The 144,179-nt window shown below is 43.6% G+C and overlaps 4 protein-coding genes across 14 annotated transcripts; all 4 read left to right on the forward strand.

The window, feature by feature from the left end:
• Positions 1-4,890: 4,890 nt before the first annotated feature.
• LOC311139823 (DENN domain-containing protein 5B-like) lies at positions 4,891-75,298 on the forward strand. 8 transcript variants are annotated; one of them, XM_084174787.1, is made up of 23 exons: positions 4,905-4,981; positions 5,062-5,221; positions 37,972-38,031; positions 42,813-42,922; positions 47,412-48,096; positions 54,268-54,455; positions 57,932-58,510; positions 59,240-59,471; positions 61,389-61,539; positions 61,773-61,866; positions 63,031-63,162; positions 63,393-63,545; positions 63,983-64,064; positions 64,344-64,425; positions 66,038-66,166; positions 66,261-66,382; positions 68,115-68,260; positions 69,137-69,178; positions 69,932-70,238; positions 70,384-70,466; positions 71,751-71,877; positions 72,487-72,661; positions 73,041-75,298. In XM_084174787.1, exons 2-23 carry the CDS (start codon positions 5,113-5,115, stop codon positions 73,222-73,224), a joined length of 3,972 nt encoding a protein of 1,323 aa, XP_084030913.1. In that variant the 5' UTR covers positions 4,905-4,981; positions 5,062-5,112; the 3' UTR covers positions 73,225-75,298. The 8 variants fall into 8 exon arrangements, with proteins under 8 accessions (XP_084030912.1, XP_084030914.1, XP_084030915.1 ...); XM_084174786.1 differs by having other exon boundaries at positions 4,891-5,221; XM_084174788.1 differs by having other exon boundaries at positions 4,891-5,221; positions 61,776-61,866.
• Positions 75,299-76,073: 775 nt separating this feature from the next.
• On the forward strand, positions 76,074-82,865 carry LOC311140830 (SIN3-HDAC complex-associated factor-like; the record flags this gene model as incomplete). 2 transcript variants are annotated; one of them, XM_084176081.1, is made up of 6 exons in its annotated part: positions 76,074-76,177; positions 79,045-79,172; positions 79,832-79,931; positions 80,188-80,305; positions 80,545-80,695; positions 80,961-82,865. In XM_084176081.1, the coding sequence occupies 5 exons, from the start codon at positions 79,045-79,047 to the stop codon at positions 81,196-81,198; spliced, it is 735 nt and encodes a 244-aa protein (XP_084032207.1). In that variant the 3' UTR covers positions 81,199-82,865. The 2 variants fall into 2 exon arrangements, with proteins under 2 accessions (XP_084032207.1, XP_084032206.1); XM_084176080.1 differs by lacking the exon at positions 76,074-76,177 and having other exon boundaries at positions 79,036-79,172; positions 80,961-82,853.
• A 7,297-nt stretch (positions 82,866-90,162) lies between these two features.
• Positions 90,163-96,590, forward strand: LOC311140479 (caprin-2-like; the record flags this gene model as incomplete). The annotated part of the gene is given in 22 exon segments (XM_084175554.1): positions 90,163-90,175; positions 90,178-90,247; positions 90,668-90,917; positions 91,042-91,104; positions 91,208-91,294; positions 91,870-92,105; positions 92,243-92,325; positions 92,473-92,613; positions 92,729-92,769; positions 92,910-93,143; positions 93,290-93,328; positions 93,409-93,537; positions 93,749-93,833; positions 93,932-93,984; positions 94,109-94,237; positions 94,351-94,464; positions 94,570-94,728; positions 94,865-94,991; positions 95,257-95,433; positions 95,702-95,742; positions 95,864-95,930; positions 96,031-96,590. Coding segments are annotated over 22 exon segments (2,898 nt in total).
• A 25,985-nt stretch (positions 96,591-122,575) lies between these two features.
• On the forward strand, positions 122,576-142,142 carry LOC311140432 (importin-8-like; the record flags this gene model as incomplete). 3 transcript variants are annotated; one of them, XM_084175489.1, is made up of 25 exons in its annotated part: positions 122,576-122,773; positions 124,248-124,329; positions 124,640-124,796; positions 125,038-125,196; positions 125,444-125,600; positions 125,686-125,775; positions 125,892-125,986; positions 126,163-126,247; positions 126,405-126,539; positions 127,006-127,105; positions 127,265-127,341; positions 127,477-127,593; positions 127,722-127,811; positions 128,283-128,448; positions 128,585-128,745; positions 130,906-131,031; positions 133,231-133,306; positions 133,830-133,955; positions 134,140-134,237; positions 134,322-134,417; positions 134,717-134,937; positions 138,761-138,966; positions 139,749-139,973; positions 140,067-140,196; positions 141,160-142,142. In XM_084175489.1, coding segments are annotated over exons 1-25 (3,117 nt in total). In that variant the 5' UTR covers positions 122,576-122,632. The 3 variants fall into 3 exon arrangements, with proteins under 3 accessions (XP_084031615.1, XP_084031616.1, XP_084031614.1); XM_084175490.1 differs by having other exon boundaries at positions 122,638-122,773; positions 133,231-133,297; XM_084175488.1 differs by lacking the exon at positions 141,160-142,142 and having other exon boundaries at positions 122,638-122,773; positions 140,067-140,200.
• Between the last annotated feature and the right edge of the window lie 2,037 nt (positions 142,143-144,179).

Genomic DNA, 144,179 nt, shown 5'->3' on the forward strand with positions numbered 1-144,179 from the left:
AGATACCTGTATATATTTGTCCCACTGTAGGAGAGGAGGAAGATGGAACTGTCACTGTGGAGCATTGTTTTTGTGTCTATGTCTGTGTGTCGTTGCAGTTGTGAATCTTGAATTCCATATTGGTGCGATGCAAGAAGGACACACTACACAGAGTGATGTGAATAGAAATTGGTATTAAGAATAATTGTTAAAACATAATAATTTGTAATATGGACAGTGATTTATATGGATTTCTTGGATTAGAAATGAAATCAATTAAAATGTTATGTTTGTCTTCTAGTGAGGTAAATACAGATGGTGTCTTGATGCATAGCAGGGATAATTTGGCCTAGAATGGTGTGAACCTAAATAAATAAAAGTAACAACCTATGAACCGGCTGAAGATGAATATCAGAGGCGTTGAATATGTTCCTGTAAAGCACTACTTCTACATGCAACTGGTGTGCAACAGCCAATCGAAGCTATCAAGGGATTTTCTCATGTTTTTATATGAAGAGAGTGGGACAGGAGTCCACCATTGAGTGAGAATGGAGAAATACATGTTCAGATACAACATTTATAATGGTTGGCAAAAGGACAAGACAATGAGGTTGGGGAGTTGGTGGTGACTCGGATGAGACATTGTATTTGTGACATTGTCCTGGGCAAGTCATTTTGAAATGTGAAGATGTCTGAAGAGACGCCAGAAGATTTAAGTGCTGGGAGAAAAAGGGGTTGCTTAGATGTGTTGATAATACAATTGGGTTTATCTAAATTTGATAATTTGGGTAGTAGGTATATACACTGATAAATTAATAGTTTTAAGAATGCATTGAGATAATGATCTGTATTTATTATCAGGATGAGGAAGGTCATAATATAAAATTATGGATGTTTATACTGTATGTTAATATAAATGTACATTCTGACAGTTGTAATGGGTGATACATTTGAGAATTTTAATTTTAATTGATAAGGATCAAGTGAATCAATAACATTTGTCATTTTAAATTTGGTTGAGTTAAGTAATTTGGTTTTGGGTTATAATTTATAAGATGACTGAGTGATTTAAGTGAATCATTAGTATAATTATTTTCAAAATGAAGGATATTGATTGTACAATTTATTATTTATGGGTTAAAACAGTGATACATTATGGTAATGTCTTAGGATACACTTATATTATTTATTTTGAGTAGACATTGTAGGAAACATAATGTTTTGAAACATGGAAGTTAAGGTGATGATTGTGAATGAAATCATGAATTTGTTGATTAATTGGGTTAATGTATTAACATATTAGTCATTATATACATTTGAAGTATTGGGTGATATTGATATGGATGTTTAGAGTGGTACATATTTATGTTGCTAGGCAAGTACTTAATTAGTTCCTATCATGGGGTTATGCTAATTTCATATGATCTGATTTTGGTTTAATTATTAAAGCATAACTAGTTCAGGGATGTACTGATTTAACAGGGAGTGAAAATAGTGTTGTACTGTGTATGTCTTCTCAGGTATATTAGTAGAACAAAGTCGGAGTTGAACATTGTATCTATTAACAGTCTTGGATTTGTAAGTTATTGGGTCTGAGATGTCACTCATTAGCCTATATAAGTGATAATCACATAGCAATGGATGCTATTAAAGTAGATAAAGAGGGAATGTATGTGATTATATAGGGGATACATGTTGGACATCAAGATTAGGAAGGTATTGGGAATTTAAATAAAGCTATGGGAAATATTAGAGACATATAGGAAGGTATTAGGAGTATGAATAGTGATGTATCAGTCAGTATAAATGCAAAGAGAAAATATAAATTATTCATCTATATGTTATTCCAGTTTAGAGTCCATTGATAATGTTGATTTGAGGAATGTGGAAGGTTAAGTTGGATATGTATAACAGTGGATTTTAAGGTTTACAGGATTGAAGATGTGGAAAGAAGTCTCAGTCGATCAGATAGCGCCCCAAGTGACCAGTGAAAATCTTGGGGTTCCTCTGACTGAATATGGATGAAGAAGACTGATTTTATTTTTGATACATTCATTTGATAGTAGTAGATTACTGATGTTGATCTTAGAATAATTAATGGACAGGATATAGTGACAAGGGTAATAACATCAAAGAAAGGAAGTGCCCATGGAGGTTTACCAGATGTTCATGAAGAAACTTGTAACAGAGTGTATATAAGCTAAATGATATCTTTGTTATGGAGTTGGAAGATGGCAGAGGCAGGTCTATGTCCTCCTTCTGTTATAACTAACCATGGTACCATATTAAATATCTTATATGAATTCCCCAGCTAAGTGTCTAAATCTATTCTTACATTCTTAAGTACTTGATACCCTAGAAACTCATCATAACAGTTCCTCTCCGAATGCAAGCCCCCCTCACAGTAACCATCCAGCTTCCTCTCAGAATGCAAGTCCCCCTCAGGTCACCATTCAGGTTCCTCTCAGAATGTAAGCCCCCCTCGTGGTCGCCATTCATCCTCCAGCCAATTGAGAAGAGTTGAGCCAACAGCCAGGCACCATAGCTCTCCCATGAACGAATGGAACGAGCGGTGGTCAGGAGACAGACGTGATTCGTAAGCCAATCAGTCAGCCCTGACAGGATACACCAGACAAAACAGTAGTTAATGGCGATTGGCAAAGACAATACTTTTACCTTAAACCTGAAATCGTGCATATGCTGTTCTTTTTTAAAACTTGAAACACTACAGACAGTGCCTATAAAGCCATATTTAGGCTACATTATGAAGTTTACTTTTCTACATGTTTTATCTGTTTTTAAATGAATACATTTCTCTCTCTATAATAGGTTTGGTTATTTGTGGTTGAAACAGTCAGAAGTGTGTTTTATATACTATGTATATGTATTATTGTTACTCTTGACACCCAAGGGTGATTGGTGTTTGGTTACCCGTATTCCTATAGTATTGTTTGCCTACATTGTTAGGGCATCATAATGATTGAGTGATGGTATTGGAAATTGAATTTAGTTTGTTTCTAGTATTTTTATTGTCTACTTCTATTGCAGCCAGAACCAAAGCTAACGGGGAGAAACCAGACTGAACTTATTTTTTAAGGAGATTCTCCTGTCCCATACACAAAAAATATTGTCAAATGTAACTGTTGTATTTTAACACTGGTGGTAAAGTGGGTAAATGTATCATGGATATCTGATATCAAATGATGTTTGAAAGCCATTAAGTCACTTTGTTTGATTTGGTTTCTTGCAATGGGTTTATAGTTATCTGTGGTTGTTTGTAGTTCAATTCAACTGATACTGCTAATGTTTCGGTTATTGAGGAATGTATGTACTTCACAGGTCACTGGTTTTATACTCCGTCTTAAAAATTGGTCGAAATGCCATGTTTTGTTTTTAATATCTGTCAGTTTTGATGCTGTTTTGTTTTTTAACTCTGATGTTTACAGTATTGTTATGGCACTGAACTAATATCAATTCATAAAATACATTTTTGTTCTTACCTATCCTCTGACTACACAGCATCCAATGAAGAGAATTGTAGTATTATTTACCCCCACCACCAGGCAAAGATCATATTTGAGACACACAGGTACACCACCAGAGGGAAGCAAAGTACAATGTTAATGTTCATATCATTTCAGTCACTCACTTGTGCAAGGCTTCTAGGTTCTCCTATTTGTTGAGACTTGAGAGACTCACATAGGTGAATGGATAAGAACAGATAACAGAGGGGAATCTTCAGTCATATTTTCTGTTTCTACACAACATTTAGTGTATATTTATTGGATAAAGCCAAGCAGAAACTGCTGCCTACAAGGGCAAGAGTGGTGGAGGCCTGTTGAGAATGTATAGTTAAGCAATAAGGCACGAGGGGTGTGGAATATGGTCAATATACCATGGCTAAAGGCTGTTCTTAAGCATGACGCAACACGGAGTGCCAGGATACAGCCCTTAGCTGTGGTGTATTGGCCATAAACCACAAACCCCTGAGGTGCCTTATTGCTATTATAAACTGGTTACCAACGTAATTAGAGCAGTAAAAATAAATGTTTTGTCATACCTGTGATATTCAGTCTGATATACCATGGCTGTCAGCCAATCAGCATTCAGGGCTGATGTATCTCATCACGAGTTGAAAAGTCCTAACCTTACATACTTAAGGCCAGCTTGCTTTTGTTTCTGTTATCGTTTTCCTCAACCCCAGTTTTTTACTTAATAGCCTATAGGATTCTGTACTTGACTGACCTTGCCTGGGGGATCGGAGGATTAATATCCAGCCAGTATTCAAGCAATCCATGAGAGAGAATTATGGAGTCAGCCAATATAATAGGAGCCTTTCTCCTCCATCCTCCTCCTTGTTCTCCCCTCTTATTCCATCTGTCTCTGTGACAGGAAGGCAGGTTCTCAGCAAGGGGTCATAATATTACACTGTTCTCTGAATGGCTGTAAATGAGCTGTGTGTGTTTTGATCTCAGCAGCACAGGTGTCAGATGAGAGGCACTGGGCTGTGGAGGAAAGGCCCTTCCCAACACAGTGCTAAAACTCTCATGGTCATTAACCTCACCTCACCAGTCATTAGCCTGAGGAAGTCCATAGTGTCTGTTGCATAGGATAGGAATATTGGGGAAATGACAGGCTAGATACAGTATGTTAGGCCTATCTCATGAGATAATGTCCATATAAACATTTGAATTAAATGAATAAATTCAGAGAAAATTAAACACAGCCTGCAGCATACAAAATATTGATTAACATGTAGACTTCATACAGTGTACATTATGCACCCAATTTACCTAATTTATGCATCAGGTTTTATTTGAATGTCCCGCCCTGCCACGCGACGAGCGTCCGCCCTCGCGAGGCTTGGAAGCACGCACACACACCGACCTCGCGCTTGCCACTCTGCTCGTTTCTGTATTGTCAGTGCGACGAATAGTTGACAATCAGCAAGTATTCTCTTCGATATTTCAGTAAATTTGAGGAACAGGAAACTCTTTTAATTGTGCGTCGGGAACACTGTCATTCTGCCATTTACAAAGACTAAAGAATAGTTTTAAAACCAGTTTTATTCTCGCTATGTAGATGCCGCTGTTGGAGTACTAGGAACGGGAAGACGCTAATCTGTGAACCAAGATGAGTGGGACCAACGCGGCGTCTGGAGCGGCGCCCTGCCGCTTCGCTCACTACTTTGTGATATGCGGGATAGACACCGAAACTGGGCTGGAACCGGACGAATTAGCCGGTAAGATTACTTACTTACTTTTTATTTATTTAAATTAAACTTTTCCCTGTGAGGTACCTATAAGAAAACAACGGATTTCATTTTAAACTAATACACATTAATCTTAGTGACACTATCAATGCATATCATTTATTTGGGACATATTGTATAGATAAATGATGTGCTGTGTTTAAAAACAACAACATAAGGACAATGGCTACAGTTGCAGCCTGACATCACCTTGTTTACATTCTTGTAGTTTCTGATAAACTCAGTTAAAGGTATTGGGGACATTTCTTCACTTGTTTGTCAGACCTTTCCTCGCTGATTGTGTGGAATAAAGAGAGAGCAAGAAAGCAATGGCTATAATGTAATTATTTCAAAGATAAAACAAAAACGCCAACACTTCTTATGAGGCTGGTGTTTCAGTGCAGCACAGTGAAGGATGCAAAAGTGGAGGCTTTTAGGAAGATTTTGATTACAAAGGCTGCTACTAAGGATAATCATCATTATTTTAGTAATAAAATAGTTAACACCCCATTAACCCTTCCTCAGTCAACAAGGACTGAAATTATATCTCTGCACATATTCTAGGGTCAATCAGCATTGGACTCAGGTCTTCTCTCTATTTGTGTTTGGTGAGGCTGTGTGTTTGTTCAGTGCAATAGCAAGCTCTAAGTACTCTCTGTTAACCATGAAGGTCCAGTATTGAAATCAGGGTCACCCCTTCAGTTTTGCATCAGTGACTGAATAAAGTCCACAGCCCCCTAAGCACAAAGCAGATGCCCTCCATCGATCCCCAGCCAGCCCCCCCACTGGGCTACGTTCAGCGGCCAACTGGGCTGCGTTCAGAGTCACTGGAACACTGCCAAATAGCAGTGCTCTGGTGTTGCAGCCTGTTCATATTTAATTACCTGGCAGATTCAGACTCTTATTCTCCTGTTGAGTTAAAACATTTCCTCTGTGACATAATCCTTCTATAGGAAAGGGAGCTTTCTTTGACATTGAGTGCTTTGCACATGCGGTTCAATTGGATAAGTAGAAAATGATCCTGTATGGTCGCGTCATACTGTTGTTGCATATGATATCACATGTCTCCGTGGCTGAGTCTGTATAACTAGAAGTTCAGAATTACTTAACGGTCTGTGTGTGTGTTCATGGAACAGCTTATCTCTACCTGAAGTGAGTGATCTGTGATTGCTTCTGATTTGAATTCTTTGTCCATTGGAACAGCTCTACTAGTATTTACCAAGCACACGACTCTAGAATTGGAGGATTCAGGATTCCTTTAGTTGCATATTTAATCAGACACATTTAGTGTCTCTATGGGGGGCAGGATTTTAGGACAATCAAAGAGTGCTGATCAGGGTGTTGTTTTGTGGCTAATCTTTTGATTCTGTGAGGATTAGTTTGCGCTGGGGTGAAGAGGTGGGATGAATGGTATGGCACAGGCAGTTAAACAGCTATCAGGTTATGACACTGTGGGATGTTCCTGTCTGTGTTCCTGTCTCGTCTCTATAAACATGTGTGTGTGTTGTCTCTGTGACTAAGTTAATGTTTCTGTTTGTCATTTATACAGTGAGGGGAAAAAAGTATTTGATCCCCTGCTGATTTTATACGTTTGCCCACTGACAAAGACATGATCTGTCTATAATTTTAATGGTAGGTTTATTTGAACAGTGAGAGACAGAATAACAACAAAAACATCCAGAAATGTCAAAAATGTTATAAATTGATTTGCATTTTAATGAGGGAAATAAGTATTTGACCCCTCTGCAAAACATGACTTAGTACTTGGTGGCAAAACCCTTGTTGGCAATCACAGAGGTCAGACATTTCTTGTAGTTGGCCACCAGGTTTGCACACATCTCAGGAGGGATTTTGTCCCACTCCTCTTTGCAGATCTTCTCCAAGTCATTAAGGTTTCGAGGCTGACGTTTGGCAACTCGAACCTTCAGCTCCCTCCACAGATTTTCAATGGGATTAAGGTCTGGAGACTGGCTAGGCCACTCCAGGACCTTAATGTGCTTCTTCTTGAGCCACTCCTTTGTTGCCTTGGCCGTGTGTTTTGGGTCATGGTCATGCTTGAATACCCATCCACAACCCATTTTCAATGCCCTGGCTGAGCGAAGGAGGGTCTCACCCAAGATTTGATGGTACATGGCCCCGTCCATCGTCCCTTTGATGCGGTGAAGTTGTCCTGTTCCCGTAGCATAAAAACCCCCAAAGCATAATGTTTCCACCTCCATGTTTGACGGTGGGGATGGTGTTCTTGGGGTCATAGGCAGCATTCCTCCTCCTCCAAACACGGCGAGTTGAGTTGATGCCAAAGAACTCCATTTTGGTCTCACCCAGTTCTCCTCTGAATCGTTCAGATGTTCATTGGCAAACTTCAGACGGGCATGTATATGTGCTTTCTTGAGCAGGGGGACCCTGCGGGCGCTGCAGGATTTCAGTCCTTCACGGCGTAGTGTGTTACCAATTGTATTTGCGAATAATCACACCAACTGTTGTCACCTTCTCACCAAGCTTCTAGGCGATGGTCTTGTAGCCCATTCCAGCATTGTGTAGGTCTACAATCTTGTCCCTAACATCCTTGGAGAGCTCTTTGGTCTTGGCCATGGTGGAGAGTTTGGAATCTGATTGATTGATTGCTTCTGTGGACAGGTGTCTTTTATACAGGTAACAAGCTAAGATTAGGAGCACTCCCTTTAAGAGTGTGCTCCTAATCTCAGCTCGTTACCTGTATAAAAGACACCTGGGAGCCAGAAATCTTTCTGATTGAGAGGGGGTCAAATACTTATTTCCCTTATTAAAATGCAAATCAATTTATAACATTTTTGACATGTGATTTTTTTGTTGTTATTCTGTCTCTCACTGTTCAAATAAACCTACCATTTAAAATTATAGACTGATCATATCTTTGTCAGTGGGCAAACGTACAAAATCAGCATGGGATCAAATACTTTTTTCCCTCAATGTATGCTTGTGGTTAAGTCTGCATCGGATCCATTTGTTGCCTGTGTGTGTTTACGTGTGTGTGTTGCTCTCGGGCTGTGGCACATCATTGATCCTCGGATGTGACACTGATGAACATCCACCACACTGAGCCCATACGTCTCTCTGTCTGCTGCCCTCACACTGATCACCCCACCTCTCTGAGCATCTGCCTGTGTGTGTGGCTTAAACTGGGGCACAAGTTAACAGTCGGAGGAGTTGAGCCATCAGCTGTTAGGAAAGAAAAGCAAAGGAGGGGAAAGGACAGGGTGAGAGAAATAGATGGTGTGTTGGAGTGATTCGGTAGAAGAGTGGACAGAGTGATGATGTCAGTGTTGCTGTTGATTTATATCATTCAGAGACTATATATGTGGTCCTCTGTAGCTCAATTGGTAGAGCTGGCGCTTGCAACGCCAGGGCAGTGGGTTCGATCCCCGGGACCACCCATACGTAAAAATGTATGCACACATGACTGTAAGTCGCTTTGGATAAAAGCGTCTGCTAAATAGCATATTATATTATATTAACAAAGCATTGGGGGACGGGGTTTTAGTTTCTTTAGGGGATTTGATAAATCTGTCACCAGACACGATTAGCTTCAGATTGAGACGCCACCACCTGTCAAAATCATAACTCTACTGTTCTTAATCCTACATACTACTACTCAGCAAAGTCTCTCAGAAAGTACTATACCTATACTTGGGCATTATGGTATAGTATGTCTATGGGTCTCTGTGATTAGGTTGTGTGTGTGTTTTTGAAGTATGGTAGTCTGCTACAACATTTTCTCCATTTAACTTCGAATAGTCGATTGTGGGCTGTTGTGGTGGTCCATTAACGTAGCATTGTTTATCCACAAACACGGTGGAATCCATTACAGCAGCCATTGGTAGACCATTATCTTCTCCCCCTCTCCTTCCCCTCCTCAACAGCCCATCCCCTCCCCAGGGCTTTGTCATCTGCCCCAGTGAGCAACTGAACATCCACACTGACATTCATTTACAATTCAGATCAGGCAGCTCGTCGCCCATCGCTCTCCTCCCCCACCCCACGACACTCCTCTTATTGCCATGATGGATATCTTTGACATCAACATGTCGCCACTCGCTGTGAGCTTTTTCTTTATTAGCCTGTCTATCGCAATAGCAACCCAAGCCTGGCTTGTATCCTGTTTTACAGTGGCTGGTTTGGTCGGTGCTGGTTTCAGTGTGATCCACATTAGGCTCCGGCCTGGTCTTGCTTATTTTGGGCTGTGAATGTGGCTGTGATTCCCCTCCTTCCATCCCTCTATCCCCCTCCCATTCCCTTTGTGTGACAGTAGGCCTGTTTCCCCAGGCCCATTGTTCTAGGCACCAGGGCCAGACTTCCTGTGGACCTGACTGGCCTTCCCGCCTGCATGCATGGCTGCTGAGGGGAGGGGAGGGGAGGGGTTGTCACTTTCCCAGTGGATGCCATCTATCTCCCTAGGTGTGTGTGTGTGTTCAGTGTTTGTTCATTCAGTGAGCATGGTAGTACCACACTTTTCTTTGGCTTTGACCTCAATGTTTGGCCTTCAGAGATGAAACATTTCCAAAGTAGAGGAGAGTTGAAGTGTGTGTCACTCCTATTAAAGGGATAGTTCGGGATTTTGACAATGAAGCCTTTTATCTACTATCCCAGAGTCAGATGAACTCATGGATGTCATTTTTATGTCTCTGTGTCCAGTATGAAGGAAGTTAAGAGGTAGTTTCGCGAGCCAATGCTAACTAGCATTAGCGCAATGACTGGAGGTCTATGGGAACAGCTAGCGTGCTACAAGTTCATCAGACTCTTGGGAAGTAGATAAAAAGCTTCATTGTCAAAATCCCGAAGTATCCCTTTAATGGTGACACTGTAATAGACGTCTCACTCACTGACTGTATCAGAATCTTGAAGTGGTTTATATATACCCTGGCTGGTGAATAGAGCGACATAAATAGTTCCACTCTAACAGAGGCCCGCCACCAATGTGTTGTTCGTTCCCTGCATTCTAGGACCAGGTGCATTGTGGTCCGGCGTGTGTGCTTTAGACCACTGAGTGGCGCAGTGGTCTAAGGCACAGCATCGCAGTGCTAACTGTGCCACTAGAGATCCTGGTTCGAATCCAGGCTCTGTCGCAGCCGGCCGCGACCGGGAGACTCATGGGCGGCGCACAATTGGCCCAGCGTTGTCCAGGGTAGGGGAGGGAATGGCCGGCAGGGATGTAGCTCAGTTGATAGAGCATGGCGTTTGCAACGCCAGGGTTGTGGGTTCGATTCCCACGGGGGGCCAGTATAAAAAAATATATATATATATGTATTCACTAACTGTAAGTCGCTCTGGATAAGAGCGTCTGCTAAATGACTAAAACGTAAACGTAAAACGTGTGTGTGGAGGTGAAAGGTGAGAAGGGGTGTGTGCTATTCTGGGAGGTGAGGTTGGCACACCAGCTGGAGAGGGAAAGCTATTAGTTCAGTGTTCCTTCCTTGTGAGCCTCCCCTCTCCTCAGCCCTTCCTCACCTCGCACCCCTCACTCTAACCCACCACCCCACTGATGGGAAAGTATCCAGGAATGCATCCATAAATATGAAATGAAGTAGTCTTACTGACAAACACACTCAATATGCAGCCTGTACCAGTAAACAACAGATGCCCAGGTTCAGCTTTCAGTAAACAATCCTGCAATGATGCTATGTTCTCTGTCAGGTGAGAATTTTCTGTTTTAGTCGATCCTGTCTCTTTGGAAGGGGTGAGGAAAGGGGAGAGTGTCTCCCTCTGGTCCAGTGGTCCCAGACCTCTTTCTCCCCTCTCTTTTATCCCCGTCCATTCATCCCTGTCTCCCTCTTTCATACCTCACACTCCTCACACCTGTCTCCCACACTAACCTCTCTCCCAGTCACACTCAATCGCATATGGACAAGTGTCTTCCCACTTCTATTCACTGCTTATTATCCTGTCATTACCTATAGGATGATGTATGCCATACTTGACACTGATGGATTAAGGTTGGGGTACTGAAATCTTACAAGTAATTCAACCCCATCCATAAACTGTATTGGCTAATACCTGCACATATTTTCTAGTGTCTGTCTCTAGAACTCTATATGTGTCCCTGGAGTGCAGGAGTGTACAAGTGTAGTCTACAAGTGTACTAGTGTTTCTGGTGCTATGACCTACACATTGATAATGAAATATAGGCCTGTAGGGACTAGCTAGGCTGGGCTGAGGTGGGACAGGGAGTGTCAGCAAGCCCAGTGAAGGAGCCTCACAAAGGGATTTGAAGGGCATTACTCCTGGCCTTGGCCATCTGTCCTCCAGGGGCCAGTCTGGAAGACAGCACAATGCAGCCCTTGGCTAGTGCTAATACAACACTGACTTATGCTAATGATGACACAGGCCAGCGCTGACGCACGCCCTTGTTGACATATGTTAATGACGATGTAGGAATATGATAACATAAACCATAGGCTAACACTTATGCTAATTCATATTAATAGGTAAACATTGTGGCTAACCCCTTCAGTTCTCTGGTAATGTGACCAAGGGGGTATCTCCAGACAAAGGAGAGAGGAAGCTAAATGTCCTCCATAGCAGAGTGAATTCTTCCTTCTTCCCACTCTCTCTCGCAGATGAGTTTCTCTCTCTATCTTTCTCTCTCTCTTTCTCTTCTTCTCCCCTTTTCTGCTCTCTCTCTCTCTCTCTCTCTCTCTCTCTCTCTCTCTCTCTCTCTCTCTCTCTCTCTCTCTCTCTCTCTCTCTCTCTCTCTCTCTCTCTCTCTCTCTCTCTCTCTCTCTCTCTCTCTCTCTCTCTCTCCACTGTGTAGTGATTTTCCCCATCTCTCTATGCCATCGTCTCATATGTGTCTTTGTGTAGTAGTGTGATCTGTAGTCAGGCCAGTTAGCTAGGCAGTAGGCAGGGCTATCTATCTTTGGGCTGTGGTAAGCCTGTTAGTTTAATCCATTCAGACAGCTCCTCCAGGCTACACTGAGCAGTGCTCCATGCTTTTACAATCTCTCTAATCTAACACAGACCTCCACACACAAACACACACACACGCAACCACAGCCTCTGCAATCTGCTTCCCTGAACGATTTGACCCTTTTAGACATCAGGGCTACTCAACTCCATTCCCACAGAGTCATTCTGTCTGCTTGTTTTTGTCTTGACCAAGGAGGTCAGGGGATTGACCTCTCTTGCCTAGTGATCATACTAGTAGTAACTTAGTAATAACATTTATGCCAAAAAGCAGTGAAAATGGCCAGACACTGAAGTCGACGCGTACTTGAAGAGGATAAGATTTGTTTGTTAGGTATAATGTAGGCTACTCTGTCCTTACAGCATAGTCTAGCAAGAAGCTCATTAGATCAATGTCAGGGACACTGTCACCACCATTACCCCCATCTATCACTGTCGACCTGTCAAGTGTTTAAGTTAAAGATCAGAGGTTAACAATGCATCGCAGTGCTAGCTGTGTCACTAGAGATCCTGGTTCGATTCCAGGCTCTGTTGCAGCCGGCCGCGACCGGCAGACCCATGGGGCGGCACACAATTGGCCCAGCACCGTCCAGGGTAGGGGAGGGTTTGGCCAGCAGGGATGTTCTTGTCCCATCGCGCGCTAGCGACTCCTGTGGAGGGCCGGGCACAGTGCACGCTGACTCGGTCAGAGGTTAAAAGTTGGAACCGACCCACCTGATCATGATGGATACCCAGCCTCAGGGAGGAGTGGGCGAGAGGTGGGGTTGCTGTTGCTGGGATCCTGTTGCCACGGTAGTACTGTCAGTCCCCCAAACCCCCCTCCAAACACACACATACTCCCCGACCAGTCTCAAAACGAGCAGTTGATCACTGAGGGCTGTGCGCCTCATTTCACACACCCCTCCCCTGTTTGACCCTTGACTGTCTCCCATATGCTCCCTCTCTCCCTGGGCTGGGCAGCAGCAGACGTGGGAGAATGGGGTGTAGTGGGTGAGGGACAAAGGAAAGGGAAAGGAAAGGGGATACCTAGTCAGTTGCACAACTGAATGCATTCAACCAAAATGGCTTCCGCATTTAACCCAACGGACGGGGAGTTGTTGTTTTGGGAAGGCCAGCCAGGGGCTTAATGTTATTTATACTGGTGGCCTAGGAGCCATGTTTAGAATGTGATGTTCAGTGTTAGTAGGCTATTGGAGAAATCACGTTTCTGTAGTTATAAGCTTCTAGCAGATTCTCATACAGCTTTTGTAGATTGATTGTTCTGAAGCGACATTAACTGTGTTGTTGTTGTTGATTTTCTGTCACGTTTTCTTCCACTTTGTCTTTTTCTTCTATAATAGAATGACTCACAGTCCAGAATTGGCACTAGGTAACATTTTTAATGGTGATCGTGAGGTACCATGTGTGCTTTGTCCTCAGTTCTTTTTGAAGTGCCACCTTCCTTCTGTCTGTCTGTTACAAACCATGTTTACTGTTTAATAGCGCTGAGGTTTGTAGTGTTCCATATAGCGCAGCTCTATATGAACGGGCCCTGTATTCATCCTGTGGTAAAAACACCATTGTTACATCTCTGAATGTCAAACAACATATGTTTGTGAGGCGCTCAGCATATGGAAATGTCACTATCTGACATTTCACTCTCTTTGTTTCCATCAGTTATTATTATGCAGCTATCTGTGTGGAAACAGTACTGGCAGAGAAGCCTATTGACTATGAACATAATTATCTGCCGCAATAGACGTGAGAGCGACAGGAATGTGCTGACAATCACTGTAACCGAATACTGTATCTCTTTTAGGTGAAGAGTGCAGAGACTAGTGGAATTATTATACATCATTAAGGTAGACTCCATAATCCTCATTTGCTATTCAAATGACTGGAGTGTTGTATGAAATCTCTTCTCTTGTTGGACAAAAGGTGGAAGTACTTAAAAGCCACAATGGCTGTGATTTTCTAGGAATATGTCCCTTTTTGAAGGGATTGAAGCTGGACTTGAATAAACACTGTAGAGTGCCATTGTTATCGTCAATTTCAAGAGCACTTGAAGACTTCCTGTGGTTTTCTACAATGAGTCAATCTGTACACTCTGCTCAACTATGAGAATCCTGATGTATAGTACATACAGTGAAATTTTGTACGTTTGCCCACTGACAAAGAAATGATCAGTCTATAATTTTAATGGTAGGTTTATTTGAACAGTGAGAGACAGAATAACAACAACAAAATCCAGAAAATCGCATGTCAAAAATGTTATAAATTGATTTGCATTTGAATGAGGGAAATTAATATTTGACCCCCTCTCAATCAAAAAGATTTCTGGCTCCCAGGTGTCTTTTATACAGATAACGAGCTGAGATTAGGAGCACACTCTTAAAGGGAGTGCTACTAATCTCAGTTTGTTACTTGTATAAAAGACACCTGTCCACAGAAGCAATCAATCAATCAGATTCCAAACTCTCCACCATGGCCAAGACCAAAGAGCTCTCCAAGGATGTCAGGGACAAGATTGTAGACCTACACAAGGCTGGAATGGGCTACAAGACCATCGCCTAGCAGCTTGGTGAGAAGGTGACAACAGTTGGTGCGATTATTCGCAAATGGAAGAAACACAAAATAACTGTCAATCTCCCTCGGCCTGGGGCTCCATGCAAGATCTCACCTCGTAGAGTTGCAATGATCATGAGAACGGTGAGGAATCAGCCCAGAACTACACAGGAGGATCTTGTCAATGATCTCAAGGCAGCTGGGACCATAGTCACCAAGAAAACAATTGGTAACACACTACGCCGTGAAGGACTGAAATCCTGCAGCGCCCGCAAGGTCCCCCTGCTCAAGAAAGCACATATACAGGGTCGTCTGAAGTTTGCCAATGAACATCTGAATGATTCAGAGGAGAACTGGGTGAAAGTGTTGTGGTCAGATGAGACCAAAATGGAGCTCTTTGGCATCAACTCAACTCACCGTGTTTGGAGGAGGATGAATGCTGCCTATGACCCCAAGAACACCATCCCCACCATCAAACATGGAGGTGGAAACATTATGCTTTGTGGTTGTTTTTCTGCTAAGGGGACAGGACAATTTCACCTCATCAAAGGGACGATGGACAGGGCCATGTACCGTCAAATCTTGGGTGAGAACCTCCTTCCCTCAGCCAGGGCATTGAAAATGGGTCGTGGATGGGTATTCCAGCATGACAATGACCCAAAACACATGGCCAAGGCAACAAAGGAGTGGCTCAAGAAGAAGCACATTAAGGTCCTGGACCTTAAGATTAAGGTCCTGGACCTTTTCTATGGGATTAAGGTCTCCAGACCTTAATCCCATAGAAAATCTGTGGAGCTGAAGGTTCGAGTTGCCAAACGTCAGCCTCGAAACCTTAATGACTTGGAGAAGATCTGCAAAGAGGAGTGGAACAAAATCCCTCCTGAGATGTGTGCAAATCTGGTGGCCAACTGCAAGAAACGTCTGACCTCTGTGATTGCCAACAAGGGTTTTGCCACCACGTACTAAGTAATGTTTTGCAGAGGGGTCAAATACTTATTTCCCTCATTAAAATGCAAATCAATTTATAACATGTTTGACCATGCATTTTTCTGGATTTTGTTGTTGTTATTCTGTCTCTCACTGTTCAAATAAACCTACCATTTAAAATTATAGACTGATCATGTCTATAATTTTAATCATGTCCTCTGATCATGGTCCTTTGTAGCTCAGCTGGCAGAGCACGGCGCTTGTAACGCCAAGGTAGTGGGTTCGATCCCCGGGACCACCCATACACAAAAAAAATGTATGCACGCATGACTGTAAGTCGCTTTGGATAAAAGCGTCTGCTAAATGGCATATTATTTATTTATTTATTTATTTATGTCTTTGTCAGTGGGCAAACATACAAAATCAGCAGGGGATCAAATACTTTTTTCCCTTACTGTACAAGTCAACGTCAGTTAAGCCACAATATATACAATGGTTACCAGGGCAACATATTGACAATCAGTGGTAGCCTGCTCTAGCCTGACGCCTCGTGTTAAATTCTTCCTCTGCTCTGTCGTTCGCTACAGACTTCAGTCTGAATCTGACATAGTTAAAGTGGGTTGGGTGACGTGGTTTGTGGTGAAAACAGTCATCAGCGATTGGATCGTCTCTAACCAATCAAAGTATCAAAGCCAATTACGTACTCCGAAAGCGTCGCTCCATCCACGTGTATTCTGGCTCTGGCCCAACCCATTGGTTTCTGAGACCAATCAGACGGCCCGAATGTGTTCGTGTTTGGTGAAGGGTCGGGGAGTATGGTAATATCCAAAAACAAACGCCAGTGAGCGTGGCATAGCATTTGAACTGAGCAAAGAGTCTGGGTAACCAGGCAGAGCCTACTCGACACATGTAACATAATGTTTTTCCATTCCCCTAGAATGCATTGTTGTGTGTGTCGTCATCAAGGTCAGTTGCCGGGTATAGAATAAAGTATTCCATGGACTCTCTCTCTGACTTCCTCCTATTGGCTGACTTCTCCATCCCAACAATAGCATCTCCAACAATAGAACCACAACATGTATTCAAGGCTCATTATACAACTCATTTAGTAAAAAATACAATATATACAAAACATATGCTGCTTGTCCAATATGCTGGTTTCAAACAATGTATTTATATTCCTCTATACATCCCTTTCTCACCTCCCCCTCAGTCTCTCTGTCAATACAAGGTTCAACCAGTGTAGTTGGTGTGTGTACCCTGGAAAGTGGATAGTGGTTATACCCATAGTACAGCCAGTGCTCTGCGGTCTGTGTGATACGTCCTGTTTGTTTGGTCTCTGCCATGGAGGGGGCTGACCTAGAGAGGGCACTGTCAGTATCACTGAAAGACATTTCAAAGAAACCAGGCTTCTGTTGAAATGGCTGACTGGGATTGAGATAAAGGGAAAGGTATAAAGAGAGGGGGAGAGGGAATATAGAGAAATAATGAGAGGTGTGCAGACAAATAGATCGGCGATAGGGAGAAAGAAACAGGTTACAGACAGAGAGGGGAGATGAGGACTCAGCGAGACAGGAAAGAGAAAGTCATCTCTTGGGAGAATCAAATGAGGGAGAACAGAGAAAAGGGAGAGAGAGAATTTATGAAGGCCAAGAGAGGGATAGTAGAAATGTACAAGAAGGAAGATGCTTCTGGATGCAAGCGAGGGAAAATCCCTCTCAGATGAGGAGTTGTGTGCGAATTAATGCACGCTGGGTCATTTCCATCGATCACAGGATGATAATAATACTACACCGCCCGCGTCCCTAGCAACACGGGTCACACCGTCAGCAGAACAGCACCCGGCCTCCTCCTCTTCATAATAATGTTGTGCGGTTATATCAGGGGCGCCGGCTGTAAATCTCCTTACGTAACTAACACCCGATAGCCATCACCACGGCAGCCATCCAGGGCCGCCTCCCATGACAGATTACAGCCCAGGGTAGTGATAGGCTGGTGGTGCCTAGCGACAGGGCCATCGCCACGGTGAGGTGGCGTCCAGTGTGAGGCCATGCTACTGGACAGTCAGGGATTATTCATGTTGCATAAATCAGAACATTTTAGAGCTGAAATGTATTTATTACATAATTTCTGTGTGCCAGCCAGACCAGTTGATGAATGAGAAGAGAAGCATGTTTTTATAGAGATTGCTAGAGTGTGTTATGATCACCGACATGCAATATCTGTTGGCTTGGTGTGGCAGATGTGGTTTTAGAGTACTTTTCTCATCTGTGAATCTGTCCAACAAGCATTTTAATGTCATGTCAACATGTTTGAGTCTCTATTTTAATATTGGTTTGAATGTACTTAGTTAGATTATGGATGTTTAGATACATTTGAGAGAATTTGTGAATATATTTAAAGAGCTCCAGTGTAGCCAACAGTAATGTTAATTCAACGACTTGATAGAGGCTAAAGCCGAGTCACATTGGCTGTCCAGTCCACAAGTCCAGTAGGAAAACAACAACACCAACAACCTCCAAGGAACCAGCAGGCCCTCGGAACATTCCAGAACATCTAGTCGCCACGACAACCCCGTTCAGTCTGCTAGGGATTAGTTGGAAGGTATTCTCTGTTGAGGCTGCTGGGAAGTGATCTTTCAACATGATGTGTGCCTTCGACAGAGTGTGTGTGTTTATGTCTGTCTGGTGATGCTTAGCTGGCCAGTCATGTCGACTTTGTTCTTTGACCGAGCTCCAACTCATCCAGCAACCTGTGCCCTGCGATAAGCCTGCTGGGTAAACAATAAGTGACCGCAATCAGATAGGACACATTGATCTCTCTCTGTCTCGCTCTCTCTGTGTCTTGCACATGACACAGACACGCACACACACACAGTCCCCAGGCTGTCCCTACATGTCTCATGTTGACAGAGAGGGCAGCAGAGGCTAAGGGCTCCTCAGTGGCCTACAGATACACCACCATGATAAAGACATGTAATAAGTAAAGCCGGTGGCGGTGTCACAGCGGTCATAAAGCCTGAAGAACTGTGGGTAATCATTGGCTAGGACTGTCTCTTCTCCGTCACACGCTGATTCATACAGAGCGGCGGTTATAGAGAAGGATGGAGCAGAGAGGGACAATGGGCTGGCAATGCAGGACTAGAGCTAACAGAGAACTCTGTCTGTTCTATCCGTTCTGTTTCTACGTAAAACATACATTATACCTCTGCTGTCTGCTCCATAGAAATATCATTAATTTAATGATCTGCTCACAGTAGTGATGTGATGGATTGTCCTTGTGTAGCCTACCTTTACAATGAAGTGGCGAGCACTGAGCATTCCACATTTGTCTGTAATGGATGAAAGACAATCCATTTTTTTTATTGGTGTCTGTATTGTCTGTTGATGAGGATAAATAGTAGGACTGTTGGTGTTTAGTAAAAAGGCTCAGACGGATGTTCTGTTCAATGTGTCAGATTATGACTGCACCACTGTTTACATAAACCAAATGATATCTCAGAGAGATGGGGAAGAAGAGCGAGAGAGATGGTGAGGGAGGGAGTGAGAGAAAGAGGGAGAGATGGACAGCGAGAGAATGAGGCAGATGGCGTGCACAAGAGGTCAAGGGCAGAGCTTGAGATTAAAGGTGCATCGAGGCTTGTGATGAAAAATAACATTGAGGAACAGCTTTTTGATTTTGCCTTAGTGTAAGCCCCAGTCTTGGTTTGATATATCCTGTAGTAAACACTGTCAGTAGCGGTGTCTGGCAGCACAGATTAACCTCAGTCACTGGGGTCTATTTTTACTCACATTGGCTGTGTCTCAAATGGCACCCTATTCCCTAAATATCGCACCACTTTTGACCAGGGCCTATATGACTTTGATCAAAAGTAGTGCACTTTATTGGAAATAGAGCCGTTTGGGATGTAGACATTCACACTGCTGGAGGACTGTGATTGTATGCTGCTAAAGCTCTTTTCTGTAACAGTCACACTCAGCAGAAAGGAAGAAAACTCCTATACCGTGACAGTATAGATTAGTTTGGTGTTGAGAAGTTGGAGTGGAGTTTATGATGATAATGCTTCCATTGATAAGTGGAAAGTAGGAGGGAGGGGTTGGCTGTAGATAGTTATTTTTCTCCTGCTTCTGAGAAATGTGTTTAATCTTGTAATAGGCCTATGTCCATTTATCATGAATTGCAAGACTTTAGAATTATTTGTTAATTTCCTATCTGAAAAATATACTGGACAAAATCTGATGGAGATATTCTCAGTTGATTCATTCAGTCATTCTGAGTTCAGTTCAGTTCAAATATCTCACTGCTATAGGCTCTCCAAACCACCTGCTCTCCATTGAGAGGGAATTGGCTGGAGTCTGTAATACTCAGCTGCAAAGTGATAATGGATTGGAGTGCCGAGATGATTGTGAATGAACAGTAGTAGCTACATTATATGTGGATGGGTGTAATCTCCCTCCAGCTGTTAAACATTTATCAGGGCACACACCAATGTCATTGTGTGTTTTCCTGGATGAAACACAAAGCGTAAATCTCTGTTCTCTGAAAGCTTAATTTCCCCACCAGGGAAATAAGCTCTTTTGTTGTACCTAGCTCTGCTCTTCTTTGCTTAATTTGTGTCCGTCTGTTGGCCACACTGACCGAGCTTGTTACAAAAAGCACTTTGCGTTAGATACCCTGGCTGCGTCTGTGATGATAAAGACAGTAAACATCAGGCTGACTACCTAGAAGCAATCTGTCCATGTTCTCTGTAGTCAAACTATTTTCTGTGCGTTTCTGTTTTGTTTCAGTTCATCTTTGTAATGAACTTGTTTTTATGTTTTTATATGCTGTAGGTTACACGAAGATGAATTTTACAGTAGATCATAGCAAAGGACTGTACTGAACTATTCAGAGTGAACATAGAATATTCCCATACGTTAAGATTAGGGATAGAGGTGGTACTGTCTGTTATCCTTTGATAGGATTCATTCTAGTGCTTGTGTAACATGGCTCATGTCAACCGTCATTGGGTCAGCAACACTAACCACTACACCAAATGACTTTCCACCCAGTTCAGGAGCAACCGTCTCATTATGGAAGAATGGGCCACTGCCTGTGCAAGGCGAGGATGCCTTGTTATAGGGTGCATCTTTCGACCAATTGTGTAGATAATCCTCTAAGAAAACCAATGGTCCAAACCTTATGTCTCTATCATAATCCGTTCAAAAGTTATTGGAGTTTTTTACCCTTGTAGGATGGCCAGTAGTGCTGAGTGATTAACCCCCCCACAAAAAAAAGAAATGTTGGTTATTAAACAACGACAAGGGAGAGGGATAGAGACAGTTCATGAAACTATGCCTTAGCTACTTTGAAAAACGAGTAAAATGATTGTCGGACAGCTCTGCAGCATGCTTAGGCAGGGTAGCCCAGCTAAATAGGATGACTAAAGACCGTAGAGTATGGGGAGCAGAGAGATCGCTGTCTGGTTGTTTGGCTGCTACTGCCTGAGCAGAGATGAGGTGATGATGGAATAAAAAAGAATCAAGTCATCAAATAAAAAGTATTTTATTATTTCATAGTAATTTCCTATTTTTCGATTGAAGTCTACCCAATGTGGACCTGACAGAGACAATGGAATATCTTCAATGTTTTGACAATTGAATGTTCACAATTTTTGCCATTGGAATTTCCATTGATCATTTTAATGTCATTATTTCATCTTTTATTTTATTTTATTTTTTATCAAAAGCCATGATTCTTTTTTTAAATAATCAAACTGAAACCGAACTGACCTCAAACAGCACTAATCAATGGAGGCCAGAGGAAAAAAAGTGGTAAAAAAATCTGAAAATTGCATTCCATCAGCTAGGCTGGATACTGTGCAATAATGAAGGCTAATGGCTACCTGGCAGGCTCAGTTACGCATTGAACTCGCCATCTTTCTTCTCGAATCCGCAGGACATAAAACAATATAGAGGGAAGATGGAGACATGACATGTAGCATTTTCATATTTTAGTATACAGTTTTCATATTAATTTGAAAGATTTCTCACAAAAGCAAGCGTATCTCTGTGAAATGGTTAGATTTTTTTATTTTAAATGTCAACGGAGCACTGAGCGTATACCAAGCGTTTTATTTTCAAAGCCTTTTACATTTAATTCAGCTCGTCATGCTAATTTAGCTTTTTGCGACCCGCGGAAACAACTTTGTAGACGACGACCACAAAATGTAAAATCTTCAAAAGTTGTTACGAGAAACCTGCACTGCTATGTCAACAGAGCTCGGTGCTTATTATCGGATGTATTAGGTTACGAAATCCGATTTGGATTGGTGATGGTGGCTCGTTGTGCTGGCTTGTGGAGGATGATGATGTGCTGAATTACAACAGGTTCCGGTTCTGATTTTTGAAAGCCTTGAGGTCCATCTATCCATCCACCATTGTTTCATCTCTTTCCTCATCTATCTTTTTTTTCCTCTCAGCTTTCCTTCACATCTTATCCATCTGTAGTCAAGTTGTACGGTGGATGTTGTCTTTATACTCCACTGCTGAGGCCTCAATCTGTGAGAGCTGCTGTATGTAAAGTGGCATGCAATTTCAGCTTGTTGCAGGATGATGCAATCTGGGCCAACAGATGAACACACAGATTGGTCATTTGCATGTTGCTTTAGAGACACACACACACACACACACAATACACACACACACTGTTGCTCAGGTGCTGTTAGGGCTCAGTGATCTGTTTCCTCTCTGGGTATTTGGTATGAAGCCATCTGTAGCAGTAAGCATCACCAGATAGTTGTGGACTGTTGACATTAAACAAGTGATTCTTTGTCTGTTTGTATAAACATTAAGGGGTGAACAAATGAATTACCCTTCTTTACCCTACCCACCATCCACACACTTGTCTCTCGCTCTCACTCTCTCGCTCTCAATCTCTCTCACTCTGTCTCTCTTTCACCCTCTCACTCTCTGTCCTTTAGACTCTCTTGCCTGGCTTCAGGTGAGCACTCTACTTTGTTGGCCTGAGCTTGTGCAGTACAGAGCTGTCCCTTCATCTCTCTCTCTCTCTCTCTCTCTCTCTCTCTCTCTCTCTCTCTCTCTCTCTCTCTCTCTCTCTCTCTCTCTCTCTCTCTCTCTCTCTCTCTCTCTCTCTCTCTCTCTCTCTCTCACCACTTCTACCCCTTTTCACTCTCTGTAATAAAAGTATCTTTCTCTTCTTTGTTGTGAAATGGCCTTCGCATTGTCTGTTGGTTGTCAATCAACTCATGTGTCCACTCCTCTCAACACAGAGGGACGCCTCTCTCTGAGGTGGCCATGGGGCTTCTATTGGGGTGATGCAATTACCATGCGTTTATAGGGTTAAAATAGGATTATGTAACCTCACTTCAACCAGGGCCATTAGTCTCTTCACAGCTTTGGGATGCGTAACAGGTTGTCATGGTAACCGAAGGCTTTTAAGCAAGACATGTTATTATGCTGTAGGGGTAGATGGGTTGTTAGGAAGAGAGTGACCCCACCCCCTCCACCACTATAGTCCCATGCTCACTCTGCCTAGACCTAATTATATTTAGATAATTTATGTTGCAGTCAGTTGTTGGCCTTTTGGAAGCATCGAGGCAGCAACATATTTGACCCTTTTATGCACACACACACACACATTCAAGCACACACAGCCACACACACACAAAACACATATTTCTCAATGCACAAGTATAGTCATTTTAAGAAATAGTTTCCTTTCTTCAGAGCCCTCACTGACACTACGCACAGATCTTAGAGATGAATGGATCAAAGATGGCCGTCGCTGGCATTCAATGTGCCTGTCTGTGTGATCTCAGCCCTTGTTGGGCTGAGAGGGGCTCTTACAAGGCTACAGAGGGCTCTTACATGGCCGTGCTGCATGAGTGTGTGTACAGCACTGTGGGCAGGAACTAGTCTACAGAAGGCTCCGTAATACTACAGTAATTAGTCTGAGGGCCAACCAAGCCAAAGCCTTATCTGTGGATATCAAATGAGACAGCGAGAGATTGAGATGTTTTGTTCCTCTCTCTCTTCTACGCTCTCTCCCGCTCTCTCTCTGTCTTCCTCCCCCTCTGTCTTTTTCACCCCCTATCCCCATCTCTATCTGATGACAGTTCCCCTTCCTCAAGTGCCGAGGGCCAATTTTCTCCTTGTCCTTTCATCTGCCTCTGAGGAATTGAAATGTGCTGCCAGCGCCATTTTTACCACCGTTACATTTTTTATTTTATTTAAATAAAGTGATCATGAACAATCTACATTTTACATTTACATTTTAGTCATTTAGCAGACGCTCTTATCCAGAGCGACTTACAGTTAGTGAGTGCATACATTATTTTTTTATTTTTTTCATACTGGCCCCTCGTGGGAATCAAACCCACAACCCTGGCGTTGCAAACGCCATGCTCTACCAACTGAGCTACATCCCTGCCGGCCATTCCCTCCCCTACCGTGGACGACGCTGGGCCAATTGTGCGCCTCCCCATGGGTCTCCCGGTCGCGGCAGGCTACGACAGAGCCTGGATTCGAACCAGGATCTCTAGTGGTACAGAGAGGTCATCTACCATGTGATTACTGGTGTAGAAATATAGCAAACCTTTACATCTGAATCAAAACATCCCATCTGCCATTTTACTGTATTTCCTCTTCTCTTTTTTTTGCCAGAAAGACTGTTTATTTTGCGGGAATGGCATTGCTAGGATTTCCGTGCGCAAGATAATTATAAAGAAAAACTGAAGGGACGGGAAATGTTTATATGGAATGTGGCTGGGCATTTGGGGCAGGTTTATTTTGGGGTTGTGGAAACGTCAGGCAGGCTGGCAGTTTGGCCCTGGAGGTTTGGGAGCTGGCACTTCTCCCTAGTGTACGCTACACTGAACTCTACAGCTGTTTTCTCTCTCTCTTTTTTATCTCTATCTCTCTCTCTCTTTCTCTTTCACTCACTCTCCTTTGTTCTCCCCACATCTATCCCTTTCTTTGACGTTTTCGTCCACACACTCCCTCACTCTTGTCTCTTTTGCTCGGTTCTCGTCCTCTAAGGCTCTCTCACTCCCTCTTTCTTTTTTTCACATTCCATCTGCCGTTTCTCTCACTTGCTCTCTGTATTTCTCAGTCCAACAAGTCCACCCTCACTTCAGTGTTCTCTCCTGGCAGGCTTTCTCCTCTCTCTGTCTTTAGACAGGAGGCTGGGGCAGTCAGGCTGTACACTACTGCAGCTGGCTTTACCCCTGTGGGAATGAACATTTGGACGAACCTACATGAACTTATTATATAACCCTACAGTACATGAACATACTGAACCAAATGAACCCAGATTACTCTTCTAGAGGAACACCTGGCCACCTGAATACACCTCTGTACCTCACAGCTTGGTGGACAATGAGTCAGCTCAGACCAGTCACCCGTCATCATCATTTTCATCACCTTGTTATTGCAATGCATGAAAACAGCTGTTAGTACTGCCCTCATTCAATTGCTTAATTATAAGTTGCTCCTGCCCTCAAAACATAATTAGGACAGGTAGCTACTTGCCGTCCTACTAGAGTTTTCTCCATAGGTCTATTTGATTCCCCCTTTCATCAGGTACCACTTCCAGGATGGGTAAATGTTTTCTGTCCTGTATCTCCTGCTTTATGTTCACTCCCCAGTGCACCACTGACATAAACTCCCTTCTGAGGACTGCCTGTGTGTGTCTCAGACTCCAGTGATGTTGCCATGCAGCGCTAAATCCCTCCTGGAGTGTCTTACTTTTATTTATTCCGGGCTCTGTCGTAGCCGGCCGCGACCGGGAGACCCATGGGGCGGCGCACAATTGGCCCAGCGTCGTCCAGGGTAGGGGAGGGAATGGCCGGCAGGGATGTAGCTCAGTTGGTAGAGCATGGCGTTTGCAACGCCAGGGTTGTGGGTTCGATTCCCAAGGGGGGCCAGTATGAAAAATAAACTAACTGTAAGTCGCTCTGGATAAGAGCGTCTGCTAAATGACTAAAATGTAAATGTAAAATGATTTATAGCCCTTTATCACTCTGAAGCCTGTACCGCCACTCGCACATTGTTACAGCTGCCAGCACGCACGCACACCCCCTGCACAGCATGCTGGGAAATCTCAATCCCAGTTGCATATACAGTGGGGGAAAAAAGTATTTAGTCAGCCACCAATTGTGCAAGTTCTCCCACTTAAAAAGATGAGAGAGGCCTGTAATTTTCATCATAGGTACACGTCAACTATGACAGACGAAATGAGAAAAAAAATCCAGAAAATCACATTGCAAATAAATTAATAAAAAATCCTACAAATTATGGTGGAAAATAAGTATTTGGTCAATAACAAAAGTTTCTCAATACTTTGTTATATACCCTTTGTTGGCAATGTCACAGGCCAAACGTTTTCTGTAAGTCTTCACAAGGTTTTCACACACTGTTGCTGGTATTTTGGCACATTCCTCCATGCAGATCTCCTCTAGAGCAGTGACGTTTTGGGGCTGTCACTGGGCAACACAGACTTTCAACTCCCTCCAAAGATTTTCTATGGGGTTGAGATCTGGAGACTGGCTAGGCCACTCCAGGACCTTGAAATGCTTCTTACAAAGCCACTCCTTCGTTGCCCGGGCGGTGTGTTTGGGATCATTGTCATGTTGAAAGACCCAGCCACGTTTCATCTTCAATGCCCTTGCTGATGGAAGGAGGTTTTCACTCAAAATCTCACGATACATGGCCCCATTAATTCTTTCCTTTACACGGATCAGTCGTCCTGGTCCCTTTGCAGAAAAACAGCCCCAAAGCATGATGTTTCCACCCCCATGCTTCACAGTAGATATGGTGTTCTTTGGATGCAACTCAGCATTCTTTGTCCTCCAAACACGACGAGTTGAGTTTTTACCAAAAAGTTCTATTTTGGTTTCATCTGACCATATGACATTCTCCCAATCCTCTTCTGGATCATCCAAATGCACTCTAGCAAACTTCAGACGGGCCTGGACATGTACTGGCTTAAGCAGGGGGACACGTCTAGCACTGCAGGATTTGAGTCCCTGGCGGCGTAGTGTGTTACTGATGGTAGGCTTTGTTACTTTGGTCCCAGCTCTCTGCAGGTCATTCTCTAGGTCCCCCCGTGTGGTTCTGGGATTTTTGCTCACTGTTCTTGTGATCATTTTGACCCCACGGGGTGAGATCTTGCGTGGAGCCCCAGATCGAGGGAGATTATCAGTGGTCTTGTATGTCTTCCATTTCCTAATAATTGCTCCCACAGTTGATTTCTTCAAACCAAGCTGCTTACCTATTGCAGATTCAGTCTTCCCAGCCTGGTGCAGGTCTACAATTTTGTTTCTGGTGTCCTTTGACAGCTCTTTGGTCTTGGCCATAGTGGAGTTTGGAGTGTGACTGTTTGAGGTTGTGGACAGGTGTCTTTTATAATAATAATAATAATAATATGCCATTTAGCAGACGCTTTTATCCAAAGCGACTTACAGTCATGCGTGCATACATTTTTGTGTATGGGTGGTCCCGGGGTTCGAACCCACTACCTTGGCGTTACAAGCGCCGTGCTCTACCAGCTGAGCTACAGAGGACCACACACTCTTTTATACTGATAACAAGTTCAAACAGGTGCCATTAATACAGGTAACGAGTGGAGGACAGTGGAGCCTCTTAAAGAAGAAGTTACAGGTCTGTGAGAGCCAGAAATCTTGCTTGTTTGTTTATTTTCCACCATAATTTGCAAATAAATTCATAAAAAATCCTACAATGTGATTTTCTGGATTTTCTTTTCTCAATTTGTCTGTCATAGTTGACGTGTACCTATGATGAAAATTACAGGCCTCTCTCATCTTTTTAAGTGGGAGAAGTTGCACAATTGGTGGCTGACTAAATACTTTTTCCCCACTGTACCTGCCATTTGGGGCAAGATGAAGAGTCATATGTCTGTCAAAATAGTCCCTGAACTTTGTTTATAAGGGCTGAAACAGTATCTGAAACTGTCAACTGAAACTGGCTGAAACTGTGTGTGCTGCCACCACCATGAATTACAATGGTGGAGCTGATGAGCTATGGAGTATCAACTTTAAGTTTTGTCTGTTATGTATCTCCCTTAAAAGTAGGGCTGGGAATTGGCAGGGACCTCACAATATGATATTATCACAATAACCTAGGTGCCAATATGATATGTATTGCGATTATCCAGATTCTATATGTATTGTGATTCGATACGGTGATTTATGTTACAAACATATTGCTCACCATGTCTGCTGCAGAGGGACAAGAGAGAGCCTTGAGAAAATTTGTTTTGATCAGTCAAAGTGCTGAAAAAGAATTGGCTCCCCACAACTTTAAAGCTCCATCTCTCTCTCCTAAACAAGCGGGGCTGATGATGCCGTTGTGTCATGGGGAAAGAATGTTGGACAGGTTCCACTGTGGTGAACCCAGCTTAGCAGGGATAAAATAACTGTTGGAGAAGCTTTTTTCCCTTCCTAAATCTCACATCACAAACATGTGCCATATTTTTCCCCTCAAGTGAACTAAAATAAAAACAATTACATGTTTTGTTCAGATCCATCACTTATTACAGGGTTTGGAAATGGAATAAAGGTAGCATCTTATGTTGATTAATGGGTGGATTAATTGTGATGATTGTTATACCTATAGTGTAAACAGTGTTTATTAAGCTGCACCTGTACTCACTCACTTCCTCAGCTACACCTCCACATTTAGTATAGGGATCAGCAACACCTTCTAATTGACCTGTCATTGGATCACGTTACAGTGAGTCATTAAGCTGGGACAAGTCAACCTGGCTCAACGAAGGACCCCTGGGAGAGTGGTGCATGTGCCTGAATAAAAATGAGTCATCCACACACCACCTCCTTTCCCCCTTCCTTTCTTTTCTCTCGCCTTCTCCTCACCCTCCTCCTCTCCCTCCTCCCACTAACCCAGGCTCGCATTTCTCTTTCCCTCTGTTTTACCCCTGTCCCTCCTCTCTTCTCTCCCCCTCATGGGGAGAGGGGACAAAGCAGTGCCTGAGAGAATTACAAAGTGGTGACATCACCGTGCCAGTGTTCTGTCCCTGTACTCGGGACAATAGAGCGCTGAATAGGGCCATCAGAACCAGGCTAATTTGGGCTGTGACATGACCATTGTGACACAACACACACACACACACACACACACACACTGACAAACAAAAACAAAGCAGATGCACACTCACACCAATGTATTCATGCACACACTGTTATTCTGTCTCACACACTCCCACACACACATCCGGCCCTGCATCAAGACCCCTCATGTAAAGATAATTCATGATAATTAAGAGATTACAAGGTGGCGACCCTGCCCCCTACCTATTTATCTTGTTGCCAGGAGACAGATGCGGTGCTGCTCTATTGCTGGTGTCACTGTGGCACTGCCAGTCTTGGTTGGGCTTGTAAGTAAGCATTTCACGGTAAGGTCTACACCAGTTGTATTCGGCGCATGTGACAAATAAAACTTGATTTGATTTCAGCACTGTAGCACTGCCAGTCTTGGTTGGGTGATTTAGCACTGTAGCACTGAGAGTCTTGGTTGGCTGGGTTCAGCACTGTAGCACTGCCAGTCTTGGTTGGGTGGGTTCAGCACTGTAGCACTGCCAGTCTTGGTTGGGTGGGTTCAGCACTGTAGCACTGCCAGTCTTGGTTGGGTGGGTTCAGCACTGTAGCACTGCCAGTCTTGGTTGGGTGGGTTCAGCACTGTAGCACTGCCAGTCTTGGTTGGGTGGGTTCAGCACTGTGGGTGGTGTGGTTGGAGGTTATGGGGGAAGAGTTGTGTGTATGTGCATTGTACATGATCGTGAATGAGAAAGTGTGGCTGCATTCGCCAGTCTTTGTGTCTCTGTATATGTGTGTGTGTGTGTGTGTGTGAGTGTTTGACTGTGTGTGTGTATCCTGACTAGGCCTGAGCAGGTGTTGGTGCTGGTCTGGTGCGTACTGGAATGTGTTCAGAAGCCCAATGGGCCAATGGGAACAGGGCCAGCACTGCAGGATGCAGCACAGCTAACTTTAACACTGAGCTACTGTTCCTAGGTGGGGCAGTAAAGTATTAGCCAAATCATGAAATGTTACTAGCTATAATAATACCATTTTATTTCAATTTTATTAGTCTTAAATCAGGACTTAAAGCTTATCTTTTTAATTTTACAACCTGTACATTTCTCTTTGTCATAATAATTATCATCTTTTGTCCTCAGAATTCTTTGTTCGTACTTTGTCATTTCACAGGCATAATGTATTCAGGAGACACTCTGATATAGAGATGTTTTTTTTAAGTTAATGTCTAGAAGCCCATGGGATTGTCTGTCATGATGGCCCCTACTGCAGAATGTCACATCTATCCATTCATAGTGCTGGCTCCCGTCTCTGTCAGGGCTAGGTGACGATCGGGGACTGACTGTGTTGTCAACCACCCACAAAGCAACTCTCTGTGTGCTACAATCCAACAGAGCTGATTCAACCCAATGGCACACACATACATGCATGCATATACAGACATGCGCACACACACAGAGAGACAGACACACAGTCTCTGGCTACAGCCACGTCTGACGGACGCCAACTCTGTCATGGCAACAAAGCCTCTCAATCATTCTTTGTGGCTGCCATCCCCAGCTGCTTGTGTTGTCTACTACAGTCTCTCCCAGTGTAGCATGTATGAACACCCTGCAGCCCAGCCTGCTGAATACAACACATGCATTATACATCACCGTCTGGAGCTACACTGTGTATGTGTGTGTGTGTCTGCATAGTGATGAGAGTGTGTATGAGACTTTCTGGTTGTATAGATGAGCTGATTGCTGCTCTAATTGGCCAGTGTTTTGGGTGCTGATGCTGAAGATGGGAGGGGGGATGGGGTCTCCCTCCTAATGAGGGAGAACACGTGTGTCTTTCTCTCTGGGGCTTTTGGCTGTAATTAGGGGTGCATTAAGTGGTCTCTGGTTTCAATCATCACACATTCAACTGGAGCTTCAGAGGACTAGATTAGGAATAGTGTGTGAGTGGGCCTGAATGGGGTTTAGTTGTTTATGGATGGAAATAATGAACCTCAAATTATAATGTGTGTCATGGAGGGAGAACATGAGAGGGAGAGGTTGGGAGGAAGGGAGAAAGAGGAGGGAGAGAAGGAATAGAGAGCGAGAGAGGTCAGAAGAGAAAGAGATCGAATGAGAGCGGGTGATGGAGAGAGAATGTATTTTACCTCCTTTGATAGGCCATGAAATGAATGAGCACATTGGATAGAATCCCATTACTTCACACCCTGTCGATAGAACTCAGCTCATCACAACTACCGGTAGATAGATGCGAAAATGACACCTTCAGAAATGCCTGAATAGGGGAGGCTACTTGTCTTGTGTTTTAAAGGTGTTGTCACTTATGAGTGTTGTGAGAGTGTTGGAGATGGTAATCTGTGTGTGCTCCTCTGCACTACTCCATCCAAGGCCTGTCGTTGATCTGTGGTCGGCTCACGTTTTGTCTGTCAGGTGTTCAGGTCTGGCTCGGACTAGGGCTGTCGTGCTGACCGAATTACCGCCACACCAGCAGTCACGGTAATCCCAATCCAAAACTGTGCAAATGAATGGCGCTGATGGGTAGCCTACCAAACTTGCTAACGGCCCTCGTTAATGGCCTGGTACCCAGCGCTCTAGTGTCCCTATAATCACTTTGTGATTGAATTTGAATAATCTGAATGAGGACAAATGGTGATGGGAGTTGGAGGTCCCGTTCCAAAAAGCAAAGAGCGAGCAGCTGTAGGCTATTAGGGAGTAGAGGCCCCATGTGTGTGTGTGTGTGTGTGTGTGTGTGTGTGAGTAACACACAGGATGGAGGGAGAGACACCAATTCTTGCTAGTTATTTATCATCCCATCTGATTACATAGTACTACCTGTCTTGACTGCATCAAACCGAGAGAAGCTAGCTAACTAGGCTAATTGAGGCTACAGTTATCCTACACATAACAACAACTCTATTCAGATTATAGTGTAAATAGCAGCCTACCTGTTGGCTTTTGGTCGTTGTAGCCTTTCTTTCTCATTTCACTTTTAATTCTGTCATTTTATTTCCATCTTCCATTCATTAGATATCTCCTAACCTTCTTGCTACACAAGCAGAGCAGCAATGCAATTGTCTCTCTCTCGGCAATGATCAGAGCACATGCCCAAATCATCAATATAGAGTCGCATCATGCAGCCCATATGTTTTGATTTCTAAGACATTCCCAGGTTTATCGGCCTATCACAACTAAATAAATAATTGATTTTATTGTGATGGTGAATGCTATATTAAATGGATTTATTCAAATTTTTAAAATGTGGATGTTCCCAAGGCGCGGAAGCCCGGAGATGCTAAACATATTTATGTTAATTAATGGTCAATTACTGTGAGACCGGCAGTCATTTGCAAGACAAATACCAGCTGTCAAAATGTCATGACCGCCACAGCCCTAGGTCAGACAGGTCAGACTGCTCTGACCGCTGTCTGTCGTTATAAAAAAACAAGCATCGTACACCCACATCGACACACACAGTAGGAGGCTTGGTTTTCACAACCAGTGCCAGGGCATTGGTTTTGGCTTGAGTTGACTGGTCAGGGCTCAAATGGATGTAGGATTTCAATGTATTATCCCCTGTCTCCTGTTTTATACTCCTGAATTATACATCCATGCATCTCTGTTATGCATTCCAGTGTAGCAGATTATCATGATTGTATTTTATAATACATGCACAGCTCCCACTGTTGTGTGCTATACAGAGACAAAGCACAGGCTGTCCTCAGGAATGGTATATGTTGTGGGACATCCACTGTCCTTATCTGCCCCCTTTGACCTCCCACCTCTGAACTCCAGTCGACCTGTCACACTGTGACAGCAGGGGGAAGACCATGATAAAACTCGTGTTTTTTCCCTTCTTATCGCTCTGGGTGCAAAGGTCATACTGTCTCTTATTATCCTCCCCCTGTCCTACTGTACTGTAGTGTGTATGTGTGTAAAGATGACAAATTGCTATCTTTTTCATTGCTCATCCTTTCTTAAAGGCCATCTCCCTATCTCCACTTACCTCAGGATGCACTTCATTAAACAGTAGCAATCTTTCTCCTCATCTGGCTTCTCTTTGAGGTAGCAGGTTCCAACAGACACACACACACTCACACACACTTTTACGGTTATTGTTTTACAGGCCTTGTGCTGTGATGTAATGGTCTCCCAGCCAAAATGGCCCAGGTTTATGGACCATAGTGAGATCTGATGAACACTGCCCAACCCTGGATCAGAGAGTTTGATGAGCTGCCTGACATTTAAAGAGATGGACAGCTATAGGCTGCCAACCACTACAGTATAATAGCCAGTACGATACTGTGGGATGGAGGGAGATAGGGTATAAATCAGATATGAATTGTGAGGTTACTCATCATGCGAGGTTAGCTTGCTGAACTAGCTTCACTTCATGTTCCATGCGTCAAAGTCTCTCTATGAGCGATAGGAACAGAGAAAGAGAGAGAAATGTAACGTTCAGTGACATGTGACATAAAGGTATAGTGGAAAACAAGGTGGCGCAACGTAAACAACCACAACAACAACAACAACAACAGGAAAAACACTTGTTAACAGGTGTGTGATTCAATCTGCACTGTGTCCTTTGTGTCAGAGAGGAAGAACAAAGGGGAGTGTGAGAGAGAAAGAACAAGAAATTGTGTGTGTGAGAGAGAACGAGAGAAAATGAGGGAGAGGGATTGAGGGAGGGAATATGAGGGAGGGTAGCGAGGGAGGGAGAGAACCAAATCCAAGTTTATTGGTCACATACACAGTTTTGCAGATGTTATCGCAGGTGCAGCGAAATGCTTATGTCTCTAGCTCCAACAGTGCAGCAATATCTAGCAATACAATAACTATACACACAAAATCCAAAAGTAAAAAAAAAAGAACAAGAAATTAAGACATCACACACAAGGCACACCTGTTAATTGAAATGCATTCCAGGTGACTACCTCATGAAGCTGGTTGAGAGAATGCCAAGAGTGTGCAAAGCTGTCATCAAAGCAAAGGGTGGCTACTTTGAAGAATCTAAAATCTAAAAAATATATTTGTTTAACACTTTTTTGGTTACTACATGAATCCATATGTGTTATTTCATAGTTTTGATGTTTTCACTATTATTCTACAATGGTGAAAATAGTAAAAATAAAGAAAAACGTTGAATGAGGTGTGTCCAAACTTTTGACCGGTACTGTATATGTTTGTTACTGCTCGACTAAAACAATTTAGGTCAACCAACAGCCGAATGACAAAACAATCGACCAGTCGACTAATTGGGATCAGCCCTAGTGTGTGCTATGTTGCTTTATAGCGATGCGTCGTCCATGATTGTGTGAGCAGTTAGCCAAAGCATGGTCCATACTCTCCAAGTGGCCGTTGCCTCCAGTTGGTGGAAACACTCCTCTGCTCTCCCACTGTAATGCTATGAATATGGAGGAGGTTGTGGACAGAAGTCAATCTCTGCCTCATTAAAGAGCAGAGAGAATGAATATGGTATTAAACTCTTATTATTCAACATCATCGATGAATCGGCTTCCTATTTCGCAACAAAGCCTCCTTCACTCATGCTGCCAAACATGCCCTCGTAAAACTGACTATCCTACCGATCCTTGACTTCGGCGATGTCATTTACAAAATAGCCTCCAACACTCTACTCAGCAAATTGGATGTAGTCTATCACAGTGCCATCCGTTTTGTCTCCAAAGCCCCATACACTACCCACCACTGTGACCTGTACGCTCTTGTTGGCTGGTCCTCACTACATGTTCGTCGTCAAACCCACTGGCTCCAGGCCATCTATAAATCACTGCTAGGCAAATCCCCGCCTTATCTTAGCTCATTGGTCACCATAGCAGCACCCACCCGTAGTCTGCGCTCCAGCTGGTATATCTCACTGGTCATTCCCAAAGCCAACACCTCCTTTGGCCGCCATTCCTTCCAGTTCTCTGCTGCCAATGACTGGAACGAATTGCAAAAATCTCTGAAGCTGGAGACTCTTATCTCCCTCAATAACTTTAAGCATCAGTTGTCAGAGCACCTTACCGATCACTGCACCTGTACACAGCCCATCTGAAATTAGCCCACCCAACTACCTCATCCCTATATTGTTATTTATTTTGCTCTTTTGCACCCCAGTATCTCTATTTTCACATAATCTCTTGCACATCTAGCATTCCAGTGTTAATACTATTGTAATTATTCTGCACTATAGCCTATTTATTGCCTTACCTCCATAACTTGTTTCATTTGCACACACTGTATATATATTTTCTGTTGTATTTCTGACTTTATGTTTTTTACCCCATATGTAACTCTGTGTTGTTTTTTATTGCACTACTTTGCTTTATCTTGGCCAGGTCGCAGTTGTAAATGAGAACCTGTTCTCAACTGGCTTACCTGGTTAAATAAAGGTGAAATAAATAAATAAAATAAAAATCATTACATCCAGGCCACCACCACTCAATACACAATTACAATGGCCCTGATGGCTATAGATAAAAACTTTATTGTTCCTTTTCTGTTAGAGCTTATGTGGTACATTGTATTGGTGCTTTACAGGATATTGTAGTCAGATCATTCAGTCCTACCATTGGAATGAGTTGGTCCAGTATATTGTATCAGTGTTTATGGCGCCAATAATGAGTGGTATCATTTCAGACAAGTGTGTATTGATTTAGCCTTGGTTTTCATTGAGCCTGGTCTCCCAGTAGAATCTCAATAGGATCCCGCAACCCATTCCAGCCCAATAGGTAATCAGCTTAATACTGCTGCACATTGATCCTCATGCCATTTCTAATCATTACAATCACTCACAACTAGCTTTGTATTGTGGACAACAGATCAATTTGGTGTGTGTGTACGTTTCTGCATGTGTGTATCCATGTGAGTGTGCATCTCTGTGTGTACGTTTCTGTTAGTGTGCGTGCATGAGCCCTGCACCATGTAACACAACACACAGTGTGGTGCTGACTGACACACTCAGAGGCCTGGCAGACACACACAACTGAAGGTCACCATCAGTTACAGACAGCCCTCCCCTTTGTGTGTGTGTGATGCTGGCGAGATGAATTGCCGTGTGAACGGGGAGATAAGAAAGAGCTTGTACCTCCACTGGTCTACACACTGCATCTGTGAGTGTGAGTGTTAGAGAGAGAGAGAGAAGGGGTTGGCATTGGGCCTCGTGTTACACAGGATGTTGTGCAGACAGCTGTGTGTTTCTCACTGTGTAGTGTGTGTTCTGTGTGCCCATGAGGATTCTTATCTACTCTTATCCCAGTTCATCTTCCAGTTCAGTTACAACAGACATATCAAAACAATAGATTTTAAGCTATTTACAAAGCAGATTCATGAGTTTATTCTGTAAATAGAGACCGGGATAAAGAATGTGTCACCAGCAGAGAAGGACAAGGACAGAGAGGGAGAGAGAGAGGGAGGGGGAGGGGGGGAGAGAGAGAGAAATTGCATAGATTGCAGCCTTCAAATATGATAAGTGCGATGGCATTATATAACATAGATATAGAGGTGTTGGGTTGGCATGTGCCTGTCTGCATGCTGTACTGTGTGTGTGATCTCCATGTGAGTGTTGCAGAATCAGGGTTGGAGTAATGATAGTGACCGCTGTAATGACTTGACAGAGCTCTGTGCTGCTGTCATAAAGCTGTACAACAGGGATGAGTACGGTTCAGAAAGTGCTTTCCTCAGGGTTTGTCATTACACAGCCCCCTTCCCCACCTGGCCAGTGTACACAATGTACCTCTGTGCTATAATAAAAGTCTGGCAGAGAGAGAGAGAGACGATGTGTCATACTCATCATAATGACCCTTCAGTCTTCTCTGCTTGTGTGTTTGTGGAGCTAGGTTTTCAGGGCAGATCCCTTCAGTGAGAGACAACACACACACACACCCCCCGGTGGCTCCGCTCTGATCATTGACCTGGTTAGACATGAGAGACAGTCAGAGCTCTGTGGCTTAGTTAGTCAGTCATCTGGGAGACGTTTAATTACTTAGCTAGGGCCTTTAATGTACAAACCAATGACTCTGGAAAAACTCAGCCTGGAATAGGAGAGACTGTGCAGCGTGCATGCAGGATTTAGGTTTGTGTGAGAGAATGTTTGATAGTGTGAGATTCAAGATGGTGCCCCCGTCCCCCATCCCCCCCAGGACAGCCTCAATTCATCGGGGCATGGACTCTACAAGGTGTCAAAAGCATTCCACAGGGATGCTGGCCCATGTTGACTCCAATGCTGCCCACAGTTGTCAAGTTGGCTGGATGTCCTTTGGGTGGTGGACCATTCTTGATATACACAGGAAACTGTTGAGCGTGAAAAATCCAGCAGCGTTGCAATTCTTGACACAAACCGGTGTGCCTGGCACCTACTACCATACCCCGTTCAAAGAGACTTAAATATTTTGTCTTGCCCATTCACCCTCTGAATGGCACACATACACAATCCATGTCTCAATTGTCTTGAGGCTTAAAATCCTTCTTTAACCTGTCTCTTCCCCTTCATCTACACTGATTGAAGTGGATTTAACAAGTGACATCAATAAGGGATCATAGCTTTCACCTGGATTCACCTGGTCATTCTATGTCATGGAAAGAGCGGGTGTTCTTAATATTTTGTACACTCAGTGTATCACTGGAATTTATTCAGGAAATGAACAGGAAACAGAATTTATCATGGTGTTTGTTTGAAGCTGTGAGTGCTGCTACACCACAGGCATTGGGCTGGAAAGATACTAAAGGTGTTTGCTGGTCTGGGGTTTGTGTAGGCTGCTTCTGCTTTGATGATGCCAGGAAATGTTATCCTAATAACATGGTCCAGTCTGCAGCCTGCAGCCAGACAGCCTGCTGCTCACTAACTAACGATAAGCCATAAGCCACTGCACCCTCTGCGCCATCATATGTCAAACTGTCACTGCAACATGCTAATACATTTACTGTCTGTCCCCAATACTCTCACACACCTGCCTGTCCAGCTTTTCTCTTCTCCTTCACTACCACTGATGCATATAAGATCTGGATAGATTGAAAATGTATTGCTTATACCTATCAAATGTTGTCGGATCAGTGGTCGTGAAGGAAAGGAAGCGGTTTGAGACTATTGGGACTTGACATGTTTTTTGCCATGTTTTGTTTTGATGTGTCTGACTACGTTTCATGTTTATGCTTGTCTCATTCATCATGCTTTAATCATTGATTCATTTTGCGTTTGTGTGCTTTTTTGTGTGTTTGGTTTGACATGGGCTGTTTCTTGTTCTTTTCTGCATGTGCCTCCACCATAGCTTTGTACCAATGGCTAGAGGCTGACCGCCAAGGCAGAGACCCCGATACAGCAGCCACAGGTAAACTCCACCAACGTTATCCCATCCAGAGGTGTACAACTCTCTCTCCCTTCAGATACTAACTTGCATAGTATCTCCTCTCTTCCTTCATCTCTCCCTCCTCCTCTTTTTTAAGACCCTTCCTTACCAAAACTTCAACCTCTCCCCACCACTCTATTTAATGAAGACCATCATATCCTCCTTGCCTCCATTGTCCACTCCCTTTCTTCCTTTCACCCTCCCTCCTTCTCTCCATATCTATCTTTCCATATCTCTCTCTCTCTCTTCCGGTCGACCCTTCCCCAGTCGTTGTATGTGGGTCAGGTTCTCAGAGCTTGTTATTCCAAATCAGTCACTCTCCTCTGAAGCGGGCTATTTTTACCTTCATCCTCCTCATCCTCCTTCTCTTTCTCTAATGAAAGAGTTTTACCAGGCAGTTTCTCTCTTCTTCACTCACTGTTGTATTTGATAGTGGAGGTTTGGCTTTCTCCTCTCAATCTCTCTCTCTTTCTTTCTCTCTCCCTTATTTCACGTGTGTGTCCTGGTTTAACTTTGAGAGACAGAGGGAGTAAGAGGGAGGGAGAGAATGAGGAAGAGAGAGAGGAAGAGAGAGAGAGAGTTATTAGAGAGGAAAGAGGCTTAGGCCCTCTCCTCTCTGTCCTGTCCACTCCTGTTTGTCTCAGCTAAGGGCCTTAGGAGAGCTTTAGGCATCCTTCTCGTGCCAGCTCAGATCACTGTACCTCCACACAGGCACTGAAACCAGGAGCTAACCCACGGGCACTGCCAACAACAAGGCACTCAGGCAAGAGATGGCAGGATAGTGTGTGTGTGTTCGAAACAGAGCTATAGAGATACAGGGACAGTATAATAGGACAGAGTGCTTAACAGCAGCTGGAACGTCTTGGCATTGTGTTTACATGCTAAAGACATGCCATCTGTTTAGCACTGGAAATCTGGAAAGTGTTGGAAATTTAAAGATCAACACACACACAGGCATCCCTCTGGAGGACCGAGGTTATCCAACTGTAACCTTGAGATGTTTTTTTTCTGGTCACTACATGACAGAGTGGGAGAGTGTTCACCAACGCTGCCAAAATGTCAACTGCCCACACATACACACACACACACACACTGATACAATAACACTAACGCCTAAAGCGGTATCCAAATCCCTAGCTCACGTCAGCCATCAATATCCATCAAAGCAGTGCAGGTTAAGGCTTGTCTAACATCTCTACTCTTCCATCTCCTTACAGTAACCCAGCTGTGTGTCCCCATCTCGCCCCATTCCTCCCCCACACTCTTCAGTTTTCCAGGTTTCTCCCGTGCTGCTATCTGGCTCCCTGCCTCTGTTTCTTTCTGCTCCCCCTTGCTTGTGTTTGACCTCTCGGACTCCTGCTGCTGGTTTGTGCCCTGCAATCATCCTCACAATATCTCACCCTTGCATGGTATGTGCGTGTGACCTCATCCTTCAGTCTTTTGTTCTGAAGGGGTTTGATATCCTACCATTTCCAGCCCTAACACTCCGGTGACGAACCATTTGAGTATGTACAGTGAGGGAAAAAAGTATTTGATCCCCTGCTGATTTTGTACGTTTGCTCACTGACAAAGACATGATCAGTTTATAATTTTAATGGTAGGTTTATTTGAATGGTGTGAGACAGAATAACAACAACAAAATCCAGAAAAACGCATGTAAACATTTTTATGAATTGATTTGCATTTTAATGAGGGAAATAAGTATTTGACCCCTCTGTAAAACATGACTTAGTACTTGGTGGCAAAACCCTTGTTGGCAATCACAGAGGTCAGACGTTTCTTGTAGTTGGCCACCAGGTTTGCACACATCTCAGGAGGGATTTTGTCCCACTCCTCTTTGCAGATCTTCTCCAAGTCATTAAGGTTTCAAGCCTGACGTTTGGCAACTCGAACCTTCAGCTCCCTCCACAGATTTTCTATGGGATTAAGGTCTAGGCCACTCCAGGACCTTAATGTGCTTCTTCTTGAGCCACTCCTTTGTTGCCTTGGCCGTGTGTTTTGGGTCATTGTCATGCTGGAATACCCATCCATGACCCATTTTCAATGCCCTGGCTGAGGGAAGGAGGTTCTCACCCAAGATTTGACGGTACATGGCCCCGTCCATCGTCCCTTTGATGCGGTGAAGTTGTCCTGTCCCCTTAGCAGAAAAACACCCCCAAAGCATAATGTTTCCACCTCCATGTTTGACAGTGGGAATGGTGTTCTTGGGGTCATAGGCAGCATTCCTCCTCCTCCAAACACGGCGAGTTGAGTTGATGACAAAGAGCTCGGTTTTGGTCTCATCTGACCACAACACTTTCACCCAGTTCTCCTCTGAATCATTCAGATGTTCATTGGCAAACTTCAGACGGGCCTGTATATGTGCTTTCTTAAGCAGGGGGACCTTGCGGGCGCTGCAGGATTTCAGTCCTTCACGGCGTAGTGTGTTACCAATTGTTTTCTTGGTGACTATGGTCCCAGCTGCCTTGAGATCATTGACAAGATCCTCCCGTGTAGTTCTGGGCTGATTCCTCACCGTTCTCATGATCATTGCAACTCTACGAGGTGAGATCTTGCATGGAGCCCCAGGCCGAGGGAGATTGACAGTCTTTTGTGTTTCTTCCATTTGCGAATAATCGCACCAACTGTTGTCACCTTCTCACCAAGTTGCTTGGCGATGGTCTTGTACATTTTACATTTACATTTTAGTCATTTAGCAGACGCTCTTATCCAGAGCGACTTACAGTTAGTGCATACATTATTTTATCGAACCCACAACCCTGGCGTTGCAAACGCCATGCTCTACCAACTGAGCTACATCCCCTGCCGGCCATTCCCTCCCCTACCCTGGACGACGCTGGGCCAATTGTGCGCGCCGCCCCATGGGTCTCCCGGTCGCGGCCGGCTACGACAGAGCCTGGATTCGAACCAGGATCTCTAGTGGCACAGTTTAGCACTGCGATGCAGTGCCTTAGACCACTGCGCCACTCGGGAGCCACTTGTAGCCCATTCCAGCCTTGTGTAGGTCTACAATCTTGTCCCTGACATCCTTGGAGAGCTCTTTGGTCTTGGCCATGGTGGAGAGTTTGGAATCTGATTGATTGATTGCTTCTGTGGACAGGTGTCTTTTTATACAGGTAACAAGCTGAGATTAGAAGCACTCCCTTTAAGAGTGTGCTCCTAATCTCAGCTCGTTACCCATATAAAAGACACCTGGGAGCCAGAAATCTTTCTGATTGAGAGGAGGTCAAATACTTATTTCCCTCATTAAAATGCAAATCAATTTATAACATTTCTGACATAAGTTTTTCTGAATTTTGTTGTTGTTATTCTGTCTCTCACTGTTCAAATAAACTTACCATTAAAATTATAGACTGATCATATCTTTGTCAGTGGGCAAACGTACAAAATCAGCAGGGGATCAAATAGTTTTTTCCCTCACTGTATGTCATTTCCTTGTTTACTAGTATAGGAGAAGACGATTGCCATGATAACTGTCCATGAGATTGTCCCTCTACTACAGGAAACTAAATCAACAACATGTACTTGTGTTGTAAACACTGTAACCTTCCAACCGTTCTTACTGATGGTGATAGACTATTCATCTTACTATCTCTGCAAAACACATTACATTGATCTGAGGTAGTTGCATTCGCCATGAAATGATCATTGTGACATATTTAAAACAATCACTTTGCTCCTCCCTCCATTCTCCTCATCCTTCCACTACCCTCTGACCTCGCTCGCATCATCAAAAGGCGCGGAAACGGTCATCATGATTGGTACAACCCTGCCCATCTAACAGTTATTTTCACTTATCTGAAATCAATGGGTGTTGGTCTCCCTTTTGTTGCTGTAGTATTGGAGACCTGGTCACCCACAGTTAAATAACTAGTGTGCCTGGATTAGCACTAACATTTAATGGCCCACTCTGAGACTTCTTAGTATACAGAGATGATCTCTCCATTGGAAGCAACAGTCAGTAGTTGGACAATCATGATCATGGCTTCTTAGTTTTGGTATTGAACCCCATCAAAGAGCCAATGTCTATAGTCACTAGGTAATGTGATTCCATGCTAGGAAGCTATAGAGAAAGCACACAGTAGTGAATGAAATGGATAAGACTCTGTAAACTGCACACATCTTATTACTGCTTAGCTAAGCTAAGCTAATGACACGGTCCCAGCTGCTCCTTACTCAGTGGACCTGTTGTTGTAGTCAGTGCAGCTGTCTGACACATGAGCCAATATGGTCCTGCTCATACACCATTAGACACGCTGCTGCTGCCCCATTAGATACACACTGTTACTTGTGTAGCATTGAGGCTTTTAGCAGCCTAGCATCAAGGCTGGGGCTTAATGATGATGATGTAGATGTGTTGTTCATTACACCTTGCTGTTTTCCACATGAGAGGCTGGCAAAGTGAGGGGAACAAGAACAAGGAAGGCCGGCAAGGGGGAATATCTATTGTCGTGTGTGTGGGTGGGGGAAGGGGGAGTGGAGAGCTTCATAGCACAGCTGCTGACAGATAGGAATTCCAGCTATGAGATATCCCAGAATGCTGTGCAACATACAGCTGTGCTTATTCTTGTGTTTTCTTCCTTCTTGTATTCCCTTATGACGATCTTTGATCCCCCTCTTATGCGCGCACCCCCCCCCCCCCCCCCCCCACACACACTAATATCTCTGGTTAGAGTCAACTTGGTTGTCCAGGTAAACCTCTCAACTGGGCGAGAGACTTGACCGCTCTCGCTTTCTTTCTCTCTCCTTTTCTCTGTCTCTAGGGGAGAACTTTGAGCAGAGCCCCCTGAAGAGGACGTTCAAGTCTAAAGTCCTGGCCCACTACCCTGAGAACGTGGAGTGGAACCCTTTCGACCAGGATGCTGTCAACATGGTGGGTGAACCATCACTGCGTTTTGAGCCAAACTGGGTGGTGTATGGATGGAGGGACCATATTGGAGAAATGATGGCAGGGTTGAGGAGTAACTGATTACTTGTAATCTGATTACAAAAAACTGTAACTGTAATCGGTTACGTTACTGGCAAAAATGTTGTAACCAGATTACAGATACATTTGAAAAACTAGATGATTACTTATTGGATTACTTTTTAATTCAGAAAATATGTTTGTGAAAAAATACATTATGACATCTTTCTGTTTTCTCAATGACATTCAATTCAGCATTGAAAAACAGGACAATTTTAAGTTTGTTCCACATGAGCAAGTCTGACCACAAGTCAGAGACCACTATGATGACAGAGACCGCTATGATGACAGAGACCGCTATGATGACAGAGACCACTATGATGACAGAGACCACTATGATGACAGAGACCACTATGATGACAGAGACCACTATGATGACAGAGACCACTATGATGACCTCCAAATGCGTTTGATGGATCCTTTTTGTCTTCTTCTAATGCCTCTTACGGGGAAAGTCATCCAAAAGAAAGTGAAATTAATCAGATTACATTACTGAGTTTGAGTAAACCAAAAGTTACTTTACTTATTACAATTTTGGACAGGTAACTAGTATCTGTAACGGATTACATTTAGAAAGTAACCTACTTAACCCTGAATGAGGGGAATAGAAAGATGATGAACAGGCTCTTCAATCTAATGAGTGGGTAGCAGGGAACCAAACTGGGTTCGAGGAAGGAGTGGATGGAGGGACCATATTGGGGAACAGAAGGAGGATAAATGGGGGCTATTGACTCTAACAATACCCCAACTAGCCATTGAAAAGCCTTTTAGATCGTTTACAGGGGAAAGGAAGGACATGCTAGGATTATTACAACCGATGCTTTAGGAAACAACGCACGCACACACACACACCATTGGAGCAGAGAGGCCCAGGATTAAGACACAATGCGGTGACTTCTCTCTAGGGTATCCTGGGTAATGGGGTGAAGGCACCAAATCCCCTCTGTCTCTATGGATTTACCCAGGGGGTTTTGCAGGCTGCGCTACACAGACTGTGGCTGCTTTGCTGCAGTTTGGGTTTAGATTGAGTTGTTTCGTATTGACAGGGGATGAGGGGAGGGGAAGCGTGCCAGGGTGGAAAGTAACGTTAGGGGAGGGAATATCTGATAAGACAAAGCTTTATATTGTGAAATATCTGCATTCATGAGAAAAAAAAGGAAAAGTTAAGATGGTGATGATGAAATTGTATTTGTGCTTTATAGGATTTTATAAAACTGGGTGGTTTGAGCCCTGAATTCTGATTGGCTGAAAGCCATGGTGTATCAGACCGTATACCACGAACATGACAGAACATTTATTTTTACTGCTTTAATTACGTTGGCAACCAGTTTATAATAGAAATAAAGCTCCTCGGGGGTTTGTGATATATGGCCAATATACCACGACTAAGGGCTGTGTCCAGGCACTCCGCGTTGCGTCGTGCTTAAGAACAGCCCTTAGCCGTGGTATATTGGCCATATATCACACCTCCTCGGGCCTTATTGCTTAAATAACCCATACACTGCAGGAAATGGCAAACCAGAAGACTACATTAAACATTTATTGAATCACTCAAGACCTGTCATGGAAGAGAGTGCCAAAGGTCCTGCTGACCTGTCACTCAATGATCTGGGTCCACTGAAGTGTATGTGGTTGAGGGATCGGATGTTTGTGGTGTGGTATTTGTGTGTGTGTGTGTGGGTCAATTTGTGTGTGTTTGCCTAGCCCAGCATATTGAACCCCAGTAGAGCTAGCTGATATTGATACTTATCCCTCAAGGCCCTATAGAGGAGGCTCTGGAAGCATTTGGTGTCGGCTGACCCTGCCTCTCGTGATGCAAGGTCACTATTTTTCCGTTGGTGTTGGCCATTACGTCACACACTGGCGTCAGCACCGCTGAATTATTCACATCGGGTTCTCCGCTTACGTCGGCATGGAAACGACGGCCCATTGTCCGGTGTGTTCCAAGCAGTTCCAGGTCTGAAATGGAACACCAATGCAGTGCAGCTATGAAGGCTTCGATGGCAGAACCATTATGAATCTCAGCCCTCTCCCTACTTGCCTCAACCCAACCCCCTTAATTTCAATATATAGTATCTCCATCCTACTCATCCTCCCTCATCCCCCTCTCCCACTCTCCCTTCATTTCCCTCCTCTCTTATGTATACTCTCCCTATCCATAGGGGGAGGTAACCCTAGTGTAATCACACTTCCTGCCCCTGTGGGCCTGGCAACAAAGCCCTTCTGATGATTGTTTTTCATATCCCAATCCTTTTCTCATAAATCCCTACCTCGATTATTCTTTCTTTCAATTCAATTTCAATTCAATTTAAGGGCTTTATTGGCATGGGAAACGTATGTTAACATTGCCAAAGCAAGTGAAGTAGATAGTAAACAAAAGTGAAATAAACAATAAATATTAACAGTAAACATTACACTCAGAAGTTTCAAAAGAATAAAGACATTTCAAATGTCATTATGTATATATACAGTGTTGTAACAATGTGCAAATAGTTAAAGTACAAATGGGAAAATAAATAAACATAAATATGGGTTGTATTTACAATGGTGTTTGTTCTTCACTGGTTGCCCTTTTCTTGTGGCAACAGGTCACAAATCTTGCAGCTGTGATGGCACACTGGTATTTCACCCAGTAGATAAGGGAGTTTATCAAAATTGGGTTTGTTTTCTAATTCTTTGTGGATCGCTGTAATCTGAGGGAAATATGTGTCTCTAATATGGTCATACATTTGGCAGGAGGTTAGGAAGTGCAGCTCAGTTTCCACCTCATTTTGTGGGCAGTGTGCACATAGCCTGTCTTCTCTTGAGAGCCAGGTCTGCCTACGGCGGCCTTTCTCAATAGCAAGGCTATGCTCACTGAGTCTGTACATAGTCAAAGCTTTCCTTAAGTTTGGGTCAGTCACAGTGGTCAGGTATTCTGCCACTGTGTACTCTCTGTTTAGGGCCAAATAGCATTCTAGTTTGCTCTGTTTCTTTGTTAATTCTTTCCAATGTGTCAAGTAATTCTCTTTTTGTTTTCTCATGATTTGGTTGGGTCTAATTGTGTTGTTGTCTCTGTCTCTCTGTCTCTCTCTCTCTGTGTGCACTGATGGATTTTCTTGTTAATTGGGCCCTGAGTCAGAAGGTGTGTGTGAGAATAAGGAGAGCTGTGTGAGAGAGAGAGTGCCCGATGATATGAATGTGTATGTGCTTCAGTTTGTTGAACTTATTGCTCCATAATCATCAGTGCGTCACTCACCCGGACCCCCCACATCATCCCGTGTCCGTGCCGGAAATGGGGATAGCTTAACACATGGGAACATTACCTGGGATTATCCAGGAATACTGTGAAATGTTCTGCTAGGAATTCCGAAAAGTCTATCTGAAGTAATTTTGAGCCTAACAACAGAGCTGAGGCCCCAGGTTGATGGCCCCAGACACAGTTATGGTTGACAGGAGAGTGGGATGGCTTTTAGGCCTGGAGCCTTTCCTGTAAACAGTCAACAGTTTCTGCTCCCTTTGTTAGAACAGGAAGAGAGTTTTGAGGGAGACTTCAATGGAAGTGTGTCAATGGGATTAGATGAAGCTGCTGTGCTACGGAGTCACTTGTATATGTATACAACATGTCAGATAGTGTTGAGGTGTTGATACTGTGTAATGTGTTTCAGAGCAGTGTTGGTTTAGGCACATATTCTCCAACATGCATGCAGAGTTGTACTGATGTTGATTGCCTGTTGTTGTTTCCCCGGTTTCAACCTACAGTAGGTGGAAAATGTGCAGGTTAAGACAACAAATCTGGGACCAGCTCCATTGCTAATTAGCATAGCTGGCCCCATTGTTGAACGATTTGAATTGGAAGCATATAGAATCTAATTTCTGGTGAGAAAATGCAGCATTTCGGATGTTTTTCATTTGCCTCTTGAGGTAGTGTGGGAGTGATTATCTAGTGATCAGTTGAAACCATGATTCACTCACCCCTCTTATAATCCAGTCCGAACAGAACATTGGCCAACTACAGGCCTGTGCCTGTTTGCTTGTTTATCTGTTAGCGACAGAGGTTAATTTGTGTGTGTGTGTGTGTTATGATTCATTTTGTATTCAGCTCAGCTCTGCAAATCAACATAATGGAGATAATCAAGCATATTTTATTTCATGCTGGCTGCTGTGTTGCTGACTGAGGTGCTATCAAAGTAGATTATGCTGACTTGATTAGGGATGCGACACACACACACACACACACGTAGATGTACACACCCACACAGTCTGGTACACGCATAGTCTGGTACATGCAGTCTCAGTTGTTTCTGATGTAAGGCCTCTGCGTTGGTTCTGTCAACGATCTCAATTATTAATACCACGTTAATAATCATCATTATTATTGTCTTTCCCCCCCCTCCCTCCCTCTCTCGCTCCGTAGCTCTGTATGCCCAAAGGCCTGTCGTTCAGGACGCAGGCGGACAGCCGGGAGCCCCAGTTCCACTCCTTCCTGATCACCCGGGAGGACGGCTCTCGCACCTACGGCTTCGTCCACACCTTCTACGAGGAGGTGACGTCCCCTCAGATCTGCTCGGCCATGCAGACCCTCTACCAGATGCACCAGGCCGAGAACCCTTCCTCCGCCACCCCCTCCTCCTCTTCCTCCTCTTCCTCCAGTATGGACTCTCTGGCTAGCAGCCTCGACGAAGCAGATTCTCCATCTTCATCATCTTGCCGGTCGGTGGCGTGCGGCGGCTACGACGCGTCGCGGGACACCCTCTACGTCTCCAAGGCGTTGTGTCTGATCACGCCCATGCCTTTCATGCACGCCTGCCGCCGTTTCCTGTCCCAGATGCACCGGGCCGTCACGGCTGCCTCGCCCCCGCCCCTCCCCCTGGAGAGCTACGTCCACAACGTCCTGTACGAGGTGCCCCTGCCCCCTCCGGGGCGCTCGCTGAAGTTCCACGGGGTGTACGAGCCCATCGTGTGTCAGCGTCCTGGGCCTGGGGAGCTGCCTCTGGCTGACTTCCCTCTGGGCCAGACCTTCACTCTGCTGGGGGTAGAGAACCTGGTGCAGCTGTTCAACTGCACCCTGCTGGAGATGCAGATTCTGCTCTACTCACAGGGTAAGGGGCGCTTATTATACGTGTATACACACAACTACACACACACACACACACTCCTCTCTGCCTCTACATTCCAGGTTGTTGAGTGGGGGTTGCTGCCACAGCCAGTGGTGATGACAGAAACCAGGTTGGGGGATGGTTGGATAAGTCATTCCTCCCTATTCCTCAACACATCCCCTCAGCTGGAGCCAATGGAACGTTACTGGCTGTGTCATTACTGCGGTGTGATCTGTGGTCCAGGCTTGTGCCTGGCTCCCTGGCCCTAATGAGTTTAGGATTAGACTACTGTAATCTGGGTGTGGTAGAGAGCTGTTCCTCTCCCTGGGACTGGATCTAGGCAGGTTGACTGACTGAGATTAGGAAGCATGGTCAGTCAAAGGACAAACAGACAGCAGTCTGTAGATGACAGGCCAAGACTGACTGTATCTGCCGTAGACTTCACTGTAGAATACAGAACACTAAACTAAAGGATGCCATTATCTGATTGCCTGAAGACTGTTGCAGAGAAAGCGACATTGCGAGAGCTTCTGGTGTGTTGACTGTTTGATAGGGTGGTTCTGGTCCATTGACATCCTTTGGAATGGAAAGTAGTCTTGCCTAATGAATTAATGGGTTATGAGTTTCCATTAAGTGGCTCTTGATTTGTTTTAGAGTTGATGGAGTTTAATTTCCCTAATGTAATGATCTGTAATGCATGGGAGTTCATTAGTTGAGTTTATGTCAGTCAAACAAAGGGATTCCACTGTGACTAGCACCATGCCATTTCTGTCTGCTTGAGAGAAAATGACAGCGACAGGCCTCCCTCCTCCTTCCTCATACACCCCTCCGCTCCCATCCATCCCCACTCATCTGTCATCTATCCATTGATGAGAAATTATCTCCCATGTTTAATTAATCAAACCAACTGTCAGACGGAATCGCTCCTAAAACAGAATAATTAAAAACCTCTCGTTCCGAATGAAAAAACATTCCAGTAACGTTTTAATGTTCCTCATTCTTCACCGGGAAGCGTTGGCGGCATCCTATTTCGCTCCTACCCTGTGACACGGCTGCTAAAAGGCATTCTAATTTCTCTATAATAAAAACACTGTGCTTCATTTGCCTGGAGGCGCTTTGATGGAATGGTTGAGACACGGAAACTGCATCTATAACATGTTCTGTGGATACACATTTTGACATGCAGTTGAGAGAAAAGGTTGCAGTTTAAAAGCAAATTTCCTGCGATTCTACACATTCTGCCATGGCTGAGATTTTAAAAAAGTATATATTTTTTTTAAGCTAATTTCCTGCAATTCTATGCATTTTGCCATGGCTAATGCTGTGTTCTTTTGCTCAAACATAATAATAAAATCTATACTGCTAAAATCAATGTTTGGGGAATTGTTTTATTCTCCCGGACTTTTATGTTGGTGATTGCTAGTTCTCAAAGATTATATACTAAAAAGGTCCATTATCTTCTCTACATACATTATATCTGGTTGTAGTCGTTTAAGTTGACACTGAAAGCGCTTTTCCATCACGAAACTTAGGCGACCAGAAAAAACGCTTAGGCGGGCCGCCCAAGGATTTCAATAGCAGAAAAATCCCTGCATTCACCCAGAGAGACTTAGTCAGTCAGTGCACACAATAAGGTGGTTGATCAAAAGCATACTGTTGGTATGAAAATGAGTGGACTCTACACCATGTCTCCTTCCCCCCTCTCTCTGTGCTTGGAGTGCACCTGGTTTCTGTTGTTAACCATTGTTGGCTTGTCTCTTCCCTTCTGAGAGTGTGTGTCTGTTAGGGAACAGTTTCACTATGAGTTGCCTCAGGTCATATGTTCAGCCTTGAAACACAGCTGCCGATCTTTGTCTCTTCCGTTAACATTTTCTACTTGGCCTCAGCAGCATTGTGGTCAGCTGTATCTGAATTGGATGTTTGCAGATGATGACTATGCAATGCATTCCCCTATTTATCAAGCAATAATATACAATATTTTACACACAACCCTCCATTGGAATTCAGTATTGGAGGGAGTTATGGAAGTTTAATGGCCCTGTGTAATAGAGTTGAACACTTTCGCGTCATCTCTGCCTGAAATCACCTCCCCATGTAGTTCAGCTGAGGTCAACGTCGGACAGAGAGAATAATATTATTCTGTTTTTTCACTCTTATTTTCCCCCCTCACCCCCCATGAGCCATTGCGGGGTGCTTTGATGTTTTTCGTGTTCGGGGAAAACTGGAGTCTGACATCTGTGAAGGGTTGAATATTAAATTAGGAAGAGCTGGCGTCAAATCAGCACGGCTTATGTATTAATGAAGTCTGTCGAGACGCTGTGTATTCATATTCATATAGAGGCCAAACTTATCTTCGCATAATACGATCATAACAGTGGATGAATGAGGAGGGAAAGAGGGGATATAGTTGCTGAGACATGAGTAAAGTACCATGAATCATCCTTTAATAAGAATCACTCTTTCTTTCTCTGCATCACAGAGCAGGCTGTGTCAAGTTAAAACCCTCAACATGCAGAGGCTTGTGAGAGTTTATTAGGTTATAAACTGGGTCATCTTAATTTTTGTGCTCTTATGTACCTCGTTGTGGTTCTATTGCTCTGTTTATTTCAGAGAGAGACTGGTTTCCCACAGGTAACGCCAAAAAGGCATGTTCAAGCAATGGACCCCCTTGGTTGTTGGCGATACTTTGAAGTAGTTACCGGTAAAATGATTGCAAGCATTTCTTTGGTAGACTAGAAGCTGAAGGGCAAATTGGTACAGTTATGCAATACAAATAAATGGATATTAGTGTGCTGTGTAGGTTCCTTTTATTTTATGCATTGCTTTAGTAAAGTAATGTAAAAGTCCCAAGTTATCTGCAGCTCTTCTACGTTTCCCCTCATACAGTGGGGGAAAAAAGTATTTAGTCAGCCACCAATTGTGCAAGTTCTCCCACTTAAAAAGATGAGAGAGGCCTGTAATTTTCATCATAGGTACACGTCAACTATGACAGACAAATTGAGGGAAAAAAATCCAGAAAATCACATTGTAGGATTTTTAATGAATTTATTTGCAAATTATGGTGGAAAATAAGTATTTGGTCACCTACAAACAAGCAAGATTTCTGGCTCTCGCAGACCTGTAACTTCTTTTTTAAGAGGCTCCTCTGTCCTCCACTTGTTAGCTGTATTAATGGCACCTGTTTGAACTTGTTATCAGTATAAAAGACACCTGTCCACAACCTCAAACAGTCACACTCCAAACTCCACTATAGCCAAGACCAAAGAGCTGTCAAAGGACACCAGAAACAAAATTGTAGACCTGCACCAGGCTGGGAAGACTGAATCTGCAATAGGTAAGCAGCTTGATTTGAAGAAATCAACTGTGGGAGCAATTATTAGGAAATGGAAGACATACAAGACCACTGATAATCTCCCTCGATCTGGGGCTCCACGCAAGATCTCACCCCGTGGGGTCAAACTGATCACAAGAACGGTGAGCAAAAATCCCAGAACCACACGGGGGGACCTAGTGAATGACCTGCAGAGAGCTGGGACCAAAGTAACAAAGCCTACCATCAGTAACACTACGCCGCCAGGGACTCAAATCCTGCAGTGCCAGACGTGTCCCCCTGCTTAAGCCAGTACATGTCCAGGCCCGTCTGAAGTTTGCTAGAGTGCATTTGGATGATCCAGAAGAGGATTGGGAGAATGTCATATGGTCAGATGAAACCAAAATATAACTTTTTGGTAAAAACTTAACTCGTCGTGTTTGGAGGACAAAGAATGCTGAGTTGCATCCAAAGAACACCATACCTACTGTGAAGCATGGGGTGGAAACATCATGCTTTGGGGCTGTTTTTCTGCAAAGGGACCAGGAGGACTGATCCGTGTAAAGGAAAGAATGAATGGGGCCATGTATCGTGAGATTTTGAGTGAAAACCTCCTTCCATCAGCAAGGGCATTGAAGATGAAACGTGGCTGGGTCTTTCAGCATGACAATGATCCCAAACACACCGCCTGGGCAACGAAGGAGTGGCTTCGTAAGAAGCATTTCAAGGTCCTGGAGTGGCCTAGCCAGTCTCCAGATCTCAACCCCATAGAAAATCTTTGGAGGGAGTTGAAAGTCCGTGTTGCCCAGAGACAGCCCCAAAACATCACTGCTCTAGAGGAGATCTGCATGGAGGAATGGACCAAAATACCAGCAACAGTGTGTGAAAACCTTGTGAAGACTTACAGAAAACGTTTGACCTGTGTCATTGCCAACAAAGGGTATATAACAAAGTATTGAGAAACTTTTGTTATTGACCAAATACTTATTTTCCACCATAATTTGCAAATCAATTCATTAAAAATCCTACAATGTGATTTTCTGGAATTGTTTTTCTCATTTTGTCTGTCATAGTTGACGTGTACCTATGATGAAAATTACAGGCCTCTCTCATCTTTTTAAGTAGGAGAACTTGCACAATTGGTGGCTGACTAAATACTTTTTTCCCCACTGTACATAATTGAGTATTGTGGTGTGAGGGTTTGGCTTGTATACAGTCAGTGTGTTATTGTACGAGTGTGTGGGTGTGCAGTGCACCACAGCTGTGCTAGCAAGTTTACTCAGCAACTCTCACACTCTCCTTTTAGTTCAGTCTTTCTCTCGGTTTCTCCCACTCTTTCTCACTCCGTCTCGCTCTTTCGCTACCACACTTTCTCTGTGTGTTGGTCTCCATCTAATTTCTCCGTCTCACTTTTCTTATCTGGGATCCAATCATATAATACATAACTGTAATCTTCAAACCACACTTTCACAGTGTTTCTAAATTACTCTCATTCCATTTTCAGGTGGTCCTGTGGTGCAAGTCTTTTATCAGGGCATTATTACTCCTGTCTATCATGGGTGTCTTTAGTTTTCTCATAAATATTCTATAAGTAGGAGCCTCTACATATGCCTTTTCACACCGGACCCCCTCCTTCTCTCCATTATTACTAATCATCTCCATGGTAGACAGGATGGCAGGTGGGGTAAATTATGCTCCCCTTCAGTCTGAGATATATAACAGTCCATTACACTTGCACCTGCAAGCACCCCTGTTCTGTTCCTAATTACTTGTTTGTAACCATGGCCTCAAAATTGAGAATTAGAGGTGCCGACAGTGGCTAATGGACACACACACAGGTACTCCTGCAGTGCACACACACACACACAATGATTAATGGCCAGGTCTTGTGTGCTCTCTGCACAGCATTAGTGGATGTGTGTTATTAATATGATTAGTTGCACATGAGACAGAGAGGATGAGATGCTAAAGTGTAATATGCAATGCACCTCTGGATGTGCATTATATATAGTCCTAGATTCGGGAATAGAGAGATTGCAAATGAGTGTCTGTCCATCTGTCTGTGTGTGAGATGCATGCGTTGGTCTTTGCATGCGTTGGTCACTGCATGCGTTGGTCACTTGCAGACAGACTTTGAGAAAAGATAGATGCACACACACATGCCCACACACACACTCACGCAATACAAAAATGCTAGGTCCCCTAGTTCTCTTGTAGAATATAAATAGGCTTGGTCTCTGTTTAATGCGATGTCGGCCTTGAAAAGTGTAATGCATTTTGAATGAAAGTACACAGAACCTCTGTGCCTTAGCAGCAGAGAGATTGAGGGAGAGAGTGAAAGCGAGCAAGTGAGGGATGGAGAGAAGGGTAGAGGGAGAGAAGTTGAGTGGATAAATTGGTATAGGGTGGTGGTGTTTTATTATGAAGGTAATTCAGTCTGATCATTTTATTCATATCGGATGATGGAACTCCTGAACTCAATACCAAAGCCAGGCTGAGATCACGGGCCCTAATCTTTAACCTGGAATGGGAGACAATGCAGGACAACACACGCGTACAGACACACACACACACACACACACACACACACACACACACACACACACAGAATGGTGATTAAATTGAATCCATCAAAACAGAATTTCTTTCATCCCATATTGCGCCCAGATTCAATTTTGATCGGTTGATTTAAAGTTATTCTCTGCTTCTTTTTCTTTCCTCCCTCTCCAACATCTACCTTCCATTTCCCCTTCCCCCCCTCACCTTTCCAATCACTCACTCCGCCCCTCTTTCTCATCCACCTCTCCCCCTACCAATTTACCTCTCTCTCCTCCCCCTCCTTCCCTCACCCTACCTCTCTCCAGACTACCAGCGGTTGATGACAGTTGCGGAGGGCATCACCACCCTGCTCTTCCCGTTCCAGTGGCAGCATGTCTACGTGCCCATCCTGCCCGCCTCACTGCTGCACTTCCTGGATGCCCCCGTGCCCTACCTCATGGGCCTGCAGTCCAAGGAGGGCACCGACCGGTCCAAACTAGAGCTGCCACAGGAGGTATGGACTACTGTGTGTGTCAGTGTCTGTGTGTGTGATACTGTGAAAGGGTCTGTTTTTTTTTTCTTTGTGTGGGTCTCATACAATAGGCAGTTACTGTAAGGGCTCATTGTTGCTGACTGCACACTGTCCAAGGCCATCCAACCCTGACTGTTCACAATGAGCCTCCCACGCACACAGACAGACTACCTGGCTCCTATTCAGACTGAGCAGGAAGCAGAAATGCACCTTTTAGACTCTTATTGTAGAGGAACGTCTATTGGAAGTTTATTTTAGTCTATTGGAGAGAGCTTAAACTTCTCAGAGATATTTCTATTGGTTTTATCACCCACAGCCCAATGTGTTTACATTGACCCCTATTGCTCCTGTGTAGAAAGAACTCAAACTGATATTTCTCTGGAAAGGCTTGGTGAATTTTGGGATAGTGTTTGTCTGTACCCTCTCCCTCCTCCCTCGCTCCCAGCTTGAGCGGCCTCGTCCTCAGACAGTGAAAGGGATGGAACCCTCGTGCACAGCGTGTGTGTGGGGGACGAAATAAGACTCTTAATGGTCTGGAACATTCCAAAGAGATTCCCAGCTTCAAGGCTCTCCCTCCTTCCTTCCCTCCCTCCCTCTCCCACCGCTCATTAATCTGGCCCATTCCGTATGGATGGTAATTATCCGAGTCAGTGCAGCATCCGACGACATTCCCTGGTGCTGCTCCTGTCTCCTCCTCACAATCCAATTTTCTGCCCCTGTGTGTTCCTTCCTCCTCCCCTAAAGATCACACAGTGCCAAATGTTTTAATTTTGTAATATCTCTATTTCTGAATGATTTTTTGAAGTGAGGAGGATGACCTAGAAATGGAGGGATGAAATAACGGCTGAAAGGAAAGGAGGGAAGGATTATAGAGAAAGAGAGGGAAAGAGAGAGGATGTGAATGGTGAATGAATGAAAGAAAGACTTGCCTTTTTGAACCCTGGCTCTGTAGAAATAATTAATCGAATTTCCATTTCAAATGGCAGAACAGTAATTCGTCTCCTAATCATATTAGTCATGTTTGCATAGCAAATAGCAAACAACTACAGTGAGGGGAAAAAAGTATTTGATCCCCTGCTGATTTTGTACGTTTGCCCACTGACAAAGAAATGATCAGTCTATAATTTTAATGGTAGGTTTATTTGAACAGTGAGAGACAAAATATCAACAAAAAAATCCAGAAACACGCATGTCAAAAATGTTATAAATTGATTTGCATTTTAATGAGGGAAATAAGTATTTGACCCCCTCTCAATCAGAAAGATTTCTGGCTCCCAGGTATCTTTTATACAGGTAACGAGCTGAGATTAGGAGCAAACGTACAAAATCAGCAGGGGATCAAATATATTTTTCCCTCACTGTGTATATATATATACAGTTGAAGTCGTAAGTTTACATACACTTAGGTTGGAGTCATTAAAACTCGTTTTTCAACCACTCCACAAATTTATTGTTTTGGCAAGTCGGTTAGGACATCTACTTTGTGCATGACACAAGTAATTTTTCCAACAATTGTTTACAGACATATTATTTCACTTATAATTCACTGTATCACAATTCCAGTTGGTCAGAAGTTTACATACACTATGTTGACTGTGCCTTTAAACAGCTTGGAAAATTCCAGAAAATGATGTAATGACTTTAGAAGCTTCTGATAGGCTAATTGACATCATTTGAGTCAATTGGAGGTGTACCTGTGGATGTATTTCAAGGCCTACCTTCAAACTCAGTGCGTCGTTGCTTGTCATCATGGGAAAATCCAAATAAATCAGCCAAGACCTCAGAAATTTTTTTATAGACCTCCACAAGTCTGGTTCATCCTTGGGAGCAATTTCCAAACTCCCGAAGGTACCACGTTCATCTGTACAAACAATAGTACGCAAGTATAAACACCATGGGAACACGCAGCCGTCAAACCGCTCAGGAACGAGACGCGCTCTGTCTCCTAGAGATGAACGTACTTTCGTGTGAAAAGTGCAAATCAATCCCAGAACAACAACAAAGGACCTTGTGAAGATGCTGGAGGAAACCGGTACAAAAGTATCTATATCCACAGTAAAACGAGTCCTAAATCGACATAACCTGAAAGGCCGCTCAGCAAGGAAGAAGCCACTGCTCCAAAACCGCCATAAAAAAGCCTAAGGTTTGCAACTCCACATGGGGACAAAGATCGTACTTGTTGTTGAAATGTCCTCTGGTCTGATGAAACAAAAATATAACTGTTTGGCCATAATGACCATCGTTATGTTTGGAGGAAAAAGGGGGCGCTTGCAAGCCGAAGAACACTATCCCAACCGTGAAGCACGGGGGTGGCAGCATCATGCTGTGGGGGTGCTTTGCTGCAGGAGGGACTGGTGCACTTCACAAAATAGATGGCATCATGGAAGGAAAATTATGTGGATATATTGAAGCAACATCTCAAGACATCACAAAGCCCTGACCTCAATCCTATAGAACATTTGTGGGCAGAACTGAAAAAGCATGTGCGAGCAAGGAGGCCTACAAACCTGACTCAGTTACACCAGCTCTGTCAGGAGGAATGGGCCAAAATTCACCAAATTTATTGTGGGAAGCTTGTGTAAGGCTACCTGAAACGTTTGACCCAAGTGAAACAATTTAAAGGCAATACTACCAAATACTAATTGAGTGTATGTAAACCTCTGACCCACTGGGAATGTGATGAAAGAAATAAAAGCTGAAATAAATCATTCTCTCTACTATTATTCTGACATTTCAAATTCTTAAAATAAAGTGGTAATCCTAACTGACCTAAGACAGGGAATTTTTACTAGGATTAAATGTCAGGGATTGTGAAAAACCGAGTTTAAATCTATTTGGCTAAGGTGTATATAAACTTCCGACTTCAACTGTATATCCAGGCAGTATACAGTATCATTGTTCCCCGGTCCCAGGGCTGAGTGTCTCAGATGGAGGAGGGCTATAGAGCTGGAGTGGCAGGGTGATACATTAGACTGGGGGCTTTGGGAGAGAAAGCTGTAAGCCCATTTCTACCACTGTAAGCTGCCAATTATGTTGGTTTTTGAGTGTGTCTGTGTTGCTTTGTAAGTGTCTGTTAGAGTAAGACAGTAGGGATGATAGGTTTGTTTGAATTTCTATGTGTGTCTGTGGGATTTGTGGGATTTGTGGGTGTGATTTAGTGTGTGTGTGCAGGCATGTGCATGTGTTTGTTTCTGTCTGGCACACTACCCTTGAGCTCAGGGTTTTTGTCGTAATTCCGGTGGTTTGTCACAATAACTCCATTATATCACATTTGGGTTTAATACTGACAATCTCTTTATAGTGTCAATCACATACTGACCCAGTTACCCAATACTCAATCTGTTTATGTCCAGTCCCAACACACCCCTCTCTGAGTATCTATTTATTGAGCAATAGCCATGTTATAATTGTTGTATAAACTTCCATGTCATTCCAAACCTCTCTCTCTCTCCTTACAGGCTAACCTTTGCTTCGTGGACATTGACAACCACTGCATTGAGCTGCCTGAGGACTTCCCCCAGTTCCCTAACAAACCAGAGTTCATCCAGGAGCTCAGTGAAGTCCTCCTCCGCTACGGCCTATCCCCAGTGGGGGGCGCTCCTCCAATCTCTGACCCCCCCTCCACCACCACCACCCCTGGCTCCGTCTCTACCCGTCACCCTGGTCTGAAAGGCCAACAGGCCCTGAGGGAGCTCGAGGATGATGGGAGGAATGGGAACCTAAGAGGGGAGCAGTTAGCTGTGTTGGAGCTTCTCCAAGGGAACGCTACTCTGGAAAGACTCCAGGCTCTGGCTAAGAGAACGGGGGTCCGTGTGGAAGCCCTGAGGGGGGTAGGGGGTGAGGGAGAGGGCCAGGGGGGGAGGACGGCAGTCGAGGAGGAAGAGCTGAGGAACGCTAAGCTGAATGTACAGCTGAGGGAGGTGTTCGCTAGCAGATTTACCACGATGTTCGCGGACTATGAGGCCTTCGTCATCCAGAGCGCTCCGGACCTGGAGTCCTGGCTCACCAACCGAGAGCAGATGCACAATTTTGATAAGGTGAGATGGGTTTACACACAGAGACATTTTACCTTGATCTAATGGGCTGTTTATTGAGGCTTGTGGTATTACCATGTTTGTGAGATGCTGGATTCAATTATTTCGTAAAACCCATCCACTATAAAAAATATTAAATTTGATAAATAAGTAAGATGAACACAGCTGGAGCTGTTAAGACGTGGTATTGGCAATAACAATGTTTGCATTTATAAAATCACTGGGGAAATACATTCATATCAGCAAACAGCCAGCAAACAGAGTTGGTTGGTGTGTGTTTACGCTACGTGCTGTGCACCCACAGATGGGCAGTATTAGCAGACACTCTTATCCAGAGTGACTTACAGTCAGTGCATTCAACCAAGGTAGATGAACAACAACATATCACAGTCATAGCAAGTAAAACGTTTCTGTAACCATTACTGAGAATGTTGTTTCTGTTCGGGCCGGCTACTGTAAATGTATTTCTGTATTTTAAAATACAAAATACATGTATTTTAATTAAATACATTTCAAAAGACAAGTATTTTGTATTTTATTTTGATGCATTGATCTTTATGGTATTTTATAATTGTATTTTGTAATTTCTGTCCGTCCCTGTGTGTACCTATATCATTTTGTAATTACATTTGTATCTTTCCCTACCTAGTAGTATTTGTCTTCATATCTTTCCCTGCGTGTGCATGCATGTTAATGTATCTGTGGCTATACTAACATATCTCCTCTCTCCAGGCATCCTTCCTGTCTGACCAGCCGGAGCCCTACCTGCCCTTCCTGTCCCACTTCATCGAGACCCAGATGTTCGCCACCTTCATCGACAACAAGATCATGTCCCAATGGGAGGAGAAGGAGCCGCTGCTCCGTGTGTTTGACGGACGTATCGATAAAGCTCGTCTATACAATGTTAGAGCCCCAAGTCTGAGGTCCTCCAACTACCAGAGGTGCACCATCCTCAAGGAGTCAGGTGAGTCAGAGGAGAGCGGTGAGGGGGTGTGTGGGGAGGGGGGGGGTGGTGTGGGTGTGTGTGTGTGTGTGGACGAGAGAGAAAGACAGATAGAGAGGGACAGGTGGAATTGAAGGAAAAGTCGTTTGGAATGAGTCTTTGGTAGGTAATAGACAAATATGGATAGAGGTAGAGAGAGGAGAGGGACTAATTGAAAGTTTGGGCTTGAATGAGAATGTGCTCTCTGTGCTGTCTGTCTGATCAGCATGCTGTAGATGACTTCTGTCTATCAGTCTGTCTGCCTGGCTGGCATACCAATCATGCTTTAACAGAGGTCACACAGGACTCATTTTAAAAGGACTCCTTATAAATCCATCTCTTTCCACATCCATCCTATTACTTTCCTTCTCATCCTCCTGTCCTCCCTCTTGACCTCTCATCTGTTCATTGGGAACGTCAGACTTCTCTCCACTCAGCAGATGCTCTCCTTTTTTCCCTATTTGTCTTTGTCTCAAAAAAAGCCTCACCCCACCAAGCTCATTCTTCTACGCTCTATCTCTCTCTCTCTCTCTCTCTCTCTCTCTCTCTCTCTCTCACTCTCACTCTCACTCTCACTCTCACTCTCACACACACACACACACGCACACACACACACATCCACATGCATATACACACACACACACACCCACACGCTTCCCCCAAAACACCCCCGCCGCCCCTACCCCTCTGAGTCAGTCCTGAGTCTGGCTTCCTCACTTCCTTTTGCCTACGCTGCAGCAATCAGAGACTTAATGAGGGCAAGCCAAATGAGCACTAATTAAGATCAAAAAGACCTGACCAGACACTCTCACAGACAAAGGGTGTGTGTGTGTGTGTGTGTGTGTGTGTGTGTGTGTGTGTGTGTGTGTGTGTGCATGCTCACATCCGTGAGTGGTACAGGTATGGGGAGTCAATTCACAGGGCCCGACATTGGCAGATTTTAATGGAGCGAGTGCTGTAAAAGCCTAATTGCTCAGGGAGAGCTCTTTCAGAGGTGGTGGTGCGTGTAGTTACCCAATTAAACACACCAAAGAAACTATTTTATTCTGCTTAATTTCCCTCAGTCGCTCCAGTGCTCCTCTCTCTCTCCTGTCTGATAAACAATGAGGACTGAGATTGGAAGATACATTCTGAGGGTTTTGTTAGACAAAAAAAGGTCCAATACAAGCCATGTAAAAAATTACCTCGCCAACAGATGCGCTGTTTATCACCGCGAGCAGGGGTTAATTGACGGATGCCTGTTGGTTTGGGTTGAGGCGTACTGCGTCTGTTTTCTCTACCTTGTGTTCATTAAAGAAAGAAAGGAAATGGTTAGAGAATGTGGTCCTCTGTAGCTCAATTGGTAGAGCATGGCGCTTGTAACGCCAGGGTAGTGGGTTCGATCCCCGGGACCACCCATACGTAAAAATGCATGCATGCATGACTGTAAGTCGCTTTGGATAAAAGCGTCTGCTAAATGGCATATTATATTATATTATAGATAGGTTTGGAGAGCGAACAGAAAGACCGAAAGAGAGACCGAGAAAGAAAGAGCAAGCAGCGAGAAAAAGAGAGTGGGGTGTTTATATAGTAGATGAGCAGGAAAGAGAGAGGGAGAGAGGAGGATGAAAGGACAGCAGTAAAGCATGTCCTGTAATGAATTGAACAAACACAAAGCTTTGATGTCCTGCCAAGCTTTGTGTAGAGGAGCACAAGAGTGTCAGCTTATTGGTCTGTGCGTGTGTGTTTGTGTAGGTGTGAATGCACTTGTGTGTATGTGTCTTTGTGTGTATGTCTCTTCATTCAAAGTGAACTCAAAGGTTTAGTCCTAGCACTGTACAGAATGTATTCTCAAGTAGAGGTTACACCAAAAGAAGGCCTTACTCAAATCCCCCCTCTTGATTTGATCTCCCTCCCCAGCCCAGGCCATCGAACAGCGGCTGATGAAGATCGACCACACAGCCATCCACCCACACCTGTTGGATATGAAGATTGGACAGGGCAAATATGAACAGGGCTTCTTTCCCAAGCTGCAGTCTGACGTGCTCTCAGTCGGACCCATCAATAACAAGTGAGTATATAATGCCATTACCGAAGAGGCAACCAATGACAGGCATTGTTTCTGGGTAAAAATGATAATGGTTTGAACATAGAATGGCTAAATGAACGTAATAGATATGCTACAGTTGTGCTACAGTGATGTAGTCCACGTTAACAAATGTTTTTCCCTAATCTTCCATCTGTAATATGTAGTTGAGTAAAGTCTATATAAATTTTTATGTGGTTAACAGTGTTGTCTGTCAGCAGGTGGTCCAATCGTACCGCTACGGCTCAGCGCAGGAAAGACCGCCACAGACAACAAACAGAACACCTGACTCTAGATAACGACCTCAAAGAGGTACGGACAGACAGCCCTCCCTCTTCATCTTCTCTCCTCTTCCTCTGGTCCCATAGCATGCCTGTATGATCCTTTTTTATTTGATTTCTTTTGAGAGAGTCTTCGCTTTGTTTTCCGTTTTCAAAGCCTGTCCGTCCTTGTCTTAACTGATGTCATGTTTGTTTCTGTTACTTGTTTTCTCTTTTAGTTCTTTTCATTTTCCTTTCTTTCTTTCTATTATGTGAATGTCCTGTGCATTCATGTGCATGGTGCCTCTTTTCCTTTCTTTTCTCGTTCCTGTCTTTTCTGTGGGTCATGTGCATTGGGGTTGGGCCGTACCACCTCTCAGCAGGTAGAGGGGTGTCTAGTCCTGCAGAACTCCATGGCGTTTTGGGAGTGGGACAAGGCGTCTCCCCCGCCTCTCAAACCACCAAAAAAGTCTGCCTCTGAGTGCTGCCTGGTACGTGGAGGAGTGATGGACCCCCCCCCAGTCCCTCCCACTAACCCCCCAAAACTACCCCCACCCCCAAGACAACCCCCACTCCACTTCTCCACTCCACTTCTCCACTCCAGTCCTGCTTCACACACGCACACAATCCCTGCTTGCTTACACACGGTGGCTCTATTTGATAGATCCCTCATGCACCTGTCACATTAGTTAAATTCAACAGCGCTGAAGAGAGTCATGGCTCTGCAGAGGATCTTGTTTTCCTCATCTCTCTCCTCTTCCTTTTACAGTTCTTTTTATCATCTATTGTATGAGCTCTGTGGGGAGCAGAGAGTTGAGAAAGGAATTACTGAATTTTAACGGATACAAAATCAGATAAGATGGCAGAATCATTTCAGATTCAAGCCAATTTAAGTAAACTAGAGTGAACCCACCAGAGTGTGTCAATGAAATGGGCTTAGCGCCTCAACTCTTTGTGGAGAAGTTAACAGAAAATGTTATTTTCACTTTGTCTTGTTTTTGTCTACAAGCACATAACCCCTCACCACATCCCAATGTTTGTTAAAAGGTTATCAAGAGTGTCCGAAAACCACAACCCTCTTCCTGATCAATGTCTGCCCTCACTCCTACCCTTACACAACCTCTTGAAATGTCCCTCCATCCATCTGTAATGGTTAATATTGGGTGTAGAGTTTTACAGACAGAGCTGACTGTTGCTCTGTCTCTGTCTCCATCAGAAGCACATGCAGGACGCTCGGAGCCTGGGGAAGAACCTCCGTCAGCCCAAGCTGTCTGACCTCTCACCTGCCGTCATCGCTCAGACCAACTGGAAGTTTGTAGAGGGACTACTCAAGGAGTGTCGCATTAAGGTGAGTCTGTACAGGCAAAATATATTGTGGTATTGGTCAAGTAATGGTCAGGTTGTGGTTGCAGTTGCTGTGTGTCTCCAATGTATATCGGTCCAATTTTGTGTTGTGTGATGTAGTCATGTTATGAGGGGATTGGTTCCTATCTACAAACCTATTTTTTGTATTCTATGTGTAGGGGTCATGTTGTGGTCATGTTGTGTTGACCATGTTGCTGTGTCTGCTGTCTCCAGACTAAGCGTATGTTGGTGGAGAAGATGGGCAGGGAGGCGGTGGAGCTGGGTCATGGGGAGGCCAACATCACAGGTCTGGAGGAGAACACTCTCATCGCCTCCCTCTGTGACCTGCTGGAGAGGATCTGGAGCCATGGCCTGCAGGTCAAACAGGTCAGTAGAGACAGACGCACACACACACACCTACTGAACAGAAACACACACACACACACATACATGCACACTCTCTCTTTCTCTTTCTCTCTGTCTCTCTCTCTCTCGTTAATCAGGTTTTTTCATAATGACGATATTGCATTTACAATATAAACCCACTCTCATGCTCAGTGCCCTACTTGGAAGAACCTGCTATAGGTCAGAGAGGTCAAGTCTACCAACACTGGTTAATCAGGTCTTATAGCAATAACCATATGACCATATTTTATTAGGCTTATTGACTGGTAATCCTCTTTATATCTATAGTCTAGTAGTATTAGTGAATGTATTAGCTATTGGCAGTGCAGTGTTATCTATGAGTTTCCTGTATTAGGGAGTGTATTGGCTATTAACTGTGTGTGGGTTGACCTTTAATCTCTGAACTGTGACCTCTGTAGGGGAAGTCAGCTCTGTGGTCCCACCTGCTGCACTACCAGGCCAGAGAGGAGAAACTGGAGCAGCAGCAGGCAGAGTCACCAGGTAAGAACACACACATATACACACACACATACATAAACACTTTACATGGTCCATTAATACACAGCATTGACATAAAACACATGTCCCTCCTACCCTCAATGCATTCAGTCACACACTATCCATACCCAATGATCCCCTGAAATACTCAATTTGAAATTCAACTCATGTGTTTAAAAGTAATCTACAGACCTTTCACACTCCAGTGGCATCTGATAGGTTTATTTTGAATTGGAGCGCTGCCAAGGCTGTGATGTGTGTGCTACTTTCTCCTTCCCACAGTGTCAAACGGTTCAGAGAGACGAAAGTCTGAGTCATCAATAGGGATGCCATCACTGCGAGCGTCCGTCATACAGGATATGAGGTATGAATTACCTACCACTGTACCTGTACATTACGATGTGACATACAGTACCAGTCAAAGGTTTGGACACACCTATTCATTCAAGGGTTTTTCTTTATTTTTACTATTTTCTAAATTGTAGAATATATAATAGTGAAGACATCAAAACTATGAAATAACAGATATGGAATCATGTAGTAACCAAAAAAGTGTTAAACAAATCAAAATTGATTTTGTATTTGAGATTCTTCAAATAGCCACCCTTTGCCTTGATGACAGCTTTGCACACTCTTGGCATTCTCTCAACCAGCTTCACCTGGAATGCTTTTCCAACAGTCTTGAAGGAGTTCCCACATATGCTGATCACTTGTTGGCTGCTTTTCCTTCGCTCTGCCGTCCGACTCATCCCAAACCATCTCAATTGGGTTGAGGACGGGGGATTGTGGAGGCCAGGTCATCTGATGCAGCACTCATTCACTCTCCTTCTTGGTCAAATAGCCCTTACACAGCCTGAAGGTGTGTTGGGTCATTTGTTGAAAAACAAATGATAGTCCCACTAAGCCCAAACCAGATGGGATGGTGTATCGCTGCAGAATGCTGTGGTAGCCATGCTGGTTAAGTGTGCCTTAAATTTGAAATAAATCACAGACAGTGTCACCAGCAAAGCACCCCCACACCATAACACCTCCTCCTCCATGCTTTACGGTGAGAACTACACTTGCGGAGATCATCCGTTCACACACACCGCGTCTTACAAAGACACGGTGGTTGGAACCAAAAATCTCCAATTTGGCCCAAGTAGGTCTCTTCTTATTATTGATGTCCTTTAGTAGTGGTTACTTTGCAGCAATTCGACCATGAAGGCCTGATTCACACAGTCTCCTCTGAACAGTTGATGTTGAGATGTGTCTGTGACTCTGTGAAGCATTTATTTGGGCTGCAATTTCTGAGGCTGGTAACTTTAATGAACTTATCCTCTGCAACTTATCCTCTGGTCTTCCTTTCCTGTGGCGGTTCTCATGAGAGCCAGTTTCATCATAGCGCTTGATGGTTTTTATGACTGCACTTGAAGAAACTTTCAAAGTTCTTGAAATGTTCCGTATTGACTGACCTTCATGTCTTAAAGTAATGATGGACTGTCGTTTCTCTTTGCTTATTTGAGCTGTTCTTGACATAATATATATACTTGGTCTTTTACCAAATAGGGCTATCTTCTGTATACCTTGTCACAACACAACTGAATGAAGATGGCACACTTATTAATTGAAATGCATTCCAGGTGACTACCTCATGAAGCTGGTTGAGAGAATGCCAATAGTGTGCAAAGCTGTCATCAAGGCAAAGGGTGGCTATTTGAAGAATCTAAAAAATTTGTTGAACACTTTCTTGGTTACTACATGACTACATATGTGTTATTTCGTAGTTTTGATGTCTTCACTATTATTCTACAATGTAAAAATAAAGAAAAACCCTTGAATGAGTAGGTGTGTCACAACTTTTGACTGGTACTGTAGGTAGATGGTAATATCTCACAAGTTTTTTGGTTATTCACTGTTATTTTTGTTCTTCTTTTTTCTTTTCTTACCTCATCACCTTCTCTCTCTCTGACTTTCACCCGCCTTCCCTTTCTCAGGCACATCCAGAGTATGGGGGAGATAAAGACTGATGTGGGCAGAGCGAGGGCCTGGATCCGTCTGTCTCTGGAGAAGAAGCTGCTCTCACAACACCTCAAACAACTGCTGTCCCGCCAAGCCTTAACTAAGTAGGCAGGCATATACACACACGCAATATTATTCACAGTGACCGTGTCTAAGCCATGGTTAACGAGTATTAAGTGTGTGTTGTGTTGTTTCCAGGAAGTTGTATAAGCGCTACGCCTTCCTACGCTGTGAGGAGGAGAAGGAGCAGTTCCTGTTTCACCTGCTCTCCCTCAACACCGTCGACTACTTCTGCTTCACCAGCGTCTTCACCACCATCAGTGAGTAGGACTTCAACATAACCACAATATGACCACAACTCAACCTCACTATGACCATAATATAACCACTAATTTACCACAACCTAATTCTACTTCACCGGTGCCATTACCACTATCAGTCCGCACACTAGCTAAAACAACTTAACCACAAGTCAACTACTTTATAACCAACCACGTTATAACCAACCACAAGTCAACCATAGCAAACCTTTCCACTCAGCCACTGGGGAGAGGGTGGATGGTAGGCTTTGGATAGTCCTAATTGGTCTGCTTGCCTTGGCCTCTCACTGTTTTCCATGGAGCTTCATGTTAATGTAGGAATCAGCCCAGAACTACACGGGAGGATCTTGTCAATGATCTCAAGGCAGCTGGGACCATAGTCACCAAAAAAACAACTGGTAACACACTACGCCGTGAAGGACTGAAATCCTGCAGCGCCCGCAAGGTCCCCCTGCTCAAGAAAGCACATATACAGGCCCGTCTGAAGTTTGCCAATGAACATCTGAATGATTCAGAGGAGAACTGGGTGAAAGTGTTGTGGTCAGATGAGACCAAAATCGAGCTCTTTGCCATCAACTCAACTCGCTGTGTTTGGAGGAGGAGGAATGCTGCCTATGACCCCAAGAACACCATCCCCACTGTCAAACATGGAGGTGGAAACATTATGCTTTGGGGGGGTTTTTCTGCTAAGGGGACAGGACAACTTCACCGCATCAAAGGGACGATGGATGGGGCCATGTACCGTCAAATCTTGGGTGAGAACCTCCTTCCTCAGCCAGGGCATTGAAAATGGGTCGTGGATGGGTATTCCAGCATGACAATGACCCAAAACACACGGCCAAGGCAACAAAAGAGTGGCTCAAAAAGAAGCACATTAAGGTCCTGGAGTGGCCTAGCCAGTCTCCATACCTTAATCCCATAGACAATCTGTGGAGGGAGCTGAAGGTTTGAGTTGCCAAACGTCAGCCTCGAAACCTTAATGACTTGGAGAAGATTTGCAAAGAGGAGTGGGACAAAATCCCTCCTGAGATGTGTGCAAAGCTGGTGGCCAACTACAAGAAACGTCTGACCTCTGTGATTGCCAACAAGGGTTTTGCCACCAAGTGCTAAGTCATATTTTGCAGAGGGGTCAAATACTTATTTCCCTCATTAAAATGAAAATCAATTTATAACATTTTTTACATGCATTTTTCTGGATTTCTTTGTTGTTATTCTGTCTCTCACTGTTCAAATAAACCTACCATTAAAATTATAGACTGATCATGTCTTTGTCAGTGGGCAAACGTACAAAATCAGCAGGGGATCAAATACTTTTTTCCCTCACTGTACATGTAATCAAAGATTGAAAGCAGGATTACATTATTCACATAGCAGTTTCCACTGAAGCAGCACCAGATAAGTTTCTCTCTTTTACACACACACACACACACACACACACACACACACACACACTCTCTCACACACACACACACACACCACGACCACCAATAGCCCTGGGTTTGCTTTCTCCGAAACCCTTGCCTGCAGTTAGGGAAACTGGGATACTTTTTTATAGTAAAATTAATAAATTAATTATTACTCTAAAGCAGTGCAATCCACTGAAATCTCCCAGATTTAGTTTGCCCTAGTTAGTTTTATAGTACAATAGTTTTATAGTAAAATATATGAATAAATTGATTATTTCTGTGTTGCACTGAGAGGTACTGAAATACTATTTTTTTTGTCCCTGCAGTGATCCCATACCGTGCCGTCATCATCCCCATCAAGAAGCTGAGCAACGCCATGACGACCTCCAACCCCTGGGTGTGTGTGTCGGGTGAGCTGGGCGACTCGGGCGTCAGGCAGATCACCAAGAACGTCCTTGAGATGACCTTTGATGTGAGTCTGAACTTTGACCCCACAGCCAGGGCCCGCACACCTCCTCTCATGTCTCTGTGACGTTCTGCTGCAACGTTATATCAGCATTGATTGATGGTTTTGCTGAGAACGTCACTGAGTCATTGTTAGGTGCCAACTGGGGTAAAGTGGATGGCTGATCTCTTTTTGTGGCATGAACTCACGCATGGTCTCACAAGGCAGAAGACTCTAACTCACTCTCTACCCTTCCATACTTACTACTAATCCCCTATCTCCTCATTCACTCGTTCATTCATCCCTTCATTTATCTGTGTGTGACTATTTGATCTGATGCCTTCCACTCAGAGCCAGGGTTGATGAGTTAAAAGTTGGGTTCATGTAGCTGAATCCAGTAGATATTGGAAATATACTTGAATAGTAGTTAACTCTGTGAGATGCTGACAGGCACAGTGAGAGGATGGACCTAGACTTCCCGTTTTTCCTCTTTCCTACTTCCTTCCTCACAGGAAGTGCATGAATCTACCTGCTGAGCCTTTTTATAGTCTCTACCGTTCTGAGTGGTGCCGTGTTCACTAGTGTTGGGTGGTAGCTCTTCATGACTTTGTGAGCAGTTTGGGTGATGGCTAACTCTTCAGTATAGCTTTGTAGAGCATCTCTCAATAGAGGAGCTTTGTTACTAAGGTGGTGAATTGTTTGAATTGTTTAAATTCGTTTCCACTCAGTGATAATGTTGACTTGCACAGTTTCAGTGGTGGTTTGGGTACACACCTGGTTTGTAGCCTGGTGAATGGTAGTCTACTAGAAACCAGCAACCCAATCCCATTCTCCCATCCATCCTCTCCCACTCATGCTGTCCATCGTCCATCATGTCCTAACACATGTCTTCATCTCCCCCAGTCTGCTTTCAGGCCACACACTCACATCGACGCCATGTTCAAGGTTAGAAACGTCATCCCCCTCTCCCTCTCTCTCTCCCTCCCCCTTCTCTCCACCGGACCCGGTTGGATCATCCCAGACTCAATGTTCACTGTGTACCATAGACTCCAGGGTCGTATTCATTGGGAACCAAACGGAAGAAAACTGACTGAAGTTGTCCAATAACAAACACTCCTTTTTCTGTTATCCGTTGCAAAACATTTTGCTACGTCGTGCCCTAATGAATATGACCCAGCTCTCTCTCTGGGTTGATGGCTTCATCAACGATGGGTTGGTCTGTGTACCGTCTGTTGGTTATAGTGTACTAATGGTGTTCTAGATTAATGAAGAGGTATGTGTTTGTCCTTGAATGCCACTTTGTGTAGTTTAGCATTACATTAACATTTCCTTGACATGATGTTATGCAAACATGTAATGCACCAATTATACATATCACTCAATGCACCAAGCTCACCTTCAACTAAAAGGTTTAGAAAGGGGATGCAACTTTCTCCTAAGTGGCATTCAAGGGCATATTGTAGGAATACTCACCTGTCATTGGCCTAATGTAGACTTTTAGTTGATCAATTGGATAGATGAGTAGGACTAGATTCGATAGAGGATTACACTGTTCTAGAATTAACAGTCGTACTGTTGTTGTTAACAAATTATTTCTGAGTTATCATTGTGAATTTACATAGAAAAAACATGTAATGACATCTTGATGCTGATCTTTCTTTCTCTCTCTGTCACACTCTCTCTCTTGTCTCTCTATAGTGTCAGAACCTGGGTAAGCTGACTACAGTCCAGTTGGGTCATGATAACTCTGGGCTGCTGGCTAAATGGCTGGTGGACTGTGTCATGGTCCGCAACGAGATCACAGGACACACCTACAAGTTCCCATGTGGGCGGTGGCTTGGTAAAGGCGTGGACGACGGCAGTCTGGAGCGCATTCTGATTGGTGAGCTGGCGTTGCCCAACGCAGATGAGGATTGTGGGAGAGGGTGTCGCACGCCCGACATGGAGCATTCGCCGGGTCAGACCAGACGCATCAGCATCACCTCGATGGGAGGACGTGGATACAGTGAGTAACACCCCAACATGACATGACATAGCATAACATACTGTAACATAACCAATACCTGATTTACATTACCAAAGATGTTTTGTCAAACTGTTGACATAACTATAGATACTCCATGTTTTGTCTCTTCTCTCTTCTGTTGCAGAGCCCACCTCAGCTCAAATCCAGGAGGCCATCGGCGAGGCAGTGAACAGCATCTGCAAACACTTCCACAAGCCTGAGAAAGAGGTGTGTGTGTGTGTGTGTGAGGTAGAGAGAGAAAGTGCGAGACCGACTGAGAGAAAAAAAAGTAACAAGCACCTGCTCCATGTTTTCCATTTAATCTGTTCATTTGACTTCAGACAGTGAAGGGCCTGTATAATAGGTTTTTGACTACTGCAGCACTCTCCTCATCTGGCAGGTTAATAGTCTCTGAGGTGCTCTGTCTGGGAAAGATGTCAGGACAGAGAGCAGTTTCTCTTTTCATTATAAACACTATGAACTCATTCTAGTGCTTAACAATCCGCTCAACCCCCTGTCTGCACACTCTCTCTTTAAATATAATCTTATTCTCTCTGTAGAATGACTCTCTCTGTGCTCCCCTCTGGCTTCTCTCGCTCTCTCACTCTTGCGCTCTCACTCTCTCTCTCTCTCTTGCTCTCTCTCTCTCTCTCCCTCCCTCCCTCTCTGAGGTGGCAGCGTTCATTATGTGAGTCTGTTTTATGGCTCTGGTATAATGCTGTTTCTATTGAGGATGTTCATGTAGTAATAGGAAATGGCTAAATGGCTGGCGTGGAGCCCCAGCTACTAACAGACCCCTGTTATAGGATAGATAGAGACCCCACACACCCCAGCCACGAGCTGTTCTCTCCCTTAACGTCAGGCAGATGGTATCGGAGCATTAGGTCTGATACCAACAGGCTCAGAGACAGTTTCTATTTACAAGCCATCAGACTGTTGAACACTTGAACTGGACTGACCACCTGCTCTGATTCTCCACACCTTAGAACACATCACAACTGCTGCTACCAGACTCTTATTATACTGGTCAATTTATACACTTGACCCCCATCCCCCCCTTCTCCAATACCATGCATATCCCGTATATACGACAAATACAACTTGAAACTGAAACAAGTCTAAACCCCTGGAGGGAGCCATTAACTCAGCATCTACATTAGTTTAACTGGAGGACTAGTATAGCATTAGCCGTAGCTTCCTCCTTCAGAGGAAAAATGCCTTTATAGTGCAGTATAGATGCTCTCCACTGTCACATGCTGGTTAACTCTGTGAGAGGGTATAGGAGAACAGTGTTGTTTAATCCTTTGAGGAGAATTAAAGGAATGTTATGTTGAACATTTTCGCTGTTTCTAGTTGATGCTTCAAAAGGGTAGTGTTTGTTGTTTGAGAATCAACAATTGGTACCTTTTTAGTCACAAAGGTTAATGAAATGACGCTAAATCTCTCTTTTTGAATCTCTCTCTCTCTCTTTCTTCCCTCCCTCCCTCTCCCTACTTCTCTCCCTCTCTCCAGAGGGGCAGTCTGACCATCCTGCTGTGTGGTGAGGTTGGTCTGGTCGGGGCTCTGGAGCAGTTCTTCCACAACGGCTTCAAGTCCGCCCGCCTCTTCCAGAAGACTGTCTTTGTCTGGGACTTTGTGGGTGAGTGGCCTACCTACACACCGTTGGCGCCATCTAGTGGAATAACCTAGAAATACCACTTCTTTCTCCCTACATATGATACATTGAGATGGATTGAGGGGTTTTTCTTCTTCTATGAAGGTGCTTTGGTGCACCCTCTATCCATCTTTATGGTATGATTATAGGTCTAGGTGATAGGCTTTCCTCTAGTGGTGAAAACTAGGATATTGCATACCGTACTTCCCCAATGGAAATAAAAGAACCCTGCAGGTAGCTGCTTCAGCTGTCATATGAAACAGCTGCTTCATCATTTTATTAATATTCATATCACAGCTTTTCACTGATATGAATGTTAAGGATATGAGGAGATGATGGTTTCCATAGAGCACTTTACTTGCAGAGATCAAAGGTTCAAATATAATAGAGGGAGAAAAAGAGAGGGAACCCCTGTAGACTAGACATACTCTTTTAGCTGTAGCTCGACCAATCAAATGTATTTATAAAAGCTCTTTTTAGCAGTTGTTACAAAGTGCTTCTACAGTAGACCCTACCTCCACGTCCCCTCCCCTCTTCCTCTTCTCCTCCTCTGCCCCCACCTCCCTAACATATCTCCTCCTCTCCCCCCTACAGAGAAGGCGGTGGCTTACATGGAGTCAGCGGACCAGATGGGGGACATGCAGGAGACGGCTGAGCCCCTGGGCCTGACTTGTGTTTATCTCTGTCGCTATGTCAGTGCCATCAACTCCTCGCCCAGGAACATTGGCAAGGACGGCAAGTTCCAGCTGCTCGTCTGCCTCGGAGCCAGGTGAGGGCGCCACTCACACACAGTGAGACCGAGATGGGGCTGCAGAACTGAGCTGTACATGGGTCCATTAGTTATTGGGCTGCATACATCCCCTCGAGTTACTTCAGACACACTGAGACAGATGCATGGGGCTGCTGGTGATATTGAGACCCAAGAAACGGGCCTAGGGTCAGTATTGTTGTGTGGCTCACAATGGTAAAGCCCAGGATTGAGCTTACGAAAGCTGATGTCAAGTTGTTATTGGCACAAAGCATCCAGAAGGCTGTATTGGGAATCAACATCACACTTCTGAAAAGTCTCATTGGTGACATTGAAGCAACTGTTTAGAAAACATAGTACTAATTGTCTCCTCCCTCTTTCTCTCTCCCTCTCTCTGCAGAGATCGTCTGCTGATTCAGTGGCTCCCTCTGTTGGTGGAGTGTCCAGTGATCCAGCGGATGTATGAGGAGTCTGCTCTGCTGCGGGACCGCACCATGGTCAACGCTCTCATCGCTGTCCTACAGACCCTCCATGACTTCCCCATCACTCTGGAGGCCTCGCTCATCAAGGGTATCGACCTTTAACCCCTACCACACAGCCTGCTAGGAAACCACCCAGCCCAGGACTACATTATCCACAACCCCTTGCTCTGTTCCCTTTTGCCCTTTCACTGTCGCCATCGTCGCGGCCTGCTTCAGCTGATTCGCTCTGGGAAAAGTCACCTTTTAGGGAGGAAGTAAGAAGTGAAGACTGAGGACTTTATAAAGAGACGAGAGACGGTTCGCTACCAAAGCAATTGATTCCACTGCTGCAAAGCAGAAGCTTGGGCTTTGGATCATTGATGAGTGATGATGCAGTATTATTATTACCTAGCTTGTGGTTTTTAAAAATATCATTTTTGACATTTTAATAAGAAGGGACTGTTTTTAAAGAAAACCTGTGGATGTTTCCCCTATGTGCTAGATGTGTGTAGCCCACTGTAGGTATCTCTTCAATGGACAATTTTAGCCTGTGTGATGGAGATCCTATCTTTGCCTGTGTTCTATCTCTCTGTGTCTGCTGGATCCTGCTCCAACTTCAGCTAGTGTTAGCATTAGCAAGCATGCCTGTGGGTCATAGTAGGCCAGGAAAAAGGAAACCAAAACAGAAAGTGACTGTTTGCTCCTGCTGCCTCACTATAGTCTCTGCACTGGGAATATCTGTGGGTGACACTTCATCATTTGGACAACAATGGTCAAGGAAAACTGGACTCATCTGCTTTCAGCACTACACTGAGTTGTGTGCAACGCAGCTTTTTGATTGGATGTAGGCTCATTCCAGACACATCTACTGTGTTGGACTGGACCTTTGCTCTGCTTTGTGATTGGTTAGCAGATCTTGGTGGACACAACCACTGCGCTGGATTGGAGAGGTCTTTCCTAGGGGGGCAGGGGCTTTTCTAGGATTGCATGGACATTCCAACCAAATTACAGGCATTGACCTGACCCTATTTCAAACTGTGTGTGTGCGTGCGTGTGTATGTACAGAGTGTACAAAACATTAAGAACACCTTCCTAATATTGAGATTTGGGGCACCTCCCCCTTTTGCCCTCAGAACAGCCTGAATTCGTCAGGGCATGGACTCGACAAGGTGTCAAGTGTTCCACATGGATGCTGGCCCATGTTGACTCCAATGCTTCCCACAGTTGTGTGAAGTTGGCTGGATGTCCTTTGGGTGGTGGACCATTTTTGATACACACGGGATACTGTTGAGCGTGAAAAACCCAGCAGCGTTGCAGTTCTTGACACAAACCGGTGCGCCTGGCACCTACTACCATACCCCGTTCAAAGGCATTTAAATATTTTGTCTCGCCCATTCATCCTCTGAATGGCACACATACACAATCCATGTCTCAATTGTCTCAAGGCTTAAAAATCATTATTTAACCTGTCTCCTGCCCTTCATCTACACTGATTTGAAGTGGATTTAACAAGTGACATCATAGCTTTCAACTGGATTCACCTGGTCAGTATGTCATGGAAAGAGCAGGTGTTCATAATGTTTTGTACACTCAGTGTATGTGTGCTCTCCTAATGTTATTTTTATATTAGAAATCGTAATGGTCAATGTATTCAATTTCATCCTGGTTTCTGTCATGCACAGTTCTTGTGTGTGTGTGTGTGTGTGGTCTGTGTGATTGTTGATCTCAAATGGACACTTCAGGACAGTTTCCTAATCTTGAAAAGCATTACTTTGTGTGGTATTGAAATGTTCCAGCCCCTTATTCAATGTGATACATGTGAAATACACTGGAATATAAAACAATTGCAATAAGAACCTAAACATACAACCCCTAATTATGTATCTATCATAAATGCCTCAAACCTTCCAATGATAAGTGGTTATTTTCTGGTGAGTGTTAAATCCTTCTGGGAGTATTTCTAACTGGTTGTATTTTTCTATATAAATAGATCTGTAAAATATCTGTCCTAACATTACTAGGTAGGCAATGCTACTACTGAACCTTTCCTTTCCCACAATTGCATGTGTAAACTGTATGTCCAGTGGGAGGAGATCATGAAATGAATGGAGTCCTATGTCGGTGTAAGAGTCAATGATCACTGTTCTGTTCTGATATTTATGATGCACTTCATTAAAAACATGCTCAATATGTAAAACGGTTTCCTGTGTATGTTGATGGGTTGGGAGGTGTGTGTCCAGCTCTCAGGTAAAATACATGTCCATTGTGATACTGAGATCACCTCTATGGTTGGAGATGACATATGATCCTCATGAGAATTCAATGGTAAACAATATGAAGTTTTACTATTTGAGCTACTTCTGATTCCTGATGCACTACCAAAACAAATCGTGTTACATACATGGTATATTCTGTTATTTTACGACTTTTCTAGCCGAATAAAATTTTCATTTGGTGTTTATTGCATTATTACTATTTATTTTAAAATTGTCTGTTAAAACGATCTACTATGCTCCTCGTACCACACGTAGCCTACCTACAGACATGCTGCCACTATTTTTGGAGTAGTCACGCCTCCTTCGATTCACAGCGCACAGATTGCAACTGGTTCCACCCCCCATTTCCCGCGTAATTCCCCTCCTTGTATGGGCAATAGAATGCAGACGCAGTCAAAACGTCAGCTCCGTATGTAAATTGGTTTGATTGAAAAAATCAGAAAATGGTGGCGTGGCCAAAAGCGCATGCGTAAACATTTATAATACTCCCAGGGAGAATCTCGATTGTACACTCCTCGCGTCCTCTCTCATCTCCTCGCTTCCTTCTCAAAACCCATTGGATGAGAAAGCCAGAGGTCTCGCCCCTCCGACATTTTCCTCCAATGGGTTTTGAAAAGGAGTCGAGGAGAGAGGACGCGAGGAAATACAATTGAGATTTTCCCCCAGACACGCAAGTAAAACGGCAACATCCGAACCGTGTGCGTGTTAACAGTGTATTCATTGTTACATGAGTTTAAATAGCTTACCAACGGCGTCGTTTATCACCTTTACAACTCATTCATTATTGACTATAAATCAAGGTAAGGACATTACTTTGTTTGAAATAGACAAGCAGACAGACAATTCTATCTTCACACTATGCGCTGAAGTTATTCGAGGATGTAGGCTATTTAACATGGTTAAATATCTCGAAAAGGCCATTCTAACCATATTTTCTTATCATAAGTTGTTAAACTTTTTGATGCGTTAACTAATGTTTATTTCAGTGTTTGTCAGCGAATGACAAACACTGGAAATGGTATTCGTGTTGTTAATATGCGCGCTCCTTTCTTCTTCTGCTTGGCATTTGGTGTCGGGTGACAATGAATGCTCAGTCTTTGATCAGGACAAGAGTCCTACAAATGTTTGTTTCTGTGCAACAACGCAACCATTCTAACCTACACTGTTTTAAATAGTTATATGGAATGTTTTTTTCAAATAACTTATAGGCTGGTTTCGTTTTCAAAAGACACCATACCGCCCCATCAACAAAACCTTTAATAGTGTAGGCTAGAAGACTTGACTACGAGTTAACAATTTCGTTGTGATTTAACCTCCTTTTCTTTTCCAATCTGAGTAAAATACTTTGGGTGTCGTTTGAGTGGTAGGTGGGTGTGTGGCTCTGCGCCAAACATGCCACTGGTCTCCTTTCAATGTTGTTCAATCCTGTAACTTGTTTGCATCCATGGACTGTTCAGGTCTTCTATCCGTTTAATAATTCATTTCTATTAATAAACTTCCTAAAAGTAGGTAGCAACCAGCTTCTCTGAAAACGTGCATTTGTTTACAGTCCGGCCATGGGTTTAGAACCTTCCCACTGACGCATAATAATTCGGAAAGAAAGATGCAATATAGCAGCAGCGGTGATAAGTGACACTTTGTATCTAGTAGTTGTTGTTTTGGGGTGGTTTTACGAACTGGTTGAAGCAGCATTTGTACTCGTAAGGTGGTCAAATAGTCTGAATATGGATGATGCAGGGGAACCAGAGGGGACCATGCTTTCTCGGTGGGCGGTGACGATCAGTGTATATTCTCGACGCATGCGAGTCTTTTTAAAGAATGTTACTCTAAAAACCGATCGACAATGCAGTGGTTGTTACCTTTTATCTAATTATTGATGACGAAAACAATTCAAAACAGTTATTTTGATCGTAGTAGATGTCGCAAACAGTGTACAGTCGGCACCATGCCGCCCCGCCTGCATCATTTAAAGCATGTTGCCATATTTGAGTTAGGCTATAGGCCTATGTCAGAGCGGGTATTATACAATCGTTTATGCCGCTAAAGATGACAAGTCCTGTTGACGACATTCGTGGCTTTTACAGTTTAATCTTTTAACCTTTTAGGTATTAAATTCTCCGCGTTTAGTTTACCATTTTTACACCCTTGGCATGATAAAACAACAAAAAAAGCCTCAATCAAGATGTATCAACTCCCTTTTATCACTTTAAATCGGTCGTTTTTTCCCATCATAATCGGATCTGTGAACACTGACAATCGAGCATCACATGGATGCTGCCGCATCCCTGCTATAGGGAGTCGGGACCACATGGCTTTTCGTTGCTTCAGCACTGCGGTTGCATAACAGCGTCGCGATTATGGCCAGGCTGTCCTGTTCCTGTCTCATTGACGTGGTGATGGATGATAACCTAGTTCTCTCTCTCTGTCTGGAACTCTGGGCCAAGCAAGCAAGCATGAAGGGGGCTCGCCTCCAAAGCATTGTGTGATGCAGGCCTATGACTGTATTATGTTCATAGTAATGCATGAACAGGGCCATTGCCAGGGCTTTAGTTTTAGTGAGGCCCTGAAGGGGTTAGTAAATTAGTTTAAACGTTCAAAACATTTAGTGCATTTCTATACAATAAACAAACTTTTTTTAAATGCTAGTTGGGGAACAGCAAAAATGACACTGGCCATTATCACCTTGGCTGCTGTAGCTTCATACACCTCAGTCAATCTACAAACACACAGCCTATTAGCTATAAAGTTGTAATGTTCAGGGGGGAAATGTGATAAATTATTCACACTGTAGTTTTGAAATTAAAACTTATTACATTTATAGAACTGTTTTGCTTGCATTTTAATGTAGGCATATATGGGAAGATGTTCATATTAAAACCATCTTTTTAAAAAGTTCCTACTTTAATTAGTACAGATTTTATCAGGGTACCACCCCACATGAGGCCTTGACCCCAAGTTTGGGAACCACTGTACTAACCCCTCTGAGTGCTTCATCTCTCCTCTGCTTCCTCCTGCATCACCACTGAGCACCACATCACTCTCTCAGTAGCCTACTCTCTGTAAAGCAAAGTTATGAGAACTTAGTAGCTTGTTTTTTGCTCCTGCCAAGGTAGGCTCTGTTTATCATTAGCTTCTTACTTCATCCTTCTAGCTGGCTTAGCAATTCTAGCCAGAACACTTCAACGTTACTGCAATAGAAGTCTCAGCCGGCAGCTAGCCACCTGACTGACATATCTATACGAAGCGATTTACCAGTTGTGCACGCATTCTTCAAGAGTTGATTTTGTTTGAGGGCTCTGTAGACAGGAGTCGCGGGACGGTTTTAAAATGGCCTTTTTTCAAATTAGAAATAATGACAGAGGTCCGGACCTCTGTGGACTCGTTTGTAATTACGGCCATGTGCGTAAATTATGAAGACTGTTATTCCATGCTGTTGTAAACTGATGGTTCAGGGACAGTAAACTCTTATGAACAGTGAACTTTTGAATAGTCACCCTACCTGTATACTGTCTGTTGAATCGGTGATAGGCTATCCTCCCCAAGAAATAGATGTCATTTTAATCCATAACCCTGGCCAGATTACATATCATATCCATATATTTTACATAAACATATCTATGTGAGTGTAAGCTATCATTGCTTCATTCCCCCATCCTGTATGTCCCAGATGTTTGGCTTCCACAAGCCCAAGATGTACCGGAGCCTAGACGGCTGCTGTATCTGCCGGGCCAAGTCCTCGAGCTCCCGCTTCACCGACAGCAAGCGCTACGAGCGGGACTTTCACAGCTGCTTCGGGTGAGTGGACCACTCCTCTATACACTGGCACAGCCCAGGAGCTCAGACCCTGGGCAGGTCCACCTCTCAGCCTTCCTCTGCAGCTCAACTCCGGGGGTAGAGAGGTCTGAGGCCTTTAGACTTCCTGTCAGATTTAAAGTAATCGTATTTGTTTTACAATTTGTCAATACTCATTCTCATGATTATGCTACCCCTTTTACAGTGTGACTGAGTGTGTTGCTGTAATGCAACTAGATATTCATTAAGTTTTGGAAAAAGTTTTGTTTTAACTCCCAATGCAATAACTTAAACTCCATGGGTAAAATACTCAATTATTTATCAAACTAAGACACATTTCCATTTTCATCTCATTAAATCATTATTTTTGTATGAAACCAAAATTGAAAGCGTTTTTAGAGTTAACACGTCTTCACCTTGTCACTCTACCTCTCGGCTATTGGCCGGGCCAGTATGAGTCGGTCCATTGCTATGGTAACCAGTGATGTGAGTCAGCAGGAGAAGATTTTCTTACAGAAAATAGCTCTGTCCGACTCCTACTGACTGGAGCAGGGATAATAATAACCACATGCTGAGCTTCAAGGCTGTCATCGCTCACACACACCTTTCTCCTTAAACGACTCAAATCCTCATTCTCTCGCCCCTATAATTTGTCCCTGCAGGCTGAGTGAGGTGCGTTTTGGGGAGATCTGTAATGCCTGTGTTCTCCTGGTGAAAAGGTGGAAGAAACTCCCAGCCGGATCCATAAAGAACTGGAATCATGTAAGGGACTCTCAGAATCCATCCATACTCCTGATCCTACACCCATCTACTCTCAGTATTTCATGTCTTAAGACAACTCTCTATTACAGGGGGGGGGGGGGGACTGATGTAATGGTAGGCGTATAATAACTGCTTCTCCTTAGATGCAGTACACCCTGTTTGCTGCCCAATAGGCCATTCAATACATTCATGCAGTTACCTTGGAAATGGACATCCATCCAGCTCTGTCACTCACCCCCTCTCTCCTGTGTCACAGGTTGTTGATGCTAAAGGTTCAGGGTCAAGCTGGAAGACGACAGTGAGGTCCAAGAAGATGAAGAGGAGAGCCAGGCCAAGCCAGATCAGCAGAGTGCAGAAGGAGCTCAAGAGACGCAGTAAGCAGCTGATACTCTGTGCTCTGCTACGCTGCCTTATGCAGTGGAAACTTTCAAAAGTAGATGTATCACAACTCTTCTCTCCATTATTTGTCCTGCCTAAAGGGCTGTGAAACAAGAGACCTTGATTGATATTTGTTGACTATTCCAAAAATACATATTATTGATGTTTATTTGAACCATGGATGCTATGTTATGAATGAGTTTCTGATTGATTGTGCTCTACCCCGCCCCCACAGACTCTGATGCCCACAGCACAACCTCCAGTGCCTCCCCCGCCCATTCTCCCAGCTACAGCAACCAATCAGACGAGGGCTCGGACGTGGAACTCTCACCAGGTGCCGCCCACTCGCCAGTCTTCTCTTTCCTGGACCTCACCTACTGGAAAAGGTAATTGCCAGTCTGGTGGAATCTAATGAGGAACTACCTGAACTTGTCCAATGAGAAACACTTGTTTTCTGTTGCATAATGCCTTGCTACGGTGTGCCCAAATGAATACAACCCAGGTTATACTCTACCAGTTTGGGTTCAGATGCTGCATTTCCCCATTATTAACTCCATAGCCCTATTAATCCTCCTTCATGGTACATTTGTTTGCTTTGGTTCCCTCTCACTATAGTGCTTTGCTGTCTTGACCGTCCTCTGTGGGTTTTAGGCAGAAGGTGTGCTGTGGCATCATCTACAAGGGACGCTTCGGAGAGGTACTCTTAGACCCCCACCTCTACAAGCCCTGCTGCCAAAAGAAACGACAGCACGAGCCAAGAGAGGAAGGAGAGGAGGAAGCACAGGTGAGCAGAGAGAACCTGATGAGCCCCGCGCCACCGAACAACCCCCCGCTCCCCCAGGTCAAAGACGACGAGGAGGTGCGAGGGGGAGGAACAGTGGGAATTTGATGTCGTAATGTCACACAGATGGACACAGAGAAATGACATTGCACTCTACAGAAGTCAGATGGAGACCATTGGGTTTTTATGACGTCCTGGAGCACTCTCAAGACGGTCTTCTGGGATTGCTTTATATTCAAGAGCAGCTAGACTACTTATCAAATGTTGTGTTCTGTACCAGGATGCGGTGAGGTTTGTTCTTTTAGATCTACTAACGATTATGGACTCTTGCCCCCCCCCCCCCCCCCCTTCTCTCTCTGAGTGCTATGAGATTGTGAATATTGTATTTGTTTTCAATATGAAATGCTGGATCCACAAAAGCTGCATGAGAAATGGAGACCTCTGGAACTGTACCTTTTCTAGTAGGATATAGCCATATCCATTAGGCTAGAGAATAGCCTTCTAACACTTTGCCTTCACCTGTCCTGTACTATACACACACACTGGCTCTGGTCACTTTCAAAAAGATGCATTCTCTCCTTTTTATTTTGCTTGTCCTTCCCTTACTCAACATTGTCACTGATGGGACGCCTAACATTGTAAGGGTAAAGCTGTAGAAAATGTAATTTGCCAAATTGATGTCAGAGGTGTGAAAAGTGGGAAGAAATTATGCGTTTTTTAAAGAATTTGATCAGAGCCTTATTCTTTGGTTATGTCCCTTTACCAATGTCATATCCAGCCTTGATTGTGCACCTGGTGTACTCTGTTTATATTGATACTTTTTCCAGTCTACATTTAATATTTGAGATTGTAAATATGTAAAGCCAGTGATATTGTTACATTTCTTGTCATAGGAGTAGGTCTTTGGCTGTACGTACAAAGCACATTCAAAGGTTTGAGGGAGCCTGTAGTGTGCCATCAAGCACTCAATCGCCAATCCTCACCTGAACCAATATAAGCTAAAACCCACAAACTGACCTTGGAGCAGCACTTTTTGAGTACTTCCTATCTCAGTCTACGGACCAGTTCCATTTAGTTCCCTAGCCCCTTAGAATATCATATCTGAAGGTGATGGTAGAGTAGATGCTTTATTCCTTTCAGTTCTGTCAACACTAACAGGGTTCAGGCTAACTGGGAAGGGGCTATGGTGCTAAATGGAACTAGGCCTATGGAACCTCTAATGATGTCAAGAAAAGCCTGGCTGAGTGGGCCAACCAAAAAGCTTCCCTGGTTTTCTCCTATTGAGAGTTTTGATGCCCTTTTTAATTGGGTCTTGTGCTTTAATTTTGAAGCCTTTAGGGACTTGGTTGGACAAATGCAGGACTTGGTTGTACAAATGCAGGACTTGGTTGTACAAATATGTCTACATCTTTTGCATGATGACCTTGGGTGAAATAACAACTCTATTTGTGTATGTCACTTTTCCTCTGTTTAGAGCAGAATGCTGTACAGCTATGAATATATTTTTGTATATAAATGGAAAAGACTACAACATAATGAATAGGTCAAACATTTAGTTCTAAGTATTGTATTATATATGTCCCAAGACTGTCATGGATATTGAGGGTGGTTCTATACAATTGTCAGTCCGAGGTGATTTTAATCTAGAAACCCCCTCCATCTCTCATGTAGGTTACTTCTGTCTTCACTTTTATTTCAAGAAATGTGTTTCCTTGTTCTATACCTCTGTCTATTCACTATTGTTCATATAATTTAAATGTTCTTCAACCATGGTAAGCATTTTGGAAACAGACATTTATTTCTCAGCATTTTATTTCACATGTCAGTGAAATAGACTAGAGCCTGTATTTCAAATCAAATGTTATTGGTCACATACACGTTTAGCAGATCTTACTGCGGGTGTAGTGAAATGCTTGTGTTTCTAGCTCCGACAGTGCAGTAATATCTAACAATTTCACAACATATACACACATCTAAGTAAAGCAATGGAATTAAGAATATATAAATATATGGATGAGCAATGTCAGAGCGGCATAGACTAAGATACAGTAAATATATGAGATTAATAATGCAAGCTATGTAAACATTATTGAAGTGACTAGTATTCCATTTATTAACGTGGCAGCAGCCTCTAATGTGCTTGTGAAGGATATTTAACAGTGTGATGGCCTTGAGATAGAAGCTGTTTTTCAGTCTCTCGGTCCCAGCTTTGATGCACCTGTACTGACCGCTTTCTGGATGATAGCGGGGTGAACAGGCAGTGGCTCTGGTGGTTGTCGTCCTTGATTATCTTTTTGGCCTTCCTGTGACATCGGGTGCTGTAGGTGTCCTGGAGGGCTGGTAGTTTGCGCCCGGTGATGCGTTGGGCAGACCGCACCACCCTCTGGAGAGCCCTGCAGTTGCGGGCGGTGCAGTTGCCGTATCAGGCGGTGATACAGCCTGACAGGATGCTCTCAATTGTACATCTGTAAAAGGTTGTGAGGGTGTTAGGTGCCAAGCCAAATTTCTTCAGCCTTCTTCACCACACTGTCTGTGTGGGTGGACCGTTTCAGTTTGTCAGTGTTGTGCACGCCGAGGAACTTGAAGTTTTCCATCTTCTCCACTGCGGTCCAGTCTGTGGATAGGGGGGTGTTCCCTCTGCTGTTTCCTGAAGTCCACGATCATCTCCTTTGTTTTGTTGACGTTGAGTGAGAGGTTATATTCCTGGCACCACACTCCCAGAGCCCTCACCTCCTCCCTGTAGGCTGTCTCGTCATTGTTGGTAATCAAGCCTACTACTGTTGTGTTGTCTGCAAACTTGATGATTGAGTTGGAGGTGTGCTTGGCCACGCAGTCATTGGTGAACAGGGAGTACAGGAGGGGGCTGAGCAAGCACCCTTGTGGGGCCCCAGTGTTGAGGATCAGCGAAGTGGAGGTGTTGTTTCATACCTTCACCACCTGGGGGCGGCCCGTCAGGAAGTCCAGGACCCAGTTGCACAGGTCGGGGTTCAGACCCAGGGCCTCGAGCTTAATGCCTGTACAAAACATTGCTCTTTCCATGACAGACTGACCAGGTGAAAGCTATGATCCCTTATTGATGTCACTTAAATCCACTTCAATCAATGTAGATGAAGGGGAGGAGACAAGTTCAAAGAATGATTTTTAAGCTTTGATAAAATTAAGACATGGATTGTGTTTGTATGCCATTCAGAGGGTGAATGGGCAAGACAAAATATGTAAGTGCCTTTTGAATGGGATATGGTAGTAGGTGCCAGGCGCACTAGTTTGAGTGTGTCAAGAACTGCAACGCTGCTGGATTTTTCACGCCCAACAGTTTCCCGTGTGTTTCAAGAATGGTCCACCACCCAAAGGACATCCAGCCAACTTGACACAACTGTGGGAAGCATTGGCGTCAACATGGGCCAGCATCCCTGTGGACCGCTTTCGACACCTTGTAGAGTCCACGAGGCTGTTATGAGGGAAAAGGAAGGCATTCCTAATGTTTTGTACACTCAGTGTATGATGGCAACTACATAAATGGTCACCATGATTTGATCAAAGCTTTACTACGCAACCGTATTTATGTATAAAGGCATCAGACATGGACTAGTTAATGTTCCTTTAGATTCCTCTAATCTTCAGGTTTGATTGAATGTTAGGGAAAGTGGTCATTGTCCAGCTCACCCTGTTAATTTATTTTTTTATGCGTTTGTATAATTTTTCTGATATTGTTGACTATTGTATTACTTTTTCCTGTAACTGCCATAACCTTTTGTTTTATTAAAGTTCAGGGGCCAATACTATTCAATTCACTTTAATGATTATGTAAAATGTTGCCATATACTGTGATATGGATTGTATCAAAACTATACTATTATTCATAGATTTGTATTTGTTTATGTAAACAAACTAGCCGTTATTCTCCTGAGTCCTCTTATACGGCTGTAGAATGTGCTTGTCTTTTATCTGTGTTAGTGCTACTCGCATGTGTGGTAGATATGCACTGTTATTTATCTGTCTAGGAAAGTCCCAATTATATTTTTATACACATTGTAATTTTAACTTGTTCAATAAATGTAGTTTGTCTAGTTTGCCTTTGAGCATCAGTCTCTTTCTTCTCAATCTCTGGAATATGCCTAATTGTTTTGACATAAATTTATCTTTACAAAAAAGCCATGAACCTTTTTTAAGTTTTATCCCTTTTATTCAGAGGACACAATAGTAGGGCTAAAAAGTATAACGTAAACTATAATGCCATCTAAAGATGACTTGTACAATGATTGTACTTCGACTATACTGTCTGAACCAGCCATCATGAAGACGGTCTACATTAGAGACAGAATATTACTATCATACTGTATTATAAAGGAGTGTGCGGCCCTTGGTGGTGATTTGGGGTAGGGCTCATAAGGCGTAATCATAAACCCAATAACGACCACCTGGAAAGAAGCGGGGCCATTCCTAGTATAAAGGGTGCACGCCTGCGTTCGTTAAGCCCCTTTCCACCAACCAAACCAGTTCAACAGAGTCCTAAAGATGCTTGTATAGAAAGTAAGTAATGAGTGTGGTGTGTAGCCCAAATGTATATATTGTTTGTATTTAACTACAATGTTTTTGACTAAGAGTTCTAATTGGAGGCCATATTTAAAGCCTGTATTATTGCTATGGCTTGAGTGATTAATACTGATTGCTGCTAATTGTGTAGCATTTTACAAGCATGTAGAATCTTTCAGTTCAAGTATATTTCCTGTTTTGACAGTTTCTGTTTTATAGTAAAACCATCTGACATCCATCCTCAAACAAACCATGTTTTTTCTGGTCATAAAACTATTTGGATAATTATGTATTGTGTGAAATCCAGTCTTCATAATGTAGGCAAGTCTCTATAGCTGTTTTAGTTAATGGTAATCAAATGTCATATGCACTTAAGTGATGTGTTTTTATTAATTTTTATGCTTCACCAGCCTTAGGTTGTTGACTCTTTTTTACTGTGCCTCCACAGATGTGTCTGGCCAACCCCTGAGTGGTAGTTTCAAAGGCTTATGCACATTGTTCTACGTATTCTGGAAAATGCCGAGGCATATTTGGATGATGTGGTAGTATTTAGTGCCACCTTGCCAGAGTGCTTTCAGAACATTAGGAGTCTGTTCGAACGATTTGAGTCTGCCAACTTGACCTGTCAGAGTGAAATTGCCCAAGCAACGGTTAAGTACATGCATATTAAGGTGGTGGCTACTCTCGGTTTTACTGACTAAAGTGTTCGACATGAGGGCCGCATTAAGAATGTTTAATGTGTTTTAACGCTAGGCCTACTTAATATGCATGTTTTTGACAATGTATGTAACTTATGTAGGTGTTTGTCTTTATTTTTCTTTGGACTGCAGTAGCCTCAGTCTGTCAATGTCATGTCTAGTTTTGTGGAAGTCTTACATTGGTGTCTAATTAAATCTGTAAAAATGAAGGTTGTGTACAGTTATTTTGAATGGACTTGATTTGTGTGAAATATAGTACTATTTAGGTGATAAAATTAAGGCTGTAGCGCAAGGTGGGGGGCTATAACCCAATATTTTTTTGGGGGGGTTGGGGTCCCTAGATACGGTGCTGTCAAAGTATTCACACCCCTTGACTTGTTCCACATCTTTGTTACAGCCCAACTTTAAAATGGATTAAATTGAGTCACTGGCCTACACACAATACCCCATGTTTTCAGAGATTTTACAAATGAAAAGTTCACGTGTCTAAGTAGTGAATCCCTTTTATGGCAAGCTTAAATAAGTTCAGTAGTAAAGATATACTTACGTTACACTGAACAAAAATATAAATTCAACATGTAAAGTGTTCACATGTTTCATGACCGGAAATTAAGAAACACATTTTCAATATGCACAAAAGCTTATTTTTTTTTGTGAGCATTTCTCCTTAGCCAAGATAATCCATCCACCTGACAGGTGTGGCATACCAAGAAGCTGATTAAACTGCATGATCATTACACAGGTACACCTTGTGCTGGTGATAAAAGGACACTTTAAAATGTGCAGTTTTGTCACATTACAATGCCACAGATGTCTCAAGTTAAGGGAGTGTGCAATTAGCATGCTGACTGCAGAATTGTCTGCCAGAGAATGTAATGTTCATTTCTCTACCATAAGCTGCCTCCAATGTCGTTTTAGAGAACTTGGCAGTACTTCCAACCGGCCTCAACTGCAGACCACTGTTAACCCCACCAGCCCATGACCTCCACATCTGGCTTCTTTGTCTGTGGGGGGGGGGTATTTTTGTCTACAATAAATCTATTTTGTGGGGGAAAACTGTCTGATTGGCTGGGCCTGGCTGCCAAATGGGTGGACCTATGGCCTCCAAGGCCCACCCATGGCTGCAGCCCTGCCCAGTCATGTGAAATCCATAAATTAGGGCCTGATTTCCTTTATATGAACTGTAACTCAGTAGAATCTTTGAAATTGTTGCATGTTGTGTTTATATTTTTGTGGAATAATATTGTTTAACATTTAAAAAAATTTATGACTACCTTATTTCTGTACCCCATACATACAATTATCTGTAAGGTCTCTCAGTCGAGCAGTAAATTTCAACCACAAAGACCGGAGGTTTTCCAATGTCTCACAAAGAAGGGCACCTATTGGTAGATGGGTACAAATAAAACAAGCAGACATTGAATATCCCTTTGAGCATGGTGAAGTTATTAATTACACGTTGGATGATGTATCAATACCCAGTCACTACAAAGATACAGGCGTCCTTCCTAACTCAGTTGCAGGAGAGGAAGGAAACCGTTTGCAACACCAGGGTTGTGGGTTCGATTCCCACGGGGGGCCAGTATAAAAATTTAAAAAACACTAAAAATAAATACATGGTTTGCACTCACTAACTGTAAGTCGTTCTGGATAAGAGCATCTGCTAAATGACTAAAATGTAAAAAATAAAATAAATAAAAAGTTAAATGTAGTTACTCCACAATACTAATTAACCTAAATGACAGAGTGAAAATAAGGAAGCCTGTACAGAATAAAAATATTCCAAAACAGGCCAAATATACGAGCTGCTTACCAAGACGACGTTGAATGTTCCTGAGTGGCATAGTTAGTTTTGACTTAAATCTGCAAGATTTGGAAAATAATAATGTGCAAATATTGTACAATCCAGGTGTGAAATGCTCTTAGGCTTACCCAGAAAGACAGCTGTAATCACTGCCAAAGGTGATTCTAACATGTATTGACTCTGGGGTGTGAAATACTTATTTAAATGAGATATTTCTGTATTTCATTTTCAATAAATGTGCTAACATTTCTAAAAAAATATGTGTTGGGTGAGATTTTTATTTAATCAATTTTGAATTCAGGCTGAAACACAACACAATTTGGAATAAGTCAAGGGTGTTGAATACTTTCTGAAGGCACTGTATGAACACTTCATAAAACATGAAAACATTGTTCAGAATGACAAGAAATTGGCTTTAAAACGGATTGCTTTATACTCTTCTAAACGTCAACAAAAAAATTATAGGACAAAACTGACTGAAGCATCCTATTAACTTTTCATAGGAATCCAAATCCTCTTGTAGCTTCACTGTAGATTAGAACTAAAGTTATTTGTTCAATTCCAGCATTTCCTTGTAGTCTTCTTCATTTCATGCACTAGTGTTATTTACACACTTACGTTTATTTTGTCTTTATATGCCTCTATTTCGTCAAAAAATCCAGTTATTTTTTTTGATTTTCCTCCGTGACAATGTATTTATGGATTCAATGGGCAGTTCTTATTTTGAACCAATTTCTAGTCATTTTCTCCCGCTTCGGAAGCTGTCCCAATAATGTATATGGTCCCAACACTGAGCTGTAGACTGTAAAGTGTCTTTGGGCGTGCTGGCAAGTTCTCAGTTACAATTGTTCTAGTTTCATTACTCAATTATGACATTTAACAAACTAAACATTAAAATGGTAAAAATCCAAACCGGTCCGTGTATGAATTACCGGTGTAGCCCACTAGGTATATAGTAAAATAAATATATACAGTTTATACAATTTACCGCCCAGCCCTAAATTGGGGTGTTGGAGGTGGATGCGCGTGCAAAGCAGGTGCTATATGACGTCACGTTCATTTTCTGAGCCCCAGCTGTCCCAAGGAGGGAATTCGATTAATGCCCCGGTGAACCGGGTTTTATTACGTTCGTTTATGGAACCAGACTGCCTCCCAGGCGTGAGCCAGGTCCCCCATTTTGGCCGACAGCGAAGTGGGCTCAAAATAAAAGTGATATAGGTTAAGCAGGTGGAGTAGACCTAATGAGTCGGATTCTATATTTTCACATGCAAAAGTAATATATGTTTTTGTTGTTGCACAAAAGCGTTTGATAAAAAGGCTTTATCTGCCTTTCCAATTAAAACTAACTTGAAAATTCGAACATATATTTTATGGAAAATAGATGTTGCATTTTTCTGAACGATGTATGCTGCCTTGTTGACATCATGACCGAGCGGCACAGATTACTTTGCAATTTGAGTAGGTCGCTCCTCCCTCCCGCTTTTGCCCATTCACGTCACGGGCCATAGCCCGGTGCAATTAGGCCTAATCGAACTCTCTCAATGTTTGGGCATAGAAGGTCCTATATAAAGGTATGAGTTCGCACGCGTTTCCCTTTATAAACTAACATCACTGTTTGGTCGGGTTGGAGAGGGCTACCGGTACTTTATTTTGTGTTTGGATAGCAAGCGCCTGAATTCGGCATTTGCAGCAACAGCATTTTCAACACACACAACCAGCCACGAGGTTAGTCAGCTGTTTTCTAAACGTGGCACTTGTTTTTGTCAAGGATGACGACATGGATTTTCAATTTCTAATGTTTACAGATTTTTCAAGAACTGCATACTAGTTGTATAATGATGCAGTAGAAATGCAGTATTCGAGTTGCTGTACATTCTTGGAATTTTGGTTTGGAATGTGTTTGGGGCGTCTGTTCTGCAGAGAGTAGGCTTTTGAAGAAAAGATGCTGGCAGCGGGCATGTCGGGGTCTGAAGATTGTGATACCGATTAAGATGGAAGGGTTTTTAGAAGATTCCATAGAATGAACATCCATGCCTGATGATTCCCAAACAACATACAAAAAAATACGCAACTTTAAGTATGAGATGACTCTCGTCGGCGACACAAAATGCGCACACATTGGGTATGTGTTTGGGAATCCATTTAAAAATAATAACCATTGTTTTAACGATTTGTTTGTAACGCTGTCGCGTGCTATGAGATTTATATCTGCTGTTTCACGATTCTCTAATTTAAATCCATCAACAACATACGTAATCACACCGGCTGTGCAATGGACAGAAATGCACTATCACGGGTTTGGCAATCACCCAGTGGCGGTTGAGCCTAGCGCGTTAGTGGACATTAGCACATTTATGGAAACTCCTAATAGGAAAGGATAATGGGGGAGGGACATATTTTCTACTATAAATTAAATTGGCTCATTTTTTAAAGCCACATTTGATAGTGATTATGCAAGAAGATCACACATTTCATGGCCAACATTTTCATCCTATGGACACCAGTCATGACCATTACCTGTTCTGTCTTGAACCCCCTCCAGCGAGGATCTGAACATGGTGCAGCTGTCTCCATCCCCAGCCCGGGATGTCTCTCCTTCACCTGCGTGCTCCGAGAAGGGGAGGCAGGGGAGCCCTAAGGCAGGTAGCCCCAAGATGGGCGCCCCTGGTGGGCTGAGTCCTCTCCAGCTGGCCCTGGCAGCCTCCACCACCATCTACCAGGGCTACGAGAGTTACATCGAGGACGGCCTCATCTGCCTCAAGCACAAGATCCGCAACCTGGAGAAAAAGAAGGTAGGATGGATGACAAGATTAGTGGTTTGGTGGGTGTTTAAGTGGGTGGAGATATTACCATCCCTTTCAGGGTTTCCTGCATGTCACCATAAAATAAAGACATTGTAAGTGTTTGTATCCACAGATTAAATTGGAAGACTACAGGAAGCGTTTGAAACATGGGGAGTCACTCAATCAAGACCAGATAGTAAGAACAGGATTTCCAATTGTGGTAATAAAAGCAGTACATTTATTTCTACCAGAGGATTGAGATGTTGTCTTGTCTTTTAAACTCTTTGTATGTGTGTCAGGATGCAGTGGAGAAGTACGATGAAGTGATCCACAACCTACAGTTTGCCCAGGAGCTGCACAAGACCCTGAGTGGCCTAACACAGGACGTAAGGATCTCTGTTTGCCATTGCTTATCATAATGCTGCTGTGTGTATATGGGGATGGGTAGAGCAGTTCCGCATGCATTCCTTTTGGTAGACCAGGCGTTGTTTCTTATGCATAGTCAGAATAGTGCTTCTCCATTCATTTCAAGCGTCTGAGAATAGGTCAATGAGGGCAGAAAGGGTGATGTATTGGATTGGAATCCAGCCTCTTGTCAATGGATTGTACACTTGAGGCTTTAGCCCATTGCACAGCTGAGTTGGGAATTAGCACACTGCTGTTCCATTCTGTTGCTCGAATACCTTGATTGCTTTCATGGTTAGGTTTGACTTTCCCTGCTTCTGTCTTAAGTGCATGGCCTGATATGGTGTCAGTAATCTAGACCTATTAGCTGGTCAACAGATCACTTGTTAGTCCAGATTCATGATGAATCATCTTGCATTTTTGCAAGACAACATAATGGACTTTAACTTACACCCATCCAGACATTTGAAATCCACAACAGCAAGTCGACTGGTCTAGTGATCAGGCCTAGGTGTAGGGATTGGTCCGTAGAATCCATCTAACCACCCCCCTTTAGCTGCTAAAGGCCCAGAAGAAGGCGGTGAGGAAGGAGCAGATGGCCAAGCTGGAAGTGGAGAGGAAGAGGCTGTGCGTAGTACTGCAGGTTAAGTTCCTCCTGCAGACCCTGCTGCAGCACGAGCACATCAGGAAGGACCTCCTCTCTGCCCGCAACCCCCAGCTCCAGGTTGCAGAGCTACAGAGCCTGCTTGAGCTCGCTGAACTACTGGGGATGAAGAGGGACAAGAATGTGAGGTACTGGGGAATAGATGTGCACACCACACACACATATTCTGTTGGACTTGAGGCACAACAGCATAAGTTACAATGAAACACTCCCACATGTCTGTGTTGATTGAAGACTAGTCTGATCCCCCTCTACTGTGTCCCAGTTTGGAGGAGCAGATGGAGAGCGCAGCCCTGGTCTACCTGGACCTGCTGGAGGGAAAAAATATACCAGTAGCCGGCACCACCTGTGAGTTTAAATACTACCTGTCCTGTACCTTTTTAAACACCTGCACACATACTCAATTTACTATGACTGGTATCCTCAACTTTATCTGCCATTTGCTGAACTACTTTAGCTGCCATGTTTAAAATGCATGCATTTGAATGTTTGCAGACAAGGTCCTGAAGGCTAAGTTGGCTAAGCTGATGGATTGTGGGTACTTTGATTGTGTACCACCACCTCCGAGCAAGAGTCCCAAGGAAGTAGAGGTTCTGATGACCAAGAAGACGGTGTCTCAAACAGCCAGCCTCTCTGGTAACTCTACAACAGTGCAACTATTCTTATTCAAAAGCTACTTAGCAGGCTGGGTATAGAACAATGAATGTATACAACATTTTGTAATTTAGCTGGATATTATTTTGCCTTTCAGCCCTGATGAAGTCAAACAAAAAAGACGTGCCTAGCAGAGAGGTAAGAACCACTAACATGCATTTCCTGGAAGTTGTGTGCCACTACTTCTTCAACATTCAACCAGTGTTCTCCTTAAGCTATTTACCTGAATGCGCTGTGGATATCGTACTGTTTTGCTGATAGTCTGTGGGTGATGCCAGTTTCTTAACAGACACTACCTGCCTGACACAGACCCCAATGGGTGTCGAGACACTCCCATTAATCAGAACTGGAAGGCCGAGTTCCAGGCCATGAAGGAACAGGAGCCACCGGACTCATGGGATATGGAGTCGGACTCCACTCAGCCTGTAATCCAGAAACCATGGAGAGGGGCGGCTGTGTTAATCTCCAAAGTACCAGTTACTACCAAGAAACAAAATGGCGAATCCAAACAGGTGAGATATTCTCTTATACCTTAACTCTCAGGGCAGTTGGAACTTGAGACTGGTTGTGATGTCTAATGGCCAAGGTTAACACTGGGATTGGGCTAGATGATCTTACTTCAGGTCAATCATACAACTCAATGACACTGTTTCCCCAGAGAAGAGCAAAGTCTAAAAGGGAGCGGGACGCCACAGCTGTGAGTAGACTCTTATCCTTGCATCTCTTAGGTTTGATGGACCTGTCCATATTACTCCATCATATTCTAATTTCTAACAGGCACCTCGTGTGGACACCCCTGTGGAGGTGTTCAACTCGCAGTCTTCCTTGCCCAAGGACCCCATCCTGCGCAAGCAGCAGCTGGAGGACCTGATGACCAAGATCAGAGGCTCCTTCAGCTTCATGCAGGTACAGTACTGCTCAGAGGTCATTTCCAGGTGAAAAGCCATGGATCATTTCCAATGTTCCACCTGGGTCAGGTTTACCACGGCACACTGCGCAGAAATCAAAAATAAACATTTCTTATTGGTTAAGTCCAGGTAGTCCCTCCCTGTTTAAGTCGGTATTCTTTTGTTGGGTACCAAATAAATACAATCCTGGATTAATCCCCTGTTTCCAGGATTCTCTTCTGGATGGAGAAGGATCACCCACTAACAGCCATCTTAGATTGGGCCGTCGTGCCTCTGGATCCCCCTCTCCACTCGGTAGCCTACCACAACAAAGTTGGTATTTAATTGTCTGACTTCTAGAAGAACAGAGAATACTTAACATATGTTTTTTTTTTACCTCTTATTCTCAACAGTACAGAGAGATTCAAGGAGAAGCCCAGTGGACCTTCTCCCCAAAACACTGCATGTAAGATCTGGAGAAGTGTGAAATGGCACCCTATTCTAGTACATGAATTTTGACCAGAGCTCTGTTTAAGCTTATGACTGTTGGAGTAAGTATTTTAAGATAAATATTTTTGTCCTGTCTCCAGTCCACTCCATTGCCTTCTAAACTCCTCCCTGTTGATGACAAACCCAGTCTGACCAATGGAGACAGCGGTTGTCTAGAGAGCTGTGACCTGGACCTAACTACAGAGGACCTGGCTCACGTAATAACCATTGTAAGAACTCCCCTGTCTGTTAAATGAGACCCATTAAAACAATGACATTTTCTTATTTTAGATCCACAATTGCTATGACGTTTTTTATAAAGCACAATGGTTGTCCTCTCCAGGATCCATGTCTGCTGCTGTCTGAGAGTGAGACTGCCTGCCCCTCTCCTCCAGCTCCTCCTCCCCTCTACCGTAGGGAGTCCTCCATCACCCTGGACGAGAAGACCTCTGCTCAGGTAAAACAACTATTTCCCTGACCATGTAGGATTGGCAAGCCTAAAGTGCATAGTATTCTGATTTTGTTTAAGTCTCCCCTGACAGTGTTCCCTCACTGTACCCAGACTCCCATCTCTGAATCTGGGAAGCAGTCCCCCTGTAACGGGGTGGTGCCTCCTTGTACCTCAACCCCAACCCCCACCCAGGGGCAGCCCTTTTCTACCCCTCCCAGCAGACGTACACTCACCATGGCTCCCCCTGTTCCCTTCCAGACCATGCATTCGGTAAGTCTACCCTACCACACTTAACATGCTCATAGAATAGGCAACAGGCTTTAGTCTGAATACCCATAAAAGACACTCCTAGTTAGTCTTTGAGAGACGTTTTAGTATGAGCCTTGGGTCTGTTTTGTCTCTGAAGGTATTCAAGGTGAACGCCCCCTTACTTCCGACTGGAGACTTTAAATCCGATATAATCCCCTATTCCACCACCAGCACCCAGACCCCACCGGAGTTTGCTCCCCCGGAGGACGAACACCTACAGTCAGGTATGCCAGAGTTGTATTCATTAGGGCAGTCAATAGAAAACGTTTGCAACATAAAACTAAAATTAGTTTATTGGACAAATCCAGGGGTGTATCCATTACGCAGGAAAAAAAACAAATTCAGTTGGGTCCCTCCCCGTTTCATTCGGTTTGGTTCTTAAATGGTAAACGGTTTCCAATGCAAGACTTAATGAATACACCCCTTGTTTGTCTGTTTTCTTCCTAATGAATACGACCAAGTCTACTCTTATTTCTCTCCCTTGGGCAGTGAACCAGTCTGAATGTCTGGTGGGTAGTGGTGGGCAGATCTTCCTGTCCCCTAGCCAATCAGGTGGCACCATGGGCCGTTCTGGCCAATCATACTACAGAGGATCTGTTAGAGGAATTGCACGTGGTGGCAAGGGGCTGGCACACTCCTACTTTCGCTCTTCTGGTGGGCACAGAGGTATTTATCCTCTTTCCCTCTTACTTCTCTTCTCCCATCCATCCCTCCATCCTATCTTTTTCTGCTGATGCATGTCTCCTACTGATTCAGAATAAGCTTCTAAACCTTAATGGATTGGATCAAGTAAACTCCATTCCCTTGCCTCCCAACAGTTTCCACATGACATGATCATAATATTACAAGGTTTTGAGTTAGACATCACAACCCAATTTTATCTGTCCCCTTCCCCTTGGGTTTGACGGGTTTCGGGCTGGTCTACACTCCCCAGGAGGAAGCTTCATCCCCCAGGCTCACCTGTTCGGCGCTCGGGTAAGACACTGCTTCCCACATCTGTGTGCACTATCAGATATTGTATGTACATTAGTATAGATTGCTGAAGTGAAAGTTTTAGAGGTTTTGTCTTGTCTAATGATGTGTTCTTCACCATTAGGAGACTGGCTACCAGCATGGCTACAGGCGCGGTGGAGGCAATGCAGGACAAAGGCACAATAATAGTGGTAAGTTCACTTCATTCTTCTGGCTTGATGCAAAACGAAATCTCTGATTGGTTGGGTATTTTGGTGGCTTAACTGGCTTTTGATTGGTCCTCCGCAACAGGTTGGAGTGACTCCTCCCAGGTGAGCAGCCCAGACCGGGAGGGCAACTACTCCCTGGTAGACTCTGCCCACGGCGACTCGCTGCATGGTGTTGGCATGGACCTCACCCCCCATACCCTGATGCACGTACCCATGTACCCGCTCCCCCAGCATCCCCAGCCCCTCCGCGTGGCCTTCACAGCAGCCCGCACAGCCAACTACACCCCGGGCACCCTGGACCAGCCCATCGCCTTTGACCAGCTCCACAGCAACCTGGGGGAAATGTTCAACACCAATGTGGGTCGTTTCACCTGCCCAGCCAATGGCACCTACGTCTTCCTCTTCCACATCCTCAAGCTGGCGGTCAACGTGCCACTGTATGTCAACCTGATGCGCAATGACGAGGTGATGGTGTCTGCGTACGCCAACGACGGGGCTCCGGACCACGAGACGGCCAGCAACCACTCCATCCTGCAGCTGTACCAGGGAGACCAGGTGTGGCTGCGGCTGCACCGCGGCTCCATCTATGGCAGCAGCTGGAAGTACAGCACATTCTCTGGCTTCCTGCTCTACCAGGATTGAGCTAGTGTGGCTTCTTGAGCCAACATGGAGGATACAGGTGGAGGAGAGTATTGCTTTGCACTAAAAAGGAGAAACTGACATTTTCCATTTCATGTGGTCAGACTGCATACCCACCCAGTGCTCGCTTCATTGCCAACCCCAGTCCTTGAGTGTATGGGGTGTGTTCAATGTTCAAACCTTTCAGATCACCCTTTTGTTTACCCTGTAAATTGCAACCAGTAACTACTTCTGGGGCAGAGGGGAAGACTTCCTGCTGGCTTGACCTTTCATGACCCATAATGTGAGCATTTTCCCATGAATGTGGTATTTTTGGTTGTGGTGCTTAGAGACTGACATTCCAATTTCTGACTAAAACTGTTAGATTGTGAATAGTTGTTACATTGACCCAAAACGCTGCCTCTACTATACATTACTGCTGCTGTATTGGATGTCACAATTTAGTTCTAGTAGAAGGTCCGCTTTAGTTACAATGTGTCTGATCTCTAAGACCTTCAATGAAATGTTATGAATTGGTGGCTTTTTGTTTGTTTTCAGTATGAATGCCTGAGTAAATTAATTGAATGGCTAGTAATGTATGGTTGGCGAAACATGAATTATAATGGACTGTACTTGACAATGCTAAGCACTTTAAATGCATTCTGTACTGCCTTGCTGTGTGGGGTGATCGGGGTAAAATGGTTGGGTGGGGGGTATGGTGTCCGATTCTGAACACTAAAGGCCGTATTGTCTACGGAGATGTGATTCCTCAATGTGCCTAAATAAAAAATATCAGCAGTTGAAAAGAGTTGTGCCTTCTGTTTCTGTATGTAGCGGTTGGTCCATCCATTTAATCAGCAGTAGGCTATGGCATTTTATCTCAATTGATACAGTAAATGCATTTTCGATGCTGTACAGTTCTACTCAACGACATGCATCTTCTTGAAGTGTATAGTCCATGCGGAAAGGCAAGTGTATTAGTTTATTTTTCCAAAGGGTATATTATCTCTGCATGATGTTTGTCACTTTTGTCAAATTATCACTCTTTACATTAGCACCTCAGACTACAGTGAACGTATTACTGTCTAAGTAGAGTAGTTGGCTATTCCTTCAGGTGTAATTACGCCGTTAAACTAATGTAAAATCTTAGACTAGTGACAGAGGGATACTAGCAAATGGTATGAAATACAGCACAAGTGTGTAACGTCACTACCATATCCCATGTACACTAAAAGTGCAATGGCTTTGGTGAACTCTTTCAGTACTTCAGAGGAAGAGGCCAAGTGACAGGGACAACCGGGCCCAAAATCGGTCTTCTGCAGCAGATGGCTTTTTTATTTAACGCTCAACAAGCAAGGCGTTTTTGTATGGAGGTCAATGAGTGTCAAATTTGAAGTTGTGCCTGTTCACACGCGTATCTGCCCTCTCATTGGCTAGGATGGTCCAACGTGATCTTGCCGTCTTCCATTTTTTAAGAAACGTCTTTCCAATGTTAGAGCGGCCACTTGAGTATCTGGTTAATATAATGGATGATCTGTGCTTGAATAGACATTCTTCAAACTTGTGTTGTCTTATTTCAGTGCATTTATATGGTGTTGAAGTACATTACATTGTAGTGTATTTGTTATACTAAATCACATTTTATAGGGTACGAATAACTTGACATTAACACACTTCTGTTGTACATTCAACTACTTGAGAATATCTTTCTGTGTCACTACAATACATTTTAAAGGTGTATAGAGTACATCTCAAATGCTGGTTGTGTTCCCATGCTCACACGATGCATTCCAGACTAAGGAAATTACCTCTAACATTTTAGGCAGTTAAAATTAAACAAAACAAAATGCAATCTTATGTTTTTTTTAACACTAATTTGTTTACTAGCATGATCGCTGTACTTTTAGTTTATGGTTGACGCAACTTGTTGGCCATTAGCCAATCGGCGTTTCTCAACGAGTTCAAAGCACATGAATGCATCCAACTGGTAATTACCGCCTTCCCACTTGGTTATAAACCCTGCGTAACATATAGTTTGTGTTCCCCTGCTTAGACATTGCATGCATCAACCAATGGTTGCGCGCCACGTTTTCGACTGACAGATTGATATAACATATGTGGTTAGCGGATACGTAAAAATACCTATCCAGGCATTGTAAGATCTGCATGCGTCAGCAACATCTGGGCAGAGGAACGTGCCCAAAATGTGGCATGCTGATACATAAAATACCTATCCAGGCATTGAAAGATCTGCCAGTCATCAGCAAAGTCTAAACAGAGGTACGCGCCCTTTGCATGCATCAACCAATGGTTACGTGCCATGTTATCAACTGTGCCGTCGGGCACCAGATTGCTGATACGTAAAATACCTATCTAGGCGTTGTAAGATCTGGCATGCGTCAGCAATGTTTGAGCAGGGGAACACGGCCAAGTACTGCAGAAAACTCCCACTTCCCCCCTACCCTGGAGGAGAGCCTGCTCCTTATTGGCCACCACACACCTCCATCAAAAAAACAACAACAACCACCTGGAAAGAGGCGGTCAGTCAGCATTCATCAGCCCTCTTTCCACCAACAAAACCAGTCCTACAGATGCTTGTATACTGTAGAATGTAAGTAATGTATTATTGTGGTGGCCAATGTTAAGTATATCCCTATTGTAAATGTATATGATGTTTGTAACAGAACCTGGGCTAGCAGACACTAGCTAGCCCTCCAACCTGGCCTTGCAGAATTGGCTTGAGTAAGATGAAAAGCTAGCCAGCCAGGTAAATTAGCCCCTAGCTGTTGGATATCTAATCTCAATATGAAGTGTCCCAGTTCAGTTATTGTTTCCCTGGAGCAGGTCTCCTGGGGGCCCAGATTTGCAGGGGGGCAAGCCTACAGCAAATGGGGAGGTGTGGAGATGGCGGCTGCTAAGATCAATGCTATGCTGATGGTTCCTCTGCCATTACCTGATAAGGTGAACAAGGGTTAATGTAACTTTATCTTCCTCTGTCCTGGTCCTGAGGAACCACTGTGCAGGCTTTTGATCCAGCCCTAAGGGTCACCTATCCATTGAGACTCAAACTACAGACTAGATTTTGTTCATACTTGTGTTTGAAAACTCATTATTGTCAACCACAAAATACAGTGTACAAAACATTAGGAACACCTTCCTAATATTGTGTTGCACCCCCTTTTGCCATCAGAACAGCTTCAATTCGTCGGGGCATGGACTACAAGGTGTCAAAAGCATTCCACAGGGATGCTGGCCCATGTTGACTCCAATGCTTCCAACCATTGTCAAGTTGGTTGGATATCCTTTGGGTGGTAACCCATTCTTGATATACACGGGAAACTGTAGCTTGTGAAAAACCCAGCAGTGTTGCAGTTCTTCACACACAAACCGGTGTGCCTGGCACCTACCATACCCCATTCAAAGGCACTTAAATATTTTGTCTTGCCCATTCACCCTCTGAATGGTACACGTACTCAATCCATGTATCAAGGCTTAGAAATCATCCTTTAACCGGTCTCCTCCCCTTTATCTACACTGATAGAAGTGGATTTAACAAGTGACATCAATCAGGGATCATAGCTTTCACCTGGTCAGTCTGTCATGGAAAGGACATGTTCCTAATGTTTTGTACACTCAGTGTATGTAGCCAAGTTCCATTGCTGGCGGTAATAGGTGAGGCCAGGTGATACCATGTTGACCTCAGATACCACCTCCTATAGTAAAACAGCAGAGAGAAAAACTCAAATACACCAGGGTTACTGCTGCTGCTCAAACACTTCTCTAGGCTGCCAGGCTCTAACTCAGTGTTGGTCCTAGGGACTGTGCAGGCTTTTGTTCCAGCCCAGTACTAACAAACGTGACTCAACTGATCAGGGGCTTTAGTAGTCCACTGGGCAAGAACTAAAGCCTGGATGGTTTCCCAGGAGTGTCTAACACTGTAACCACATGATATTGTATGACCATGATATAAGCGCTTTAGTGTATGTATAATTAACAAAAATATAAATGCAACAATTTCTATGATTTTACGGAGTTAGTTCATATAAGGAAATCAGTCAATTGAAATAAATTCATTAAGCCCTAATCTATGGATTTCACATGACTGTGCAGGGGCCTGGGAGGTGGTCATAGGCCCACCCACTTGGGAGCCAGGCCCACCCACTGGAGAGCCAGGCCTAGCCAATCAGAATGAGTTTTCCCCACAAAAGGTATTTATTACAGACAGATATTAGCTGTCCGGGTGGCTGGTCTCAGACGATCCCGCAGGTGATGAAGCCGGATGTGGAGGTCTTGGGCTGGCATGGTTACACGTGGTATGTGGTTGTGAGGCCGGTTGGACGTATTGCCAAATTTTCTAACACGACGTTGTAGAGAAATTATCATTAAATTCTCTGGCAACTGCTCTGGTGGACATTCCTGCAGTCAGCATGCCAATTGCACGCTCACTCAAAACTTGAGACTTCTGTGGCTTTGTGTGACAAAACCGCACATTTTAGGGTGGCCTTTTGTCACCAGCACAAGGTGCACCTGTGTAATGATCATGCTGTTTAATCAGCTTCTTGAAATGCCACATCTGTCAGGTGGATGGATTATCTTGGCAAAGGACAAATGCTCACTAACAGGGATGTAAACAAATTTGTGCACAACATTTGAGAGAAATAAGCTATTTGTCTGAATGGAACATTTCTGGGATCTTTTATTTCAGCTCATAAAACATGGGACCAACACTTTACATGTTGCATTTTATATTTTTGTTCAGTGTATGTAGCCTTAGAAATAAGGTTTATGAAATTAATAACAGTCATATATTGGCCATCTCTGAGCCTCACGAAGATAATTCCTTTGATACAGCAGTAGCAATACAGGGATATAACATCTACAGAAGAGACAGGAATGCTATGGTTGAGTTGTTGTATATTTTCAGAGCCATATTCCTGTAAAGCTTAGAGGATCTAATGCTGTTGAAGTGTTGTGGTTGCACGTTCACCTGCCTCATCTAAAGCCTCTTCCTTTGGGGTGTTGCTATAAGCCACCAAGTGCTAACATTCATTATCTGGATAATATGTGTGCAATAGTTGATATTGGAATGGGTGACCTGAATATAGACTGTTTTTCATCAAACTGTCTGCTCAAGAGAACTGCTCACTGTAACCAGCAGTGCCTGTAATCTGGTTCAGGTTATTAATCAACCTACCAGGGTGTTTAAAAACAGTACAGAAACTATATCATCCACGTGTATTAATCACATTTTAGCAGACACTCTTATCCAGAGCGACTTACAGGAGCAATTAGGGTTAAGTGCCTTGCTCAAGGGCACATTGACAGATTATTTCACCTAGTCGGCTCGGGGATTAGAACCAGCGACCTTTCGGTTACTGGCACAATGCTCTTAACCACTAAGCTACCTGCCGCCCCAAATCACATTTTTACCAATGCTGCATAACACTCCTCTAAAGCTGTATCCATACCCTTTGGCTGTACTGATGGATTTGGATGGACATACAGTTGAAGTCGGAAGTTTACATACACTTAGGTTGGAGTCATTAAAACTTGTTTTTCAACCACTCCACACATTTCTTGTTAACAAACTATAGTTTTGGCAAGTCGGTTAGGACATCTACTTTGTGCATGACAAGTAATATTTTCAACAATTGTTTACAGACTGATTATTTCACTTATAATTCACTGTATCACAATTCCAGTGGGTCAGAAGTTTACATACACTAAGTTGACTGTGCCTTTAAACAGCTTGGAAAATTCCAGACAATTATGTAATGGCTTTAGAAGCTTCTGATAGGCTAATTGACATCATTTGAGTCAATTGGAGGTGTACCTGTGGATGTATTTCAATGCCTACCTTCAAACTCAGTGCCTCTTTGCTTGACATCATGGGAAAATCAAAAGAAATCAGCCAAGACCTCAGAAAAAGAATTATAGACCTCCACAAGTCTGGTTCATCCTTGAGAGCAATTTCCAAACGCCTGAAGGTGCCACGTTCATCTGTACAAACAATAGTACGCAAGTATAAACACCATGGGACCAAGCAGCCGTCATACCGCTCAGGAAGGAGACGCATTCTGTGTCCTAGAGATGAACGTACTTTGGTGCGACAAGTGCAAATCAATCCCAGAACAACAGCAAAGGACCTTGTGAAGATGCTAGAGGAAACGGGTACAAAAGTATCTATATCCACAGTAAAACGAGTCCTATATCGACATAACCTGAAAGGCTGCTCAGCAAGGAAGAAGCCACTGCTCCAAAACCGCCATAAAAAAAGCCAGACTACGGTTTGCAACTGCACAAGGGGACAAAGATCGTACTTTTTGGAGAAATGTCCTCTGGTCTGATGAAACAAAAATAGAACTGTTTGGCTATAATGACCATTGTTATGTTTGGAGGAAAAAGGGGGTTGCTTGCAAGCCCAAGAACACCATACCAACCGTGAAGCACAGGGGTGGCAGCATCATGCTGTGGGGGTGTTTTGCTGCAGGAGGGACTGGTGCACTTCACAAAATAGATGGCATCACGAGGAAGGAAAATTATGTGGATATTTATTTATTTCACCTTTATTTAACCAGGTAAGCCAGTTGAGAACAAGTTCTCATTTACAACTGCGACCTGGCCAAGATAAAGCAAAGCAGTGCGGAAAAAACCACTACAACACAGAGTTACATATGGAATATGTATATAATTGATATATTGAAGCAACATCTCAAGACATCAGTCAGGAAGTTTAAGCTTGGTCGCAAATGGGTCTTCCAAATGGACAATGACCCCAAGCATACTTCCAAAGTTGTGGCAAAATGGCTTAAGGACAACAAAGTCAAGATATTGGAGTGTCCATCACAAAGCCCTCACCTCAATCCTATAGAAAATGTGTGGGCAGAACTGAAAAAGTGTGTACGAGCAAGGAGGCCTACAAACCTGACTCAGTTACACCAGCTCTGTCAGGAGGAATGGGCCAAAATGCACCCAACTTATTGTAGGAAGCTTGTGGAAGGCTACCGGAAACATTTGACCCAAGTTAAACTATTTAAAGGCAATGCTACCAAATACTAATTGAGTGTATGTAAACTTCTGACCCACTGGGAATGTGATGAAAGAAATAAAAGCTGAAATAAATCATTCTCTCTACTTTTATTCTGACATTTCACGTTCTTAAAATAGTGGTGATCCTAACTGACCTAAGACAGGACATTTTTACTAGGATTAAATGTCAGGAATTGTGAAAAACAGAGTTTAAATGTATTTGGCTAAGGTGTAAGTAAACTTCAGACTTCAACTGTATATATAAAATCCAAAGTTCCAAAGGCTGGGCCTAAAATAGTGTATTAGAGATCATACAAAATGTTTTTTACTGATTCCTATGTTGAAGATACAACAAATATTTGTTGGTCTGATGTGTGTAATGAGTAGCATCTAGAAGCTGCACTTGATGCATTTATTTTAGTCATTTTAGCAGATGCTCTTATCCAGAGGGACTTACAGTTAGTGAGTGCATACATTTTTCATACTGGCCCCCCGTGGGAATCGAACCCACAACCCTGGCGTTGCATGCGCCATTCTCTACCAACTGAGCTACAGGAGGCCCATGAAGTAGTTTCTTCCAGTTATTGAAAAGCTTGCAACTATTAAGAAAGTGACTGTTATAACTGTTACAGCCCTGTGGATTGATGTCTGGTTGAGAGGGAAGAGGCAAAAGGAGTGGTGAATAAATCTGGCTGCACATCTGATTGGCAAACTTACTGTCAATTGAGAAATGATGACTAAACTGAACAAAAAGAAGAAATTGTATTATGAAGCCAAGATAAATTACATAACATATGATGGAAAAAAGCTTTGGAATACTTTAAATGAAATTATGGACAGAGACTAATTCAACTCGTTAATTGAATCAGATTGCTATTTTATCACATAACCTTTTGACAGTGCTAATTACTTTAATTTCGATTTCATTGGCAAAGTAAGCAAACGTAGGCATGAAATGCCAACAACAAACTGTAAGCCATCCTATTCATGCATAAAATACCTAATGAAAGAAAAGCATTGTAATTTACAATTATGTGAAGTTAGTGTGGGTGAGGTGGAAAAATGTATTGTCGTCCATCAATGAGAAACCACCTTTTATAATAATATAATAATATAATATGCCATTTATCCAAAGCGACTTACAGTCATGTGTGCATACATTTTTGTGTATGGGTGGTCCCGGGGATCGAACCCACTACCCTGGCGTTACAAGCGCCGTGCTCTACCAGCTGAGCTACAGAGGACCACTTTTATTGACAACTTGGATGGAAAGCTACTGAGGATGGTAGCGGACTATATTGCCACTCCTATTTGTCATATTTTTTTATCTGAGTCTGGAGAATTTTTTTTGTCCTCAGACCTGGAGGGAAGCAACAGTAATTCCACTACCCAAGAATGGTAAAGCACACTTTACTGGTTCTAAAAGCCGACCAATCCGCTTGCTGCCTACTCTTAGCAAACTTTTGGAAGAAATTGTGTTTGACCAGTTACAAAGTTATTTCTCTGTAAACAAGTTAAGACTTTCAGCATGCTTATAGAGAAATGCATTCATCATGTACTGCACTGACACAAATGACTGGTTGGTTGAAAGAAATGTATAATATGAAGATTGTGGGAGGTGTACTGTTAGTGAGCATTCCTCCTTTGCCAAGATAATCCATCCACCTGACAGGTGTGGCATATCAAGAAGCTGATTAAACAGCATGATCATTACACAGGTGCACCTTGTGCTGGGGACAATTAAAGGCCACTCTAAACTGTGAAGTTTTGTCACACAACACAATGCCACAGATGTCTCAAGTTGAGGGAACCTGCAATTGGCATGCTCACTGCAGGAATGTCCACCAGAGCTGTTGCCAGATAATTTTATGTTAATTTCTCTACAATAAGTTTCCTCCAACATCTTTTAGAGAATTTGGCAGTATGCCCAACCTTCCTCACAACTGCAGACCAAGTGTATAGCGTTGTGTGGGCGAGCGGTTTGCTGATTTGAACAGAGTGCCCCGTAGTCGCGGTGGGGTTATGGTATGGGTAGGCATAAACTACAGACAACGAACACAATTGCATTTTATCAATAGCAATTTTATTACAGACATACGGTGACGAGATCCCGAGGCCCATTGGCGCGCCATTCCTCCGTCGCCATCACCTCATGTTTCAGCATGATAATGCACGGCCCATGTCGCAAGGATCTGCACACAATTCCTGGAAGATGAAAATGTCATAGTTCTTTCATGGTCTACATACTCACTAGAAATGTCACCCGTTGAGCATGGTATGTATAGGTTATCTACATTACAACCACAGAATTTGATTATATGCTGTATTATGCCAAAGTATAATACCAACCCCCCCACACACTTTGTTTTACAGGCATGTATAGCTCAGTTCCCCAAGGACCACGCTGTCTTCAAAGAAAATGTTTTAAATGTATTTTAACGCATTTTTATGTTTAAGGACTCTTCAAAGATTAGTCCGGATGAGGACTAAAATATACTAATAAAACCTAAAATGTTTGTGTAGGCTGCCTTTTATTTTCGATCAACTTTATTTGTGCTAACTAAATTGAAGTTGTTATAGTACTATTTAATGACAACAATGTAATCCTACTTGCTGAAATGGCCCACTTAAAGTATACTAAATGTAGCCTACTTCTAAGTGGGGCTGGAAACCCAATGTTGAATTGCATTGAATTCTACGTCAGGCAGAAATTAGTGTTTGAATCAGGAAAGTTTCCTCTCCCGACCTCTACAAGTCAGCGTTTTGAATAAAGGCTGAGCGTGTTGCTGTTTTAAAGCGAATTTCCTGCAATTCTACACATTTTACCATGGGGCAGAGAGGAACATTTGCAGTTTCATAGCTCATCTCATGCTGTTCTACACATTTTGCTCGGAGGCTGAGTGAATGTATCATTTTTAAAGCTAAAATATAGGTGTTGACTGTGAATAAGGCACTGGATTATGAGCTGTCTTCGCTAAATGCGGAGCTGCCAACTACGCATTGGCCGTGAGACACACATTTGATCCTCTTCTTACGCTCTCACCGCACACCTCTTATCTCACGCATTGAAAACAACTGCATTTATTTTTGTAATTCGTCCATTGTATAGTCAGCGCGTTAACGTTTGAACTGTTGTCGTATCGCGTCGAATGCTGGTGCTCATTGCTGTCAAACAAAGGAGTCCGCTCACACTGAACCTTTGATCATGTTTATTCATATCACAAGCTTTCAGCATGAGTTACAGACTTGCAGGGTCTGGAGAAACAGCGTCCCAAACATAATCTGTCTGTTTCTGCCCGCTCTTTGTCTAGCCCATACTTATAAACAATGGCAATAAATGGGTTACTCCCTTTTTCGTCCAATCACCTATCCCCCCTGGGGCGTCACCCTACAACTGCTATATTTGAACTAAGATAAACAACATTCCATTTCTTCATGAAAAACATTTAACAAAGGCATAATCCTAATACACGACATTTCCCCCCTTCGAGACTAACTAAAAGTCTCGAAACCAAACAGAATAGGATTATGACAAGTAACAATTTATCTTATTGAGTATCTTTAACATTAAACCAAAAAACATTATTCTCTAGAGTGTATATACCTTTCTATGAAATATGACTAACTGTTTATGAAGTGTGAATACATTACTATGAAATATGAACAAATCTTTATGGAGTGTGAGAGCGAAAAACTGTCCGGCAACCTTCGTTCCAAATCCATCCATCAATCAAGACAGTAAAATTCTCTCACGGTCCCTCTGCCCCAGGCAACCACCTAGGTACTCCCGATAAACTCATAAACAATGTAAATGCATTTGAAACTATGATGCAATTAAATACACATGTAAGCCCCTGCAAACAAAATCCTATCCAAAAAATATCCACTCTAAGGCTGGTCAACCCATTGGACCCTATAGTGGACCTCTCCCTGCCTAGACTCCCTGTCCCTAAGCATTCACGAAATAAACAAAAACATCTAAGATCCCCACATGTATCCAATAACATCAAATATCATTCTACAAAAATTAATACCTAAGAATATGACACAAATTATGTATTACACATGCAAATATGTCTATATTTCATTGCAGACACTGGAATGTAGTCCACTACACTTCATCTCCCCCGTATTCTCCTCTTCTAATGGATTGTTGATGATGGAATGGGAACCTTTCCCCCCCTTCCTGGTTCCATCTCCTCCAGTCATTGTCCTTTCATATTGTCCCTTCATATTGTCCTTGTTTGAGTATTTCAATCTCCACATATTCCCCCAAATGCTTCTGGAAGAAAAGAAAAGACCAAACAGTATCTTTTGCAAAACAACCCTTTCAAATTAAACATCAATATCAACTAAGAATATAAAAATTCTATATAAATGATGTATGAATCAATATAAATGATAGAATAATGAACTAGGATAATTATTCATTCATACACTTCCCCCCTTTGATTCATAAAATCATACTAAAATCACCCTAATATTGAAAAAAAAATTTTTTGAAAAATGATCAAATCATCAAAAAGGATATTTATCCATCCAGTTCTACTTGTCCATCTTCATCCAGATCAGGAACAGTCAACAACGGCATCTGAGTGTTGTCTCCAGGCATCACTCTCCAACCTATCTCAATATCATAGCTTTCTCAAAGGTCAGTAACAAATTACAAACCTCACACACAGTGCTATCAAAGCTGCCATTAAAATCTGAACCATCACTGCTCCTACTGGCCTAACTGATCTTGCAACCAAGTCTTCGCTGACCATCCAGCTCCTTCAGATCTACCAAATGCATAAATGCATCCCTTATATTCTTCAATGCATATATAACACTCGTGATATTATCGGAACTATCTGGGATCAAAGTATAACAATCATCCCCCGTTAGATTCATAGCCAAACATAAGCCACCTTGTTTTGCTAAAATATAGTCAAGAGCCATGTCATGTTTCAACAGCGTCAGTCTATGACTTCTTTGAGTATTTGACAGAAGGGTAAACCCTCTTATTGTTTCATTCGCAAACCCCTGCAACGTATATGTAATATTATCAATATGATCTGCCAAAAATGTTACACCATACCATGGAAAAAGACCGAGTCCCCACTTCTCTCCCAGACTTATTCTCCAATGGTAGGCTTCAAGACTATTAAATGTAGCCATGTCTCTTTTCACCCTATTTTCAACTCTAGTTTCAGATTGATCTGTGTTCGGTGCTACCCCTCTTTTAATGGTAAAAACCTCATATGGAAGCTTCAATGTCGACATGTAACAACATCCTGTCCATCCATAGGGTAAGAATATATATGCTTTATCACCACAAACCCACCAAATATCTCTAAAATTCCCAATAGTTACATTGACAGGCAAAAGCTGATCTTTCACCATCAAAGTCCTGCTCTTCTTACTACCTGGTACATAAAAAGTTACATTATATTTGTCCTCTCTAACCTTATGTTCGTGCTTATCCAAAGTCATCATATAATCATCACAATCTGATATTCCCATGAACATACCCTTTACATCATATGTTTTATTAGAACAAAAACAACTTTTAGCCCTCGCGGCTTTCACCTCAAATGCTTCAGGGTTCGCTGTTACCTGACTTTCCTTACCATCCAACAAATTCACATAGGGTAATTCATTTAACCAAGAACACCTAAACCTAGGCTTAAACAAATGTTTTGACAACGACACTACTTTATCTGTCAATGCTCGTTGCTGATACAACGCATAAGACTGACACACACTTGATAGCGGTTGAGCGACCGTCTCTAAAATGGAACCCCACGTCTCTGGTGCTGGAATTCTCAACAGACATGGACCCTCAAGATTCCTCACTGATCTTACAGAATGAGTTAACTGCTGGAACCAAAGATTTCTCCCTGCCCATTGATCTTTAATCTTCAAAACAGACGAATCAAATCCATATGCTTTCCATTTAGCTTCTCTTTTCCCTAACGAGCGGTATTGATCAGATGTATCTTCTGATGTTATGTTGAACTCAAAGACCTCATCCTGTATCTCCATGATATTATCTTGTACTATTTCAGATGAACCTATATTGCTCTCTACCACTATTTGCTGAGTCATTCCTGCTACATCCTTTAATTTCAGAAAAGTTGTTGTCGGTGTCGGTGTCATACTTCCTACATTTGTTATTGCCGTCGTACCATTAAATCCTTCCAAAGTTACCATTAAAGTAGTTGATTTAGTTGATGAATTAACACCCTTAATTACTTCTAGTGGGAAAGTTACCGATATACTCTGTGTATTATTCATTGTTGGAGTGACTACTGTGATAAACTTATCCTGAACTCCTTTGGTGACCGTGGAGGCTACAACAGACCTCAACTCTTCCATTATAATCGTTACTTTACGAATTACATAGCCTTTTAACCAATAATTCTTAACCGGAACAAATTTTAATGCTTGCACTAGATAAGTACACATATATTCTCCCTGATCTTTCTCTGTAACATTACGCAAAATAAGTGAACAATCACTCATAACCCTCTTCCCCTCCATATTGTTGTACAAAATATACTTCCTTTGACTAGGGGGCACCGCTTCTACATCTGGTCCTGATAACAATACTTCTTCTCCATAATTATCTCTCCATGTGGGAGGAACGTCCCCTCCCCCACTCCATCTCTCACAGCTACACGGAAGATGAGCTGTCTCACCCCTCCTAACCTTAATAACAGTCTTTTCTTCTAAAATTGGTGCTGGAGCTATTGGTTCCCTTGTAATCGAATGCGATATATTTATGGCTTTAACAACTGTCAATGTTGAAAGAGTTAAATTGCTTCCCACTGTTGTTATAACAGACTGAAGTGTTGATGTTATTGTTGTTACTTCATCCCTAGTTTTCGTAACGTTTTGGTCTGACTTTTCTCCTAACTGGTCTAGGCCTACTTTGTCTAACTGAATCACTAGCTTCTCCTGTAACAGAGTTGCCCTTGGTGGTCTCTGCTGCTTCACATTCCACTGAAATATTCCCTGTTGCTTCTGGGACGTATTGGAAATCAATTTCCCCAAATCCCCTTTCCTTTCCATCCCCTGCATAGTCATCTCTGGCATCATCAGAAGTGTCACCATTATCAACGTTAACCCCAACATTGACAATCTCTCCCTCTTCCTGTTCTCCCCTATCTCCATCCTCTCTCTCTGCGCGTGGCACCTCTTCTGTAGGTGCTTTAACACAATGTGACAAATGATACCACGTAGGAGACCCCTTAACCTGGACAGCTGTTCCAGTACTACGAACCACTTCAAATGGTCCTTCACGACGTTCGTTATACCACTTCCTTCTGAATACCTTTACGAATACTTTGTCTCCCGGTTGTACTGTATTCCTCTTATCCTCCTCAAGCGCCTTCTGCACCTCTTCTTGTCTTTGCCTGTCAGAAACATATGTGGACAACTTTTTATGAAAATTGGCCATATATGTAACGTACGCTCTCATTTCATCTTCCAACAGAGCCAAGCTTGGACCCTTTCCGCTTGTTCGCAAACAAGGCGTAGGCATCCTTCTTCCTGTTACCAACTCATGGGGTGTCATACGTAGATCACGTAACTCACTTGAGCGACACACCATTAGTGCTAAAGGAAGCGCCGCTATCCAGTTTAGACCTGTATGTTGACAAATTTTCACAATGCGATTTCTCAAGACACCGTTCATTCTTTCACACATCCCTTGACTTTGTGGGTGATAAACTGCTCCAAGACGTTGCTTAATTCCCAATTTTTGCAACATCAATTTAACTGATTTATCCACAAATTCCCTTCCATTGTCTGAGGATATTCGATCGGGTAATCCCCACCTGCTTATGACTTCTTTACACAAGAACTTGGCAACCGACTGAGCATCCTTACGCTTGGTTGGACAAGCTTCCGTCCATCGTGAAAATCTATCTACAACCACCAACATGTATCTTTTCCCATCAACTGGTTTTATCATATCAACAAAGTCAATAACCAACTCACGCATAGGACCCCTTGGTGTAGGAATGTAACCTGGATGAACAGTTATCCCTCTTCGAACATTATTTTTAAGACAGATAGTGCACCTTCCTATCATATAATCAATTTGTTCAAACAAATATGGAGCCCAAAAACCATATTCCTTTGTGATCTTTCTGTTAACCTCCCCCCTTGCAACATGAGCTAACCCATGTGCTTCCTGAATCATCAGACCTAAGAGGTCTAGAGGCGCTACTATCAACCCCTCATGGTTTCTCCACAGACCAGTAGCATCTTTGACCGCTCCTCGGTCTAGCCATAGCTGTTTGTCGATCATAGAAGCAGCTTCTTGCATCAAAATTACATCCTGAAGCGTAATTTTGTCTTCCAAGTCCACTACATGAGTGACCAGAAAAACTTTTCCCAATTTATCCGCTCCTGCGACGGCTTTTGCAGCTTCATCAGCAGCTTTGTTCCCTTGTGTCACTCTTGACATATCTGTCTTGTGAGCTGCACACTTAGCTATCGCTATCTCTTTAGGCTTCATCATAGCATGCAACAGTTTCATTATTTGCGCATGATGTTGTATTGGAGAACCATCCGTTTTCTTAAACCCTCGACCTTTCCATACTGCCCCAAACAAATGACATACACTATGTGCATATGCTGAATCAGTGTATATGGTCACTCGCTTTCCTTCTGCTAACAAACATGCTTCTGTTAGCCCCATAAGTTCAGCAAGTTGTGCAGACGCAGGCTGTGGTATTACTTCAGCCTTTTCCACAACAAATCCCGTTCCTCTGCCTCTAACTACTGCATAAACAGCACATAATTTATCTCCCACCCGATAACAAGACCCATCAGTCCAATACTCCAGGTCTGCCTCACGTAATGGAAAGGCTTGTAAATCTGATCTAAGCCTCGAATATCTCTCTGCTTCCTGGACACAATCATGTGGCTCACCATCCTCTGAAGTTGGTAAACTCTCGGCTGGATTTACTGTATCACATCTCACTAGGGTGACATCTTCCTGCTCTAAGAGCCTATGATAGTCTCTGAGCCTAGGCATAGTCAATGTATATTTCCCATAGTTCAGAAGATTTCTGAGACTATGATGGGTAAGAATTGTTACTGGGTAGCCCATCGTGACCGATGATGCTTTGTCATACATTGAGTATACTCCCACCATTGCTCTGTAGCACAGTGGTAACCCTAGTTCTACCTCTGAATAAGCAGTAGAGTAGTAGGAAATAGGCTGAGGATTCGTCCCCGTGCCTGTTGGTTGACAAAGAACCGCACACGCATATCTACCTCCAGTAGAAGTAGACACATATAGCAAAAAGTTCTTCGAGTAATCTGGCAGTGTAAGTGCAGGTGCCTCCTGCAACCTCTGTTTGATCGTTTCAAATGCCACATGGCCTTCCTGTGTCCAGGAAAGATTGCTATGGAGTTGACCACTCTCAGTACCCCTAACCATAGCTCTCAAAGGTGCCATCAAACTAGTATAATCCTCTACCCAAGCTGAGGAATAACCAGCAATACCCAGAAATGTCATCATCTCTCTGACCGTTCTAGGCTTCGGAGCCTTACGAATAGTTTCCACTTGCCTGTCCGAAATGTTTCTGTGGCCATGAGTTATGTTTTGACCTAAATATACAACTTTCTCCTGGCAATATTGCAGCTTTTTCTGTGAAACCTTATGCCCCTTTTCTGCCAATACCTGTAGTAATTTAATTGAGTCTCTATGACATGTTTCCTTATTTTGTGAGCAAACCATTATATCATCCACGTACTGAATGACAGTGCTCTGCAATATCTGATCTATCCCTACCAAATCCTCCTTCAGTACTTTATTGAAGATATGAGGAGAATGCCGGTACCCCTGTGGCATTCTACTGTACTCATAGAATTGTCCCTTATATGTGAACCCAAATAAATTCTGACTCTCTACACTAAGTGGAACACTGAAAAATGCTCCACATAAGTCTAGTACTGTAAAATGTGTCGCATCAGGAGGAACTTGGGCTAACAAGGTATGAGGGTCTGGCACTTCTGCTGGAAAGTCAGTCACTACCTCATTTACTGCTCTCAAATCATGAACCACACGATAAGTTCCATCTGGTTTTTCCACAGGCCACAAAGGCGTGTTACTCCGAGGGTTTTTTGTTGTCCTTAAAACCCCTGCTTTCGAAAGTCCTTCAATTTGTGGTTCAATCCCTTGGATTGCTTCATCTTTCAATGGATACTGATTTTTCCATGGAGGTCTGGCTCCTGGTCGAAGTTCAACTTTCACAGGTTGGGCTGATTTCACAAGTCCAATATCGGTACTATGTTGAGACCACAACCCTTCTGGAACTTGTTGCAACATCTCCTCTTTCATAGAGTCTGAATCCATCTTCATATTGCAAATAGATTCATGTGTCATTCCTACAGCCTGTGGCTCTCCTTGTCCTTGAGCCGAAATCATTATTTTAAGAAATCGTTGATCTTCACTTCTCCAGATCGCCAAATTCTCTTTCATTGGTCTGAAACTAAGTTTCTCTGCTTCTGTCATCATTTCTCCTATTTGCTTTTGCTCATAGCCTTCCGAAACCAACAAGGTAACATGTGGCACACTCTTCTCAATCTCAAATTCTTTATTCAGATAGTCGTCTGTGTTTATCTTCATAGCTGCTCCTTGTGGTCCTAAAATAATGCAACTTGAGCTAAGTTGAACATTCTTCGGTTGATGACTCAACCATTCCTCTGAGTGTGGTTGGGCAGCCTTCTTGAAATACTTGAGCGTACAATGGAATGGATATTCCGGAAGCTTCGCATCCGGCATATTTGCAACAATAAATCTTTCCCATATCTTAGCCTGCTTCATAAAATCTTCACTGAGATTTCCAATCCAGAATACTGAAGACGAATCCATCTCTGTCATCATCGACAATTGGTAAACCTTTTCCTTTGGCATTTCTATCAGACAGCCGTCTGGTGTACATCTTATTGTACAGTTCAACTTACACAATGCATCTATTCCCAATAATGCAACAGGTGTATGTTCTGATACCAGTATGGGTATTGTAATTTTCTGATCTTTATAGCAGAGCTCAATTGGTTCCGTAAGAGGAATCAGCTGTTTTTCTCCCTCAAATCCGATTGTCCTAATGAGTTGATTGGACATAGGGAGATGTGTAGCATCTTCAGGCCGAACACAGGTGAACGCAGCTCCGCTATCCGCCATCACTTCCAATGGTCGGTTGTTTATTTTCACCTCAATTGTTGGGTCTTTTTCCGGTCCTGATGCTACCAGCTGACACCCCCCTTTCGGATCATCTAGGCACCTCTAGAATCCTTGCTCCGGACCCCTGTAGGGGTTCACCGGTCCTCCAGATGATCTTGACTGGCCCCTGTATCTTCCTCTGAAATTCCCTCTGATATTTCCTCCTGACCAATTGCAGTCCCTGACATAGTGACCACCCTGTCCACAATTATAACACACATCTTGAGATTGCTGGAAGTGTGGCTGAAACCTTCCTCTTCCTTCGAAGCCTTCTCGTCCTCTTCCTCTCCAATTCTGTGTCTGTCCAGAAATTGGCTGTGGATATGAAACAACTGGTGCCGCCATTGGTGGCTGGTACAATTGCGGTTGGACCTGTTCTGGTTGAAGCTGTGGCAGTGATTGTTGATTTGGTGCACACTGATTCTGCATAACCAAAGCTTGTTTCTTATCCTTTTTATTCTCCCCCAGTTGTATTTGATTGAGTTTTCTGAGAGTTTCTTCGTCCTGTTCTTTCTGATTGTGTTCCTTTTTCCTGTACAGATCCACTTGATGGGCTATATGATCGGTATAGACGCCTTTTGTCATGCTTCCAAGTCCAACCACTTCTGCAAGTTTGATTCTTACTGGTGAGGGCAGTCCCATTTGCAGTTTAGCTCTCAAAATTGACTGCTCAATTTGACTCACATCTGGATCATTTCCAGTAATATTTCTCCACACTTGATGAACTCTTGACAAATAGGCTCTCGGATTTTCTTGTTGTCCTAGTGGGTCAATCAGAATATTATCAGGATGCACATTTGTTGGAAATGTATCTTTCAATGCTCTCCACAGACGATTCCTACTTGCAGCCAACAATTCAGGATCGTTCACTGAAGTCCCTACATATCTAATGAGTCCAGCTCTCTGAAAGACTTCTTCCATATCTGGAATCCCAATGAGATTAGCCAACAGTCTCTTAACGTCTCCTATGGCTGACTGTGTTCCCACCGTAATTTCTTCCAATTTCGAAATCCAAGGATAGGCCCCATTTTGAAGAATAGGCAGCTTCTCAAGTATATTTGACATATCGGTATTTTGCAACGGCTTATATTCAAAGTTTTGACCTCGAATGATAACTGGTATCATTTTGCTCGTGGTCTCTTTCCTTGGCCTTAATGCATATTTTGTCTCACCTTTTTTGGATTCTTTTTTTCAGCTGTTTCTCCTTCTGTATCCTCAGCGTCTGGAGTTCTTCCTCTAGCTCTCTTACCTCTCCTAAAGTCCTCGCGTTCTCCAGTTCTGATAAGCATCGGTCTATATCTCCTTCTATTTCTTCTGTGCCAGTCTTTGCAGGATAAACTCCTTTCGAATACACAGCACCTTTAGTCTCCTCTTTATCGCTTTCTTCATCTTTGCTTTCCTCAGAACTCGAATATATTGTATCCTTCTTCTTCAAACCTTCCTCAGCACTGTAATATCTTGTATCCTTCTTCTTCAAACCTTCCTCAGCACTGTAATATCTTGTATCCTTCTTCTTCCAACCTTCCTCACCCCTTCTCTCCGTTCTGGCCAACCTCCGTTTGATCACAGGATCATATCCACCCATGATCCCCTCTAAATCACTCTGATCATCATCGTCCTCATCCAGTTTCATCCTACTTAACCTCATTCCACCCTTAGTTTCCAGACTTCTCGTTTTCTTTTTACTTTTGGAGCTTGGATGCATTTTTATGGTCGTTTCTGCTTGTCCTCTCTCTATTATTAGTTCATCTTCATCTCTGATGTAATAATCACCCTGCTGGAGGATCACTGGAAGCTGAGGATAAGCATCCCTAAGCTCTACTTCCTTCTCATAAGGTGGGGTCTTTTCGCCGAATCCGTATGTGAGAAAGGTATACTGACTTCTACCCTTAGTTTCTCTGTCGACTTCTCTTCCTTTAGCCTTTTCTCCATACCTTTGCTTCCCTTATCGTTGGTATCTTTCATCAGTTTTTGTCCTTCATCTTCAAACAGCTTAAGAACACCCAGCTCCCTTTGTCTCTTTTCTTTACGTCGTTCCTTTTGGTTTCCCTTCTTCTGATCTGCCTTGTAAATTGACAGAAGCACTTTCATGATGTTGATGGCGTCAGGGTTAAGAGTCCCTTCCACTGGCCATGGTTGTTCAATGTCAGGCCAACGTTTGTTCCATTTGCCGGATAACCTCGCAATACCCTTAACTAAAGGATTACTATGTTCAACTATATCAACCGGTGTAATAACTTTCATAGCCTTGCTGTCCTTTCTCCCCATTGTAACTACTCTTTTATATTCCTTTATTGTGAAATATTTTATTTTAGCCTATATAGCCTATGGCTTCCCCCCTTTAATTATTAATATAACCTAAACAACCCCAAATTGTTTTTTAAATAATCAATAAAAATATGAATATTAAAAAATTCAATTACATTTTTTATTCAAAAACCATTTCTAATTAAAATAAAAAATCAATTAAAAATTATGAATAATTAAAACCAATTTTTATTTCTATATCCTATCTTACCCATTTATCAATTAGTGGCTATCTTACCACAACCCATCAGGAAAGTAAATGTAAGTTAGTCAACTTCAAAGCAATCCCCAAAACAAAGCCTTCTAACCTTACAACACTACAATTCCCATAAACCCCCTTGCTCTATAAGCACCTAATTATCTTATTTTACAGAATAATGTCAGTACTCGATTTCAACCCAACTGCAATCAACCCAAGTGATGCACATAGCCTCCAAAATGCAATTTTTAATTAATCAGTATTTGCCAAGCCTATGTGAAATTGTCATAACATCAAACATCCTGTAGGGGAAGATTTTGTGAACAGACCAGTACCAAAACCCCTTGACTCGATCCTCTGTCGCGTCACGTGATGTGATGTATACGTCAGCACCCCCTCTCTTTCTCTCTCCATTGTTCCTCTCATATGACAAAAGAACAGAGACACAGGAAAATATTTTAGTAGTTAATGCAATACTGAGTTACTTCAACCATATTCAATATTCCTTCGTTCACATTCGCTCTAAGAATCAACTCAGGACTAAATAGATCAATAACATTTTTATTTAATTTTTATTTATTTTAATCGTCTTTTAATTTAATTTATTATATCCGTCAACATATATCTAATTTATAAATTCACTACATCTCAACAAATAGTTTCCTTTTCGAACAATAGTCACTTTAACGATTAGAAGATTCGTGTCCAAATCTCTCCTCTTTGTGGCTATTTCTCTGTCTCCCCCTGAGCACGCAGCCCCACAGAAATATGACCCTTTACCCACAATCCCGTGTTGTAGTTTTAGCAAATCTCCTCGTGTTGTAGTTTTAGCGCCGTAAAATCAAGCGCATGCGCAAATCCATTTAACAATACGATTGCCACACAATAGAACGCCAGCGTTCTACCTCAGTTCTCTATTTTACACTTATAGTCAGACAATAACTTAACAGAGCTCACACACACACAAACACATTTAAGAGGGTTATCCTATCGCAATGGGACCTCTAAGGACACCCGTTAGCATGTAGCACGCAACACAATTAGCATTTAGCCTTAGCATTTAGCATTAGCCTTTAGCTAACTGCGGCCGACCCCACACAAATAAGCATCCTGCACTGCCCTTTTTCTTTTTGACTTATTATCCTACCGTTTTGTGCTACCGTGGATTTAATGACCATTCACCGAGAAATTACACCCAACAGACCCCCCGTCGGACGAAAGTCGAGCAATAATCACAAATCAGATAAATTCCATCAACCCGAGTTTTCTTTAAAACCCACCGACTGCACATTCTAACGCGCAACCGGATTTGTCGGCCCATTTCTAAATGGCCCCCCAGGGGTCTTAAGCGGTACAGTGCTCTAATGTATGCATATCTGCCTTAATTGTACACCTGCCAATACTTAATTCCTACCGTTTTGTGCTCTAAAATTCCAATTATCTACCGTTTACCCATGCAACCACATTTTAGAATAATTATTACAGACTCCTAGTCGACCGCAATAGCACCACACAATCCCAAGTAATTTGCATGGTACACCTTCACCCGCGCACATTCACAAGCCAGCCAAATAACTAATGCCCAATAATTTGTGAGAAATCTCACCTTTAAAGCTGGCTTGGGCAGTAGTCAACTCGCGACTCAGGAAGGGAACCAAGAACGATGCAATCAGAATCCCGGACGAGCCCCCATTGTGTCGTATCGCGTCGAATGCTGGTGCTCATTGCTGTCAAACAAAGGAGTCCGCTCACACTGAACCTTTGATCATGTTTATTCATATCACAAGCTTTCAGCATGAGTTACAGACTTGCAGGGTCTGGAGAAACAGCGTCCCAAACATAATCTGTCTGTTTCTGCCCGCTCTTTGTCTAGCCCATACTTATAAACAATGGCAATAAATGGGTTGCTCCCTTTTTCGTCCAATCACCTATCCCCCCTGGGGCGTCACCCTACAACTGCTATATTTGAACTAAGATAAACAACATTCCATTTCTTCATGAAAAACATTTAACAAAGGCATAATCCTAATACACGACACTGTGCTCCAAATCGTTTTGAAATTAGCATCTGCGCCTGCAATTTAACATCACGAGCAGAACCTCTATCATTGTCCTGTCTAGCCACAGCACTGTGAACTGCGGCACATTGAAGCATATGATTGGTCTAGTTATGGAAGGGCTCAAGGGGATTGGATGCATGTTTTAAAGAAACGCTCCTCAAGCTTAGAGTGGAGTTGAATGGAGAGCGATAACGTTCTCCGCTGAGTTTATCAAACTAAAATGAGTTAGTAGAACGGTAGCGCTGTGTTATGTACTATGTTGTCAACAAAATTAGGTTGCTTTTACTCCCGTCCCTATTGCAGAAGGCTGCCTTTTGACAGCATGTACTAAAGTCGATTTAGTGATTGACATTTAGGCTGTGACAAAGAAAAGGCAGCAGACAGACCTACAGTATGTTTTAGCAAATCAAATCAAATTTTATTGGCCACATGCGCCGAATACAACAGGTGCAGACATTACAGTGAAATGCTTACTTACAGCCCTTAACCAACAGTGCATTTCTTTTTAATAAAAAAGTAAAATAAAACAACAAAAAAGTGTTGAGAAAAAAAGAAATAATTAACAGAGTATCAGCAGCGTAAAAAGATGGGGTGGGGGGGGGGGGGCAGTGCAAATAGTCAGGGTAGCCATGATTAGCTGTTCAGGAGTCTTATGGCTTGGGGGTAGAAGCTGTTGAGAAGTCTTTTGGAGCTAGACTTGGCATTCCGGTACCGCTTGCCGTGCGTTAGCAGAGAGAACAGTCTATGACTAGGGTGGCTGGAGTCTTTGACAATTTTGAGGGCCTTCCTCTGACACCGCCTGGTATAGAGGTCCTGGATGGCAGGAAGCTTGGCCCCAGTGATGTACTGGGCCGTACGCACTACCCTCTGTAGCAGGGACGTTTGGTAGGGTGACCTGATTTGTAACAGATTGTTTACCCAAAAGTGTAAGTTTGAGTCGAGAAGGGGGACAATAACTACAAAAATAATTTGGTTAGGGCAGATTTGTCATCCTGTCTTCAGGAGATTTTATCTATTTACTTTTAGTCTGATCAGTGGAACAATTCTCATTGGGCTAAAATAAAGGGTAATTATTGTGCTTGTCAGCAAGAACACTACTTTTATTCCCCACACTTATTTTAATATTCCACTTCCCAATATTGCCAATGTAATCACATATTTGAAATCTGATATGCCTATGTGTCTTTGAAAATTAATTGAGGCTATGTATACTGAATAAAAATCTAAACGCAACATGCAATGATTTTACGGAGTTACAGTGCACATAAGGAAACCAGTCAATTGAAATAAATTCATTAGGCCCTAATCTATGGATTTCACATGACTGGGTAGGGGTGCGGTCATGGGTGGGTTTGGAAGGGCATAGGCCCACCCACTAGGGAGCCGGGCCCATCCACTGCCAGGCCTAGCCAATCAGAATTCGTTTTTCCCCACAAAAGGGCTTTATTACAGACAGGAATACTCCTCAGTTTCATCAGCTGTCCGGGTGGCTGGTCTCAGACGATCCCGCTGGTGAAGAAGCCGAATGTGGAGGTCCTGGGCTGGCATGGTTACACGTGTTCTGAAGTTGTGAGGCCGGTTGGACATACTGCCAAATTCTCTAAAACGATGTTGGAGGAAACTTATTGTAGAGAAATAAACATTAAGTTCTCTGGCAACAGCTCTGGTGGACATTCCTGCAGTCAGCATGCCAATTGCACGATCCCTCATCTTGAGACATCTGTGGCATTGTGTTGTGTGACAACACTGCACATTTTAGAGTGGCCTTTTATTGTCCCCAGCACAAGGTGCACCTGTGTAATGATCATAGAAGCACAAGCATTTCGCTACACCCGCAATAACATCTGCTAAACACGTGTATGTGACCAATAAAATGTGATTTGATGCTGTTTAATCAGCTTCTTGATATTCCACACCTGTCAGGTGAATGGATTATCTTGGCAAAGGAGAAATGCTCACTAACAGGGATGTAAACAAATGTGTGCACAAAATTGGAGGGAAATAAGCTTTTTGTGCGTATAGAAAATTTCTGGGATCTTTTATTTCAGCTCATGAAACATAGGACCAACACTTTACATGTTGCATTTGTATTTTTGTTCAGTATATTTTTGCAACCATTCATGGGCAGTTTTTAATAAGTCATACAAATAAGCAGGATATGAAATGCTCCAGGAATCAAATATCATTTTTGACATTTTAGTATTGTGCACATGCTAAGCAACTCATAAACACATATTTTGTAGAGTAAGATGACGGCAAGGATCTTCAACTAGTAGGCATAAACCACCTCAATATTGATATTCATTAGATTTTTCTTGAAGGGTTGGTGATTTTGAAAAATTAATTGTTATAACAAGAACATTTTTAAACACCCAGCACTTGGGAAACATAGATCAGGGGTGGCCAACCCTCCTGGAGAGCAAGCAGGATTTTCTTCCAGCCCTCTTTTAAAGAGAGAGTTCACTCAAAATACAAAATGTTTGTTTCCTTACCTTGAACGCAGTCTATGAACAAGGAGACTGCAATCTATGATTTGGTTACCCACTGCCATCAACCATTAATATTTCCTGTCCAGAGCCTTGGTGTAGTGGTAACACTGCAACTTTCCACCTGAAAACAGGGCTTCCAAACTTCCCACTTTTTCTAGCATTTGCCTGTCTCCCTATCTCATTTAATTACTGTCTGAATAAAGTGTCAAACCACCTAAAAAAGACGGTATGGAAAAAAATTAATAGCATACTTTACATTTCACCCCCCAAAATCGCAAAGTAACAAAGTCGTCCAATTTAGAGTATTTATTTAATGTTCAAAGCTTCCTGAATACACCTGACCTGTGGTGGTTTTTATTTTAACATTTTCCACTCTGGTCATAGGCCTAAGCCATGTCCTGTTTGGAACACTGACAAGTAAAGAGCATTTTTTTGTTGTTGTTGCAAAATCTGATTTGGTGGGCCTGACTCCCCAGTGGGCCCACCCCTGCCTACGCCCCTGGTTAATAAACATAATGTAAAATCTTAGGTTACAACAAATAATTGTGAAAGAAGGGACATTTTCAGTCATGACCACTCCAGCTCTTAAGGTGGCAGTAAAAACTCATATCTGCACGGTCTATACCTATTACAGAGAGAAAAAGAAAGAAGGGCTACCGTAAATCGCCACTATTTCCATTGCTTTGCGTCCACCGCCTGCTGATTGCCGGTAAATTGGGGCAGGGCACAAAGCTTTGCCGAATCTGGAGCAGTTCATGTATGTGATTGTGAAACATATAAATTACCGCTCGATTAGACCTGGATTGCACACTATGGATCCCAATCGGATAATTCAAGCACTGAAAGGGACGATAGATCCCAACCTCCGGATAGCGGCTGAAAACGAACTCAATCAGGTGGGTGGATGGCCAAAATAACTTTGTTGTTTTTGTTATCGGGGCAGCATGAACCCATTTCCAGAAAGGGGTGTCCGTGTTTATGATTTTGGATCGCAACAAGGCCGTGTTTCGGGATCAATGACTAGTCGTTATATAACTTATATTTGCATCTCTCTGTTTATTGTGTAGGACACGAAACAGTAGATTGACATTTAATGTAACTTGCGACATAAACTGTTGCACCGGAGAACAATAGAATTTTGAGGCAGTGTGTGCGCACACTGTGCTGCAGTACAGAGATGGGGCTGTTCGTGAAACAATGTAGCAAGCAAGTGTCCGATTGGATTATAACTGTAGACATGCGCGAGTTGAAACATTGTAACAATTGCAGGATTTTCAGCCAGCGATAGTAAAAGTTTTGATGGTTCATTGGATTTGAGCGGTGAATTCGCCGAATCCCTCTTTCATCCAAAACCAAATCAAAATGCGATAGACAAATGAATCTTGTTAAAGCATCTTAAACGTTCAATCTGCAGTTGCAACATCTATTTTTCGACTATAAATTCATGGTATGTACCCATTGATTCTTGAAGAATATAACTTATAAATGCCTCATGAGTTTAGTTCAACTGTCGTATCCCATCAGAACTCAAAATATAAGCTTGTTTTACTGTTTGTAAACAAAGGAAACGTAAACAAACTCTATAGACTCATGTTTATATCATGGATGGTCAGTCCTTGCATCCATATCTCTATCTACGAATTTGAGTGTAGTTACTTTTCTCCAGCCCCATCCATCAGCTTTTTACCGAATCAGGGGCGGGCAGAACGCTTTGTTATTGTTTCAACTGCTCATTGTCTTAATGAAAGATAGGTAACTTGCAGCATATGCAGGCCTAGGTCATGATTTCATCACTGAAAATAACTACATCTGCCATAGGCCTACACTGCCTTGACTTTGCATACTGTCCAATTCAGTAGGTCTACACTAATCAGCACAAATGATTGGTGTCTCTGTGTTAAATGCCTGTCAGTCAGTGAAGCAACCAAGTGAAATCAGGGGCATTTGCTGGAGACAGAATGCTGACTCTTCTGCAGCAGAGGAGCAGTTCTGACAGGGAGAGGAGGAGAGTGATAGAGGGAGAGAAAGAGAGAGAAAGGGAAAGCATTCTGTACAAAATGTCCCTCCTTTTTTAATTGTTGGTTGCTGGTTATATCGTTGACAGACCATGGCTCTTTTTTACTACCTTAAATCTGATAACTGGTCTGGCAAGATTGATGTGAGCGTGCTTCACCTGTACTGTATTTTCCTTTTTCTTCAGTTATCCACCTCCTTACACTCTTCTCTGTCATCATATAACTGTGTTGACCACTGTGCCCACTGTGTGCTGTAGATGTGAAACTGACAGCTGAAGTAGTCAGGTGTTTGACTGTATGTGGTCAGATTTGGTTGAGCTCATTTTAAAGCAGTGTCTTATTTTGTGTGTTCCAGTCGTACAAGATCATCAACTTTGCCCCCACTCTGCTCCAGATCATTGTGTCTGAACAGGTGGAGTTCCCTGTTCGCCAAGCAGGTAAGAACCCTGCCCAAGAACATTACCTAAAGACCTGCATCTGGTTATTTTTAAAACATCACAGGACCAATGCAACAACTATAACCAACACTGATAATACTCTCACTTTGGGCTGGTTTCCTGGACACAGCTTAAGCCTAGTCCTGGACTAAAGATTACTTTCAATGAAGATTCTTAATTTGGCATGCTTTTTAGTCCAGGACTAGGCTTGATCTGTGTCTGGGAAACTGGCACATGAATGAATTTTAAGGTAGAATTGTGTCAGTCTTGCCAGTCAGAGTGATGTTGTGATGTCATCTCTGTGCGCCAGCGGCCATCTACCTGAAGAACATGGTAAGCCAGTACTGGCAGGACCGTGAGCCCTCTCTAGGGGAGGTGGTGTTCCCCTTCAACATCCACGAGAACGACCGCACGCAGATCAGAGACAACATCGTGGAGGGCATCATCCAGTGTCCCGAGTCCATCCGGTGGGTCCTGCTGTCCTAACCGTAACTCCTTTACCTCCCTTACCCCACTAACCCTTACCCCTTAGGCTAATACGCAGGGCAGGGGTGCCCTGCTCCAGTCCTCTGCTCTGCTGTACCTAGAGCCTTTGAAACCAGGTCACTTGACTGTATAGTCAAGTGCCCAATGAAGAGGGTAATTTAGTGATGGCATGTTAAAGAAAGGATACAATGCTGATGTATTTGTGTGTATTCTGTATCCCAGGGCCCAGTTGACAGTGTGTTTGCGAGCTATCATAAAGCATGACTTCCCTGGGCGCTGGACGGCCATAGTGGATAAGATCGGCCTGTATCTGCAGTCTCAGAACAGTGGCAGCTGGTACGGCAGCCTGCTGGCCCTCTACCAGCTGGTCAAGACCTACGAGTGAGTCAACCAACCGCCGCTTTTTGTCCCTCCTGGGGAACCATCACTCTCACTAGTGATCAAGTCATAACGATGCTGTGTTTTGAGCCACCATTTTCAGTCCTAGTTTAGTAGTTCTAGTGTATAAGCTGAGTGATTATAAATGATTATTCCATCTACATTTTTCAGTCATTGCACCCAGCCTGTTGTCGGTGATATCACGTCTGTGTGCTGATGTGCTGTGCGTTTCTATGTCTGTGTGTGTCAGGTATAAGAAGGCGGAGGAGAGGGACCCGTTGCTAGCAGCCATGCAGATCTTCCTGCCCCGTATCCAGCAGCTCATCACCCAGCTACTGCCGGACGGCACCATCTTCTCTGTCCTCATACAGAAACAGATCCTCAAGATCTTCCACGCACTCGTACAGGTGCGAGAACGGACTGTGCGTGTGTCTGTGACTGTGCGTGCGCACGTTTGTGTGATACTAACACCAGTCTCTATTCCGCTCCCAGTACTCCCTGCCTCTCCAGCTGATTAATAACACAGTAATTACCCAGTGGATGGAGATCCTCAGAGCTGTTATGGACAGAGATGTCCCCCTAGTAAGTTTGATTTCATCCTTCTTCATTGTGTAGACCTGTCTTTCTTCCGCAAATTCTTCTACCTACGTTTTTTTATTGAATGGGAGTAGCGAACCTCTGTTGTGTGTGGTTGCTAGGAGACGTTGGAGGTGGATGAGGACGACCGTCCTGACTTGGTGTGGTGGAAGAGTAAGAAGTGGGCCCTACACATCATCACCAGACTGTTCGAGAGGTGATGGGGCACGGGAGATGTATTTGTGTGTTGATGAATTTGGACGTATGTAGATGTGAATGTGGGTTGATGTGAATATGTTTGTGGAACTTGAGTGTTTGTGGATCTTGAGTGTTTGTGGATCTTGATCTGAGCCTTTTTCACGCTAACCATGTTGTTCTGTACTTGTGTGGTAGGTATGGAAGCCCAGGCAACGTGACAAAGGAGTACTTTGAGTTTGCAGACTTTTTCTTGAAGACGTACGCTGTAGGGATCCAACAGGTAAGAGTTTGTATCCCTAAATGTGACATCAAGCTTGAATGTTTAGATGTCTGTTGTCCATAGCTACCAATGTTGATGTGTGTGTGTATATGAGCAGCAGTAGTCTTCTGTTTAGTCTGACCCCGTACGATCTGATACGACCCCGTCTCTCCTTCAGGTCCTGTTGAAGGTGGTGGACCAACACAGACAGAAGCAGTATGTCACACCTCACGTCCTCCAGAAATCTCTTAACTACCTGAACCAGGGCATTTCTCACTCCCTCACCTGGAAACACATAAAGCCACACATGCAGGTGGGTCACACACACACACACACACACACACACACACAGTCCCTGAATGACCTGAACCAGGGGCCTGTCTCACTCCCTCACCTGGAAATACATTAAGCTGCACATGCAAGTGGGTCACACAGACACCACTACACCTGTACCCCTGTGACATGTTAATAATAATGGATTTGATTTATATGTTGCACTTTTCCATCACATATGTGGGATTGTGTGTGAAATTACACAGTTATACCGGTGTTAAATCTGTGTTTATAAGGTTGTGACATTACAACTTGGATTGAGTTACAGTATGTGGCAGGTGATGGTCAAAGTTTAATTTGTTTAATCTTTATTTCAGCATTTAGATCAGCTGTTTTATATACTTTGTAATTTAGCTAATCTGAATAATGGTATGCTTCTGAAAACTATTGTACAATCCCACTTATAGTAGTGTAGTTAGTAGTTAACCTGAGTGTGTGTTCCACAGACTATCAGCCAAGAGGTGATCTTCCCTCTAATGTGTTACAAAGATGAGGATGAGAAACTGTGGCAGGAGGATCCATATGAGTACATCCGCATGAAGTTCAGTGAGTACTTGCGTGTTCTATAATTCAATCTGTTAGTAGTTATGGAGGTAGTGGGACATCTTATGGTCAATATAAGGCATGACATGTTAGATTGAAATTGAATGGCTTCCATAGAATAGACATACAGTAAGCTTGACTGTGTTTTCTTCTCTGTTCCAGATGTGTATGATGACCATGCCCTCCCTGCCACTGCCGCCCAGAGCCTCCTATGTAAAGCAGCCCGCAAGAGGAAGGAGGTGAGTGGAGAACCACACTAGAACCAAAGAAAAACGACCCAACAGTCCTAATTAGCTTACTTTCCTCATTTCCTTTCCTTAACTGAGACTTCTCTGATATGACGTGCATCACTGCTCTGTCCCCCCTCTTCCCAGGTGCTTCCCCAGATGATGGAGTTCTGCCACCAGATCATGATGGAGCCCTCTGCTGACCCCCGCAGGAAGGATGGGGCGCTGCATGTCATCGGCTCACTGGCCGAACTCCTACTGAAGGTCAGCTGTGTGTGTGTCTGTTACTTTGTGTGTGTGTCTCTCTCTCTGTACTTTCCCTTCTTGTTTTATGACCTGTTTAGTCTATCTGTGACGGAGTCCTCTCTCTTCTTTCTGTTGTCGTGCTGTAGAAGCGAGTGTACAGGGAGCAGATGGAGCTGATGTTACAGAACTACGTGTTCCCTCTACTGAACTCCCCTCTGGGATACCTCCGGGCCAGGGTGAGACACACACACACACACACACATGCTTTCACTTCAGACCCCCTCTAACCCAACCTTCAAGCCCTTATTATTCTCATGGAGCTGAGAATGAGTGTGTAAGAACATGCATGTGTGTGATCGTGTGTTAGCAGTTCTTCAATCTTTAAAATCTTTATACCCACAGTCCTGTTGGGTGGTACATTCCATACAGTCCATACATGTGAGTCAGAACGGTCTGTCAGTCCTGTTTTTATATAGATTAAACATCCCCCTTTCCTTTGCTGCATTTCTTTACCCTCCTCAATCCTGCTCTTTTACTTACTGTCCATCTTCAGGCAGGTGAACGTGTTGGGGAGCACCACTGCACATTTTGGTGACGCGAAGTGGAGAGTGCCGATTTGGACATAATGTGGATAGGCGCCAAACTGATAGCGATGCTCATCCGTGTGGTATATAGATCAGTGATTGTGACCCTGTGTTTGTCCTCAGTCCTGCTGGGTGCTGCACTCGTTCAGTCCGCTGCGTTTCCATAACGAGCTGGTCCTGAGGAACGCGGTGGAGCTGGTCAAACAGGACCTCATAGCAGACAAGGAGATGCCCGTCAAGGTGGAGGCTGCTATCGCCTTGCAGACACTGGTCAGCAACCAGGAGCAAGGTCTGAGACTCACTTTCATGCATGGACATGTGCACATGCATACACAAATGCACAAGCGTCGCTAGCACAGACACACACACACACACACACACACACACACACACACACACTGAACCTTCTCTCTCCCTCTCTTTAGCTAAGGTCTACATCAGGCCCTACATCCAGCCTGTCATGCAGGAGCTGCTCCACGTCATCAAGGAGACGGAGAACGATGACCTCACTAATGTCATTCAGAAGATGATCTGTGAGTACAACCAAGAAGTGGCCGTCATCGCCGTCGACATGACCCAGAACCTGGTATGCCCCCTACGCCTCCGCTGGCCTGATCTACTGTTTAACAGTATCTGTGTGTGTGTGTAAGTCTTTGTATGTATACATGTTAAGATTTTCACCATTATAATGCTATATAAAGAGTGAAGTAAGAGTGCGTCTGTCTGGGTGTGTGTGTGCGCATCTGTGTGTCTCTGTGTCTGCCTGTGTGTGTAACCACCCCCTGTGTCTGGTTGTGTGTGTGTAAAGGTATCCGCATGCTTCCCATCCGAAACAGTTTGTGCATACTGTTGAAGTCGGAAGTTTACATACACCTTAGCCAAATATATTTAAACTCAGTTTTTCACAATTCCTGACATTTAATCCTAGTAAAAATTCCCTGTCTTAGGTCAGTTAGGATCACCACTTTATTTTAAGAATGTGAAATGTCAGAATAATAGTAGAGAATTATTTATTTCAGCTTTTATTTCTTTCGAGAAGTTTACATACACTCAATTAGTATTTGGTAGCATTGCCTTTAAATTGTTTAACTTGGGTCAAACGTTTCGGGTAGCCTTCCACAAGCTTCCCACAATAAGTTGGGGGAATTTTGGCCCATTCCTCCTGACAGAGCTGGTGTAACTGAGTCAGGTTTGTAGGCCTCCTTGCTCGCACACGCTTTTTCAGTTCTGCCCACAAATATTCTATAGGGTTGAGGTCAGGGCTTTGTGATGGCCACTCCAATACCTTGACTTTGTTGTCCTTAAGCCATTTTGCCACAACTTTGGAAGTATGCTTGGGGGTCATTGTCCATTTAGAAGACCCATTTGTGACCAAGCTTTAACTTCCTGACTGATGTCTTGAGATGTTGCTTCAATATATCCACATAATTTTCCTTGCTCATGATGCCATCTATTTTGTGAAGTGCACCAGTCCCTCCTGCAGCAAAGCACCCCCACAGCATGATGCTGCCACCCCCGTGCTTCACGGTTGGGATGGTGTTCTTCGGCTTGCAAGCGTCCCCCTTTTTCCTCCAAACATAACGATGGTCATTATGGCCAAACAGTTCTATTTTTGTTTAATCAGACCAGAGGACATTTCTCCATAAAGTACGATCTTTGTCCCCATGTGCAGTTGCAAACCGTAGTCTGTCTTTTTTATGGCGGTTTTGGAGCAGTGGCTTCTTCCTTGCTGATCGGCCTTTCAGGTTATGTCGATACAGGACTCGTTTTACTGTGGATATAGATACTTTTGTACCTGTTTCCTCCAGCATCTTCACAAGGTCCTTTGCTGTTGTTCTGGGATTGATTTGCACTTTTCGCACCAAAGTACGTTCATCTCTAGGAGACACAACGCGTCTCCTTCCTGAGCGGTATGACAGCTGCGTGGTCCCATGGTGTTTATACTTGCGTACTATTGTTTGTACAGATGAACGTGGAACCTTCAGGCGTTTGGAAATTGCTCCCAAGGATGAACCAGACTTGTGGAGGTCTACCATTATTTGTCTGAGGTCTTGGCTGATTTATTTTGATTTTCCCATGATGTCAAGCAAAGAGACACTGAGTTTGAAGGTAGGCCTTGAGATACATCCACAGGTACACCTCCAATTGACTCAAATGATGTCAATTAGCCTATCACAAGCTTCTAAAGCCATTACATCATTTTCTGGAATTTTCCAAGCTCTTTAAAAGGCACAGTCAACTTAGTGTATGTAAACTTCTGACCCACTGGAATTGTGATACAGTGAATTATAAGTGAAATAATCTGTCTGTAAACAATTGTTTTAAAAATTACTTGTGTCATGCACAAAGTAGATGTCCTAACCGACAAGTTTTCATGACTCCAACCTAAGTGTATGTAAACTTCTGACTTCAACTGTATATTATTACATTTTGGTGTTCGGCAAGGGTTTTATCGGCTGTTCGTGCAAACATTTTTTTTTCGAGGTAAGCCGAAGTCGGTAGCCGAGAAATACTGCACCAAACATCTTAGTTAGATGTAAAATTGCGTGACTAAGATCTCCTAGGCATGACAGATTTCTTGAATTATCTTATATTAATTCTGACTATTTTGGCTACGGTGTCTCTAGATGGACAAACAGTACAATTGCCACTTTTTTCTCGTTTTTCAAGCAAAGGACTTTTTAAGCGAGCACGGCCAAACTGACGCATGCGTTTTAACCCCACCTGCATATGTGTGTGTATCCAGGCTGAGATCTTCACCAAGGTGCTAAAGAGTGAAGAGTATGAGGAAAGTGAAGACAAGACTGTGATGGCTCTGGGGATCCTCAGTACAATAGACACCATACTCACTGTTATGGAGGACCACAAGGAGGTGAGACAGACCAACTGTATACTCACGCACACATTCTACAGATGTACAGTACACACACTCACCCTATTCCAAATCTAGTCCTCTGAAGCTGCAGTTGAATGTGTGATGATTGGTGATTGATCGCTTCCTCTTCCCTGCTTTGTTTGAACACACCGTGTTATTGAACGTGCTGTAAATGTCGTGTCAGACTAGGGCTGTGACGGTAATTGGCCAGCCAAATGACTGTGCTCACCGTAATAACCGTTTTTCTTTTACGCATATTTTTTCCTCTCCACTCCTGATTGCATGTGCCGCCATAGAAATATAATGAATCAAACGGGTGGCCTCATTCAAGTCAATGATGGCATAATGGGTGGACTGGCGGCCATTGCGAGTTTACCCATAGAAGTAAAAACAGGAAGTGTACCCATCAATATGTGCTGTGATTTGTTGATTGAACTCAACTGACGTTACACAAAATACATTCCATTGCATGAGCCAACTCAGTTAACATACCTTTGACCGGTATTGTACAGTGAGGGGGAAAAAAGTATTTGATCCCCTGCTGATTTTGTACGTTTGCCCACTGACAAAGACATTATCAGTCTATAATTTTAATGGTAGGTTTATTTGAACAGTGAGAGACAGAATAACAACAACAAAAATCCAGAAAAACGCATGTCAAAAATATTATAAATTGATTTGCATTTTAATGAGGGAAATAAAACATGACTTAGTACTTGGTGGCAAAACCCTTGTTGGCAATCACAGAGGTCAGACGTTTCTTGTAGTTGGCCACCAGGTTTGCACACATCTCAGGAGGGATTTTGTCCCACTCCTCTTTGCAGATCTTCTCCAAGTCCTTAAGGTTTCGAGGCTGACGTTTGGCAACTCGATCCTTCAGCTCCCTCCACATATTTTCTATGGGATTAAGGTCTGGAGACTGGCTAGGCCTCTCCAGGACCTTAATGTGCTTCTTCTTGAGCCACTCCTTTGTTGCCTTGGCCGTGTGTTTTGGGTCATTGTCATGCTGGAATACCCATACACGACCCATTTTCAATGCCCTGGCTGAGGGAAGGAGGTTCTCAGCCAAGATTTGACGGTACATGGCCCATTGTCCCTTTGATGCGGTAAAGTTGTCCTGTCCCCTTAGCAGAAAAACACCTCCAAAGCATAATGTTTCCACCTCCATGTTTGACGGTGGGGATGGTGTTCTTGGGGTCATAGGCAGCATTCCTCCTCCTCCAAACACGGCGAGTTGAGTAGATGCTAAAGTGCTCGATTTTGGTCTCATCTGACCACAACACTTTCACCCAGTTCTCCTCTGAATCGTTCATTGGCAAACTTCAGACGGGCTTCTCACCAAGCTGATTGGCGATTCCAGCCTTGTGTAGGTCTACAATCTTGTCCCTGACATCCTTGGAGAGCTCTTTGGTCTTGGCCATGGTGGAGAGTTTGGAATCTGATTGATTGATTGCTTCTGTGGACAGGTGTATTTTATACAGGTAACAAGCTGAGATTAGGAGCACTCCCTTTAAGACACCTGGGAGCCAGAAATCTTTCTGATTGAGAGGGGGTCAAATACTTATTTCCCTCATTTAAAATGCAAATCAATTTATAACATTTTTGACATGCGTTTTCTGGATTTTGTTGTTGTTATTCTGTCTCTCACTGTTCAAATAAACCTACCATTAAAATTATAGACTGATCATTTCTTTGTCAGTGGGCAAACCTACAAAATCAGCAGGGGATCAAATATTTTTTTCCCTCACTGTACATTTCAGCAAGGAGCAACAAAGTTTCATAACGTTGTTAAGAGTTCATGTTACCGCAGAAACAGACTCAACTGCACGAAGGTGCCGCCGTCCCATCTTCAGTCAGCTGTTTGTTCCATATTTTACGGTTATGACGGTTATTTTATTGTCATGGCGGTCTTCATCAATAACCGTCGGTTATACGGTAATTGTGCCAGCCTTATGTCAGACAGATATTGGCCTGGGATCAATAGAATTGCTCATGTTAGTCGCTCTGGATAAGAGCATCTGCTAAATAACTAAAATGTAAATGATCTTTGACCTTTTGATATCTCTCTTTCTGTCTGTATCTCTCCGCTCTCGCTCTTTTTTTCTCTTCTCGGTCTCTCTCGCCCTCTTGACTGCCTCTCGTTCGTTCTCTTCCCCTCTCTCCCTCTTCATCTCCCTCTCTCTGTCCCGCTCTCAGATCACTCAGCAGTTGGAGGGCATCTGTTTACAGGTGATCGGCCTGGTGCTGCAGAAGCCCATCATAGGTATGGCAGGTGTGTGCTTGTCTGTTTTTGTGTGTACACACATACTAATGTGTTTGCTGTGTGTGTCTTCCTCTCTGTGACCTTGTGTGTTTGTGTGCTTTTCACACACACATTACACAGTAACCATATTAATCTCACTTTCCTGTTTCAGTGAGCTACTCCCCTCTCTTGTATAACACCTTATCCATTCCCGTCTCACAATATACACTGTCTAATTTATCAAAAGCTGTTCCCCCATGCGCTTCCGAAATCCCGGATGACCAGGCACCATTCATGCCTGTAATTGGCTCGTGTGTATGTTTCTGGGTGTGTAATCCCATCTGTGGTGTGTGTGTGTGTGTGTGTGTGTGTGTGTGTGTCTGTAATCACCTCTGTGATTATGTGTGTGTGTATAATGAATGGATTATGTGATAACCTGTTACAATGAGAGTTTTATTCAAGAAGAGTGGGGGTCACTGTGGAAGATTATTTCTTTCTCAAAGGGAAATATCAATTCTATGATCTGTTTTCTCCTCTCCTCCCTCCCCTCCAGAGTTCTATGAGGAGATTCTGTCCCTGGCCTTTGGACTGACCTGTCAGACCATCTCCCCACAGATGTGGCAGCTACTGGCAGTGCTCTACGAGGTCTTCCAGCATGACTGCTTTGACTACTTCACAGGTACAGTACTGAGTCACTGGTCAACATTCACCTGCCTGTTAGTGAGTATATTGGCCTTACACACCTGTCTAGGTGAACATTGAATATCACTGTGAATGTAATGTAGAATAACATGATGATGAAGCTGATACTGGTCAAACATGATGATGATGATCATGGTCTGTTTGTGTATGTTCTCTTTCAGATATGATGCCTCTTTTGCACAACTACGTTACCGTGGATACGGACATGCTCCTGTCCAACCCCAAGTACTTAGAGGTCATATACACCATGTGCAAAAAGGTGAGTGTGAGCATATGCATGCGTGTGTCCAGGTAGGGTTTGATGAAGTGTCTCATGTTCTGACCTTTGACTCCTGTGCTATAGGTGCTGACCAGTGATGCAGGTGAGGATGCAGAGTGTCACGCTGCTAAGCTGCTAGAGGTCATCATCCTCCAGTGTCGGGGGAGGGGCATCGACCAGGTGAGCGGGACCGCGAAGGCTTCTGGGTAGTATTTAAGGGTAGACGTGGTCCCAGTTCAGCCCAAATCAGTTTGCATGGTCTTACCTTTCCATACCCTGGCCTGAATCTCCCGTTGGGAGTGATGATTGCTATCAATATTGTATTGATTCTTCTCTCTCACCCCCATGTGATTTGGCACAGTTTTAATGATCGTCCTGTAAATGTAATGTCAGACAGATATTATCCAGTCAACAATAGCTATCTCTCGCTCTCTCTCTTTCTCTCTCCCTCTCCACCTCCACCTCCCACCTTCCTCCAGTGTATCCCGTTGTTCGTGGAGGCTGTGTTGGAGCGCCTAACCAGAGGTGTGAAGTCCAGTGAGCTGAGGACCATGTGTCTGCAGGTGGCCATTGCTGCTCTCTACTACAACCCAGCCCTGCTCATCCACACGCTGGACAACATGCAATTCCCCCACAGCCCACAGCCCATCACCGCACACTTCATCAACCAGTGGATGAATGATACTGAGTTCTTCCTGGGGTAAGTGTATAAACTAAGCCATACGCCCTACATCCTACCCCCTATACACTACCAACTATAAAGTACACAGTGGATAAACAACGTGCCCTAAACCATGTTCCCTAAATACTGCTAGACCCATACTGTATACGGTCCACTTCATCAGTGGCGATTTTAGCATGTGTATACAGTGGGGAGAACAAGTATTTGATACACTGCCGATTTTGCAGGGTTTCCTACTTACAAAGCATGTAGAGGTCTGTCATTTTTATCATAGGTACACTTCAACTGTGAGAGACGGAATCTAAAACAAAAATCCAGAAAATCACATTGTATGATTTTTAAATAATTCATTTGCATTTTATTGCATGACATAAGTATTTGATCACCTACCAACCAGTAAGAATTCCGGCTCTCACAGACCTGTTAGTTTTTCTTTAAGAAGCACTCCTGTTCTCCACTCATTACCTGTATTAACTGCACCTGTTTGAACTCGTTACCTGTATAAAAGACACCTGTCCACACACTCAATCAAACAGACTCCAAACTCTCCACAATGGCCAAGACCAAAGAGCTGTGTAAGGACATCAGGGATAAAATTGTAGACCTGCACAAGGCTGGGATGGGCTACAGGACAATAGGCAAGCAGCTTGGTGAGAAGGCAACAACTGTTGGTGCAATTATTAGAAAATGGAAGAAGTTCAAGATGACGGTCAATCACCCTCGGTCTGGGGCTCCATGCAAGATCGCACCTCGTGGGGCATCAATGATCATGAGGAAGGTGAGGGATCAGCCCAGAACTATACGGCAGGACCTGGTCAATGACCTGAAGAGAGCTGGGACCACAGTCTCAAAGAAAACCATTAGTAACACACTACGCCGTCATAGATTTAAAATCCTGCAGCGCACACAAGGTCCCCCTGCTCAAGCCAGCGCATGTCCAGGCCCAGCTGAAGTTTGCCAATGACCATCTGGATGATCCAGAGGAGGAATGGGAGAAGGTCATGTGGTCTGATGAGACAAAAATAGAGCTTTTTGGTCTAAACTCCACTCGCCGTGTTTGGAGGAAGTAGAAGGATGAGTACAACCCCAAGAACACCATCCCAACCGTGAAGCATGGAGGTGGAAACATCATTCTTTGGGGATGCTTTTCTGCTAAGGGGACAGGACAACTGCACCGTATTGAGGGGAGGATGGATGGGGCCATGTTTCGCAAGATCTTGGCCAACAACCCCCTTCCCTCAGTAAGAGCATTGAAGATGGGTCGTGGCTGGGTCTTCCAGCATGACAACGACCCAAAACACACAGCCAGGGCAACTAAGGAGTGGCTCCGTAAGAAGCATCTCAAGGTCCTGGAGTGGCCTAGCCAGTCTCCAGACCTGAACCCAATAGAACATCTTTGGAGGGAGCTGAAAGTCTGTATGGCCCAGCGACAGCCCCGAAACCTGAAAGATCTGGAGGTCTGTATGGAGGAGTGGGCCAAAATCCCTGCTGCAGCAAACCTGGTCAAGACCTACAGGAAACGTATGATCTCTGTAATTGCAAACAAAGGTTTCTGTACCAAATATTAAGTTTTGCTTTTCTGATGTATCAAATACTTATGTCATGCAATAAAATGCTAATTAATTTCTTAAAAATCATACAATGTGATTTTCTGGATTTTTGTTTTAGATTCCGTCTCTCACAGTTGAAGTGTACCTATGATAAAATTACAGACCTCTACATGCTTTGTAAGTAGGAAAACCTGCAAAATCGGCAGTGTATCAAATACTTGTTCTCCCCACTGTGTGTGTATGTATGTGTGTATATATATATATATATATAATTTTTTTATGCATGCCAGCAAAGCCACAACACAACAAAACAATACATTATTTGCACTATAACGGTGACAAACGGTGTCCACAAACTGTTAGGGCCTACATAAAGCTGTCCCAACAGCAGAGTCCCAACAGCAGTCCCAACACCTTACCATTGCTACACCTGGCTATCAGCGGAGCCTTGTCTGGCAGTGAAACAGTTCATTCAGCCTCATTTACTGCCTTAAAACAAATGTGGTTTCTACTGACAATTGAGATGTACAAACTAGCATAAGTTGACGACGAGCGGATAAGAGGCAATCCGTAATTTCGATTAAGACATTAAAGAGCGAGCTAGGACGGATGTAGTCAATATAACTATTTGTTCAGCACATTTGAAATGTACAGCGACAGAATTCAGAACATGGGCCGTTCTTACAGTGTTCTTCCTGTACACCAAGTCAGAACCGTAGGATAAATAAAGAGGGCATATAGGCAGACAATGAAAGCTCTTACAATATTTGATGATCATTTTTCTCTAAAACAGGCTATAAGGTACATGTGCACCACCAAATCAGAACAGTAGGCGAAATTAAGAGGGGGAAGTGGGACCAAATTATTAGGGTGAGGCACATGGGCTACTAACAGCTTACTCCACAACATACAATTAGTATTACTTTCTTAGCTACAGTATACATATCTCCCTGGCATATTATATCATTTATGCAGCAGCATACAAGACGTTTTTGGACTCACCGTGTTGTGCCGTGCTCACTTGAACAGGAAGGTGGCACAGCGGTCCTTCGTGGGCAAATTTTGTCATCAAAGTCTGGCATTTTCTGGATTTATGGTGCTTTCAAGATTCAATTCCGAGTTGGATGACCGTTCAAAACATATTTTCCCAGTCAAAGCTATTTTTTTGTTGTCTTGAACTCACTGAAGTCAGATTTCCCAGTTCTGAGTTTCCAGTTATTTTGAGTGCGGCAGAAGTCATGCTGGATTGACAGCATGGCCAAAGTTGAATGTTTATCATTTTAAGCTTGGAAAAGAGACCTTTAAACCCAGACTTGGAATCACAAACCCACTCCACTGAATAGCAGGCTAGTGATTGCTTTGCAATGCTTGCAGTTAGCCACTAATTCCTTCCTAACCACTCATTGTTGAATTTGAGATTTCCAACTTGTTGTGTAATGTTTATGTCCAATGGCCGATGAGCACCGATACATTTATCTATAATTTATCTTAATTATTTATCTTCATATGACAAGGATTAAAAAGGATTTGCCAGTAGATTGTCGACTTGATTCATGATGATGACTGCTAGCTAAGATTTTGAAAGTATGATGTTGACATGATCAGTCCAATCAAAGCTACTGTAGATATGTGATTTGATGTAATTTTCTGTGGCCAATGACCTTGAGCCTTCTTGGATGGGCACTTCTAATGTAACTCTATGGCAGCACCTAAGGGGCGTGAACTTTCGAGCTCTACCCTTAGATTTGGCGGCGATGTAGTGTCCCCATGAGTGACAGAACACTGAGCCAATCACGGCGCTACTAGAGAACATTACCAACCCCTACGCTCTGTATTTTCCGCTGGCTGCCCCACCACCACAGAAAGCACTGAGCTAGGCTGAAACACATGCATTTTGGAGCTGCCTTACTCAAGAAAGCAAAAAAGAGACTAAGTTTGTATGTGGCTCTATTAACTCAAAGATTTTTTTATTTTTTTTTACATTGTTTGCAAACTGATATGTGACACATATTAATGTAAAAAAACATGCAAAACAGGCAACCCCCGCCCTAAAAAGGTGGGGCTCAAAACAGGGGGGGGCTCCACCTGCCCTGAATAACGGGTGTCCACTGCACTTCATCAACTATACTGTTAGTCATCGCTGAGTCACACTGTGGTCTTCCTACAGCAGTGTAAAAACATATGGGGGATATACACTATTTATACCTACTACAGTACACTATACATGATTTATTCACCACCTACCTGTAGTTCATTCTTTTTCCCTCTCTCCCTCCCTCCCTCCCTCCCAGGCTCCATGACCGTAAGATGTGTATCATCGGACTGAGTGTTCTGATGGAGCTACCCTCCAGGCCAGTAGTGGTAGAGGGGGTAGCGGCTCAGATCGTCCCCAGCGTCCTGCTCCTGTTCCTGGGGCTCAAACACCTGTACTCCTCCCGCCTCCTCAACAAGCCAGACCTACTGGCCTGCACTGGGGTACCGGAGGAGGACCAGAACGGTGAGAGGAGACGAGGAAAATGGGAAAACAGGCGACAGGAGACAGGACAAATGAGAGAGGAATGGAGAGAACAGGCAAGAGAGGAGGAGAGAAAAGGAAAGGAGAGATGCTAATACTGTTGAATCAAACCCGCTTCTTGGAAGCCATTGGGTAGGGCCAGCCCTAGCTATGGATATGGTAGCTCAGTTTACACACACACTTGACATAGAATCAGTCCTCAGCTGTTCACATGTGTGTTGCTTTACACATCAATGGCTAGGTTCCAATACCTCTGGACCTCTCTCTCTCGCTTGACTTCTCACTCTGCCTTCAGGTCATATTAGTTGCACTACATTTCCCTACATGCTCAGGGCAGCTGTGCTGGCGTTCCTCAGTCAAGTGTAAAGAACCTGGAGTTCCAGAATATTCAAAGTGCTTCTGGGGGTTGTAGTGTTGTTGTGCAGTCAGACACACAGGCAGTAGATGAGACTAGCTCAGAGGAGATGACATGGAGGGTCCCTCTGTCACATTTAGCCTCCATATTCGCTCCATTTGAGTTAATTTACCTTCTGGGAATATGGGAGTGTTAGTTGGCACGGCAGGGTACAGAGGAGGTTAAGATGAAGGAAATTGTTAAGTATGTTAGCTAAGCAGCTGCCACTGTAATTGTTCATATTAAAATGGCATTATGAAAAGTTGTGCATTTCAAAAAGGTAAAAGTGAAATTTGTTCTATTCATACTGTTTTTATATGTGTGTGTTTCTCTGTGTCTGTCTGTCTGCGTGTGTGTGTTGCGTCCACAGAGGAGATCCCCAGCGATGAGGATGAGGTGAATGAGAACCGTAACACAATGATGCAACAGCAGTCCAGCACGCCCGTAGGCCACGAGGACGAGGAGGATGAGGATGATGATGATGACTACTGGGATGAAGAGGGGCTGGAGGGGACACCCCTGGAGGAGTACAGCACGCCCCTGGACTATGACAATGGAGAGGACGAGTACCAGTTCTTCACCGCCGCCCTACTCAGTAAGGGTTACACATCTACACACCAACTCTCACACAGCTACTTGTACACACACACAGGCATTTAACCCTTACTCTCTCCTGTGTGTACTATAGGGGTCCAGAACACAGACCAGCCTTGGTACCAGTCTCTGACCACACCCCTCAGTGATGACCAGAAGAAACAGCTGCAGGAGATCTACAGCCTGTCCCAGCAGAGGAGGAGCACAGCCGCCAAGGGCCAATGGTGAGGCAGAAGAGGGCCAATGGGGAGAGAGGACAGGGGGCCAATGGGGAGAGAGGACAGGGGGCCAATGGGGGAGAGAGGACAGGGGGCCAATGGGGGAGAGAGGACAGGGGGCCAATGGGGGAGAGAGGACAGGGGGCCAATGGGGGAGAGAGGACAGGGGGCCAATGGGGGAGAGAGGACAGGGGGCCAATGGGGGAGAGAGGACAGGGGGCCAATGGGGGAGAGAGGACAGGGGGAGAGAGGACAGGGGGCCAATGGGGGAGAGAGGACAGGGGGCCAATGGGGGAGAGAGGACAGGGGGCCAATGGGGGAGAGAGGACAGGGGGCCAATGGGGGAGAGAGGACAGGGGGCCAATGGGGGAGAGAGGACAGGGGGCCAATGGGGGGGAGAGGACAGGGGGCCAATGGGGAGAGAGTAGAGGGCCAATGGGTTGGGAGATGGTGAGGCTGAAGAATAAGGATGCAGGGTTGAAAAAAAAAAACAAACAGTAAAAGGCTAGTTGATTAAAAAAAATATTTTCACCAGTGTTGCCGACTTTGTCGCTATATTTAGAGAGTATTCAGACCCCTCTAGTGACACATTTTCAAAAAAGCGACTAGCAACAAATCTAGCGACTTTTTCTGGTGTTATTGGAGACTCTGACGTGAAAGCACGTATCGTTCTTACTCTTCTCAACGAGCAGCGGGTGCTGCGGGCCCCACCCCCGTCCCAAAGCACACAGGAGGCCCAGTCCTCGCGCAGCATTTTACTCACTTTTTGTCTCTCCCATGACGTTATTCCTCTCCTACAGCGTCCATCGCAATTACATGGACAATTATGCAAATTATGTGATGACGTCATTTAGCGACTTTTAGGACAGCCAATAGCTACTTTACTTACTGAGGAGTTGGCAACACTGATTTTGACAAGCATGCTGTATTTTCCATCACGTTGAGTCCTAACACTGTGTCCTGTTTCAGAGCTGTAAGGGACATGACTGGAGGCCTGGATGGAAGGAGGAGTAGCAGAGTTCTGGCCTGATCTGAAGTGGATTTAACACACACCAAGAACTGTTTCAGTCCAGATCAGACCAGATCTAACTAGACTTTACTGATCCCACCAAGACCAGGCCATCTTGAACCATAACTGAACTGGGTGGAGACCCACCAGAGACCATAACACCAGGACTTTACACAGTACACACTTTACGGTTCACAACCCAGACCGTAACTGGACCACACCCACCCCGGAGAGTGAGTGTGTGTGTGTGTGTGTGTGTGTGTGTGTGTGTGTGTGTGTGTGTGTGTGTGTGTGTGTGTGTGTGTGTGTGTGTGTGTGTGTGTGTGTGTGTGTGTGTGTGTGTGTGTGAGATTGATGTCCTGCTCTGTATCACTGACCAGCGAATTCATCTTCTAGTACAGTGCAGTCCTTGGGTCTGTGATTCTGTAACTGTGTGAATGTAAGTATTGTACACAAAATCTCTGTTTCTCTGTAGCCTGACTTTTGTATGGTCTCGAGAGGACTGGGCAGATGTGCTTGGTTGCCATGGCATCGATCAGAACCATGTGTCCGTTAGTCTGAACCAAGGCTGTGGTGCTAACGGACGGACAGACAGATGTGTTTGGGGTGAAAGTTTAAGGTTAAGGGGGTCAATGACCTTTGACCCAGGGGGGTGTTCCTTTCACACTGATTAAATGATTAAATGTAATAGGGGGCAAGATGGTGGGAGGAGGAGGAGAGGTTTTTGTATGTTTTGTTTTTATAACTGTTTTCATTTAACTTAAGAAAATCATAAACGTTCATGTAACATCTAGCCCTGTGCTATTTCCTGTTATGTTATTATAGTGTGTGTTGGGTGTTATTATAGTGTTTGGGTGTTTATAGGTGTGTGCACCTCTGTGCCTGCAGGTGTGTGTGTGGGTTAAGTTTTATATTGATTTCACAGAGAACATGTGGATAGCTGAAACTTTCCGTCTTTGAACATCTCTTCCTACTTTGTTGAATCAATACTAGGTCAGAGTTCACTGCTGCGATCAATCATCATTTATAAAACATCCAGCTCAATAACACACAGATGGATTGAACAACTACTGTAACATCATGCAGGTTAACAGTATAAGCAGGAGTAAACATGTTTTCATAACATAATTTACAGGCTTCTCTCAGGGCCCTGTTCAAATATTTCAAAAGGGATTCCTCCCTCCATCTGTGGTTCTGACACAAGACAGAGGATATAACATGGTGGAATCTGGCTTTCACCAGTCCACCAACTATCTGGACTTGGGTATCAAATTCAAATCACAGCTGGGAATCTCTCCATTCCAGACAGATATTTCTCTCATGTCCCCAGCTGTCCAGAAAGAGGAGGCAACTGTGAAAGGAGTTTCCTCTGGAATGTTAGAGATGTCCAAATACCACAGGTCTTCTTTCTGCATTTTATTGTCACTATTTGATTCTCTAGTGGAATCAGAGGGCTCTGCTTACAGGGTTGGGAGTCAGATCCTGATGTTTCAGACCGGACGCTTGGATGGGTTTTGGTGAGGCAACTGCTCTCTTGCTCTCCCTCTCTGTGTTAGTATTCTGTGTGTGTTCGGCTGCAGTTTGTGTTCTAGCCCACTGCAGTTTGTACTGAAGACTGTTTGTGTGCTGGACAGTAAGGAGCAGCCAAGCGTTGAAGAGCTGTCGAATTCCGCAGGCAATGGAACCCACAGGAGGGGGTTGTGGTGTGTGTTATTTGTTGTTGACTAGTGTCTGGAGTTGGTTCTCCAGAAAATGTTCTGTTGCAATCTGACTCTGCAATTAAGCACTGCAGTGAATTATGTTCTCAAACAAAAACTCTCCCTCTCTCTCTTCGTCTTTCTCAATGTATAAAATGCCATCAACATGTCCTGTATGACTGAGTGACAGTGTTCAGTAAGTGATGTTGCCTATACCTGCCTCTTCCAGGCCATGCTAGGATAAGGCTGCACTCATCTGCAGTCCCACACCTGTAGAGGAGAAAGAGGGAGCGGTACAGAGAGACCCAGTATAGAAAGTACCAGTTAGAAAGAGTGATGCTGATCACTGTGGGTGATTGTGTCAAAGGTTCAAATGTGGCCAATTATCCATACCAATCTGCACCCTCTTCAGTTAACTCTAGTCTACTGCCCTGGTAATAAGGGAGGGGATTCTCTGGCCACTGTGGCCCATTGAGGGTGCCTCTCCTCCAGCCTGCCTGGTGGCCTCTTCCCCCTGGGGAGCAGATTGGAGGTAATGATGATGGCCATAGACTGTGGTGTGATGAATCACACTGTCTGCAGTGCTGGGCAAAGCTAATCAGATCTGATAGTATAGTCTGACTAAAGCAGAGTATGAGAAGGTCAAAGAAGGGCAGATTTAGAGAGAGAGAGAGACTTATAAGAAACCAAATAACCAATTTCCACAGACAGTTTAAAAGTGAGCTGAAGTCCCCAGCTAACTATTGAGTGGAGTACTGTGGTGTGTGTGTGTTCTCTGGGGCAGCTAACTGCCTGTGCTCGCTCTCTGCAGTGTGTGCCTCTGTCAGAATCACTGACCCATTCACCTGGATGGATGGATTGATGTAGGCAAAGTTCAGGTGAAGTGCATTTTGCGTCACGTGGTAGTTCCCTGCCCTTTATAGCCACCCAAAACACACACACAGAACTCGCTCCTGCATTATCTGTGTGCGCGAGTGAGTGAGTGTGTGTGTGTGTGTGTGTGTGTGTGTGTGTCCAGGGCACAGAGGGACTCTCCACACGCCAGTGAAGCTGAGACAGAGATGCAGACTGACAGCGGCTCTATCTGCCCTACGTGAAAAAGAGGTCCCCAGACTCCACCACGCGTGGTGAGGAATGGGAATAAAATAAAATAAATTGCGTTTCCCAGGCACTGGTCTCAACTTTAGGGAGCATCCACAAACATTGTAGCCTCCCTATTAAACTGGCCTCTGCTAAGAGGACTGGACTTATATGGCACAGGTGGAAGTGTGCTGCCTCGCACT

The sequence above is a fragment of the Coregonus lavaretus genome (assembly GCF_964263955.1).
Source record: "Coregonus lavaretus genome assembly, chromosome: 13".
Classification (NCBI taxonomy): Eukaryota; Metazoa; Chordata; class Actinopteri; order Salmoniformes; family Salmonidae; genus Coregonus; species Coregonus lavaretus.

Excerpts from the sequence above, each read along its gene's own strand:
- LOC311139823 (XM_084174786.1), top strand. The coding sequence starts at position 5,113 with ATGAGTGGGACCAACGCGGCGTCTGGAGCGGCGCCCTGCCGCTTCGCT. Across the intron at positions 54,456-57,931 it reads AACTAGAGCTGCCACAGGAG|GCTAACCTTTGCTTCGTGGA; the intron begins GTATGGACTACT and ends CTCTCCTTACAG. Across the intron at positions 64,426-66,037 it reads TCCGTCATACAGGATATGAG|GCACATCCAGAGTATGGGGG; the intron begins GTATGAATTACC and ends TCCCTTTCTCAG.